Below are 140292 nucleotides of genomic sequence, written 5' to 3' on the forward strand. Positions count from 1 at the left end.
CGGTCCTCGACTGCTTTCCCAGGCCACAGAGAGCCGGAAGGGGAGTGGAGCAGCCAGGATACGAACCAGCACCCATATGGGATTCCAGCACATGCAAGACGAGGATTTAGTCACTAGGCTACCACGCAGGCCCTCAAACAGGCTTTGAAGTTAACCCATGGCAGCTATTCTGTTAAAACGGTTCTAGTTTCCTACCCTGGATTTTGTATGCCCACAGTGTCAGGGCAGTCTACATCCTCCCTTACTGTTTAGTTCCTGCCGCTTGGATGCTCCCCAGCCTCCCTCAGGTACAAGTGCGTGTGCTTTCTTCACTAAACAAACCTGGGACTTGGAATCAGAGTGAAGTCACTTGCCCTCACAACTAGCCAGCCAGTGAGGAGGAGACAGAGCCCAGGCTAGGATGGGCTGTTGGGTCCCCCCTCTCTGAGTCATCCATGTGGGACAGAACCTGCAATACTGGGACTCAGCCAGCTAGAACCTCCTCCCCCTTGGTAGAGGGTGCTCCCTGTGAACTAACCTAGCTGACATTTCTCACTGACCCCCTCAGGTCTCGGGTTACCCTTCAGGAACCCTGAGCCTGCCCACATGCCCTTTCTCCTGCTCAGCTTGCAGCTCCAGCTGCCTGCTGCTCCAGGAAGCTTGGCCTTGTGGTTTAAGGCACAATCTCTGGGGTCTGACTGACGCCCTCTCAAGCAGAGTGACCCAAGGCAAGTCATTTGTCACAGAGGTTCTCTCAGGCTCAGTTTCTTCTGCTTTTAAGATATATTCAGTTGGGCCCGGCGGCATGGCCTAGCGGCTAAAGTCCTCACCTTGAACGCCTCGGGATCCCATGTGGGCACCGGTTCTAATCCCGGCAGCTCCACTTCCCATCCAGCTCCCTGCCTGTGGCCTGGGAAAGCAGTTGAGGACGACCCAAAGCCTTGGGACCCTGCACCTGTGATGGAGACCCGGAAGAGGTTCCAGGTTCCTGGCATTGGATTGGCACACACCGGCTGTTGTGGCTCACTTGGGGAGTGAATCATTGGACGGAAGATCTTCCTCTCTGTCTCTCCTCCTCTCTGTATATCTGACTTTGTAATAAAAATAAATCTTTAAAAAAAAAAAGATATATTCAGTTTATTTGAAAGGCAGAGTTACAGAGAGAGGGTGCGTGACAGAGATTTTCCATCTGCTGGTTTATTCCCCAAATGGCTGCAATAGCCAGGGTTGGGCCAGGCCAAAGCCAGGAGCTTCTTCCTGGTCTGCCAGGTGGAGGAAGAGGCCCAAGCACTTGGGTCGTCTGATGCAGCTTTCCCAGGCACATTAGCAGAGAGCTGGATCACTAGTGGAGCAGCTGGACTTGAACTGATGCCCATATGGGATGCCAGTGTTACAGGTGGCAGCTTTACCTGTTACACTACAACATCAGCCCCAGATTTATTGAATTTCGAGTTCCATCTGTGATTGCCTTGGCAGAACCAGACTAGATGATTTCATAGTCCTTATATGTTCTTTGGGCTAAGCATTCCCACCCCCTCTTTAAACAAAATCTTTGCCTCTTGTATAGCACAAAGCACCTGTTTGGTTATGTTGTAGGGTTTTGCTTTGCTTGATTCTGTTTTGGAGTAGACGTATCCCTGATTTGGGATTCACAGACTTGAGAGCAGAATCTTTATCTAGTGGGTTCTCAACTGACATCCACATGGTGCCCTCCTCATAGTCTTATAAACAGCAAATTTTGAATATGTTCTTGAGTTTTGATGATACTCATGGGCCTTTTTTGTTTGTAGGAACCTGTATGGCAGTGGACAATCTGTAGCTAATGACCTACGTGTCAGTTGTACTGGTACACCAGCTAATGACAGGGTGATTGTTCATGTTGATGGAGCACCTGCTATGGGCAAATTATGGTTCTAGGCATAAGATGAAAAGTAACATGAAGGTTCTGCCCTTAAGCAACTGACACTTCACTCAAAGGAACCAGACAACAAAAACATATTATTCATGAAGCTCCTGGAGGTGAGAGGTTGTGTTTCCACCATCACAGTGCATTTCCTCCTGGCATGCAGATGTCTGTGCCAGCTGCCACTCTGGTCTGCAAACACCAGGTCACTTTTCACATGGTTCATCCCTAGGTATAACTCAATCCTTTCTCAGCTCCCTTTCCTCTACCCCACACATCTACTCACACTCAGATGCTAAGTGAACCAAGATGTTAGCAGAGGCTTTTATGGGAGATTCTACAGCCCACATCACACAACTCAGACATCTGTTTTAGACTTCTCCAGAGTCTCCCCTTTTTGAGGCTGTTAATCCAGGGGTGTCCTGCAGACCCCTTCACCTTGCAGCTCCCACTGCAGATACTCCCATCTTGCTGGCCTGTCATGATGCCTAGTAAATCAAGCCAGCCACAGAGCCCACCCTGCTCAGAAGCAGCCTAACCAAGCCATCACTTTTATTCCAGTGCCCTCTCCCTGGACCGCTCACAGCCATCTCAAGGTGTCCCTTCCTACTTTCTCACTTCTGAGTCCTTTTCCATTTCATGCCCTCAGAGGTCAGCCTTCTACTAGAGTTCTTGGCCATCACACCTCCTCTCTCTTCACTGTGTCACAAGCTTTTAATCCCTTGTCATAACTTAGCAGCCATTCAGAACTTTGTTTAAATGCCCTGCCTTCAGTGGCCTTCCCTCACATCCCTGTCTAAAATAGGACATGCACACACACACACACACACACACACACACACACACACACCCCTCCACCCACTTTGCTTTTCTTCATAGCCTTTATGTGAATGTGTGTTCAGTTCTATGTCTTTGGAAGGTGGCAGCTTATTTACTTCTTGGGACCCAGTGGGCAGTCACTGGATACTTGTTGAAGAGGTGTTTTTTTTTTTCCTTTGGAGATTCTCAGGATCTTTGTGAGTCTGTAGAGCTGCCACGTCACCATGTCAGCTAAGCCACAGGGAAAGCAGCTGTCAGAATCAGTAGAGCTGGCTTGCTGAGAGCCACATCTCTTGAGGCTCACTTCCCAGCAGGGATCTCTGCCTCTCCCACTGAGGCTGGGGACTCCAGGTGGGCTGCTGGAAGAACAGGATGATGCCACACAGACCGGCCAGTTCTCACATCGTTAGGAACACATAAAACGTGGAACAGGTCGGATCTGTTCCGAAGCCCACCCATCCCAGATAGGCTGCAGCTATTGTTCAGGTCTTTCCAGGTGTATAGCCCCTGGGGACATCCGTTACTTGGGTTACTTCATGATTCCATACTCAAGAGGCCCAGTAGCTAAAAACGAAGGACAGAGCTTAAGTACTTTTTTTGAAGGTGTTACCTGGCTATAGAAATCTCAGTGGGTTAGTGTATAAGTACAGTAAATAAAGCTAATGGAACACTGGGGAGCATGACATATGAATGAAAGGGAATCCTCACCTGTGCTCAGGGGGCGGTCCTGGGAAAGAACTGTTGTCTCATTCTAGATGCGGACTCTGCAAATTGGAGACACAGACAAGTCTGAGGGAAGCCAAGCATTGGAGGACCCTCACTGCCCTGAGAGGCCAGCCAAGGACCATTTGCCTCCTCCCTCAGGTGGGCTTCTTTGACCACCAAGGAGATGGCAGTGCCAGTAGTTTTCTTCAGCAGTTGCTTTTTGGTCTGCATTTTGTCGCTGTCAAAAAAAAAAAAAATCCCCAAATCCAGGTAATGTACAAAGATTAAAGGTCTGTTTTTGCCTAGTTCTTCAGGCCAAGAAGTCCCGGAATATGCAGCTGGTATCCACTTGGCCCTTGGCTTCTGCTGAGTCGTGACATGGCAGAGAGTGTTACCTGGTGAGACAGAGCGAAGCACTAGCTCAGGTCTCTCTTCCAAATAAAGTCACTTATCCCATCGTTGGAACTCCGTCCTCAGAGCCTCACCTGCCAAAACATCGCCCCCCCATTCCATTACCATGTGACCTTGGAGACTAAGTTCCAGTGTGTGGTAAAACTATGGGTGAGGTCAGTAGCTCCCGCCTCCACTGCCTTCTGAGAGTCCTGTAACGGACAGGTACAAGCTGCTGAGACTGATATTCAAAGGGTTTGCCAACATGCAATGTGTGTAAGAGGGGATGGAACAGAGACCTGCTGGGGCAGTAAGAGCGGGACACCTCGGGCCCAGCGGCGTGGCCTTGCGGCTGAAGTCCTCGCCTTGAAAGCCCCTGGATCCCATATGGGCGCCGGTTCTGATCCCGGCAGCTCCACTTCCCATCCAGCTCCCTGCTTGTGGCCTGGGAAAGCAGTCGAGGACAGCCCAAAGCTTTGGGACCCTGCACCTGTGATGGAGACCCAGAAGAGGTTCCAGGTTCCCGGCTTCGGATCGGCGCGCATCGGCCCATTGCGGCTCACTTGGGGAGTGAATCATCGGACGGAAGATCTTCCTCTCTGTCTCTCCTCCTCTGTGTATATCTGGCTGTAATAAAATGAATAAATCTTTAAAAAAAAAAAAAGAGCAGGACACCTCCACAGTTTCTGGAAGAATGATAAAATTATCTCAGAATAAGCAGGAAATAGGTGATCTCAAAGTATCCAAACACCTCATAATGGTGCCTTCTGGGGCTGCTTATTCTGTATGTCTGGAGTGGCCAGCATACACTATTAACCCTAAGTTCTTCATGCCTTAATGTATGTCCATTTTGGGTCACCCTAGTCATTCCAGGATGCAGACTGCCTGAATAGCCATCATCTCACATGCTAACAGTTGCTGTGCCAGAGAGGAAAGTGAGCCCTGGAGGGCCCCACATAGGCAGTGAAGTGCTTTTGTCAAGGAGTAACATATGTCTCTTTGCAAAGTGCGCTGACTAGTGACAGTCTTCTGGGGGACCGCACAATGTCCTCCTCCATGGGCCAAGCAGCAGGGAAACTGGAAACAGCTAACGAAGAGTCCTGGTTGCCAATACAATGTGCATTAGATCTTCTTGTCTCACAACAAGCTTTTGGGGTGGTATCAAGCCTCTCATTTGTAAAAAAGAGTCTAGACCCAGGGGAGTTATGGGATTTGCTCTGGCCATTTGTGGCTTGATTACAGCTCTGCCCTTGAGATGGCTGGATCTCTGCCTGACACTGGGAGAGCTGTGAGGCTTGAAAGGGTTGCAGTTGAGCAGCAGTCGCTTACTGAGAATTGTTTAAATGCAGTCGTCATGAAACTGTTAAAAGTGCACATCATTGGCTTCAGTATGGGAATTCTGATTTTGGAGGTCTACAGCGGAGCCAGGGCCAGACCCCAGGTAGAGGTTGACCATCTTAGGTCGAGGGCCAGGAGCCAAGTTGGAAGAACCATTTCTATGGAAAGTGCTACCAAGTTCAGGTCCAAGATTTTCTTTGCTCCTAAGTCGCAGTCATGCTCAGTCCTTTCTATTTACTGGGGTTATTAGCTGTGTCTACTTCCTCTCACCTAGAGGGCAGACATCAATTCTTTCTCATCTCAGTATTTCCCATTTCTGTGAAAGCTGTTTTTGCAAAACACCTGAACTGGGGAGTGAAGAGGATATTTTTTTCTTTCACTTCATGTCCACAGTGAGATTTTAAGAAGTTCTATTGAGGCAGGTGTTTGATGCTTTGGTTGAGACATACTCCATGAAGTGGTGCCAGATTTGAGCCCTGATCCTGCTTCCAGTTCACTAGCCTTCTGCTAATGTGCACTCTGGGAGTTAGCAGGGGTTGGCTCAAGGACTTGGATCCTTTCCTTTCATGTCTATACTGCCTGCAGCATGACCAGGGTTGGAGAGGGGGCAATGTACAGTTGAGAAAATAAGACAAGCACAAGATAAAGACTACAAAAGCAGGCAGCCAGAGGGAAGCCCCCTTCTCTGAGGAAGGAAGTGGACCTAGAAAGCTTGTTGCCTCGATCTTTTAATGAACTGCTTGGAGAGTCACATTACAGGAATTCATGTGGCACAAACCTGATAACTTCATCCCATATTGATGTTAACCAGCCAGTGCTTGATGATTAGAAGCCAGTGCATAACTGTCTCTAGGGTATCTTAAAGCACATAATCTTTTGACCTTGGAGCATTGCCCAGCTGCAGACCCTCGCCTACAGGCCTTGACCTTGTTCTTGGACTTTGCCCATTCGTAGACCATTGCCTGCAGAATTTGACCTCGATCTCTGGCACCAGCAGTCTGTGAAGTCAAGATTCCAGACACAGTCTGTCCTGCTGTTCCATATCAAGTCATGCTTTTCTTTTTACAAACTGCCTGCAGCAATGTGTAAGACTGCTTTGAGTTCCTTAGCTCCTGGCTTCATCTTGGCCCAACCCCAACTGCTTTAACTATTTGGGGAATGAACCAGGAGAAGTAAAATCTCCCTCTCCCTGTCTCTTTGTCTTGTGTTCTTTCAAATAAATGAAAATGTAAGTAACGTTTTGAAAACTGTGATGGAATTTCTATGTTGATGCAGCATCCTCTTGCGTGTGTTAGGAGATGCTCAAAGCTATGATCCTATAGTAAACCTATTTAAGCTTGAGAAAAACGTTGATTAATTCTTCTGAAAGTTGAGTGAAGGTGTAATGATGATTCATTTCTACTTATTAATTTGAAAGCATAATATCGAGTACTTTGTGCTAGATATTAGAATGGTGTCTTGGGCTCTTGCTCTATTTTCTATAAATGATTGTGATGGCCTAAATACTCATTATTGATGAGCTGCTATGGTAACTTTGGGAAATCCATCTGGGACAGAATTTGGCAGTGTGTGTTGCTGTGGTGATATCTCATGGGGCAAACTACAGGTTGGCTGGGTCAAACATCCTTGTGTGGTAAACTAGGCTTAAGTTAGCAGTGAAACAGTATGTTATCCATGTTGACAGTTGTAATTTGGGTCTCTTGCATGCCCCTCCTGAGTGCCAGAAAAATGACCACCAGCAGTAGGTCCCAGGGAGGCTGGCCCCTCATGGACAAACCTGCAGAAGGCCCACATGGAACATGCTGACCTGGAAGGCTGTGTAGATTTGGTTCATCAAGGGTTAGCTGATTCTCTCTTTTATACCTATCAGAGTTGCCTTTGCAGAAAGAAATAATATGGATAAGACATTTCAGGACATGCATGGTATAGGGTATCTGAGAAAGAACAGTGTCATCATTCACAAGGGAGCTTGGAGATCAGAATGTGAGATGTGGGGATGGGGAGAATGGGAATCTAAAGTGGGTCAGAGCTCTTTACCTGCAGCAGATGTCTTGCTTACGATGAACTCACCATCTGGGAGGAGCTGTTAGGGCAGTTGATAGTTTTTATACTTTCTTACATTAAAGTGGCAATAACAGTGTTATTCACTGGTTTTAAATTGAAGAAGCCAAGTAATAAGGAATAAGAAAAGTATTGTAATTATGCTTCATTTTATAGTACTATTTTAAATTTTAGAAAGATGAATGTGAACTATAAGACAGTGTGAGGAGGTTGCTGGTTAAAGCAAGCAGAAGAGACAGTATTGGAGCTGGTTAGCAGAAACAGATGATGTGAAGGGCCAATGATAATTAGAAGAGATGTCATATGGGAAGTCTTTGAATTCATAGAATCATTTACAGATCACCAAGACCTTAGGAAGAGGCAGCAGAACATCTTTAACATTACTTCATGAGCCCAGCACAAAGGCTCGGTTGGCTAAATCCTCATCTTATAAGTGCCAGGATCCCATGCCTGTGCTGGTTCTTGTCCCAGTTGCTCCACTTCCCATCCAGCTCCTGCATATTATGCCTTGGAAAAGTAGTAGAAGATTGCCCAAAGCTTTGGGACCCTGCACCTGTGTGAGAGACCCAGAAGAAACTCCTGGCTACGGCTTTGGATTGGTTCAGTTCTGGTCACTGTGGCCATTTGGGGAGTAAATCAGCAGATGAAAGATCTTTCTGTCTCTCTTTCTCTCTGTAAATCTGATCTACCTTTCCAATAAAAATAAATAAATCTTTAGAATTACTTTGTAAGTGAGGCAAGCCAAGAACAAACAGTCATTTCTTGGTGTCTGTGTGTTGCTTCAAGGATGCCCCATGCTACTAAAGCCTGTTGCTGGCCAGATCACTCAGAAATGGAGTATATGGATGGGCATTTGATGCAGTGGTTTAGATGCTGCCCAGAGAGTAGCTGACCTCAAGTTCTGGCTCTGCTTCAGATTCTGTCTTCCTGCTGATGTATACCGTGGGAGACTATAGGTGATACCTCAAGTGCTTGGGTCTCTGCCCCTCCCATGGGAGACCTAGTTTAAGTTCTGGGCTCCTAACTTTGGCCTGGTCCAGCCTTAGCTGTGGCAGGCATTTGGAGAGTGAATCAATAAACGGATGATCCCTCTGCCTTTCCCCTTCCTCTCCTGCACTTCCTCTATCTCCCTCTCCCACTCCCTCTCCCTTTCTGCCTTTAAAATAAATGAGAAGATTGTTTAAAATATAATGGTGTATTTGTATGTAATCTATGTATATTTTCCCATATAATTTAAACTATCTCTGAATTGCTTAGAATACCTAATAAAGTGCAGTTGCTGTATACACGAGAAGGGCCTGCATTCAGTACAGACAGAAGTGATTTTTTTTCTCCCAAGTATTTTTTTTTTTTTTTTTAAAGATTTATTCATTTTATTACAGCCAGATATACACAGAAGAGGAGAGACAGAGAGGAAGATCTTCCGTCCGATGATTCACTCCCCAAGTGAGCCGCAACGGGCCGATGCGCGCCGATCCGATGCCGGGAACCTGGAACCTCTTCCGGGTCTCCCACGCGGGTGCAGTGTCCCAAAGCATTGGGCCGTCCTCAACTGCTTTCCCAGGCCACAAGCAGGGAGCTGGATGGGAAGTGGAGCTGCCAGGATTAGAACCGGCGCCCATATGGGATCCCGGGGCTTTTCAAGGCGAGGACTTTAGCCGCTAGACCACGCCGCCGGGCCCTCTCCCAAGTATTTTTTTATTTGCATTTGGTTGAATCATTGAGTGTGGATTCCCATGGGTACAGAGGCGTGGCTGCAGTTGGAACAACCTAAATGATGTCAGAACTCCTTATTTTAGCGATGGGATTATGATGAAAAGAGCAACATTCAAATTAGGAAGAGTAATTAGAGGTTGAGGCACCCAAAGTCTTGGAAAAGGGATAGGATGAAGTTTGGTAGGGATGTTGAGTACAGAGACATGAAGTTGTGAGGGAAAGAGTGAGTTACACAGAAGTCAAAGAGAAAAGCCAGAGGTACTGCTGACCCATGTCTTCTCCCAGTGACTGTCATCAAGACCATAGTAGGCATTAATAAATCATCACTTAGTATGAATCCTGCTCTTAGAGTGCCTGGGACAAGTGGAGCAAAGAAGATGTGTTGTCGCTGTGAATGCTTTCCCTGAATGGGTGGGGAAGAAAAAAAGGTTCAGCACCTGGTATTGCATCTTCCCAGGTAAAAGTACCTGGTTTCCACACTGAAGAAACCCGTAGTCCATCAGACACAGAGATCCTCTGAGTAGACCAGAAGTGACAGCAGCAGTGGACATCAACATCTCTAAACCCAGATTGTGGTCTGGAAATATTATTTCCATCAACAGAAACCAGACCAAAAATATGCTCACCCAATTTTTGACAAAAATGTAAAAGTAGTTGAAGGGAAAAAAAAGGGCCTTATCAACAAATGGTGCTGGGATGGCTGAATAGCCACAGACAACAAATGAAACCCTGCTGTCTGAAGCATCCACCTAGTCAAAAGTCACCCATAAGGGATCATAGGCTTAAAAATACAATGTAAATGTATGAACCAATTTTTAAAAAAGATCATGGCAGACAGTCTGCAGTATCTAGAACTGGCTAAAAAATTCTTAGACTTAACACCAGAGGCACAATTAGTCATAGGAAAAAAAGATGTCAGAAACATAATAACCGGCTGAAAACAAATCAGTGAAACAATGAACAGTGAGGAAATAGACAGCACACTACTGATGCAACTCAGTAGAGAAAAGAGACTCTGCAACAGTGCGGCTCGAATAATTGGGTAGCCAGATTTAAGGGAGAGGGAGTGGAACTTAACCACTGCCTCCAATAATAACAAAAAAAAATTTAATTCTTGGGGCTCAGGTTGTGATTCTTCAGGTTAAACTGCTGCTTGCAACACTGGATTTCATATCTAAATCCTGGTTTGAAACCCAGCTGCTTGGGTCCTATTTCAGCTCCCTGTTATTGCCCCTGGGAAGGCAAAAAAAAAAAGATGGTCCCAGTACTTGGATCCCTGACACCGATATGGAATACCTAAGTGGAGTTGCAGGCTTCTGACCCATCTCCAGCCATTGCAGCTATTCGAGGAGCGAACCAGCTGAGGGAAGAGCTCTCTCTCCTCTGTCTCTATCTTTCTCTGCCTCTCTGTCACACTCTGCCTTTCAAATAAATAAATTTTTTTTAATTCATGATAGATCACCGAGCAAAAAACACAAAGCTTTTAGAAGAAAATGTAGAACATGTTTGTAATTTTTAAAGGTTTTCCAGGTAAAAGAATCAATAAGTATAAAAGAAGAAAATTATATATTTCATCACAACTAGAAATTTCTCATAAAAATTATTGCCTTAAGAACATGAAAAGGCAAATCACAGACTGGAAAGAAATATTTGCAAAACATAAATCTGGCAAGGAATATAAAAAGAAAACCTAGGATTCAGTAACAAGACAACCCAATTAAAAATAGACAAAATACGCCAGCCACTGGCAACTGCCTAGGTTGCCTTGTACTTTGGTAAATGTTACGCTGCTGGGAGATGAGCAGCCAATAGCTGGCTGGCATCCTGGGCCCTGTTCATGCCAACCCCATGTTAGCTATGCAAGTGTGCCAGCATAGCTTTCTATTTAATGCTTCATCTGTGAGGGCAGGAGCAGGGAGCAAGCAGACCACTTATTCCTGCTTGCCGGAGTCTTTAGGCCAGGATGAAAGCCACTGAGGACTTTTGATGTGGGCAGAAGTGCAGCCACAGACCTCCCTGGACAAAGGCACTGTACCTGCTGGTGTGTGTGAGAGCCAGAGCTGGGGGTATGCCAGGCAGGGAGCCTCCCCAGGCCAGGCCTCTGCACCCACTGGCGTGGAAGCCCACCAATGGCTTTTGGCATTGGCAAGCAGCACATCTTTTCATCCAGTTATGGCCTCAGTCACTTCAGGATCTCTGACCTCAGGAACCAGAACCTGTGGGTGTGTAGTCTGGTCTTGGAGCACAAGTTGCATGATTAGACCACCCATGTGGACAATTGCTGTGCAAAGAAGCCAAAAACATCTTGGAGTATTGATGAACTTGCAAGGGACATAGCTGTTGGCACTGAATGAAAGTTCGCCAGCTGGTGAGAACAATCAGAGGAGATTGAGAGTTATGAACCTGGGATAGCCAAGCCCTATGCACCTTATCAGCAAAGAAGTAACTACAGAAAATGTGATTAATATATACCTTTGTCAACCCTTAGATTAAGAGCCAGAAATCTGGGTCCTCACCTTGCATGTGCCAGAATCCCATATGAGCTCTGGTTCTAATCCCGGAGGCCCTGCTTCCCATCCAGCTCCCTACTTGTGGCCTGGGAAAGCGGTCGAGGACGGCCCAAAGCCTTGGGACCCTGTACCCACTCGGGAGACCTGGAAGAGGCTCCGGGCTCCTGGCTTCGGATCACAACGCTGGCTGTTGCAGCCGCTTGGGGAGTGAATCCACATACAGAAGATCTTCCTCTCTGTCTCTCCTCTGTGTATCTGACTTTCCAGTAAAAATTTAAAAATGAATCTTAAAAAATAGAGTCATAAATCTCTGAAGGGGGAATGAAATGGTACAAATAGGTGGCTAGTTTAGGATCATGTGAGAGTGTGCTAAAAGCCACGCTTACCCTGATCTCTGTATATCCTTCTCAATTATCTATCATTGAAATGCCCCCTGCCTCCAGGATGTACTTCCCCCTCACAGAGGCTTGGGGAGTGAATCAATGGATAGAAGATCTTCCTGTCTGTCTCTCCTCCTCTCTGTGTATCTGGCTTTCCAATAAAAATAAACTAAATCTTAAAAAAAAAAAAAAAAAAAGGTATTTGGGCCCAGCGGCACCATGGCCTAGCGGCTAAAGTCCTCGCCTTGAACACCTTGGGATCCCATATGGGCGCCGGTTCTGATCCCGGCAGCTCCACTTCCCATCCAGCTCCCTGCTTGTGGCCTGGGAAAGCAGTTGAGGACGGCCCAATGCATTGGGACCCTGCACCCGCGTGGGAGACCTGGAAGAGGTTCCTGGTTCCCGGCTTCGGATCTGCGCGCACCGGCCCGTTGCAGCTCACTTGGGGTGTGAATCATCGGACGGAAGATCTTCCTCTCTTTGTCTCTCCTCCTCTCTGTATATCTGACTTTGTAATAAAATAAATCTTTAAAAAAAAAAAAGAAAGGAAGATGGACACCAGCAAGTGGTGAAGTTGTGGAACAGCTACAGTTTTTACAGTGTATTTTTGGAAGTGTGAAATGGTCCAACTTTTTGAGAAAGGACCTAGCTGTTTCGGCTGCTAGGTATTTGCTTAAGAGAAATTAAAAGCACTTTTAAAGAATATTCACAGCAGCTTATCATACCCCCAAACCAGAAGCAGTTCAATCTCCCACCGCAGGAAGATTTATTTTTGAAAGAACTGTGATTTTTTTAAATTTTATTTTTCATTTTATGATACAATTCCATAGACTCTGGGATTTCCCTAACCCACTCCTTAAGATCCCTCCCCGCACTGATTTTCCCCATATTTTTACAATAGTATAGTCCTTCATAATCAGTCATAAGTCTATCATTCTGTTATCTATGTGTATCCTGACATTGTGGGTATAGACAATGGCAGACAGTCCAGCATCATATTGTCTAGATATATCCAACATTATCATTGGGAGTCCATTTTTGGTTTGGAAGTAGAGATGCATACTGCTTTGTATCTTCACATCTGCATAGGATAGTCTCTATTACACATTTACTATATACATTCCCTCGAATCAATATCCATAAAATAAAATCAACATCGGAAATAAAGTTCAAAAATTTACATCACCATAAAGTTAAATAACATGCTGCTAAATGACCAATGTGTTGAAGAAATGAAAAAGAAAATCAAAAACCTTCCCGGAGAAAATGATACTACTATATGATCTATGAGTCATAGAAGAATTTAATAAGAGAAAATAAACTGTTTTGAAGAAAAGAAAATAAAAACAAAAATATCCCAAACCACAAGTTATAGCAAAAAGAGTACTGAAAGGACTATTGATCCTGTATTTTGCATGAAGGTTGCATTGTATCAGAGAAAACATATGATATTTGTCCTTTTGGGATTGGCTTATTTCACTGAGCATAATGGTCTCTAGTTGGGATCATTTGGTTGCAAATGGTAGAATTTAATTCTTTTTGATGACTGAATAGTATTTCATGGAGCAGATGTACCACAGTTACTTTATCCACTTCTCTTTGGATAGATGTCTGGGTTGTTTCCATGTCTTTGCTATTGTAGATTGTGTTGCTATAAATAAAGAATTGCAGATCCCTTTCTCATATGCAGATCTCATTTTCTTGGGATATGAACTATGATATATTAACATGCTATGTGCTACTACTTAGCAATAAAAAGATGTTAACTACACTTGCAGGCATCAAAACAGATGAAATTCTAAACTGTTATACTTAGTGAAAAAAGCCATACACCAAACTAAATACACTGCGTGATTCCAATTACATGAAATTCTAGGATGAAAATTGTCAATGCTGGAAAATGAAAAAAATGATTACCTCTTATTGGATTGGAATTAAGAATTATGAGAGAACATTCTGGAGTATTCTGTTGCTTGATGGGGACTGGATCACACATGTGACTACATTTGTCAAAGTTCTGCGTCTTCCTGATACCAAGATACAGCCTCGGGCCCTGCGCAGTAACCTAATGGCTAAAGTCCTTGCTTCACTCACGCCAGGATCCCATATGGGTGTTGGTTCTAATCCTGGTGGTCCTGCTTCCCATCCAGCTCCCTGTTTGTGGCCTGGGAAAGCAGTCAAGGACAGCCCAAAGCCTTGGAACCCTGCACCCTTGTGGGAGACCTAGAAGAGACTCCAAACTCCTGGTTTCAGATAGGCTCAGCTCTGGCTGTTGCAATTGCTTGGGGAGTAAATCAGTGGGTGGAAGATCTTCTCTGTCTCTCCTCCTCCCTGTATCTATTTGACTGTCCAATAAAAATAAATAAAAGACATACCCTCCCTGGAGCCTTGCCCAAAGGGATCCAATCTGGGTCGGATCATTGCCTCTGAGTCCACTTGCCAATTTGCAAGAAGTTCTGTTGAAAGACGATCAGATTGAACCCTCATGTGAGTGTATGTGCAGTCAGCAGCATTCAAACTGTGAGAAACAGGTTATATGGAGCAGATTCTTCAACAAGCAAATTGTGAAGAAAAAGATTGAAGTGGAAGCAACAGATGGAATGAGACTCATAAAGCCAGAAAACCTTGTAAGGACAAACTGAATGGAGAGTCTGCAAGAATGGGTGATGAAACTGTAAAGAAATGCAAGGAAGTGATCATTAAGGAAATCAGGAAAATACTTGGTCTCGAATGGGCCTTCTGGAGAAGCTTCCAGAGTGACTGGTGAGATTTTGGAGTTTGATTTTTGTTACTAAGTTGAGGATTAGTAGGATGCCTGCTTTACAAATGACTCATTAAACTATCCTTTTGCTTTATGTACTCTGTTTTTTGAAGATTTTAAAATTTTACTTGAAAGAATTAGAGAGAGGGAGAGCTAGATCTTCCATCAGCTACTGGTTCACTCCCCAAATGGTCACAATAGCCAGAGTTTGGCTGATCTGAAGCTGAGAGCCAGGATCTCCCACATGCATGCAGAGGCTCCAGGACTCGGGCCATCCTCCACTGCTTTCCCAGGCTATTAGCAAGGAGCTGGATCAGAAGTGGAGCAGCCAGGACCAGAACCAACACCCATATGGGATGCTGGTAACACAAGCAGAGGATAGCTTGCTATACCACCATGCTATCCCTATGTTTTTATCTTACTTTTTAAAAAATTCTATGTAGAACCCATTCTCAGACTACTGTGGGAACTCAGAGGAGGCATAAGAAAGGCAAGGGCAGGATGGGGCAAATATCAGACATAAGGTTAGAGAGAGCACTCGAGCTCATTTCTGTTTTGTACTAAGCTTGAGCCTGAAAGACATGGGGAGCCACTGTGGAATTTGAAGGCCACATGTGACATGATGTGATTTGTATTTTAGGAAGAACCCAGTGGCAGCTGTGTCACATGAACTCGATGCGACAGAACTGGCTCTAGGGAGACCAGGGAAGAACCTACTGGAGTAATACAGACTGTAAATGGTAAGGCCAGAAATAACACAGTGACGGGCAGGATGAGGAAAGGACTGCTACAGGAGCTCCTGCAGGTGGAACCCAGGACTCCAGCGCCTGCCTTGGAAAGGAGAGAGGAGAGGAGTCAGGGTTGTCCCTGGATAGCAACTCGGGCAGCTATCTGGAAGGACAGAGATACAGGTGATAGAGTAGTGGGTGGAGAGAGAGATTGTATACTGTTTTCTTTGGTTGGGTTTTGTTTCTTTGCTTATTTGGTTTTTGGGGGGGGAGGTGGTACAAGGTGGACTTTATTGATGGTAGCATGACAAGATAGGGCTCGCGAGGCCCCTCCCCTTCTCCAGGGGATCTGGGATGGAGACTGAAAGGGCAGATTCTCAGTATGGTGAGGACTGAGTGGGAGCAAGGACTCCCCGGCAGCCTTGCTCTTCCTCTGGTGCTCTCGCTGTGGTCCGTGGTGCTGAGGGCTCTTACTCCTTGGAGGCCATGTAGACCATGAAGTCCACCACCCTGTTGCTGTAGCCAAATTTGTTGTCATACCAGGAGATGAACTTGACAAAGTGGTCATTGAGGGCAGTGCCAGCCCCAGCATCAATGGTGGAGGAGTAGGTGTCACTGTTGAAGTCACAGGAGACAACCTGGTCCTCAGTGTAGCCCAGGATGCCCTTCAGGGGGCCCTCAGAAGCCTGCTTCACCACCTTCTTGATGTCATCATACTTAGTAGCTTTCTCCAAATGGCAAGTCAGGTCCACCACAGACACATTGGGAGTGGGCACACAGAAGGCCATGCCGGTGAGTTTCCTGTTCAGCTCAGGGATAACCTTGCCCACGGCCTTGGTGGCACCAGTGGAAGCTGGGATGATGTTCTGGGCAGCCCCATGGCCATCACGCCACAGCTTCCCGGAGGTGCTGTCCACTGTCTTCTGTGTGGTGATGATGATGTGCACTGTGGTCATGAGGCCCTCCACAATGCCAAAGTTGTCGTGGATGACCTTGGCCAGGGAGCCAAGCAGTTGGTGGTGCAGGAGGCATTGCTGACAATCTTGAGGGAGTTGTCATATTTCTCATGGTTCACTCCCACCACAAACATGGGGACGTCAGCAGAGGGAGACAAGATGATGCCCCTTTCGGCCCCACCCTTCAAATGAGCCCAGCCTTCTCCATGGTAGTGAAGACACCGGTGGTCTCCACCACATACTGGGCGCCAGCATCACCCCATTTGATGTTGGTGGGATCTCGCTCCTGGAAGATGGTGATGGCTTTCCCATTGATGACAAGCTTGATGTTCTCAGCCATGACTGTGCCATGGAACTTGCCATGGGTGGAATCATACTGAAACATGCAGACCATGTAGTTGTGGTCAATGAATGGGTCATTGATGGCCACAATGTCTACTTTGCCAGAGTTGAAAGCAGCCCTGGTGACCAGGCACCCAATGTGGCCAAATCCCTTCACGCCAACCTTCACCATCTTGTCTCAGGGATGCACTGCACGAGAGACGTCGGCTGTCTATAGCACCGGGAAAGCAGAGAGCCTTATTTGTTTTGAGATGAAGTTCACATGCAATGAAATGCACAGAACTGAAGTTTATAATCCCGTACTTTTTTGTCACATGCACCTGTGTTACTAATATACCAATCCAGGAACAAAGTCAGTCCTTACCTCACTGGCAAACCCTGTTATCACCTTAGGTTAGTGTGGTCTGTTTTTGAACTTCATCTAAATACAGTTGTGCAAAATGTAGTAGTCTTTATGACTGGCTTTTGAGGCTCCTGCATGTTATGTTTGCAGTCCATCCATGTCTTCAGCTGTATCAACACCTCCTTCCCTTTTGGTGATGCACCACAGTTTGTTTATCCACTCTTGTGTTGATGGACATTTGGGTTGTTTCCAGTTTGTTTTCCTGTTACGAAATAAAGGCTTTTGGTAAACATACATTTTTTTTTAAAGATTTTTTATTGTTATTGGAAAGCCGGAGAGACAGAGAGGAGGAGAGACAGAGAGGAAGATCTTCCATCCGATGTTTCACTCCCCAAGTGAGCTGCAACGGGCCGGTACGCGCCGATCCGATGCCGGGACCAGGAACCTCTTCCGGGTCTCCCACGCGGGTGCAGGGTCCCAAAGCCCCGGGCCGTCCCCGACTGCCCTCCCAGGCCACAAGCAGGGAGCTGGATGGGAAGTAGAGCCGCTGGGATTAGAACCGGCTCCCATATGGGATCCCGGAGCCCTCAAGGTGAGGACTTTAGCCGCTAGGCCACGCCGCCAGGCCCTGTAAACATACATTATCTCTCTTGTGTAATATCTGAAAGTAGAATTCCTGGATCATAGGAATTTATATATATTCAGCTAAAGAAAAAACGGCCAAATAGTTTTTAAAGCAATTCTAGAAATTTGCACTCCTCTAACAGCAATGTATGTAAGTTCTTTATCTTTAGTTTTTTTTTTTTAATTTTAACCATTTGAGTGTGTGAAGTGATATGTTACTGGTTTTAGATAAATTGAACATCTGAAATCTGAAATGCTTTTCAAATTCCGAAATTTTTGACCTCCCACCCCTAACAAAATGCCATAAGAGGACAGTTTCACGCTATGGAACTTTTGTTTCATGCCCAAAGTTAATTAAAATATGGTGTAAAATTATACTCAGACTATGTATATAAGATATATTTGAAACATAAAATTAATTTCATGTTTAGACTTGGGTACCATCTCTAAGATATCTCATTATGTGTATATATATATATATATACTTGAAAATGTAGAAAATGCAAAATCTGAAACATTCCAGGGATTTCAGATAAGGGATGTTCAACCCACAATGAATATGAATAATGCTGAGCCTCGTGGGCTTATTGGGCTCTTGTTTTTTTTCCTTTTGTGAAGTTTCTGTTCTACTTGTTTGCCTATTTTTTAGTGATTTTTTTGTTGTTGTTATTTAGTTTCTGATATTCTGGGTATAGTCTCTTGATATATGCATTGTAAATATGTTCTTCCATTCTAGCTCCTACATTTTTACTTTCCTAATTATATGTGTGTATGTATAACTAAGAAAATATAATGTATAATTGAGAAAATATAATATATAGTTAAGAAAATATAATTGTGTGTGTGTGTGTATACCAAAAGATAGAGATCTCTTCTACCTATTGGTTCAGTCTCAAAATACCTGTAATAGCCAGGGGTGGGCCGGGCCAACACCAGGAGCCTGAATCTCATGCATGAGTGGCAGGGACCCAGGTCATTGATCCATTGCCTGCTGCCTTCCAGTCTGTGCATTCTCAGGAAGCTGGATGGAGGCAGAGCTCAGTCAACTCCAGGATGGTGTATCCCGAGCAGCAACTGACCCACTTACCTACCCATTGATGATATTCTTCGATGAGCAATTTAAATTTGATAAACCAATTTGTTAGTTGTGTTAGTTCTTTTCATGGTTAGTGCTTCATCTTCCCAGAAGTCTTTGCCCATCCTCAGGTTACAAGTATATTTTTCTCTGGTTTCTTCTACAAGCTCAGCAGGCTTAGTTTTATGTTAGGTCTGCAGCCAATCATGAATTTGTCTTTGTGAAAGGTGTGAGATGCAAGTCAAGGTTCACTTTTTTTTTGGATGGCTGTCAAGCTGTACCATGTGTCTGGCAAAGCTTTTGTTGAAAGTTTTTTCTTTACTCATTGAATGGTATTGATCCCTTGTCAAAAATCAGTTGACTGATGGATGTGTGGGTCTGTTTCTGCATTCTATTTTACTTTATACCATTATTAGAATGTCTTGCGTGGACCTGACGGGAGGGCTCAATTGGCTAATCCTCCTCCTTGCAAATGTCAGAATCTCATATGGGGCCAGTTCATGTCCCAGTTGTTCTGTTTCCCATTCAGCTTACAGGCTTACCGGCCACATGAAGTCCGTGAAACAATTAGGTGTGGCCCTGATAGGACAACCACAGACAGAACTCAAAATTTAAGCTGCCACCTGGTGCTTGCCTTTCCATTTCAGGGTGCTGGTTTTGAATCCTGGCTCCTCTGCTTCAGATCCAGCTTCCTTGGGCAGATGATGGCCCAAGTACTTGGACTCCTATCAGCAACATGAAAAACCTGAATGGAGTTTCATTATCCTGTCTTTGGTCTGGCCCAGGCCTGGCTGTTGTGGTCATTTGGGGAGTGAACCAGTGGATGTAAGATCTCTCTTTTTTGCTAGCTCTCACTGGCTTTTGCTCTCACTCTTCCTTTCAAGAATGTAAAGGTAAATATGTAAACATAGTAATAATAGCCTGTGGCAGAATTAGAATCCACAGCCTCAGGACCCATTAGCAGTCTTTCCTGCACTGTCCCACGTGGGAAAGCAGTGGTAATGAATTGATCTGGCAATGAGGAGAGACGGACAGATGGGCGCTCACTGCCTCGGCTTTCATTCCTGTTGCTGTGAAGATGGGATCACTTCCCTGGAAGTGTGGGGGATCCAGAGCTCTGGGATCCTAACAGCATGAAGCTGGTGATCTCTGCATGGGTCTACACTCTCAGTTACAGTTACAAGTCACAAAAGCCCAAATCAAACCAATTTAACCAAAAGATTTATCTGGAGTCCACTGTGTCCCCTCACACACTTAAGGAAGACCCACAGCTGCCAGGTGTCCTTAGGAATCTGGGACCAGAGCCTCCAGGCATAGCCCCACGTACCCACCTTTGTTCATCTCATCATATCTTTATCTGCTTTAACTCTTAAACCCTGAGATTTTCTCTGCTGGACAGGGAACTTGGTTGCCAGCATTCTGGACTCATGTCTTTGCAGTGTCTGACCAAAGAATCAAGTCTGCCCTGCTAATTCTGGATCAAAAATCCCAGGGCAGGGCCCTGTGCGATAGCGTAGCAGTTGTAGTCCTCACCTTTAACAAGCCAAGATCCCATATGGGTGCCAGTTCTAATCCCAGCAGCCCTGGTTCCCATCCAGCTCCCTGCCTGTGGCCTGGGAATGCAGTCAAGGACAGCCCAAAGCTTTGGAACCCTGCGCCTATGTGTGAGACCTGGAAGAAGCTCCTGGCTCCTGGCTTTGGATAGGCTCAGCTCTAGCCATTGCGGCTGCTTGGGGAGTGAACCGTTGAACAGAAGATCTTCCTCTCTGTCTCTCCTCCTCTCTGTATATCTGACTTTCTAATAAAAATAAATAAATCTTTAAAAAAAAATTCCCAGGGCAGGATTCTGAGGGAGGGGTCAGAGTCCTCTGGCGGGGCCCATTTGCTTATTCACCCCTTGGATCAGGAGATGGCAAGGAGGTATTTTGAGAACAGAAACAGTGACCAAAATAAATAAATAAATAATAAAAATAATAACTTTGTTTTGTTATGTATCCATCTCCCAGGTGACCATGGAAGCTGGCGACCTTCCCCTGGAGCTGTGGCGCGTGATCCTAGCCTACCTGCACCTTCCTGAGCTAGGCCGCTGCAGCCTGGTGTGCAGGGCGTGGTACAAACTGATCCTCAGCCTTGACAGTACCCGCTGGCGGCAGCTGTGCCTGGGCTGCACTGAGTGCCGCCACCCCAACTGGCCCAACCAACCACATGTGGAGCCTGAGTCTTGGAGGGAGGCCTTCAAGCAGCATTACCTGGCCTCTAAGACCTGGACCAAGAATGCCCTGGATCTGGAATCATCTGTCTGCTTCTCCCTCTTCCGCCGGAGGAAGGAGCGCCGCACACTGAGCGTTGGGCCAGGCCATGAGTTTGATAGCCTGGGAAGTGCCTTGGCCATGGCCGGCCTGTATGACCGAATCATGCTGTTCCCGGGGGTGTACGAGGAGCCAGGTGAAATCGCTCTCAAGGTGCCTGTGGAGATTGTGGGCCGGGGGAAGTTGGGTGAGGTGGTCCTCCTGGCCAGCATTGAGCAGCACTGCTCGACCACACACCTGTGCAACCTTGTCTTCATGCCGGCCTGGTTCTCACCCATCATGTATAAGGTGAGTGCACCAGACAGGTGGCCTTTGCAGTCCTGCTCCCAGGGGCTGGGCCCCTTTCCAGAAGGTTTGTAATCCTCTTGTGGTTGGAATAGAGTCTGTTGGCTGTCCCTCTACATGCACACCTCTGGGATCTAGAGCAGTTGACAAGTACAGACATCACGATCAAACTTCTGCTTGTTTCCTTGCACACCTGCATTTAAAAAGGAGGCTTGGGCTTGGGTTCAGGATTGCTTCCAAGCTCTTGCCTTCTCAACTGAACCAAATGGAACTGCGGTGGAACAGTTAGGTGGGAGAGCCAAGGGCCAGGATCCTGTGCATGGTGACAGGAAGGAGAGTGTGTCTATGGTTTGGGCAGCATGCCCAGGAAGGGACCCAAGGGAGAGGCCTATGTAAGGTCAAGCAAGGCCAGACCTTTACCAGGGCTAGCCATGTCTCAGGTGACTGAAGAAAGGGTTCAGAAATAATCCAACAACCACCTTCCATGAGCACAGAGCAGAAGATGTGTGCAAAGCAAAGTGCATGTCAAGGGAGTGGCAGTTCCTGGCAGAACACACGACAGCTTATACAGTGCCTGAAAACTGATGGTACTACTTTGATCATGTACCTGGAAATTAGGTACAAAATAGTTAGATCGGGAAGAATTATATTGCCATTGTCACAACCCATAGCCACATAATCCTCAGGTTTGCAATGGTCACTAGGCCACCAGTTGTTTGTGCTACACTCAACATATGCCAGGTAGGTACTGTTCAGCGGCTATCTCCTCCCTGCCTCCAGCTAGGGTTTAAAGGATAACTAAAGGTGGGCATTTAGCCTAGGGGTTAGGACACTCACAACAGAGTGCCTGCATTCAAGCCCCACCCACTCCAGCATCTGTCTTTCCCCTGGGCAGGCTCTGAGAAGCAGCAGTGATGAGTCACATAGCTGGATTCCTTCACAGTGCAGGGGACCTGGATTTGGGTTCCTGTCTCCCAGATTCAGCAGTGGGAGGCAGAGGGACCACGAGGGCATTTGAGGAGTGAACCAACAGAGCAGGGCAACTCCTTTTCTCTATTGTGCTCTCTGCCCCCCCACCCAAAAACAAGTAAAAGGTGACTGAAGGAGTAACAGTGTCGGTATTACTAAATGGGATCCTGAGATACTGCTGTGTTCTGTGTGAAGTTTGTGTGCAGTCCAGAAATAGTTCTCCTGGAATATAGAGCAGCTCACCGGGCTGCTGGTCAGTCTGGCCAGGAGCACAAAGGCACTCAGGTGGATTCCACTGTGGGATTAAACCTCTACCCCAACCTCAGCCTCCTGGGGACCCTCTGCTCCTGTGTACCTGACCGAGGCAGTAGCAGCTGAATTCTCACCAGTGCCAACTTGGTGCTGGGCACCATTTGGTTAGTCAGTAAGCTGCATGCTGCAGACAAGGAAACAGGGGCTTGAAGAGGTGAAGGTGTTTGTCCGAGGCGGGGCTGGAAGCTTTCCAGTGCGGTCAGCTCCCAGAGCCCATGCTCTTAGCCACAGTCCATTCCCTCCTGTCCTCAGTAGAATATCTTGCCTCCTCCATAGCAACATCGCTGCTGTCTTTGATGTGTCCCCACAGCTGCTACACAGACTGGCCTGTGACCAAGCCTCCCCCACTGCCTATCTCAGCCCCTCTTGGCCTGTGCTCTCCTATGCCAGCAGCCAGGCTTCTGTCTGCCTATGCCCTAAGTTCAGAGACCCAGCTCTGGCATACCACTCAAACACCCTCTGCGGCACCAGCAGAGGACACACAGGGCAGACTCCAGAGAGGATGCAGTAGAAGGAACACCAAATGACTGGAGACCTTTCTCATATGACCCAGACACTGAGCTGGGCTATCTCATCTTTCAGAAGGCTGGGTAAAGTTGGGCTCAGATCCCAGGTGGTTCCTGTCCCTTTTTTGATCAGCCTTAGCGAAACCCTTGCCTGCCTCTCCTCCTGTATTACTAGGTGCTGATTCTCCTGTGTCTGCATCCTCCTTCCCATTTTCACCAGGAGCAGAAACAAGGGTGGAAGTCTCACTAAGCATTGCACAGGCATCAGGGAAATTTATCTAAGATGTGAGTCCACAGGCCACAGTATATGAACTTTTGCCATCGCCCATGCCTGTCCCCTGCCCTTGGGATCAGAAAGATGGAAGAGGATAGCTCCAGGCTCCTCGCTCTGATGGAGAGTGGCTCCCCAGTAACTCCTGGGGCCAGCTGACACTGACACCCATGCACTGGTAGCAAGGGGAGGTGATCAGCAGATGCTCCAGCCTTCCAGCTAGCAGCTGGAGTGCCGACCAGCAAAACAAAACTCATCTGTCTTACAGCCTTTTTCTGCTTCTCTTTCCACAGACAACATCTGGTCACGTACAGTTTGACAACTGCAACTTTGAGAATGGGCACGTTCAGGTGCATGGCCCAGGTAGCTGCCAAGTAAAATTTTGCAGCTTCAAAAACACCCATGTCTTTCTGCACAATGTACCTCTTTGTGTCCTGGAAAACTGTGAATTTGTAGGCAGTGAAAACAACTCTGTGACTGTGGAGGGTCACCCCTGTGCAGATAAGAACTGGGCCTACAAGTACCTCCTTGGACTCATTAAGTCCTCTCCCAGTTTCCTGCCCACAAAGGACTCTGACTTCTTAATGTCTGTGGACCTGGAGAGTCGGGACCAGGCTTGGAGCCCAAAGACCTGTGACATTGTTATTGAGGGCAGCCAGAGCCCCACCAGCCCAGCCTCCGGCTCCCCCAAACGTGGTTCCAAGGAGACAGAGGGAGGCGATGATGGGGAAAGGGTGGTCCAGACCCCAGATAGCAGCGATGGAGGCATGAGTCCCAGTGGCGAGGATGAGGACGACGACCAGCTCATGTATAGACTCTCCTACGAGGTACAGGGCCCACGCCCCGTGCTGGGGGGCTCCTTTCTGGGCCCCCCGCTGATGGGAGCATCCATCCAGCTGCCCAGCTGCCTGGTGCTGAACTCCCTGCATCAGGAGCTGCAGAAGGACAAGGAGGCCATGGCACTGGCCAGCTCCGTGCAGGGCTGCCTCATCCGCAAGTGCCTCTTCCACGAGGGGAAGGGAGGTGTCTTCGTCTGCTCCTACGGCCGAGCCAAGATGGAGGGCAACGTCTTCCGGAACCTGACCTATGCAGTGCGGTGTATCCACAACAGCAAGGTTGCTGACCTTTCAAAAGCTCGTTCTGTTGGCTTTGCAGGGAGAGGATTGAGGGAGGCAAGGCTAGAGGCAAGGGAGCCCCTAAGGAGCAGTGGATAATTATGTCCAGAGATGGAGAGGAGGGCACAGGGCAGCCCAGGGAAGCCTCGATTCTGGCCTGTGTGGATGAGGCAGTGGCAGGAATGGGGGAAAGTGGGAGCTGTGGAGAGAAACATTTTGGTGTTCTGTTCTGGGCATGTTGAATCAGAGCTCCTGGGACCTCTAGCAGAGGCATCATTGTTGTGGAGTCAGGGGTCTTGGCAAGCTGTACCTTCACCTGCAAGCTTGGGATCTGTCACTGAGCAGGTGGCAGGTGGTGTCACTGACAAGCATAGATGAAAAGGTGCACAGACGGCTGGAGTGGCACCCTCTCAGACAGCTGCTACTGGGGGCTTCTGACAGGAGTCATGCAGCCAGAAATTCCCAGTGGAAAACTGGTATTCTGATTTTAGATAAAAAAAAATGTTCATAGTATTTTATGAGCACCTAACCTCAGGAACAGTAATTGGCTACATGGCTTTAATGGTGGAGGGAGGCCTGGCATAAAAGCCTTTTGGCTAAATCCTCACCTTGCCTCTGTTGGGATTCCATATGGGTGCTAGTTAATGTTCCGGCTACTCCACTTCCCATCCAGCTCCCTGCTCGTGGCCTGGGAAAGCAGTCGAGGACAGCCCAAGGCCTTGGGACCCTGCACCCATGTGGAAGACACAGAGGAGACTCCTGGCTCTGATTTGGCTCAGCACCAACTGATGCGGCTACTTGGGGGGTGGGTCAGTGGTTGGAGAATCTTTCTTTCTGTTTCTCCTTCTCTTTGTATATCTGCCTTTCCAACGAAAATTTGAAAATAAAGCTTTAAAAAAAACATGGTAGAGAAAGCTGTGGATAGAGGTGCTAAGGTTCAGGGCCCCGGTCCAGGTACCTATCTGTACTCTGTAGGGTATCCCCAGTGGGCTGAGGCTGGCAGAAGGAGCCTGATTGCTTGGGCTCCTATGATGTCTTCTCTTCTTTATGTGTTGGGATTTTTTTTTTTTTTTAGCTGGGAGGCAGACATCTTGTATAGGACAATAGAGTCTAGGATATAAATGATATTCACAGTTGGAAATGGACAGACTTGCTCCTTGTCAGGCCTCGGGGTCAGCACAGTCTGGAATGGGGCTGGTGAGAATGTCACCTTCAGTGTCCTGCAGGCTCCAGGTTTCACCAACATTGTGCTGTGATTTTTGATTTTTGACCTTTGTCCTGCCCTTTCACCTGCCCCACAGAGGGTCCTGCCTTTGCTGTTCCTTCCTGCCCCATGACTTATTTCTCTGCACTTAAAGCCGGGGGCCTGGCGACAGGGTGTCTGGTGTCCTGGTCCTTAGTCAAAGCAGGGAAGGTGTGCATGAGTCTTATGAGTGGGGCTTGTCAGTGGTCCTGCCTCCACCTACTCCCTGACTCTGGGGAGCTCTGATGATGTGGGCCTGAGACGTACCATGTCCTTGGGGGCTGCAGGCTCTGCTGCCTTCGCCACAGCTGCTTTATACTTATTCTTTAGGCAGCTTAGGGGAGAAGAATCCCATAGAGATCTACTGCCTTTCTCAGGGGGACTGCCAGACCTTTTCCACAAGCCAACAAGTCTCTGTCCTCCCTCCTTGCTGGGCAGGTGCTTCCCCAGCTCCCGTGCTTTTACACCCATCACAGATGACCCACCATGTCAGTGGGGCTCTTCTCACTGCAGATGTGGCACCCACATCTGTTCAGCCAGCGCATGCTCCCTCTGTGTTTCCCTGAGAGCGTCTGTCCCTCTATGGATTTCAGGTCAACTCTGGGATGGGTTCCAGGAAGGTTGTAGTTGCATATGATGGCTTCTGCTTTCACACTGTAAGTGTGGGAATAGTGTTTTTCCAGCTTTCTCCACCGTTAGCAGGTCTGAGACCTTGAGATTGCGCTTTTGTTTTCCTTTACGGTTCCCAGAATTTTATCCTAATGCAGGTTTGTCATTTATTAGTAATACACAGTTTATCCTAGTAGAGTATGTGTGTGTGAGAGAAAATATACCATTATTTAAAACATTATAAACATATCCCAGGTTTTTGGTATACTTACCAAATGCAAAGTGTTCAGTCCCCCAGCATCTGCAGGGCATTGGTTTCAGGGAACTGAAGACAAAAAAAAATCTGTGGATGTGCAAGTCCTGGCATATAACGTGCTGTTGTGTTTGCACATAGCCTATGCGTATCCTATACTATACTTTAAATCCTCTCGAGATTACTTACACCTAATACTATATAATTTATATAAATAATTGCTTCATACACTGTGTTGTTGAAGCAGTAATGCCAAGGGGGACAATGTCCATGTCTAGCACAGGCAAGTACTTTCTGTCTGTGATTGGTTGAATCTGTGGATACAAAAGCTGCAGGTGCAGATGGCTGCGTGGAGTTAGAAGCATGTTGTCTTGATAAGGGGGGGGGGTGTGCTTGGTTATATTGCCTTGTTTGAAGGAGGCTTCTGTGCCCATATTTCTAATTGTCTGTGGTTTGAAGCCCCAGTGGCTTTTCCACCCCAGATAACATAGAGTAAGGGTAAACAAACTGTGTTTGGTCCACAGGTGGGGGAGGTGCTCAGTGCTTGCTCAGGCAGGTGCATTTTAGTGAAGGTGCAGGTGGCAGTGCTGGCCCTGGAACTGGAGTCCATGGAAGGTAGCTATGTGTCTGCAGAGCCCTGGGGAAGGCACTGTGCAACTCAGTGCCTGCAACTGACTACCACTAAATCCCTTCTTGTGCAAGTGTGCTTGCTGTCCACCTTCTGGAGATGCTGCTTGTGAGTTCTGCCAGGGACCTGTACCTAGCTTGGATCCAGGTTTTAGTACAGAACCAATGTGCAACTGGTAGCAAGCCTGCAGGGCAGAGTCAGGCAGGGCACAGAGCTTGAGGTGTCCCAGAAGCTGGTATGGGGAGGAGCTGGGTGTTCTTTCTGCATGAAGGGACAGGCCAGGTGGGAAGGAGAGGACACGGTACTTCCTCAGTGGTTTCTGCACTGGTCTTTGTGACAGATGCCTCTGGCTTCTACTCTCCGCACAGATCGTGATGCTGAGGAACTGCATTCACCGCTGCCTCGCCTCAGGCATCTTTCTGCGCCTGGAGGGCGGCGGCTTGATCGCAGCCAACAACATCTCACACAATGGTGAAGCCGGCGTGGACATCCGCAAGAGGTCCAACCCCCTCATCCTGGTAGGTCCCCCGCTTTGCTGACCTCATCATGGGGAGTGCTGCCCTCTGGATTGGTGTGAAGTGGCCACTGCCCTGTGTCTCCTGCTTTCTCCGTGTGCTGAAAGGGTCTTTCTCCAGCCTCCGTGCTGTGGTTGGCTTTGAGTTTGTCCACCTTAAAAAGATACTTAAGTCCAAATCCAGAAACAAAAACAACCTAGCAAGTTAGTTTACCCTTTTCTGTGAAGAGAGCATTTAGGACGTTTGGTTCTAAAATTCCTATTCACAGGCATTGTGAGCTTTGCCTATTGAGTGTGAAAAACTGCTTCAAATCCTAGAATATCTGAGCAATGTCATGAGAGACCAGCCTATTGTCCACTCCTGCTTTTCCGGAGAGATAGATTTCCTAGCAACTGGGAACCATGACAGACATTATACGAGCTTAGAAAAACAATCAACACCCTTAACACAGAATGTGCATGGAATGCCAGCTACACTCCCCTGCCCATCGTAGATACTGAAGTATTGTCTCACCCTTACATAACAGCCTCTGAAGTAGGACCATTAGCCCCATTTTGTAGGTAAAGATGTCAAAGCAGGGAAGAGGAGAAGGACCTTGCCTGGAGTCACAGAACAAGTTACTGAGCTGGGCTTTGATTCCAGCTAGTCTGTCCTGGAGTTGCTGTTCTTCATTCTTTTTAAATCTAGTCTGCCGTGGAAATGCAGAGAAAGGAGAATCCCCAACCATAGTTAAAGACACACCCATTCGCCATCCTCTGCCAGATCCTCCCCTTGCTGTGTTTCTGCCATGTTGACATGTGGCCTTGGCCTGAGAAACTTGTCCCTGTTGCCAAGAAAGGAATCTGCCCTCCCTGGACAGAGGGACGAATGGGAGCAGGCCAGCTGAGCAGGCAGAGCTTGGGGATGGAGGAGCACACTGCAGTCTGGCCTTGTGAAGGGGTGTGCCATTCCCTGGACCAGGAGACAGAAAACTAGGTTTTAGATGTTGTTTTGCCACAAATGAATAACATAAATCTGGACTGTTCCCGTTTACATGAAGAAGTATTAGAAATTGTTTTGGGGTCTTCTCTAATTCTATACCCTCTGTGACCTTCTGCCCTGTAGGACAACTAAGCCCCAAACAGCTGCATCCTCCTGCTGGCCCTTCCAGTTTGAGAAGTGACCAGAAACCAGTGGCTCCCTCTGGATATGTCCCCATCTTGGACTATCCTCTGCCAACTTTGTGTCGTACTGGAGTGGGCTCTGGGAACCTGGGGGATGGGGCCTGGCTAGATGGCGTGTGTTCGGGTAATGTAGAGCAAGGGTGAGGAACATCCAGTCTGTGGACCATAGAAGACCTGTGAAATCATTTGCCTTGCCAAGGCAACCACAGGCAGGGCTTGAAATTCAGTAAATCTATAGCAAGGCTGATTTTTATGTTGGTCTTTTTGTAAGGCCCACAAATGACATTAGAAGGCCAGAAACCTTGAGCAGACTGCCTTACAGATGAAGTGCAGAAACTCTGGGCAGCAGGTGCCTGAATAGCCCATCCCAAGAGGCTAGGCACGAAAACTCCCATCTTCACGTTGTCTCCATGTGCACCTGTGTGGGAAGGGCAGGGTTAGGGCAGGGTTGGGGCAGGTGTATCCCCTCAGTCATGGCCAGGGTCCTCCAGTGACAGGCTTCTCTCCATTCTGTTCATCCTTGCGCCCGGCAGCCATGAGGTCAGTGGCTGAACAACCTGTGGCTCTCTGGCACATCTGATGTGTGTTCTGTGACATTGCACTTTTACTTGCAGTGTAACCAGATCCACCATGGCCTTCGCTCTGGCATTGTCGTCCTTGGCAATGGGAAAGGCATCATCCGGAGTAATCGGATCTTTTCAAATAAGGAGGCCGGCATTTATATCCTGTACCACGGAAATCCAGTTGTGAGGTATGTGCTGCTCGCCATCCTCTGCCAGACCCTCCCCTTGCTGTGTTTCTGCCATGCAGCTGGTGGTTGACATGTGGCCTTGGCCTGGGAAACTCCCCAGGCTATCTCGTTTGGCAGTGGTCCCTTCTCTATTCTGTCACCTCTGTTTCCCCACTCCCTGTCTTTCCTCTGTGTGAAAAACATCATTTTTCACCGAAACAGCTGTATTCCTGCAAGCAGAGAAACACTTGACACAGCTGCCTTGGTGCTCATGTCTGTTGGCCATGTGTCAGCATTCCATTCAGCAGACCCAAGGGGTCACAGACAAGGACCGGGTCTGTGAAGAGCCTCTGTGGGAACCTTCCCTGGTCTGGACAGTGACAGCCAACTGCTGGTTACCTGCTGGGATGCCCTGCAAAGCTCAGCTCCTGGGGCTCCATCTGGCCTCAGAATGAAAGCATGCTGTGACAAGTTGGTGATGGGAGGCAGAACTGGAAGGGCAGCAGCAGTATTAAGATCCTGTACTTACTATTCCATTAGAGGATGGAACAGACAGGCAGGCGCCATCCCGATGCTCCCAGGAGAGGGAAAGCATCCTTCTGACTGGGTGGATCTGGAAAGGCTTTATTTAGGAGGTAGCATTGGAGTCACTCTTCAATCCATGGGTGGAACTTGGAATCCCACAGAGCTGAGTGGGGGTAGGTGGTCATTTCTAGGAAGGCAGGCCATGTGAGCAAAGGTACAGAGCCCAGGGGGTTCCAGGTCAGCAAACAGTCCCCTGTGGCAGACTGGAAAGAAATGTGTGTCCTTTCAATATGCTCAGTGGCCATTGTTGTTTGTAAGATGTATTTATTTATTTGTTCACTTATCTGGAAGGCAGAAAGGGAGTTGTGTCCACTGGGTTACTTCCCAAATGGCTACAATAGCCAGGTCTGGGCCAGGCTGGAGCCAGGAGTCAAGAACTTCACCTGAGTCTTCTATGTGGATGCAAAGACCCAAGCGCTTGGCCATTTTCCACTGCCTTACCAAATGCATTAGCAAGGAACTGAGTCAGAAGCAGAGGCAGAACTTGATCCCAGACAGCCCAGTAACAGGTGCTGGCATCACAAAGGGCAACTGAACTAACACACTGAAGCCCCACAGCACTGTTGTGAAGAACTCACTGCCCACTCCACCTTCATGTGGCAGTGAGGGTAGTGTGCGTCTCAGAACTGGCACATGCTACACATCTTCCCCATAAGATTTCACAGGTAATTTGGCAGCATTTTAAACCCCCCTTTCATAATCTGCTATTCTGCTTCTAAGTGTAAACAGAAGGTAAGGGAAGCAGTGACTGTAGACTACAAACGGGAGCCTGTACCTCCAATACAGGCAGAGTCTAATTCCTCCCCAAGCCCATCCCTCTTCAGCGAGCTTAACACAGCCTCCTGGAAGGTCTGTGGCACAGAGACGTCCCTGTGACTTGGGCACTGTGAAAGCATCAAGTAAAACTTGGGCTTAGGGTCAAATGTCACCTAGTGGGTTAAGCTGCTGCTAGGAATGCCCACATCTGGTGTTGGAGTGCTGGTCTGAGTCCCAGGTACTCTCCTTTCATTAAGGCATCCGAGAGGCAGGTGACTCAGGTACTAGAGACTGCCTCGAACAGGGAAGACCTGGATGGAGTCCCAGCTCCTTCCTGGCTTCAGCCTGCTCCACACCTGGATGCTGTGAGCATTTGGGGAGTGAACCGGAGAATGGACGGTCTCTTTCTGTCTCCCTCCCTCCATTCTTCTTTCTTCTCCTCTCCCTCCCATTTCATGAAGTAGATGGAAATAAATAAATATTAAGCCTACTTTATAAAAGCAGCAAGAGGAACCACAGAAAACTGGCTCTCATGTGTTTTGATAGCATAGTGTGTGTTTACTTTTGGTCACCATGACCCAGAGGTGATGACAAATTTCTGAATGCCTGGCTTGTAAGTCTTTGGGCAGCGCTTTAGGTATGTATCTGTGGCCTCGGCCTTAGGGAGGCCCATAGAAGGCGGCGGTCGCCTTAAACTGGCACCCTGGGCTCAACTCTTCCTCCTGTCCTTGTCTGTTTCAGTGGGAACCACATCTTCAAGGGCCGTGCTGCAGGCATAGCAGTGAACGAGAATGGCAAAGGCCTCATCACAGGTACAGGGTGGGCGGGGAGTGGGGCCTCTGCCAGCCAAGGCAGCCTGTGGGCAGGCCAGTGTCACCCAAGGGTCTCACCCTGCCCCTTCTCCCCACAGACTCTGTTCTCGTTCTCCTACCTCTGGGCTGGTCCTTGAGGATGCTGGTAAGAGGACCATGCATAGGGCCAGTTTCCACCCTTTACCAGGCCCAGAACTGATGGCATTTGCAACAGCTCAGAAGCATTGATGCCACACCACCTGGCTGAATGCCACACTTCTGCTTTGCCTATGCTTGCTCATCAGCTTAAGGGTCACATCCTAGGGGACGTCTCCTCTGACCTCCCATGCACATGGACTCCCTCACTCATCTTCCTCAGCTTATTAATCTGTCTTGCCCACTGCCTCTGTTTCAATGCTGAGATTCTTCAGACTCAGAATCAAGTCTGTCTGGTCCATTGGTGGAGCCTCAACCTTGGGTGTGAGAGAATCTGTAAACCCCATGTCCAGCCTTGCTCAGACACTCACTGAGCACATCCATAGTGGCCAGTGCTTATGGGATGGGAGGGCTGGGGTGCAGCAGCATTAAAAGGCAGTCTCAAGGGTTCTCAGGAAGCCTGCACAGCCTGGCGTAGCAATGTCCAGGACCACTCTTGTCTCTGGCCCACTCTTGCAGGCTGGTGGCTCTCAGGAGAGGGGAGAAGAGCACAGAATTGCCAAGGCACAGGGCTGACGCCAAGGCAGGCAGGCTAGCATCTGCGCCAGTGCATGATGGAGGACTGGACTCTGCCTCTCGGGGCTCAGGAGCCAGGTGGTTTCTGAACACCAGTGCTGTGGGCCCCTGAGGACAGTGGCCCTCAGGGAGTGAGAGGCTGTCAGGCCACAGACACAGGCACACTGCGTGGTAGTCACCACTGGCCTGGCCTTCCTCCTACCTGTTCACACCTCATCTTGTCTGTTGACCCCTTCTCTGCCTCTCTCTCTACAGAAAATGTCATCCGTGAGAACAAGTGGGGTGGCGTGGACATCCGCCGTGGAGGCATCCCCGTGCTCAGGAGCAACCTCATCTGCTTAGGCTACTCAGATGGCGTGGTCGTGGGGGATGAGGGCAAGGGCCTGATAGAAGGAAACACCATCTATGGTGAGTGGGCACTCCCCAGGAGAGGGGCGGGCAGCTCAGTGAGAGTCACTGACTTCCTGGGACCTCAGGGAGCTCCTCGCAAGGTCACGGTCACACAGGCATTCACCCTTGTAATCCATCTGACTCCAAGGTTCAACAGAGCTGAGAACAGCAAACAGGCAGGGTCTGGGATCATGGCAAGGACAGGCTGCCTCAGGCTCTGACCCTATGCCCCTGAATCCCTCCCTGTGATCCAGAGAACTAAAAACATGAGACGACTTCCAAAAGTTCTTGGAAAACACACACTATATAAAAAAAACAACTATGCATGTATTTCAGATTTTTTTTTTTGCACCAGAAAACCTTTTTTAAAGATTTCTTTGTTTCTATTAGAAAGGCAAATCCACAGAAAGAAGCAGAGACACAGAGAAAGATCTTCCATGTGCTGGTTTACTCCCTAAGTGGCTGCACAATAGCCAGAGATGAGCCAATCTGAAGCCAGGAACCAGGATCTTCTTCTGGGTCTCCCATGCAAGTGCAGGGTCCCAAGGCCTTGGATCATCCTCTCAGGGAACTGGAAGGGAAGTGGAGCAGCTGGGCCAAGAGCTCGCTCCCATGTGGGTGGGATTCTAGCACCTGCAAGGCGAGGATTTAACCACTGGGTCCCAAGATTTATTTTTTTAATTCCATTTTCCCTGAGCTTTATTATACCTTCATATACCAGAAAACCCCTGAAGGCTATTTTCACCCTATTACTTCGGGAGGCTTCTATCCTTCTGGATGGCACCCTGTGACACTTATTCAGAGCACCTGTCTGTGTTTTCACACGCAGTTCTCAACCTGCCTTCAACTTGAAGGTAGCTCTTAGCCCTGTCTGAAAGGCCAGGAAAAGGGCACAGAGAGGTCTGGTGACCTGGTTAGGGTCATGGCTTGGAAGGGGTCAGGTTGGAATTCAGGGAAAGCTGCCTCATGTGCGGGGAGGGGTTAGTGCCTGCTTGGCTGCACAGGCTTGTGAGGCTCTGACCTCAGGTGTGGCTTTGACAGTTGTTGGAGCTCCACCTCCCCCTGTGGGCTGACCCTATCTTATCCCCCTGTTGCATGGAGGAGAAGCTTATGTCCAGAGCCATGACCATCAACCAGACAGGGCTACTGTCTCCCAGGCCAGTGCCTGTTGTGGAGATACTGGGTGCTGCCTCACTGAGTGTGTCAGTGACACACTCTTTCACTGTCCCAGCTAACAAGGGCTGTGGCGTGTGGATGATGTCGTCTAGCCTGCCTCACATCACAAGCAACCACATCAGCTACAATGGTCTGTATGGGGTGGAGGTGTTTAGCCAAAAGGATGGCTCCAGAGAGTTCCCGGGAGGCCACGGAGCCCAGGAGAACTTCAATGAGGACGGAGATGCCATCCTCTGGGACACGGAGCTGGAGAAGGATGATGACCCGCTGCGCCAGCCCGTCACTGTGGCTCTTGTGGAGTCCAACAGTATTAATCATAACGGAGGTGAGTGCCCCGCTCAAGACCCTTCCCTGGCTCCTCACATCCTCAGGGAGTGAGCTGCACAGCCGCAGTTGCTGCAGAGGCCTGCACCCCACCCCGCTCTGGCCATCCTGCTTTCCTTGCAAGTCCACACTCCAGTCCTGCTGACTGTACCATCTCCTGTGCACACACTGTGTCTAAGCACACACAACCCCAACCGCTGTTTCTCCTCTCCAGACCTTGTGTCTTCTTGTGCGCACACATGGCTTCTCTTCATAATAGAAATTACAGAGTGTCACTTACAATGACAATTTCCTGCAGTGGCATGGAGACAGACTCTAGCTCAGTAATGGGAAGGAGACAAAACAGGTCTGCCCTCTGGCAGGTAGAACTGGTACCATCTCTGGGGGGAGTGGGCAGCTCCCATCATGGGGGCTGCAGAGCAGGGGTGATAGTGTTGAAAGACCCCAGGACTCTGAGCCCCTGGGGTCCTCTCCCCTTCTGCTCCTGGCTGTCCCCTGCTATTGGCCACCAACTTGGAAGGTACACACTCAGGGCTCAGATGTCGGCGTGTGCTTCAAGGAAGGCTTTCCTGACTGAACTGACTGGGGGCCCCCTCTTCCTCTCCCTGCTCCCCATCCCCTCTGCCCACAGCTTCGGGACTCCACGTCCAGAGCAACGAAGCCCTGCACATCACTGCCAATGTAATCCATGCCAACGGGGACCGAGGCATCACTGTAGCCCAGAGCATCCAGCTCACCCGTGTGGCCAACAACAGCATCTCCTGCAACCGCCAGAGTGGGGTCAAGGTTGAGGCCCAGTGCAAGGTGGAACTCCGGGGCAATGGCATCTATGACAACAGAGGTCATGGCATCATCACCAAGGGTGACAGCACTGTCGTCATCGAAAACGATATCATTGGTAACCGGGGCAGCGGGCTGCAGCTGCTGCCCAGGTCTGACACCAAGGTGAGGGTGTGCATGCACGTGCGTGTGTGTGTGTGTGTGGTACCACCACTGCACAGCCAAGAGTAGACCCGCAAGCACTCAGCACTACAGGGGACACCTGCCCTTCTGCCTGTGGGGCTTCCCATGGGAGAAGACGTGGGAGCTGGGCCCTGGCTAGTACGTAGAATTCGCCTACCGGCAGCCGAGGGGAAGGGTGTCACCTCCTATGTGCATGGTGTGGGAGGCCTCCCAAGGCACCTTGCTAGTCTCAGGTAAGGGTCCGAACTGCATCAGCTCTCCTTCTACCTGGGGCCTGGCAGCTAGAGGGTGTTTCCCGAGGAGAGTGAGCCTCCAGTGGGGCCTCTGCCCACTCTTCCGTGTGTGTGGGGACCCCCTTCCCCATCTTCTGCCGGAGTCCCACAGGTCTTCCCAGGATTGGGGTGCCTGCGCCCCATTGAGTGCTTTCTGCCATGCTCTGTGTCCATCCCTCCACCTGTCTGCCTCACTCTCAGCACTGTGAACTCTGAGCTCCTTATGCAGAACTGCCCCTGCTCTTTCACCGCTTTGCCAAGCAGATTGGCCCTGCACGTGCACAGCTGCGACCCCAGAGGCTTTTTTCAGCATCACGAGTCAGAAACTTGGGCAAGGAACAGAGTACCTGACCTCACACCTGAACACTGTGGGGACAGGAGCGAGGGCTGTGCTGTTGCCTCCATTGCGTTTCAGCAGGCCTGGCTTTGGCACCGCCTTCCTCTCTGCCAGCCCTTTCAAGTGGCTGCTTCCTGCCATCACTCTCCATTGCTCTGCACTTGATGAACTCCTTCAGCTAACCATGACCTCCTCCCAGAAACTTCCCTGGTTCCCCCATGCTGGTCTGGACACCTTTCCTTAAGCTCCAATGGCTCCAGGCTGACCTACCCAGCATGTTCTTCCTTTTTCAAAAAAAAATGTGTTTATTATTTGAAAGAGTTACAGAGAGGGAAAGAGAGAGAGATCTTCATCCACCATTTACTTCTCAAATGGCTGCAAAGTCAGGCCAAAACCAGAACCCAGGCAGTTCATCCAAGACCCTCATGTGGGTGCAGGAGTCCAAGCACTTGGGCCATCTTCCACTGCTTTCCCAGGGCTTCAGCAGGGAGCTCGATTGGAAGTAAAGCAGTCAGGACTTGAACTGGTGCCCATGTGGAAGCCAGCTTCACAGGTGGTAACTTTACCTGCTGTGGCACAGTGTTGGTCCCCCTGCGTTGCATATTCTTATCCCCTCAGTTTTATAGTTTATAATATAAATGCCTGACTCTCCACCAGCCTGAGCCCCTGAGGTAAGACAGGTTCTGGCTTCCTCTCCCAGGTGATAAAGAACCGGATCCATTCATTCCGAGCCTACGGCATCGCAGTGCGGGGCCGCTCCAAGGCCCTGGTGCAGGACAACATCATCTTTCAGGGCAAGAGCAGCAAGACCATCTTTCAGCAGATTGCAAACAACCGAGAGTGCATCATGCAGAACAACAAGTTCCTGGTCTTCAAGAAAAAGTAAGTGCCCAGGACTGCCTGAATCAGTCTCCTAGCACCATACAGGTCACAGGGGCAGTCAGTCTCAGGCCGAGTTCTCAGGGCTGCCTCACTCCTGGCAGTCTTGCCCACTTTGGGCTCTGTCCAGGGAAAGACCTGGCTGAGGACCCGCCTGACTTCCCAGGAGGGAACAAACTTCTTAAGGATCAGAATATTTAGTTTTCATGTTTGCCAAGTGCTGGCTGGCTAACTTGGGGTAACTTACTTACCCTCAGTCTCAGTAAAATGTACTTGCTACTATTACTAGAGTAGTTATAACTATTGCCACCAATTTAGGATAAAGTAAGGCCCTTGCTCTTCCTGCTGCACTCGTGTTAGTACCTCTGCCTCAGTGTTCCCAGTAATCACTCCCAGAGCCCTTTTTTTCCACCCATGTTCCCCACTGGATGGCATCCCTATCCCTTGGCCATAGAGCCCTACCACCTCTTTCACTGGCACCTAAGCTCACTCAGCTACCAGGTCCTCTTGATTCTGCTTTTGCAGAATTCTTGGATTTGCTTTCTCCTTTTCAACCTCTGCCAGCCTGATTCAAGTCTCAGTGCCCCTCACCATGACCCATGAACTGAATTATCCTGTTGATTGGCTGGTGTGAAGAGGATGCCGACAACCCCACCCACCTTTGTTTGCCATCACAGCAGACTCCTGCCTGGTGCTCTTGCCCATAGGCTGCCACCTAGCCCACTCTATCCTGCTTATTCTGCCAGGTTCAGCTTTCCAAATGAGTGCTGTGGGAGTGGGCACATGGTTTTAAGTTGTCACAGCTAGGTACTCAGCTTCCAACCCAGCTTCCTGCTAAAGCATCCTAGTGGCAGCAGATGGTGGCTTAAGTATTTAAATTGGTGTTTTGTGTATACAGCACGCTAAGTTAAATCCTCACCCTGCCTGTGCTAGAATCCCATATTGGTGCTGGTTCCTGTCCCAACTGCTCCACTTCCTATCCAGCTTTCTGCTTGTGGTCTAGGAATGTAGTAGAGGACAGCCCAAAGCGTTGGGACCCTGCACCTGTGTGGGAAACCTAGAAGAAGTTCCTGGTTCCTGATTAGCTTAGCTCCAGCTGTTGCAGCCACTTGGAGAGCCAGCAGATGGAAGACTTCTCTCTGTAAATCTGATCTGCCTTTGCACATTTTTTTAAACTATAAAGATATTTTTAATTGGAAGGGCAGATTTACAGAGAAGGGACAGAAAGATCCTTTATCTGCTAGTTCATTCCCCAAGTGGCCACAATGGCCAGCCAGTCCGAAGCTAGGAACCAGGAGCTTGTTCTGGGTCTCCCATGCAGGTACAGGGTCCCACAGCTTTGGTCCATCCTCTCCTGCTTTCCCAGGCCATAAGCTGGGAGCTGGATGGGAAATGGAGCAGCCAGGACATGAACAGACCATATGGGATCCTGGTACATGCAAGGCAAGGATTTAGCAACTAAGCTATCACACTGGGCCCTAGCCAGATTCTTATTCGTATTTAAAGAGGGGAGAGTGGAGGTCCACTAATGAAGGCAGGGCAGAGCTGGCATGCAGTACTGGTCCCTCACCACATGTACCCCTCAGTGGCTGGGGAGGCCAGCCCTGCACCATGTCAGCAGTCAGCCCAGTGATCTGCAGCAAAGGCCTGGCAGCATGGACCTTTAGCACAAGCCCCAGGCCTTGCAGTTCCTGACTCTCAGGTTGCACCTGCAGGTCTGACACATGGCACCTGGTAAACCCACCAGCTCGGCCTCACCTTGATCATCCCCTCAGAGGTCCCTCTGCAGTCCCCGGAGGGCAGAAGGTCACAGCCATGGCAACCAGGATCACGGCACGCGTGGAAGGCAGCTACCACAACAACCGCAGCATCTTCTGCACCATCCTGTAAGCATGCACAGCTGCCTCAGGCTCCCAAGAGCCAGAGGTGATGGATAGACTTCCGGATGAAAATCACACTACAGAAGACTACAGCGCCTTCCCCCACCCCCTGAAAACACAGAACCCAGGCTTCCTGGGCCTGTGCACGGTACTGCACCCTTAGCTGCACAGCCCTCGGGAGGATGGAGCTTGGAAACGCCTCGGGGAGGAGAAGCGGCAGGAGCTGGGGGTTTTTAGCTCCTGTACACTTTTTTTTATTGTTCTTTTATTTGTATGTTTCTTCCCGTGCGCTTTTTTTGTTGTTGTTCTGTTTGTTTCTTCACACTTCTGTAGATACCCAAGAGCTGGGAGTCTCAGCAGTGTATCGGGCTTTTGAGTCGTGGGGAATCCCACGTGACTCACACCAAGCCAGGCCTCTTCTCAGGGAGAACAGGTTCACCGCTGAGGGAGGCAGGACTCCAGAGGGGTGTCCTCTCCCCTAGACCTGCCTACCCCTCCCTTGGTCCTGCAGGGCCCCAGCGCCCCCTCCTGGCTGCTCCTAGAGGCTACAGCAGTAAGCTGGTTTACTTAGCACACAGGTCCTTAGACTTGGACTTGTGAGGGAGGCACCTCAGACAGGCAGCCCCACTGTGCAGGCAGGGGCCAGGCAAGGGTGCATAAGGCAGCGCTCCTGTCCTCAAAAAGCCCCCAGCCAGGGGGACATTAGCACAGTGCCTGCCCGCAAGGGAGGATCCAAATCCCCAGTGAGGGCTCCAGGCAGGTGCCTGGAGCCCTGGTATGTCCCTGTGTCCTCATGGGCCATCCCCTGCCTTTTCTGCCCTGTGTCTCCGCTCTGTGCCTTGGCTCATGCTCAGCCCCTCCCTGGCATGCTCTTCCTGCCACCTGTTCCTCCAGGGTCAGCTGAGACACTGCCTCTGCCCCTATCCCCCAGATGACAGCCCCCTCTCAGGGTCCTGAGCACCTTCTGCCTTGTCTTGGAGCTCTCCAGGTGTGCCTGCGAGTCGTGGGCTCCCTGGGCAGAGAGCTACATCTTACTGTCTCCCAGTCCTGGCCTAGGGCTGGCCATGTTCCTGGCCTCAGGAAAGAAAGGCTGGCTCCCCAGGGACTTTCCTGAGTGGTACTGGGAAAGCCAGGGCTCCAGCACCAGGCTTGCTCACCCCCAACGTGGGAAGAGGCCGGCTGAACAGACCCCCACTCAGCCTTTCAGCCAGGGCCTTTGCCAGCCGCCGCCTGCACTTGGCTTCCCCAGTAACTACAGTCAGGCCCTCGGTGCTGCCTTGCTGGGTGAGGTGGGGTAGATGGAGCCTGGAGTGCTGGCCTCTCCCTGGGGACTCAGAGCACCAGCCCCTGCCATCCCCAGCACTGTCCTCTGCACTTTGTGTTTGGTGGCCACAGTGAGTTGCTGTACAAAATGCTGCCTTGATTATTTTGTAAGAAATGACTTTTCTGTGAAGTTATAAAAAATTTCAGTAACCAAAATAAAGTTCTATATTTTAAGAGGCACTTGAGGATCTTCCTTGATGTGGGTAAATGCTGGTGCCATGGGGCACCAGATGCCTTCCGCCCTCTCAGAGGTATCACTGCTTCCTGCTTCCAGGACAGCTAGCAGGGCCACACCTGCCAGGGTCTCAGCACCCTCCCACCTCCTTGGGGCCTGTAATTCCTGCCCAGGGGCTTGGTGAAGGCCAAGAGCGATAGTTCTCAGGTGCACATCTGACCGGCCTTCCCCAAAGCATCTCACAATTGGGCCATATCCATAGGCCACCTGAGAAGCCACACCTAGCATTTTTCTTTATTTTTTTTTTAAATTTATTTATTTATTAAAGATTTATTTATTTTATTACAAAGTCAGATATACAGAGAGGAGACACAGAGAGGAAGATCTTCCGTCCGATGATTCACTCCCCAAGTGAGCCGCAACGGCTGGTGCACGCCAGTCCGAAGCCGGGAACCAGGAACCTCTTCCAGGTCTCCCACGTGGGTGCAGTGTCCCAATGCATTGGGCCGTCCTCGACTGCTTTCCCAGGCCACAAGCAGGGATCTGGCTGGGAAGTGGAGCTGCCGGGATTAGAACCGGCGCCCATTTGGGATCCCAGGGCGTTCAAGGTGAGGACTTTAGCCGCTAGGCCATGGCGCTGGGCCCTAAAGATTTATTTATTTTTATTGGAAAGGCAGATACACAGAGAAGGAGAGACAGAGAAAGATCTTCCATTTGATGATTCACTCCCCAAGTGGCTGTAACAACCAATGCTGAGCCGATCCGAAGCCAGGAGCTTGGAGCCTCCACGTGGGTGCAGGGTCCCAAGGCTTTGGGCCATCCTTGACTGCTTTCCCCAGGCCACAAGCAGAGAGCTAGATGGGAAGTGGGGCTGCCAGGTTTAGAACCAGTGCCCATATGGTATCCTAGCTCGTTCAAGGTGAAGATTTTAGCCACTAGGCCCCGCATTTTTCTTTAAATCTTCTCATTAATAGAGCACCTTTGGAAGCTTTTTAAATACAAAGATGACTTCCTGCCAGCAGGGCCCTGTATATCTGTACTGCCACACTGGCTACTCAAGGTCTGTATCGCACTCCATTTTTCTTCAGGTACCAAATATCCTTTTCTATTCCAGTATCCCAACTAGGAACTTTTTGTTTCTTTCCAGCTACTTGAAATGCAGAGATGCTGACGAGAATAATCCATCCATTCATTCACTCCTGAAATGACCCCAATAGCCAGGGCTTGGCCAGGCCCAAACTTTGCCCCAAACTCCATCTAAGTCTCCCCCACGGGTGTCAGGATATTTTTATTAAAAGCGTATTTCAATGTATATTAGCAAACACTATTTTATAGTAATAATCTAAAAAAATTCTCAAAAAAATATGGCTGTTGAGGTACAACAGGCTAAGTGGCTGCTTGAGATGCTAGTATCCCATATCAGTGTCCAGTTCTAGCCTCGGTAGCAGGCAGAAGCATAAACTGTTAAGCCTCAATGCTGGCCCCTCAGCTTCTGGCTAATGTATCCTGCAGGTCATTGTGGCCATTTAGGAAATGGCTCTACTGGTGGAAGGTCTCTCTCCTGCCCTAACCCTAACTCTGCCTTTCAAATAAATAAAACTAAAGGTACGTGTGTGCATGAGCGCACAGGTGCCATGACAGATGGTTAAACCTCAGCCTGTGGTGCCAGCATCACATATGGGCGCTGGTTTGGGTCCTTGCTGTGTACTTCCAATTCAACTCCCTTCTGATGCACTTGAGAAAGTTCACCTGCAAGTGCATGGGAGACCCAGAGGAAGCTCCAGGCTCCTGGCTTCAGATCAGCTCAACTCAGGCTGTTGTGGCCTTTGAATAGTCCAACAGGTGCGGGATTTTTCTCTTCTCTGTAACTCTGCCTTTCAAGTAATAGAACAGAATCTTTAAAAATTTTTTTTTGCTTGGGGTGGGCGGGAAACCGGGTGGGGCTTCTCCCTCAATGTCCCCCTTTACCTCAGATGCAGGATGGAAACAATATGGACATAATGGCATTGCCCACTTTCCTATCCCCCTGAACCTTTTTTTTCCTTTTTTCTTTTTTTTTTCTTTTTCCTTTAACTGTAATTAACTATGTAAAGATTGTCAACAATACAATAATAAAAAAAAAAAATTTTTTTTTTGAATTAAAAAGAAAAGAAAAAAAGAAAAAAAAAAAAAACCCTCTTGGCAAGCCTGTGGCAGCCACCTCATTCCGCTGGTAACCCCCAGCTAGCTCCGGACCAAGGCAGAAGCCTCCTGATCTCACACACGCACACGTATACCTCCCAATCTCCCTCACACACATGCCCACTCCCGCCCACCCCTTCCCAACCTAAGCCTGGCACTTGACGTTTCTCTTCAGACACCTTCACCACTCAGCACGGCTCCCTGTCCAGCCTGCTGAGATCTTCCTCCCACCCCACCCCATCTCCACACAGGTGGGGCAAGCCAAGAAGCAGCTGCCATGCACAACCTCACCGACACCAACAGAGGGGGACATCCCAGCCATCACGGCTTTAATAAGGTTCTACAAAAGACACAACTGGGAGGATGGCTTCTTACTCCTGCCAAAGCAAGACTTCTGTCGTTTCTTTTAAAAAAGCAAAAGCAGAATCTGCACTGCAGCAGTGATTCCAGTGTGCTGGCCTCTAGGTCATTCTCCTGCGCTTGGCCTGGTGGTCTGCGGTCTGGGCTGCAGGCAGCGGGATGCACAGAGTGCCCACTCTGCGCTCCTCCTCCTGGCCGGGTGCCAGACACACCTTTTTCTTGGAGATCTTCAGTCTCATGGCTTTGGCTATCTCCATGATCCTGAGAAACAGAACAAGCGGGCAGAAAACCTTGAGGGTGGGTCACCGTTGAGGGCCATTTGCTGGAGGGAGCAGCACTTGTGTGGCCAGGCTTGGAAGACAATGTCCCACAAGTGCCCAGCAGGAGCGAAGCCGAAGTGGGCGAGACCCCACCTGCCCCTCAAAGCCAACAGATGTCACTACTGTGCTGTTGTTAGAAAACATCCATAGATTAGGGCCAGCATCGTGGTGTGGAAGGCAGAACCACTGCTTCTGATGCCGATATCCTATATGAACACTGGTTTGTGTCCCAGCTACTCCATTTTGCATCCACCTTTTGCTAATGTGACTGGGAAAGCAGCAGAAGGTGGTCCAAGTGCTGGGTCCCCCACACCCACGGATGAAGCATCTGGTTCCTGTCTTTGGCCCAACCCAGCACTGGCTACTATGTTTGTCTGGGAAATGAACCAGCAGATGGAAGATCTGTCTCTCCCTCCTCTAAATCTATTTTTCAAATAATTTTTTTAAAGGAAGGAACTATCCATAGATGAAAGGAACCCAGGCTCTCTGGAGCCCTGGCACCAACTGATAAGAGCAACCAGGAGGGGCCCTTGGCTGGAATGTGACAGACTGCAGGCCCTCACTGCCTGTGGGAATGCCACCTCAGGATCCTCCAAGACCTGCCATAGGAGTGAGGGCAAGGCTATTAGAGGCTGCACCATCACCCACCCACGGTCACGACCAAGGAAGCTCCATCCCCGTCTGATCAGCTCTAACATGGCAAGGAACCTGTGAGGCCAGTGAGGCCAGGCCATCTCACCAAGCTCCCCCATCATTCAAGAAGCTCAACTGTGACATCCCTGTCAGCCAGACTGCCCTGCCTTGAAGCCTCCTCCATCTGACTAGGAGAAAGCAACAGCTGGGCTCTCATGCAGCCGACAGCCTGGGAACCCCACAGAATGCCTCTCCATGGCGGCAGCAGCAGAGTGGGGGCTGCTCGGATCTGCAGGGGCCGTCACTCCCCGGCACTCACCTCTTCTCACTGAGTTTCAGGTCCCTCTGCAGCATGGTCAGATCAATCTGGAAGTCGTTTATGTGCAAGGCAAGAATGATCACGTATGCAGTGATCTTGGCCTTCATAGAATTCGAAATTACATTCCGTAAACTGCAACAGCGATGGCAATAAAGGGGAAATAAAAGTAAACCTGAGGTCAGTTTCTTGGAAAGCAAGAGAAGAACATCCAGGCCAGGGCCCGTATGGACCCCACGCAGGCCAACCTGTGTTCCCACAGTGCCTGGGCCCCCATGCAGTGCGTGGTGGGCCGGTGCCAGCACTGGGACAAAGGGAGTGAACCGGCACTTCCCCCTGACAGCACGAGGCCTCACAGCAGTGAGAGCCTGCTGAGAAGGGCAACCAGTCATCCCACACTCAGTCGTTAGTGATTCTCGCAACCTTGCTATGGCCAGGAAATGCACTCCCAACAAAGGGTAGGAAGGCAGCCTGGGGGTGGTGCTCAGGGTTCTGTCCCCAAAGCCATTGGGTCAGCAGCACTGCCTTCCCCAAGCACCAGTTCCATGGGCAGCAGGCCAGGCCCCTGGAAGAAGAATGTGGAGGAAGTCCCCCTATGGAGGAGTGCCTACCAAAGCCCCCTGAGCGGGGGGGGAGCATGGGACACTCAGCTTACTTGGCTCCAGAACCACCCCTCCTCCGCAGATGGGGAGTTGAAGCCCACCCCAACTTGTGTTCCCATGTACAGACACAGACCCCAGGGAGCCAGGCCCAACCTGCCGTCGTTGTAGGTCAGGCAGGAGAACTGCTTCAGCAGTTTGGTGCTGATGATGTGGGGGACTCCAGGTCCCAGAACACCTAGAACACAGAAGAGGTGTGTGAGCATTTCTTTCCAAACCCCAAGATCTTGCCTTGCCCAAGAACCAGAAGAGAAGCCCAGCAACCCAGCCACTGTGACGATGGCCCCGTGTGGCAGAAGTTGGCCCACCCGAGGAAAATGAGAATTGCTAAGCATGAAGGTATGCTCGGGTGCACTCCAGCCTGCACGTCCCGCCTTCCCGGGGATGCTGTGGGAGGACCATGAAGGAAAACCATCAGCTAAGGCCAAAGCACGAGGAATGAACATGAAATGGCAGAATAAAGCTGATTCTAGAGAAAAGCTTTGGAGAGAGCAAGGGAGGAGCATTACAAACAGGAAAACTGCACACAGGGCCCGGCGGCGTGGCCTAGCGGCTAAAGTCCTCGCCTTGAACGCCCCGGGATCCCATATGAGCGTCGGTTCTAATCCCAGCAGCTCCACTTCCCAGCCAGCTCCCTGCTTGTAGCCTGGGAAAGCAGTCGAGGATGGCCCAAAGCCTTGGGACACTGCACCCACGTGGGAGACCGGTAGAAGTTCCAGGTTCCCGGCTTCGGATCGGTGCAGTACCGGCCATTGCTCTCACTTGGGGAGTGAAACATCGGATGGAAGATCTTCCTCTCTGTCTCTCCTCCTCTCTGTATATCTGAACTTGTAATAAAAACAAATAAATCTTTAAAAATAATAATAAAAATAGTAATAAAAAAAAAAACTGCACACAGTCACAGTGAAGGCAGACACACCTTGGGCTAAACTCCACAGGGCCTCCTGCTGGGGTAAGCGGCGGGCCCGGCTGCGGGGGCGCGGGGCAGCCAGGAGAAGCCAGCTCAGGTCAGAAAGCAGCTGACCTACACTGACCGGCTACACTGCCCTGCTATACTGCCTGCGTCCTTCCCCCTGGCTCACAAACACTCTGATGGTCCCCAAAGCTTGCATTCAATGTAGCAGAGCAGGTGAAGGCCAACTCTGGAGAGCCCCTGAGCAATCACACCACCCCAGAGGCCCCCATTTTCAGATGAGCAGAAATCCGGGGTAGGACAGCCCATAGCAGAGCAGCCCTCGGGGCAGCAGCATCGCCAGTGCCGAGCCCAGCTGCCCAGCCCAGCCACAGGGCCTGCTGCTCCTCTCGTGAGAGCGGATGGCAGCCTTAACAGACAGCCAACAGGTCAGGAATAACTGGACCAGAGCATCCAGCAGGAACTCACTTTTCCGCTTAATCACTTTATGAGCTCGGAATCTGATGAGGGCGTCCAGGAACCATATGCATCGAGCCTGGCGGTCTCGTCTCTCCTTATCCAATGGCAGAGACTTTAAGGCTTCCAGGACAAAGCAGCAGTGCCTGCAACGAGGGAGGAGGCAAGTGTGTGTCAGGGCGGCTCACTAGGAACCACCCCATCCCAACTACCCCGACACACATGCCACATGCAAGAAGCCATCACTTTGAACACCTCCGTGGTATAGCACAGGCCACGAGGGCCACACAGTTTATTCCAACTATCCAACTACACTGCCTCTGCAAAAGCATCCACAAACATCATCTTTAAAAGGGAGGCCTGGTGCAGCAGCCCAGTGGCTCAAGTCCTCGCCTTGAATGTGCCAGGATCCCACAAGGGTGTCAGTTCTAATCCCGGCAGCCCCACTTCCCATCCAGCTCCCTGCTTGTGGCCTGAGAAGGCAGTCAAGGACGGCCCAAAGCCTTGGGACCCTGCACCCATGTGGGAGACCTGGAAGAGGCTCCGGGCTCCTGGCTTCAGACTGGCTCAGCACCAGCCATTGTGGCCACTTGGGGAATGAGCCAGCAGACAAAAGATCTTTTCTCACTGTTTCTCCTCTCTGCGTATCTGCCTTTCCAATAAAAATAAATAAATCTTCAAAAAAAAAAAAGATGATGATTCAGGAAGAGATTGTTTAGCAGCTGGCTCATCCCCCCAGATGCCCATAACAGCCAGGGCTGCCAGACTGAAGCTAGGAGCCAGGTACTCCATTCAGGACTCCACCAAGTGCTTGGCTGTCAAGGGCCGCCTTCCTAGACACACAGGCAGGAAGGCAGGTTGGAAGCAGAATGGCTGGGACTCAAACCAGCACTGCTGCAGACTTCATGAGCCCCAAGCAGCAGTTTAACATACTGTATCACAATACCCAGTCCAGCCATAGATGTTACTTATGTGAAAGGGGCTGTGTTTTAAACTATCTGTTCACAGAAGTAGGTCAGGTCACTGACCCATGAATCAGGTGCTGGGAGTGTTAGCATGTCCTCTGCCATGTAAAGACAGGCAGACCTCTCAGCATGTCCGTGCCTTTGTTTCCTCATCTGTAATCCGGGGCTGAGGACAGTATCTGCCCCTTAAGGCTCTTTCTCCATTAAAGGAGGAAAAGGCAAGCAAAGCACCAGAACAGTTCCCAGCTCCAGGCAGAGTTCAGCACACACCAGCTATCCAGTTCTGCTCTCAGGATCCTGGACTCGCGGAGGTAAAAAGGCTCCAGATCCAGCTCCCGGTAGCTCATTTTACAGGTGGGGAAACTGAGGTTCATTTGACGGAAGGTCACATAGTAATGTCAGGGCAGAGCTTGAAGACTCAGTTCTTAGACTACCAGCCCAGAGTTTGTAGCTGCACCTGCCCAAGTCACAATCAAATCAGGATAGCTAGGAACCAGTAATGGCTTGTAGAAATAAATCTTTGGAGGAGGGGAAAAAAAAAAGCACTTTAGATTTCACTAACCAGTAAAATTTCAAAATAAAAATTAGGAGTGAGTACTGTGGCACAGTAGGTTAAGCTGCCACTTGGGATGCCTATATCTCATACTATAGTGCCTAGTGCAAATCCTTGCTATTGCGCTTCAATCCAGCTTCCTGCCATGTGCCTGGGTGGCAACAGGTAACTGGCCCAAACACTGGGGTCCCTGCTCCTCATGGGGCCCCAGCTATTGCAAGCATCTGCAGAGTGAACCAGCAGATGGAGGATTTTTCTCTGCTTGTGTCTGTCATGCCACCTTTCAAATCAATCAATAAATAAATCTTTTGAAAAACAAAAATCGGGAAAGCCAGTGTAGCCTTCACAACTGAGAGTATGAAGAGGGAAACCTCAAAAGCAAAAATCCTTTACCTACGCAAAGCATTTCAATGGCAGAAGAGAAGCGGTATAACCTGAATTCCTTTAAATACACAAATTTCCCTTTAGGGGAGCTCCCCCCAGCACGTCATCACCAAAAACCATCACTTGGCCCGGCACCTGGCCTGCGTAGCACCTGGGCAAGCTGGGCATGCTCAGAATCAGCATGGCATCAGGGCATGTGGTCTGGTTGGGGTGTGCAGCCCCACACCACAGTGCCTCGCCACCCTTGGCCCAGCCGCAGGGAGGCCAGTGGGCTCCCTGAGACCCTCCCACAGCTCCACGAGCCCCGACGGCCCAGAATGCAGTGGCTCACTTGCAGCCAGTGCCACACACACACACACATGCTGCCTCCTCGCCAAGGGACGGTGAGGCCCCAGCCACCCGTCTGCTGCTCTCAGATCCCGCCCCCAGGCCCAGTACCTGTTCTCCTCGGCCATTTTTAGGATATCTTCTGCTGTGACGCTCCTGAAGGCTTCAGAAGGGCCCTGAAGAGCTTCGTACTCCGCAGGAGAGAGAACTAGTTAGAGGTCAAGGACCCAGTCTGACCAGCATGGAAGCCTCTAGCTGAGGCCCAAGACCAGAAGACAGAAGAGCATACCATTGGGCAAAGCAGGGCTGGGGACCCAACTCTTTCTCGAAGCCCACAACCACTCCCTGCCTTCTCTTCCCAGTCACGCAGCTGCCCTAAGCATTCCCCATCCAACCTGACCCAGCAAGCAGCAAAATCTGAGGCTCTATCCCTTCCTGTCATAAAAATCACATCAACTCCAGGCTTTGGGCACTGGCCAGCTCCAAAGCCTCATTCTACCTGTTGGTGGAGAGCCACTGTAGCCCCAGCTCCAACCACTACAGGCATCTGACATCTTGCTACGGAATGGGTTTGAATCTGCCCTAACCCCAGGGAGGTGCCTGAGCAGTGAGGAAGCCCAGCTGACTCCTGACAGTGACACCAAGGCCACTGCTGCCCTCACAGAGCCTGGCCAGGCCAGTCTCAGGCCCACATCCCAGCAAGGAGGATACGATCTTCAAATTTATACACATCCTCAGGCTTGGCTGCATCTGCATGGCAGGGAGGGAGGTAGACGGAGTCATCCTGCGACTCATCCTGGATGGCGTCACCGACGAGGGCTTTGTGGGAAAAGCAAGGTACCGTCAACACCCGCGTGGTAGTTCCAGGTTCCCCAGTGCTCTTTGTCAAGGGGCTGCCCCTCAGGGACCGCCATGCCAGAGCTCGCCAAGAGGCTGTCCCTCAGGGACCGCCATGCCCACTGGCAAAACAAACGCTGCTGGGCATGGAGAAGGTAGATGTGGCCTGTTGCCTCTCAAGCAGATGACAATGGCTGGAAAAGGAATGAGCCAATAAACATTTTTCTACACAAGAAAAACTAAATGTGAGGGTCCACCAAAACAGCCTGGATAAATTATCTTACCTCTAAAACAATCTCACCACACACCGTTGAGTGGAAAAAAAAAATCAAAATATAGAATCCTAACTATCCTCTAAAGAGAACCATTAAGTGTGCATACAAACAGGGCCAGAAGAAAATAGGGAAAGACTAATGTGATTTTTCAAGTGACTTTAAATACTCAAGGGTAAACCTAATAAAAATTGTTAGGACCCAGTGTGGTATCCTAGTGGCTAAATCCTTATCTTGTATCCACTGGGATCCCATATGGGTGCCAGTTCATATCCTGGCTGCTCTGTTTTCCATCCAGCTCCCTGCTTGTGGCCTTGGAAACCAGTAGAGGATGACCAAAGCCTTGGGACCCTTCACTCCTATGGGAGACCCAGAAGTTCCTGGCTCCAGGCTTTGGATGGGCTCAGTTTTAGCTGTTGTGGCTACCTGGGGAGTAAACCAGTGGATGGAAGATCTTTTTCTCTGTATATATGTCTGTCCAATAAAAGCAAAATAAACCTTTAAAAAAAAAAGAAAGCTGTTCAATTTACTTAGAATAAATGAAGAGAACTAATTCTGTGTTCCTGAATAGAAAAACATGATATTATAAAGATGTGGATTCTTGTCCTATCAGTCCCAATTCAACCAGCAGATGGAAGATGTTCCAGCCATTGTGGCTTTTTGGGGAATAAATCAGTGGATGGAAGGTTTCTGTCTTTCCTTCTGTAACTCTTCCTTTTAAATACAAATAAGTAAATAAATCTTAAAAAAAAAAAAAAATCACCTGTGGGAGCCGGAACAGTGACATAGGAAGTTAAGCCACTGCTTACAGTGCCAGCATCCCGCATGGGAACCTGTTCTAATTCAGGCTGCTCCAGTTCCAATCCAGCTTTCTGCTGATGTGCCTGGGAAAGCAACAAAGATGGTCCAAGTTCTCGGGCCCATGTACTGACATGGGAGACCTGGAAGAAGCTCCCAGGTCCTAGATTTGGACTGGCCCAACTCCAGCTATTGCAGCCATTTGGGAAGTGAACCAACAGACAGAAGATTTCTCTGACTCTCTCTCTACCTTTTATAAGTAAGTCTTTTTAAAAAACAAAATTACCTCTGTAGGGGCAGGTGTTAGGGCACAGCACATTAAGCTGCATCCCCTAGAGGTGAAGGTTCAAGTCCCAGCTACTCCTGCTTCTAATCCAGCTTCCTGCTTGGGCCCCTTCTACCCACAGGGGCAAGTCAGACGACTCCCGGACTCAGCCTGGCCCAGCCCCAGCTGCTGCAGGTATCTAGGAAGTGAACCAGCAGATGGAAGACCTCTCTTTGTCTCTCCCTATCACTCTGCCTTTCAAATAAATAAAAACTTTAAAAAAAAAAAATTACCTGAGGACGGAGTTAACAATTACTTATTTGAAAAATAAAAAATCTGATGTACACAGTATAACAAAAAAAAAACTTCATTGACTTCAAAAGTGTCAAAAATGAAACTGTAAAAGTACTGAAAGAAAACACAAGAAAATTTTCTAAAATCACAGGTTGTGGAACTTGTTTCTTATTTATCCATCTGTTAGGCAAGCAAGACATACACAGAGAGAATGCAGTAAGCTCCCATCCACCACCTCACCCTACCAGCAGACTCCAAGGCCTGGAGTCTCCCATGGGGTGCAGGAGCCCCATTTCCGGGGGCATCAGCGCAGCCCCTCGGGTCCCTGTTACCCAGCAGCTGGGATCGGCAAGTGGAGCCCGGTGTTGGAGCCAGGCTCTCTGACATGGGACATGAGTGTGCTAACCAGCAGCCTACGTGCCAGACCAAGTGCTTTACCTCCCTGCCCGACCCTTCCCTCCCAAAAAAGTCCATCCTTAGTAGAAAAGCTAATCTCAGAAAAACTTCCTCTCATATTCCTTGAATATTTTTTCACATTTAAGTATGCAAGCTGCCAGGGATCAGAGTAAAAACAGCCTTTCACACCAACACGAAGGCCCTGCAAGGCTCCCTTCCACCATTATGCCAGCCTTCTGACTAAAGCCACCATGGTTCTCACAGCCCTGCAGCCTTCTGTCTCCTCCATGCCCCGTAGCCTGTCTCCTTGGGCTGGCAGCTGGGCACGCCCATCCCCTTACCCTGAAGTCTGCCACCCTGTCCTGGACCATGAGCCACTGGGCAGGGCCATGTTGGATGTTCCTTCTGAGTTCCCAAGTCCGGCCCCGAGAAGGCCCTCACCAAGCAGCAGGAACAATGCAGCCTTCACTCCTGTTCTCCCGGGCACAGGGGGGCAGGAGGGAAGGAGCTCAGGAGAAGGGGAAGCTGTGTGGCTGGGTCCCAGTGCCGCCTGCTTACCATCCACACCCTTCTTGTCAATGATACTCTCTGCAGCTTTAGCTACTGCGCGGTTCAGAGAGTCGCTGCCGACTCGGTTCACCCTCCTGGAGTTCAGCGCCCGCTTCTGTTTGGTGGTGCCAAAGGCTTCGATGCAAGAGTCCATCTGTGCAAGGGACAACCCTGGTCACCGGGGACAGCCCGGGCAGGTGCCGTGACTCCTGTGTAATCCCAGGAAACACACAGCCCCACTGAGCCACTGTCACCTCCTAGGACAGCCATCTCAGCAGAGTATCCTCACAGGCTTTGTATAATTTTGTCAGCCTAAAGAGCTTCCTACCACGTCCTCAGTGTGTCTCCATCAGCAAAACACGCGGTTAGAATTAGGGTTGGAAAATACAGAGCACACAGCCTGCCCTTCCCCCACCTACACTGTGAACAGTTCACTCTCCCACTGAGCCAGAAGCTCTCCTCACACACCTTCTCAATTCAGTGCTCCAGGCACCACAAAACAGTCAGTCAGTCTGCTACCCTGCAGTGAGATGACTCTGACACAGCCCTTCTACATAGAAAATTCTAGGGTCCAGTGCAGTGGCTCAACTGGCTAATACTCTCCTCCCCTCCTAAGTGCTAGGATTTCATATGGGTGCAGGTTTTTTGTCCTGGCTGCTCTACTTCCCATCCAGCTCCCTGCTTGTGGCCTGGGAAAGCAGAGGAAAATGGCCTAAAGTCTTGGGACCCTGCACCTGTGTGGGAGACCAGGAAGAAGCTCCTGTCTACTGGTTTCACATCAGCTCAGCTCCAGCTGCTGCAGCCATTTGGGGAAACAGTGGATGGAAGATCTTTCTGTCTCTCCTTTTCTCTAAATCTGGCTTTTTAATAAAAATAAATCTTAAAAAAAAAGAAAGAAAAAAAGCAAGCCCTAAAATTCACTTTATTTTGATGTGGAAGTTCCAAGACACAAACAATTGTTTTCTGAAACATGGACTAAATCCTAAACGCCAACGCTATTTTACACCCACAACACCCTGAGAGAACTGGTTCCCAACCCCGGCACCAGCAGCACTCAGCTGTCCCTTGCAGGCACAGGCCTGGTCTCTGGGAGACCTCCAAGGCCTCAGTGGATAGACACCGTCCAGAGATAAAGACCCTGAAGGGGCCAGGAGTAGGCTGGGAAATCCCGAGCTTCGGCAAGCCCATCGTACCGTTGTAGGAGCCCAAAGCCTAGGAGGGAATCTGCCTGGGCCTCACACCTCAACTCTACCACCTTACCTTTTCTCTGAAAGTTTTGTTCTGATTCTCTGCCGTGTGTCCACTCTCAATGGAATCATCTGTTTGAAACACAAAACACCAAAAAATGGAGAGGGAGGAACACAGCCAACTATAAGGCCTTACAAACATTAGGGGCATCATTCAGCAGTTCATCTGGGGCAAACATCTGGAACAACAGCGAAGGGGCCAGCTGGGCAGCCCACATATTAGAGCACCCACGTACACGTCCCAGCCACGCTCCTGATTCCAGCTCCTGCTGATGTACGCCGTCGGAGGCAGCAGGGGCAGCTCCAGTTAACGGGTTCCTACCATCCATGTCAGGGGCCGGGTTGACTTCCTGGCCCACCCCAGCTCTTGTCAGCGTACGGAAAGTGAATCAGCTCTGTCTCTCTGACTCAGGAATATGAAATTTTCAAAATTACCTAATGAACAAATTGATACACAATTCTCCTTGCCTCTCTAGAATTTAAAGGAACATCTGGAGGATGGTTTAAAATGAATATGTATTTTAAATGTTAAATTTATTTGCAAAGCAGGAGATTCTTTAAAAAAATGGGGGGGCCCGGTGCAGTAGCCTAGTGGTTAAGGTCCTTGATTTGAACGTGCCAGGATCCCATATGGGTACCAGTTTTAATCCCGGCAGCTCCACTTCCCATCCAGCTCCCTGCTTGTGGCCTGGGAAAGCAGTCGAGGACGGCCCAAAGCCTTGAGACCCTGCACCCACATGGGAGACCCGAAAGAGCTCCTGGCTCCTGGTTTCAGATCAGCTCAGCTCCAACCATGGCAGCCGCTTGGGAAGTGAGTCAGGGAGTGGAAGATCTTTCTCTCTGTGTCTCCTCTTCTCTGTATATCTGCCTTTCCAACAAAAATAAATAAATCCTTAAAAAAAATAAAGAAAGATTACTTTATTTTGAAAGGCAGACTTACAGAGAAGGAAAGATAGGCATCCTTCCACTGGTTCACTCCCCAAATAGTTGCAATAGCCAACAGCCTAGAGCTTCTAGCTCTCCAGTGTGGGTCAAGGGCCCAAAGAACTTGGGTCGACTTTCACTACTTTCCCAAGAAAACGAGCAAGGTGTTGGACTGGTAGGAGCAGTTGGGCTTTGAACTGGCGTCCATATAGGATGCCCATACAGCACCACAGATGGAGGTCTAACGTACTACTCCACAGTGCCAGCCCCAGCAAAGCAGGAATTTTTGAGCACAAAATTCACACTCTGGGACCAGTGCTGTGGTACAGCAAGCTAAGGCACTGCCTGCAACACCAGCATCCCATACAGGCATCGGTTCAAGTTCCAGCTCCTCTACTTCTGATCCAACTCCCTACTAATGTGCCTGGGAAAGCAAGCAGTGGAAAACTGCTCAAAACCATGGGCCCCTGTCTGCAACCACTTTAGAGATCCAGATGAAGCTCCTGGCCTGGCCCAGCCCTGGCCATTGAGGCCATTTGCAGAGTAAACCAGAAAATGCAAGATCTCTCTCACCCTCTCGGTAACTCTGCTTTCTCAAGTACACGATTACATCTTTCTAAAGAATTCATACATGGACACTCCAACTCAAGAGCATTTTCAACTTAGGTGTCAAACCCATACTATCTATGTACATTCTGCTTGTTTCTGGGAAATAGGTCCAGGTGCTTATCAGAGTCTCAGGAAGGGAGAAACTGCTGTCGGAGGGAATAAAATCCAGACAAATGCCCCAGCTGTGTCAGGCAGCCTCACACCATCCCAGAGACCCTTCCTTATCCGATACATTCCCCTGCCATGATGCTCAGATTGGAGTTTAAAGGTTTAGGGACCAGGAGCCACTCGGAGTCCAGCCCCCTTATTTATCATCTTGGAGGACCTCACTTTAGCCCTGAGCAGCCCCAGCTGGGGCACAGGAGACAAGCTGTGAAAACTGGGGTTATATGGTGCAGACAGCGCTCAGGCGAATGACAGCTAGTATCCAACCCATCAACGGTGCCTCCCAATCACACTGGTCCTCCCCAGGGTCCCTCAGCTGCAAGGGGGCGCAGCCAGGCGACCTTCACCAGAGCCAGGGGCAGGACATTCGGCATTTCAGCCTCCAACAAAACTCAGAGCAAAAGCGAACGAGTGACATGGCTTTGAAGGTTGCGCCTCTTCCTGAGCACGTGACCCAGCTTCAGGTATCTCATTCATCAGAGTTTCCAAAAACAAACCAACCCAATCCCCAGCTTAGTCAGTAAAGAACTACAACAGGCCTTCGCGAGCAAGGAATCTGCTCTCAGCAGTGCCCTCTAACAGTCTGTACTGATGAGCGTGCCACTCGCTCTTGGGTTCTGCACACATCTATAAACACAACGGGAACCAGGTGAGGTCTGACTTGCCCATGGCTACATCCACAGCTCTGAGTTCACAGCAAGTGAACACATGTTGAATGAAAACAAAACAAAAACTTCTAAAACTTTCCAAATAAAAAAGAACTGCCTCCTTTTAAAATGCACAACAAAGTGCGCTTTACAAATCAAAAACCCAAACCCAAAACTTGTCAAGCAAATCCAGAATTCACAGTATTTCTGTGACCTTCACGACCACAACCCACCTGCAAATAGGGGCTGCATGTTGAACAGCTCAGCATCATACACTTCCATCTGGCCAGAGGTCTTGTTCAAAATGCCCACAAAGTGCCTGGATAAAGGAGGAATAATGCTGATGACAACAAATCCCTTAAAAAGCCTTATTGGGGCCTGGCACAGTGGCCTAGCAGCTACTTCTCGCCTTGCATGTGCTGGGATCCCATATCGGTTCAATTTCCCATTTAGCTCCCAGCTTGTGGCCTGGAAAGCAGTTGAGGACGGCCTAAGACCTTGGGACCCTGCACCTGTTGGGGAGACCCGGAAGAAGCTCCTGGCTCCCGGCTTTGGATGGGCTCAGTTCCAGCCACTGCACTCACTTGGGGAGTGAATCAGCAGACAGAAGATCTTCCTCTCTCCTCCTCTCTGTATATCTGACTTTCCAATAAAAATAAATAAATCTTAAAAAAAAAAAAGCCTGGTTTCTACTATGGCCTTCTTCCTACTTAAACCTTCCTGACCTGCCTTCTGCCCCAGCACATCTGAGGAATGAGCAGCCCTGATCCTCCACAGCGGAAATCCTCCACATGGAGATATAAAAGGATGGGGTGGGAAGGAAGGAACGTGAGGTGGTTCTGGAGAAAAGAAGATCTACCAAGTGATTCCAATACCCATAGCCCCTTAGCCCACGTGGCCTCAGTGTTATAACAGAAAACCCTTTGGGTATGAAAAACTCTAGAATGACACTAAAATTTAGCGCACACCTTCTGTGGCGGCAAATACAAGCCGAGCCTTGTCTTGGGTAGCAGCCCACGCTCAGACAGAGCGGTTCCGTAAAGGGATGGAGCAGGGTACAGGTTCAGGCTCAGCTCATCAGTCGGCCTGCTAGTAGTCTGACCCAGTGAAAGCTTCCTGGTGGTTCACCACTGGTACCAGTCCAGGGGCCCTGTCTATACCACGCCCCATCCCTAAGAGTTATGGCTTGTTCAGGCAAGGGACAATCTTCCCTGCACACAGGAGGACAGTGAGGAGTAGGGGGTCAGTGGAAAGCACAGCTGCCTCCCAATCACTCAGTCAGCAACAGGGCTGGACGGAAGCCCCAGGTTCCTCTGCCCCTGCCTCAAGAGCCTCAGACTAGCAAATCCTTTCCTTGTACTATTTTAGTTCCAAGGCTCATTGATGTCAGGTTTGAGCCATTAGTGATCAGACATTCCAAATTAGTAGCTAGAGCTGCCAGGGCAGGTAAGACAATTGTAAATGAATGATGTTACAAGTGAATGAGGTGGGGGGTTTTTGTCCCTTGCTAATTTTCAGAAAACTCAAAAAATAAAACCATTTCCTTCTGAGAGTATTTGCAGGCTTGAGAGCCCGGACTGCAGGCACACGGGCACTTGGCAAACAGACCTCCCTGCATTTCTCGCACTGCACCTCAAAGCCGGGGAAAAAGGCCAGAGCTGCCCACTACACCCCTCCCCCAGCATTACCTGCACAGTGTGTTGCATTTGAGGGCACCAGCCCCAAAGTTGTTTCCCACATAGGAAAGTCTCTCTGTCTCAGCGGCCTGAAAGAGAGAGAGGAGCACTCCACTGACAACCGATGCAGACAGGTGCTTCCTGCATCCTGCCTCTCGCCCCGACACTTGCCAAGACTGCCTAACCCAGAACCACAGTGGATGAGATGGGCCAGCCTCACCATCTCCCAAGGAAACGGCAGAGGGGGAGTAGGGGACATCTGCAAAGGAAAGCCTCAGACAGCACTGGCTTACAAAAGGTCTGAACAGTTCTTGGGCGATGGCACCACAGGCCTGCAGACAGGGCCACAGTGTGCAACCAAGTCATCCTGCCAGCCACCTCCTGGGCCCAGAGTTCAAGTCCCCCTTGACCCTCTGTGTCCACATCTCCCACGTCTACTCATTCTAAACCCTCAGGAGCCATGGACAGCTAACACAGTCCCCGTAACCACCCAGCATTCCTGCTCCCGCTTTTCGGTCCTGTCATCCTCTTCACTTACACCCAATCTTGGCTGCCCACCCTTCCCTCCACCAGAAACGGCTTCTAGCCGGCAGACCTCTCCTCCCACTGGACACACTCTGCTCTGAGCCTCCCCCATCTGCCAATCCCCCTTTCTCCCCACTCACATCCACCCACACTGGAGGGGGTGAGGAGGCAGGCAGCTGGCAGCCATGACCCTTACCAGGATCCGCTGACCTCTCTTCCTGGGGTTGGTGGAGTCCTTGCTCTGATACAAGGTGAAGCGCATGTTGCCTGGGTTCTGCAGCTTCCCATTGGAGAACTGGACTGTTAAAAAAATGGATAAATAAAAGAGTGCAGCCCAGGAATTGCCACAGGGTACGACTGGGAGCTAGTGAGGAAAGGCAGGTCCCAGTCCACCGGGGAGACAAGGCAAGGGCAGGTGGGGGAAGCCCCATGGACAGGCGCTGTGACTGGAGGGACCAGCTGGGAGCTCTCAGAGAGGGACCTGGTCCAGACCTGGGGCTCAAAAAGGGGGACGGCTGATCCAGACTTGGCTCACAGAGGGGGAACTGGTCCAAACCTAGAAGAGGTCCGGACCTGGTCCAGACCAAAGCAGAGAGGGACCCGAGCAGGCAAGACCAGGCCAGGGAGGGGCTGTAGGAGGTCCCGGAGGGGTTCTCATACCTAGCGGTAGGGACAGGAAGGGGAAGGGGTGAGTGACGAGTCCTGGCCGAGATCCCTGGCAAGGGAAAGAGACAAGAGGGGGACCGAACGCGCTGGGGAGAGGCCTGACGCAGGGGTGCAGGAGACGGCTACGGGAAGCTCTGCTCCAGCCCCGCCGTCCTTACCCAGCACAGCTCTCTGGTTCTCGTTGGGCTCCCCACAGTACAGCCACCTCGCGCTGGGCGACACCTCCGCTGTCATCTCGCCTACCTGGCCGTGAAAGCCAGGACCTCAGCCTGACCCCAATCCACGAGGAAGCCAGCCCGGGCGGGGAACCGGAAGAGGCGTGGCCTCCCAGGCGCTGGCCAAGCACGCAGAAGACGCGCGCGGCCACGCCTCCCGGGCAGTGGGACCACGCCCACCGCTTGCTCCGCCCGCGCGTCGGCACGCCCCCTCTGCTCGCACGGAAACCTGCGGCCAAAATGCTGGGTGATCTCGCACCTGCCATTTAACTAGCGTGTAGGGCTTCTTCCCGCTCGACATACGGTGCAGATGGAGTATAGTCTGCCTCTTCCACAGTGGCAAGTATATCTTCCCAAGAGCCTAAAGGTCAAGTTCAACTTCAGAATTCCCTGAGAGAATTTCTTGAGCCTCAGCTGCATGTGGCAGCTGATCACCCACAAAGTATCCCATCCACACAGGTGGCCATGCAGCCCCTAACACCAAGCACTGTCCAGAGTCCTGCAAACAGTATACCTGCAGCATACAGTTACAGCCAAAGGATTACAGAAGCAGGGCCTTTAGTAGGCCAGGCCGAGGACTCCATGTGCTCAGAAGGTGCTTGGTGTGAGGCAAGAACGCCGCTTGACTCATCCGTTCCAGCTGCCTTCTGGTAAAATTGCCTCTTGCTCAAAATGACGCCTAGACTCCTCCGAGTCATCCCTACACCTGCACCCCCTTTAACCTGTGCATTCATCACATTTTCTCATTATCCAAAATCAAACTTACAAAACCAATGCCAGTATGGTGCAAAAGGACTGCTTTGGCCGCTGAACTATTTAGAGCAAGTTGTCTGCCCAGTGTCCCAGATGACTATACTGTCTCCTTCAGGCAAGGATATGGGTGTTTCCTAAATAACTACTATGCAGCCCACAGAAAGTTGAGTATCATCAAAAAGAAAATGAATCTATTTTAAAATGTTACTACCATATAATCCTCACAACCTGCTTAAGTTTACCAATTATCTAAATATTCTGATTTTGGTTTTTGTTTGTTTGCTGGAAGGATCTATTTTGTGAGTCACTGCCTAAATGCTTTGCAACATCCAGGGCCAGGCTAGAATGAAGTCAGGAGCTGGAAACACAATCCAGGACTCCTGTGTGGGTGGCAAGCACCCAGGTACCTCAACCGATACCTCCTGCCTCCTAGCACACGCACTCGCAGAAAGCTGAAATCAAAGTCAGTCGGAACTTGAACCAACACATTCCTATATGGGATGCGGGCATCCTAAGCAGTGTCTTAAACACTAACTTCATACTCCCATAGCAAAAAGATTCTGTGGAGAATCAATGTGTCACATTTAGTGGTCATAGCTCTTCCTCTGATTGCAAGATCATCTTGCTTGACCCCACCTGACGATTTGAACTGACTTGTTGAGGAAGGAAAAAGGAAAAAGAAGAGTTTCTGAATTAACAAATCCACCCTAGTGATGTTTTCTTCGCTAAACTCATTTGAAGTTAAAAATCAATCTTTTTAAAAATATTCTAAAAAATATAGAGAGAAGGAGAGGCAAAGAGAAAGCTCTTCTGTCCACTGGTTCACTCCCCAAGTGGCTGCAATGGCTAAAGCTAAGCCAATAAAAAGCCAGGAGCCAGGAACTTCTTCTGGGTCGTCCACGCAGGTGCAGGGTCCCAAGGCTTTGGACTGTCCTCTACTGCTTTCCCAGGCCACAAGCAGGGAGTTGAATGGGAAGTGGAGCAGCCAGAAAAATGAACCAATACCCACATGGAATCTGAACCAATACCCACATGGAATCCTGGCACATGCAAGATGAGGATTCAGCCACTAGGTTATTGCGCCAGACCCTAAAAATAAAGAATTCTGAGATTAAATAATAAGCAACCATATATGTATTCTGCTCACGAATGTATCTCCAGCTTGTGAACCACCACCTCCCCAGAGTGAATGTTAACAAATGAAGGAGTGATAGGGCAAGGAAAGGGCCAGAATCATCACTAATCCTGGACACCTGCCACAGCCGTGAACCTCAGAGAGACTTGGCACTCCTGGCTGCAGGCAACTGGCACAGGGCTAACGTGCAACAGATGCTAAGTAAATGTTTATTGGTTGAATGAAAACACTCAAAGTTGAGAGGTGACAAAGAAGATGACAGGGACTATAAGGAACCAACTATAGTTCTTGAAAAACGTCCTTTGGAAAGATGCTGTGAAAAGCAAACCTGCTCATGCTTCAACATCCAGGAGTGTAACCAATTGTTATTCAAAGTGTGGTCCAGCGTAACAGCAGCAAGGTTGTATCTGTAGCCTCATCAGAGCTTCTGAAAGGTCATCAATGTGTGGTTTGTATGTACTTAAGGTGTGGGAAACACTGCCATACCAAACTGCTCCCCCCCTCTTTTTATTACGTTGCATTATGTGACACAGTTGCATAGGCTCTGGGATTCCCCCATCCCCTCCCCATGCCCTCCCCCCATGGTGGATTCCTCCACCTTGTTGCAGTATTACAGTTCAAATTAAGTCGAGATTCTTTCTTTGCAAACATATACCAAGCATAGAGTCCAGCATCTTACTGTCCAGATAAATTCAACAGTTTCTTGGGGAGACCATCTCTGGTCTGAAGGCAGAGCTGGCAGAATATCGTCCCGATCAATTAGAAGCCCCAGCACAACATCAACAACAATTTACAACATTATGGAATTAATTGAGATGGTATTGAGTAATCAATACGTTATAACAGTGCAAGTTCTTAACCACATCCTGTGACTACTTCATTGACCCTTCAATTTTTGTTCGTACATAGAACCGGCTGCTATACATCTTAAAGTGGCTATAGGGTACTATTCAGCTGTCTCGTGTCTGTTTTCATTTTAGTATTTAGCAGTTTATTGTGTTGATGCATAATTTTGCTGAACTTGGTAGATTTTAGGATAATCTAAACTGGCTTATAAATCTAGCAAGGCCTTTGTCAACAGTTGAGGTGAAGAACAGTTTTAGGAGGGGTGTGCAGAGAAATCTTCCACCCCCTAGTGAGGGGTAACTAATCTTTGTGTCCTATCTAGTAAGGTATATGTGGATCCACACTGATCGTTTCCTGTTTGGTTCTAAGCTTTCCTTGTATTTCTCTGACTAGCCTATTTTTGGGGGGAGGTGGGGCTCCGGAGCGATCCTGATGGTCATTGCAAGCCAGGGTGGGGATCCGAAGTTGGAACTAAGTAAGGACCAGAAGAAGCTCCTCTCCCTAGTCCCAAAGGAAGTTTGCAGTTCTTCTATTTCTGCAGATCCCTCAGGGCTCCTGGCTGTTGTTCCGATGACCTTGGATCCTGCGAGGAAGGATTTGGGCCTCTTCCATCCCATGTGGTAGATCCAGACAGGGCTGGGTGACCTCGGAGTTCTCGGCCTCCGAAGGCACTCCAATTCTCTGTGTTCTCCTTGTCTGTTGGGATGTAGTCCTTGGTGCCCATACTGATAGTCCTTGGTGAGGATCTGCAGGCTGCTTCCCTTTTAAGGCACATCTCTGCCAGTCAGACAGATCCACTCCAAGTCCTCAGGGTGGCCCGCTCTGTGGCTACAAAAATCACATCCGTCTACGGAAAGCACACACTCCCAGAATTTCCACAAGCATTCAGCATTAGAGAGATTGCATCTGGGGAAGGAAAGGCATCCACACGGGAGATCTGAATGGCTGGAGGTCCAGGCTACTGGCTCGGGCCTGGCCATCTTAGCCATCGCAGTCATCAGGGGAAGTAAACCAGGAAACGGAAGAACTCTCTCTCCTCCCCAACCCTCTGTGTGTGTGTGTGTGTGTGTGTGTGTGTGTGTGTGTTTGCCCCCTGTCATAATTGACCTTTAAATAAATCATTATTTTAAAAAAATAGCAGGGGCCAGTATAATGGCTGAATCCTCCCCTTGCAAGTGCCAGCATCCCATATGGGTGCAGCTTTATGTCCTGGCTGCTCCGTTTGCCATCCATCTCCCTGTTTATGACCTGGGAAAGCTGTATAGTATGGCCCAAAGCTTTGGGACCCTGTACCCATGTAGGCGACCTGAAAGAGTCTCCTGGCTCCTGACTTATTATCACCTCAGCTCTGGCCATTGTATCTATTTGGGGAGTAAACCAGTGGATGAAGATCTCTGTCTCTCCTCTTAATGAATCTATGAATCTGCCTTTCCAATAACAACAAATCTCTAAAAATTTTAAAATAAAGCAGCTGAAAGAATGTGGTTTACTCCTACGTTGCTGAATTATTTACAGGGGTTCAAAACACACAGAGACATGCTTTGTACATACATATGCAAATACATGTATCTGGGATTTGGCAAGACAGAGGGAGCCTTACTTCAGCAGTGAGCAAAATGCAAAAATCCACAGTGTCTTCTAGATTGGAATAACAAGTAGCCCAAGGCAGAATTTATCGCAGCATGTTTGTTTGGAAATGTGGTTTGTGAGTGCAGAAACATTTGCTGTGCTCTATTGACATTATTTCTCAAAGAAAGAAAATTTGATTTTTGAAGCAGGGAGAGAAACAGACCAAGCAGACTCTTCCTGAGGAAGATCTCCATCTGCTGGTGTTTCTGGATATCGCTAATGAAGACCTGAACCAGTAAGACAGATCCCTCCAAGGACCTTAGCCATAACTCAGCACTCTAAAATTGTTTTTCTGCCTTGCCTCTTGCCTTTCTTGTGCCTATTTTTCCTTCTTTTATCCTTTATTTATTTCCCTCACTCTTGTTCTTCCACTCCATAATTCTCTTTTCCTTCCATTCTTTGATGCAGACTCTGCTTGCCCACCTATAGCTAAGGATGACTCACTCCTCACAGACTTTTCAGGCTGGCACTCTGGTTCAACAGGCTAACCCTCCACCTTCAAGCGCCGGATACCACAGGAGCACCAGTTCATGTCCCGGCTGCTCCACTTCCCATCCAGTTCTCTGTCTATGGCCTGGGGAAGCAGTGGAGGATGACCTTGGGACTCTGCACCTGCATGGGAGACCCAGAAGCTCCTGCCTCCTGGCTTTGAATTGGCTCAGTTCTGGGCATTGTGGCCATTTGGGGAATAAACCAGCATGTGGAAGATCTTTGCATTTCTTAATCTCTTAATCTCGCCTTGAACACACCGGGATCCCATATGGACTCTGGTTCTAATCCCAGAGGCCCGGCTTCCCATCCAGCTCCCTGCTTGTGGCCTTGGAAAGCAGTCGAGGATAGCCCAAAGCCTTGGGACCTTGCACCCGCATGGGGGACCTGAAAGATGTTCCTCGCTCCTAGCTTCGGATTAGCTCAACACCAGCTGTTGCGGCCGCTTGGGGAGTGAATCATCGGACGGAAGATCTTCCTCTCTGTCTCTCCTCCTCTCTGTATATCTGCCTTCCAAATGAAAATAAATAAATCTTTAAAAAAAATCCGGTTGTGTGATTTTCATAGATTTGGAGTCAGCACAGCAGAAGAGTTAATCTAACAAGCTACACAAAGAGGGCCCATTTAAGCTAACTCTCCATCCTCTAGCTTACAAGCAGAGGATGTGCTGTGGTGTAGAAAAAAAAATCAGGCATCTCTTTTGGGTGTCAAAGGACTCCCAATGCTTAGGGATAAAACCCAAGGGGCCCCAGCTGACTGCAGCAGCCTAGTTTGCATTGTACCTACACAAGTGTTACACTGCTGGGAAAAAAAGCAGCTAATAGTTGGCAGACATCCTGGACCTGGTTAATGCCAAATTTGTGTTAACTATAGCAGTGTGCTAGCATAATTGCCTATTCTTTTTACTCAAAAGATATGTGGGAGGCAGATGCCGGTTTGCCTACAGATAGGATCACTTAAGCAGTATCCTTGGAACATGCTCTGCATCGGGAGCCCTGGGATGACATCAGGTAGCCTTCCCCCACTCCCGGGTACTGATGCAGTTGAGTTGTTGGGAACAGCACTCCCCCCTTCTCTCCACTTTTCCCAGATACCAGAAGAAAAAAGGAGATTGGTGGCAGCTGTCTCATCCACTCTCCTCCATTCCTCAACCCTCTCCACCCTGATTGGCAGTCCACATGCGCATGCATCCCTCTCAACTAACCTTCTCATCAAAATAAAATTGATTTTTTTTTTTAAAGGCACCAGTCTGAGCCAAAGGTTCGGGTTCCCGCCCCTGCCGCCAGCTACATGGCTGTGGCCAGGGGAACTTGAGCCCAGTGGCCAAGGCCCCAAAGGCACTAGGCAAAGCCCTTGGGCTACCTGGTGCTTCGCTCTGGGGACTGGAGGTATGGAGTTGCAGGGAGTCTGGGGGATGGCACAAATATGGGCAAGTAGGGACCTGAGGGCTCATGTCAAGTAAGGAATGACTTCTGAGGGACTATCATGGACAAGGCCACTATACTTGCAGGGCTAGATCATGGAACCCACCAGCAAGAGTTGGAACAGGGAACAGGTAATGTGAGGCTGAGCCACAACATTGACCAGTATGTCAGTGAATTGGGTCTGGGTTAGAATCTGTGGGGGACTTTGTAGGCTCACCCATGTGGAACAGTAATCTCCACTGGCATGAGCAAGATCTGGGGCTAGGAATGGGCCTAGCTGGGGAGTAAGGGGATGCCCCAGCTGGGTTGGGGTTCCCACTGGTGAGCACAAGAACCAAAATAGGGGCAGCAATCTGGGCTGAACATGGCTGCAGTCTGAGTGTGGACTGGGTCTGGGGAGCACCAGACTGGGCTAGACACCAGCATCCACTGGTACTTGTGAGAGCCAGGGTGGGTGGAGAAGGGGCTGGACTAGGTCTCAGCTCCCATTGAACCATGTGAGAGCTGTGGCTGGGCTGCAGCACCCAACAATAAGAACCAGATAAGGTATGGCGCAGTTGGGCAAGGGACACTGTTCCTGCCAGAACAAGAGGTGGAAAAAGTCAACCTGGGCCAATGACCCACCATTGTGCACAGGATCTGCCACTGAGGAGGCATGATAGAGGAGCTTGGGGAAATCCTTTGTCAGGACACAGTCCCTGCAGGTAAGTACAAGAATCAAGGCAAGATGCAGCCCAAACCAGGCCAGGTTACAACACCTGCTGGCATCATGTGGATCAGATTTGGGGCAGACCAGGCCAGAGAAGTTCAGAACAGCCACATCCAACAGGATGGGTGCAGGAGGAGCTAGATCAGGCTGCAACACCAGGCAGTTCACACTGGGCTAGGCTGCAGCATCCACCAGCAGGATCTAGAACTGCCCAGGCTCTTTGAGTCACTTGCGAGATGGGTACTGGAACTGTGAACCCTGGGGGTGGAGTGTCTGGTGGGGTCCAGGTCATTTGGCCCAGGTCCTTCAGCCCACCTCCAAGGTGGGTGCTGGATCTGTGAGCCCCAGGGGTGGGGGTCCGGCAGGGGTTGGGCTGCCTGGCCCTGGTCCTAGGGACCACCTGTGCAGTGGGTGTCAGGTCCGTGAGCCCCAGAAGTGGGGGTCCAGTGGGGCTTGGGTCATGTGACCTGGGACCTTTAGCCTGCCTGAAAGGTGGGTGCTGGATTCATGAGCATCAGGGGTGGGGAGCTCTCCTCAGTGTAAAGGACAGAGTGGTGGACGACAGCCATTGATGCACAGAGGCTATGGTAGCCCACTGGGGCCTGCAGAGGACATCTGGTACCATACCAGAGAATGGTGAACAGAACATATCAGACAAATACCCCAGCCAAACGATGACAGCAAATATCAGCGAATAGAGACACTAAGGTCAACTGTGTCAGCCAATGGACATTTCCTCATGCTTAGATCACCAATATCGACATCATTTCAGAATTATCATGGGCCTGGCATGGTAGCCTAGCAGCTTAAGTCCTCACCTGGATCGCTTCTCGGCCTTTTGGCTAAGATCAAGTGAAGCCCTCACCTTGAAAGCACCAGAATCCCATACGGGCGCTGGTTCTAATCCTGGCAGCCCTGTTTCCCATTCAGCTCCCTGCTTGTGGCCTGGGAAAGTAATCATGGATGCGTGCACTCATGTGGGAGATTTGGAAGAAGCTCCTGGCTCCTGGCTTCAGATCAGCTCAGCTCCAGTTGTTGCAGCCACTTGGGGAGTGAACCATGAGAACGAAGACCTTCCTCTCTGTATATTTGACTTTCCAATAAAAATAATAATTAAAACTTTAAAAAAGGAACTATCACATCCACCTGGGCAAAACCCTTGCAGTATCTGCCACATCAGGACCCTGAGTTGATGTCGGGTGGCTGTTCCCCATCAGGAGGTACTGAGTTGGTTGGTAGGCTGTGTAAGACTTTGCCCCTTATCCCCTCCTCTCCCCAGAATGGGAAGAAGAAATAGAAAGTTTGGAAACAATGATCACACTCACTTTTCCCTAACCCTCGATTCTTCCCGTCCTGATCAACTAGGTAAACATCAACTATAATTTCTAAAATTTAAAAAATTAAAAGCAAAGAACAAAACAGAAAGAACAAAGCCTGGGCCTGGCACGGTGGCCTAGCGGCTAAGGTCCTTGCCTAGAACGTGCCAGGATCCCATATGGATGCCACTTCTAGTCCCGGTGGCCCCGCTTCCCATCCAGCTCCCTGCTGGGGGCCTGTTGGGGATGGACTGGGGTCTTGGGACCCTGCACCTGTGTGGGAGACATGGAGGAGGTTCTTGGCTCCTGGCTTCAGATCAGCTCAGCTGTGCTCACTGCAGCCACTTGGGGAGTGGATCATCTGTCAGAAGAAAGCTCTTCTTCTCTCTTTCCTCCTCTCTGTATAGCTGACTTCGCAAAAAACAAACAAACAACAACAACAACAAAAAACCTCAAGGGGGTGTTTGTTCTTGATGGCTTGTCTCCCATTTGAAATAAAAGGACAAAAACAGAAGTGTTCCTCAATTGCTTTTTTTTATCCCCACTTACCCCATTCTCTCTCAGTTCTTAACTCCTGAGTGTGAGAGTTCTCTTAAGACTCCTATAGCCAGCCTGTGGCCTCCAGGCACACACCGAAGCCCACAAGGTAGGAAGGAAGGTGAGGGTGAGGTTAGCACACTTGACCCATGGTCACTCAGCCTTCCACGCCTTCAGGAAAATATTTGTCAGAACAGCATGTTCGGGGAATAATCAGTTCCCGTTTCCTGTGCCTTGGTAGATCTGGGGCTCTGCCTGGTCAAATATTTCGTGGTTTCACTAACCTTGAGTGTCTGGGGTTATATCTGTCAGAACAACATGTGCTAGCAGTGCTCAATTCCTGTTTCCTACGCCACACTAGATCTGGGACTCTACCTGGTCAAATGTATCCTAGTCTTGACAACAAGCCTGATTTCAATGAGCCTTCCTGGCAAAAGTTGTAGCAAAGGCATTCTGAGCTAGCGGTTGGAGAGAGTGTCTGTCCTTGCTACTGCTTAGATAGGCGACTGGATGGGTGAAGGGATTCAGGGAGCATAGTTAGAGAATAAAACTGTCCCCAATAAGCTTCCTCTGAGACAAAGGCTACATAGAAAGGACCTGACAAAGGAAATGCAAAGGAGAAATCTATGAAGGAAAGGGGACACTAGGGACCCTGCTGGAGGACCTGCCTCCATATTTTCAGGCTCTTGCCTTCCGAGGAGCCTAGATGGAAAGGACACCTGCCTACAAGAGAGCTACTTAAGCCCTGCCACAGACCTAAGGAAATGTTTAGCAAAAACTGGCTAGCAAAATCCAGGAATCCAAGCCCATAGGAATTGAGATTTTCTGGTAGTCAGAGAAGACTTTTGTAGTGACAAGCAGAGGAAGAGATGGAGCACTGGTCAGGGTCTGGGGCAGGTTGGGGATTCATCGAGACAGACAGCACAGGTCTCCTGGCTTCACCATCAACTGAGCCGCCCAATCTTACTGGCAAAGGGATCTCCGAGAAAGGAAGGACAGAGGCAGATTTCAGCCCAACACCCTGATGGGCTGTCAGTCTGAGATCCAGTCAAGGTGCCTTCTGTAAAACTTCAGGGAGTAACCCCAACCTGAATGCTTGAAGTGCTCAAAGACTTACCCCAGTCTTTGACCTACCCAGTCTTATGCGACGGGCCTAGTCCACACAAGAAAGCTGAGTTTGGACAGGACCAACAGTCCTGGAGCTGGGACGAGCTCAGCTCCTGGGGTCTGATCTAGCCTAGTAAGCAAGCCTGACTCCTGAGTCTTAAGACTGGCAGTCACACTAATCACATTTAACTGGCTGACAGGAACCAGGTGTTTCCTGAGAGAAAGTTACTGAGAATGGAGAAAAGGGGTCTCTGAAAAACAGAGGTTAGAGAGAGCAGTCCACGTGCTTACCCACTGTCTGACAAGATGGTAGGATGCTGGCTGGAGTTGAACTGGAGTCACATTGGCACTGATTCGAGTCACGCTGGCATTCAACCAGTCACTGCACCGAAACTGTTGTGGGGGAGTTCTACCCAAAGCAAGAGGACCTCTGTTCCTCATCTTGTTGTATTCACTCCACCACTGAAATAGAATGCTACAGACACCAGCAACAGTCACAACAAAGCTCTAATTACAATGAGCAGCAAGGCAACCTACCGACCAGGACCGACACCCCTTTCCAGAGAGCGGCCTGAATTGCACATTTACAGAGTTTTTATAGGGGCAGTTTACAATGGCTTGCATAGTGTAGCAGGAGAAGAGGCGTTGCAAGTTCCCTGCCTATCTCAGCTGGGCAGCCTGTGCCTGCCTCCTCTCCTGGCCAGCAGTCCTGATCACCAAACTCAGCCCTCGACAACTTCCGTGAGCTAAGGTCACATAGACGGTTTGGCCTGCGAGCTTACACAGTCTCATGCAGCATCATAGCCCACCAAGCAGAGCCAAAGCTACAAAAGTGAGAAGTACTGCAGTTTGTAATGAGCCATGTTTACTCCATTTTGACTTCAATTCTACAGTCTCACACAAGAGAATTTTCATGTGAACAATTTTCATGCGGACACCATCTCTCTGATAATAACTCAGAGATGGGATTGGTATAGCTCATGTCTCCTTGCTTTTGTCATGACAGCTCCAAGTGATGGAAATTGATATTCTGATTTTGTCCTTTGGTTCTCCCTCAAGGGGAGATCGTGCTCTTGGAGGGGTAAGAAATGGGGAGAATCAAACTTTTCGATTTTAAAAGGTAACTTTACCAGGAACCAGAGACCCTAACTGCCTCTTACCCCACCTCACTCCTCACAACTGGTCCCACCTCCCTGCCTTCCGATGGATGCTGGGGTTTTTATCATCATTAACCAGTGCTTTTGTTCTGTCTGGATTGCGGATTCACTCCAAATGAAGACTTTCTTGGGACTTTACCCACCTCTAGAGTATGAAGAACCACCACCAAGCGGGCGACTTAAAGAAGTCCCCCGGGTCACTTGGAGGGCGGGGCGCCGGTCCGCTGGGGCTCCAGGCAGTCGTGACTTGGATTGGAGGAACGAGGCGGAACACCCGGCGCCTCCACCGCCACACGGACTTTAATTGGCTGCTCCCTGCGGTCGCTTTGCCTCAGCCCAAACCCGGGGCTGGTGAGCGCTAAAGCCCGCCTTACAAGGCGTTTGATAACAGCTTTGCGTGTTGTAAGGCAGACGGTGATTGGCCACAGCCGTTCACGGCTTCGGTCGGTAGTAAACACAACCAAGACTCCTGGGACCGGGGATTGGTCAGTTTTTTGAGGGGCCGAGCAAATTCCTCCGGGTTCGGTGCGCCAGGGCTGGCTACCCTCCCGCCCAGGCCCCGCCCCTCCCGTCTGCTCATTGGCTCCAGCAGGGCCGGGGAGGAGGAGAAAATGAAGCAGGGGAGGACGCTCGGGCATTGCGTCACTTCCGTTTACTGTCGGGCGCCGCCGCCGTAGTCTCGAGCGCGGCGGTGAAGAGGGGTGAGGGAGCAGAGGCACGGACGGGAGAGGTGGGCACGGGGGGTGGGAGGGAAGGACGTCCCATCCTGGAGACCCCCGGCTGGACGTGCCCGCCCCCTGCGAGCCTGTCGAGTCCCTTAGGAGACGGGGTCCGTCCGCCGCCGGGCGAGGGCAAGGGGGGCGGAGCCCGCCTCAGGTGAGTCGACCCTGTCAGCGCGAGTGGCGGCGGCGCGCGGGGGGCGCGTTCCCGTGGAGGCCGTTGAGGGCCGGGGGCGCGCGCCGGGGAGGCGGGCACCCCGCGAGTTTCTCATTGTTACCCTTTGCACTGGCCGGGACCGGGCGGGTCGGAGGCGGGTTCTTCTGCGCAGGCGTCCCCTGTGCGCGGCGCGGGGCGGGGGGCTGGGGGTCGGGAGAGGCCTCCGGGGCGGCGGCGGCGGCGGCCGGGGGGCGGGATGGAGGCGGCGGGCTCGTCGGTGTCTCTGGAGCAACGAGGTTTCGTCTCCGCGCGAGCGCCAGGCCCACGCGCGGGGTGGAAGGGGGCGCGGGCGGCGGACCCCGCGTTTTGGGATGCCTCGACTCGCCCAAGTGTTTTATTTAAATGGGCGGTTGTGCGGGAGTGCTCGTCCCTGGCGGGGAGCCGTGGGCCAGGCTGTGCCGAGATGATCCTTGCTGTCCCATCTTGTGCATGGGATGGACGTACAGACGGGCTTCGGGCTCAGCGGAGGATACGGTAGAAGCTAATTTTTAAATGGAAATGGAATCTTGAATATTTAACTCAAGGGGAAGATGTTCCGGTAAGGACACTGAAGTCTTGATTGCACGTGAATCAACGGAAGTCACTCATCGCCTTCCAGCAGTTGAAGCACTCTGCAAGAGGTGTGCATGCACTTTCAGCTATTGGGTAAATGTGGGTGGGGGGTCTGTCTTCGGGGGTCGGAAGGGGGTGCTAAGGCTTGGCAGCCGCCGGTGATTTGTTGAACTTGCTTGGGCTCTTGTGCCGTAGACAGTGCTGGAAAGTCGCCTTTTGCTTTGTTTTGTTTGCTGGGGACCTTGCGCCTCGTTGGCTGAGGCTCTGCGATTTCTGTGGTGAGGCTAACTTTTGGCAAAATATTTGGGATGCTGGCAGGCTAGATTTGTAGAAGCAAAATTCTGAAAAAAATTGGAGGAAGCACATTGCACTGTGGGGGTATTTTCCTTAATTTTAGGAGTTACTGTTCTCAAGAAACTTACTTGGTCACATGATTATCACAAGAAGTGGAAAATAATTTGGTTCCCAAAGTGCATGTAAGTGTTTCATGTGTTGGAAATCTAGCGTGTTGTGTTTAGTGAGATGAACAAACTTTGCTTGTTGTGTGGACATGGAATCTCTCGTCTGCCTCAAATCCTCCTTGGGTTCCCAGGGATAGGTTGCTTGGGGTTCTTGTCTTAGCACAAGAAAGAGTGAAGACGTCATAGTAGTGGAAAGCGTGCTAGCAAAATTTAAGGAAGAGAAGTAATGAAGCGAGCACACACCTGTGCTGGCAGGCAAATGGGTGAGAACTGAGGCAGATGGAATTGTTCTAGATGTTGGGGTGGGCCTTATTTCCCCTCCCCCTGCACCCTCTGTGCCACACTGCTCTGAGTGGAGAGTTTTCTGAGTGTGTAATTCCCTCTAGCCCTGGGACGGGCTGGGATCCACCCAACCAGGTTATTGGATTATGGTAATCACTTTGATATGTAAATACCGTTTTATTTCTAAGGCTTGCTTCCTCAGTCCATCACATAGAAATTCTCATTTTTCTTCAGCTGCTCACACATACTCTTTGGCTCATGTTTACCTAGCTACATTAATGCTTGGGCAGGGGAACAAAACCCAGGCATTGATTATATGTTAGCTGGTAACTTCTTTACTAATGTAAACTAATTGTAAATATTTTCCTCCTATGTCAGTTTTAAGAGGATGAAAGACCTTAAAAACAGTTCTTAAAATGCATATTGTGAGAAACCCACTTGTGGATTTAAATTTTTTTTTGCCATCCACAGGTCTCTAATATTTCTTAAGTGTGGATGTTGTCTAGCAGAGGCAGTTTCCATGGGTGGTTGGTGTAGCTACTGGTGGCTGTAACACTACCCTGCACCTTTTGTCAGGCAGCAGTGACCTCCGCCTGTGCTCCAAGACCAGCTGTTTCTGAGTGAACTGTGCTCTAGACAGTTGTTTTCGTCATTTTTACCTTTTGAACTGTGGAATTTAATCTCAGCTTGCATTTTTAGGGGGTGATTTTTATCTCATTAATTATACATATATTTGCTGAAAGTTTTGATGTTTTTAATCTGCTAGACAGCTCAGATAGGGAATTGTGTTAGAGTACTGACTTTATTGTGTGATCTCGGGGATTCTTCTAGTGGGGACCAGGACTCAAGGTGTGTGTGACCTCCACACCGAAAAGAATTGGGACACAGGGAATGCCGAGGCAAGATGAACCAATGCACTCTTTATTGAGTTATACTGGGCAACTTATACCATGATTTTTGCAGGACAAGCAGGCAGATGAAAGGGACCAGCTGGGCCACAGTGCGGTGGCCTAGCGGCTAATGTCCTCACCTTGAACGCACCAGGATCCCATATGGGCACCAGTTCTAATCCTGGCAGCTCCACTTCCCATCCAGCTCCCTGCTTGTGGCCTGGGAAAGCGGTCGTGGACAGCCCAAAGCCTTGGGACCCTGCACCCACATGGGAGACCTGGAGGAAGTTCCTGGCTCCTGGCTTCGGATTGGCACAGCACAGGCTATTGCAGTCACTTGGGGAGTGAATCATTACATAAAAGATCTTCCTCTCTGTCTCTCCTCCTCTTTGCAATAAAAATAAATCTTTTTTTTTTTTTTTTAAGTTACCAAGTAACTAAACAACAGCATACAAGCTACTCTAACGATATGTCACAAGGGATTTGGAAAACAATCACCTGGTCTCAGACAACAGGATAAGGAAACATGGGTTACTGGAACCAATACTGGTAAACAAACAGATCTAACTAGAAAAAGAATCTAACAGAACTTTGTAGTCAGATAAGTTTAGGTGACAATCACTGAAAAAAAGTAAGATGGTGAAGACACCTCATACCTCTCCAGGCACACTTAGCCAGCAGGGTGGCCCATAATCTCAGCAGGAAATCTGCTTTCTGCTGTATTTTCAGTCTGCTGAGAACACCTGAGATTTGGGCTCGCTTGGGCATCTGTCTGGTTCAGGGGGCAAAGTTCCGCAATTAGCAAATCTCCACAGTATGACATGGCAGATACAGATTGTTAGTATCCCAAGATTATTGTATCTGTACCTTCCTTACTCTTCTAACGTATTTGAATGACTTTTTTAAGGCCAAGCATTTCCTTGATTCTGAAACACATTTTGTTTACACTGTTTTTCTTTTTTTTTTTAATATATTTTTATTTTGAAGTTTTTTTTTTTTGAAGGTTTTTATTTTATTTTTTTGGAAAGTCAGATATACAGAGAGAAGGAGAGATAGACAGAAAGATCTTCCATCCAATGATTCACTCCCAAGTGAGCCGCCACGGCCGGTGCTATGCCAATCTGAAGCCAGGAGCCAGGAACAACTTCTGGGTCTCCCATGTGGGTGCAGGGTCCCAAGGCTTTGGGCCGTCCTCGACCGCTTTTCCAGGCCACAAGCAGGGAGCTGGATGGGAAGTGGAACTGCTGGGATTAAAACTGGCACCCGTATGGGATTCCGGGGCGCGTTCAAGGCGAGGACTTTAGCTGCTAGGCCATGGCGCCAGGCCCTACACTTTATTTTTCTTGAAGACAGGATGCCATAGATGTAAACCTTGGCCTGGTTGACAGCATTTTTCTTTGTGTTACAAGAAATAGCTCATTTTATAATCCCTGGCATCCTAGAATTAATGGAATTTAGTACACTTAGAAGACTTTTGCACCCAATTAATTCATTATAATTGTAATTAGGGAATTGTCCAAATTTGCTGCTGTGCTCTGGGGAGTTTGTCACCTTTGGAAAGAAGCCTGTTGGAGGTGTTCTTTTTTTCCTGCATGGGTGAAAAGATTATCTTTTTATAAACTGGAGGTTGATTAAGTGGTGGGGCTGGCTTTCAGATTTCGACCAGGTAACCTGTTTCTTTGTGCAGCTGTCAGTATAAGTTTGCAGGTGCTTTAGTTCCATCTTAGTAAGTTTGAAATGGTTAGAGAACACACACATTTTGTTAACATGCTATAATTCATTTTTCAGTGCATCTTTTTTTTAAGATTTATTTATTTTTATTGGAAAATCAGATATACAGAAAGGAGGAGAGACAGAGAGGAAGATCTTCCGTCCAATGATTCACTCCCCAAGTGAGCGCAACAGCCGGTGCTGTGCCAATCCGAAGCCAAGGAACTTCCTCCAGGTTTCCCACATGGGTCCCAAGGCTTTGGGGTGTCCTTGACTGTTTTCCCAGGCCACAAGCAGGGAGCTGGATGGGAAGTGCAGCAGCCGGGATTAGAACCGGCGCCCATATGGGATCCCAGTGCATTCAAGGCGAGGACTTTAGCCGCTAGGCCATGCCACCGGGCCTTTTTCAGTGCATCTTTTTTTTTTTCAGTGTTTTTTTTTTTTAATTCATTAATTACATTGTATTATGTAACACAGTTTCATAGGTACTTTCAGTGCATCTTAATCAGTTTTAATTTAGAATCTACCAAGCCTCCTTCCTCTAAAAATGTGAGGCTGGTACCTTTGTAGTCCTGGTTTAGTTTTTACTGTGAAAGGAATCTGAGAAGGGCAGGGAAAAGAAAACTCGCTGTTTGGTGGTTCACTTGTGAGAGGAACCCAGAAATGCTACAAAATCAAAGACATCTCTAATTGCATTTTATTTTGAATAGACAAAAGCAGCTGAGCAGGTCAGTTAGCAGGATCAGTGGGAGAAGACAGAGCTCATCTGTGAAACCTGTATCACGCTGCTGGCGGGGTGGCCTTTGGTGGCACTTCAGCCTGGATCGATTTGCCCGCTGCCCTATCCCTGATCCTTGAGGGTGGCTCCCTGTGCAGGGGCAGCTGACGGACAGTTCTTAGTCAGCCTAACAACCTGGTGGAATTCAAAGGGCCTCACCCTGCGGGGAAAGAACTATACTTCACTCATTTTCACAGCCTCTGTCATGTTCAGAAGTTGAGCTGACTACTCTCCTGGCTTCTTTATTATTCTTAATATTTTTAAAATCTATTTTATTTGAAAGACAGAGTGGAGAGAAAGGGAGATCTTCCATTTCTGGTTTTTCTCAAATGACACCAATAGCTAGACCCGGGCCAGGTAGGAGCCAGGAACTCCATCTGGGTCTCCTGTGTGAATGATGGGACCCAAATAGTTGAGCCATCATCTGCTGCCTTCCTAAGTACATTATTACCTGGAGGCTGGATTTGAAGCACAGCTGCCTGGAGCTGGAAACTAGATATGGAAACTGGTGTTGGAAGTGGTGGCTTAATACACTGTGTGGCAAGACTAGCCCCTTGGGTGAATTCTTTAATCCTATAAAACTCCAGCCTGTATCAGTCACTTGCTACTATAGATGGCTACCCTTTTTGGGGATCAGAGGGATGGGAATGAGCTTTGTTTTTTTCAAGTTTGTTTTTTTAAAAAATTATTTTTTTGGAAAGTCAGATTTACAGAGAAGAGGAGAGATAAAGATCTTCCATCTGTTGGTTCACACCCCAAGTAGCTGCAACGGCTAGAGCTGAGCTGGCTAGAGCTAGGAGCCACCACCTGGTCTCCCACATGAGTGTAGGGTTCCAAGGCTTTAGGCTGTCCTCGACTGCTTTCCCAAGCCACAAACAGGGAACTGAAAGGGAAGTGGAACAACCAGGAGACAAATGGTGCCATATGGGATACTGGCACATGCAAGGCGAGGACTTTAGCCGCTAGGCTACCATGTTGGGCCTGAGCTTGCTTTATTTATTCATTTATTTGTTTATGTTTTTTCCTTTTTTAAATATTTATTTTTATTGTAAAGTCAGATATATAGAGAGACAGAGTGACAGAGAGGAAGATCTTCCGTCCGATGATTCACTCCCCAAGTGGGCGCATTGGCCGAAGCTGAGCCGATCCCAGGCCAGGAGCCAGGAGCCTCTTCAGAGTCTCCCACACCAGTGCAGGGTCCCAAGTCTTTGGGCCATCCTCGACTACTTTCCCAGACCACAAGCAGGGAGCTGAATGGAAAGTGGGGCTGCCGGGATTAGAACCACTGCCTATATGGGATCCTGGTATGGTTAAGGCGAGGACTTTAGCCACTAGGCTATCGCACTGTGCCCCTGAGCTTTATTTATTTGTTTTTTTAGAACAGTTTCAGATTTATAGAAAAACTGTAAAAATAATAAGGGGAGTTCCCACATACCCATACCCAGTTTCTCTATTGTAAACATCTTACATTGCTGTGGTTTTTGTTAGAATTAATAAGCCATTATTGGTGTGTTATTAGTTTTTTAAGATTTACTGATTGTTGTTGGGAAGGCAGATCAGATGTACAGAGAGAAGCAGAGACAGATCTTCAACCTGCTGATTTACTCCCCAAGTGGCCACAACCACCAGAGCTGAGCTGATCCAAAGTCAGGAGCCAGGAGCTGCTTCTGGGTCTCTCACATGGGTGGGATGATCTCTCAGCTGGTAGATGATCTCTTTCTCTTCCCTGTTTTAACTCTGCCTTCCAAATTAACAGAAGTCTTTCAAAAACAAGGTGTTCGGCTGTGAGGTTGGGGCAAAAGCAGCTCCCTGTAGTGTGGCGGTTGTGGGTGGTGCCCTAGCTAGGCTGGACCCAGTGCTGGGGACTCAGGCCAAGGTCACTGCTGCCAGGTGGTGACCGAGTCCTAGGTTTGGGCACCATGTGGTGCCAGTATCTGCCTGCTGGCCACCTGGTGGCAAGCTCTGGGGCTTTTAGAATATGTAATTGCTGCCTCAGGACATCCATGGATAAAGCCAGTGTGAGTGTAGGTGAGAAATGAATCTGGTTGATTCCCAGCAGCAGGGTCATGGAACTTTCTGGCAAGCATGGGGACTGAGACCTGGTGGTTTGGAGGGGAGAGTCCGTAAGATCTATTTGGGTCAGACTGATTCACCAGCCCAAATGGGAATCCTGAGATGGGCTGTTAGTTTAGAACATCACTGACTGCCACACATGAGTCCACACAAAAGCTGTGGCTGGGGGCCTGTCTGGCAGGGCTAGGTACCAGTACCTAACTGATTGGTAGAACAGTGGACAGGTCGCACTTGGCAGGGTCAAGACACTAACAAGCACGCGAGAGAACCAGGTCTGGGGTTAGATTTTGTGGGCGAAGTGTGGATCAAACCCTGTGGAAATACAAGTCCCACTGGTTAGCTAGCGAGCTGGGATGCTGGTGGGCTGAGCTAGGTGTGACCGTGGAACCTGCCATCACTTACAGGTAAAGGAACCAACAACAGTCTGGGCAGGTCAGGGCATCAGCACATGAATGTGCATCCTAAAATAGGATGTGGGCTGGATTGAGCTGCAACTGGAAGGGGGTGGACCGGGCAGGGCTGAGCAAACTTCAACTTGCAAGGAAGAACGGAAATCAGGATGGAACACAGGTCATGCCGAACTAGGGTCTTACACCAACTGGTCTGCATGAGCCAGGGATACTAGGACACAGCATCGAAGGCAAAGGCTGAGACAGATGAGGGGCTAAGCCACCTGGGTCAGAGCAACCACTGGCACATGCATCATCTAGAGCCAAGGTGAAGAAATGCCAAGGAAATGCCAAGAAATGAAATGCCAAGGTGAGATGAGATGTACCAGATGTGGACACAGCACCCAAACAGCACACATGAGAAGGGAGGGAGGGGGCAAAGCTAGTAGGGGGAATGTGGAGGGGTCTCTTGCTGGACAGCCACTCCCATTGGAGAGCATGGGTTGGGATGGGGGGAAACCAGACCAGGCAGGACTACAACACCTGTGGGCCTCATGTGAGCTAGATCAGGGAAAAGCCAGGTTGTGCTGACTGTTCTGACTGGTGCAAGCGAAAATTGTAGTGGGTGAGGATTGGTTGGGCTTTGCCGCAGCATCAGCTGGCAGAGGCTGGCACTGGGAGGGGGGCTAAATCTGTCAAGTTAAACTCCAGAACCATCTGGAGAGTGCATAATCAGGGAGTGGGAGTGGCCTAGTAGGGAGATAATGCGCACCTCCCTCTTGGGTTACCACTCCCACTAGAGAGCATGAAAAACAGGACAGGTGCAGGGGTGGCTGGACAGAAAGGCACTTGCCAGTATGTGTGCGGGCTGGATAGTAGGGTCGGTTGGATTGAACTAGGCTTCAGTGCCCATTGACATGTACGAGAGCTAAATGGAATGTGGACCAGCACCCAAAAGAGACAGGTATCACAGGCAGAAGCTTAATTTGCTAAGCTGCAACTCTAGCCCAACAGTAAATCTTCAGCTTCTGTCATCAAAGATATGCATGTTTTTCTAAGGAAGCATCTATGCAGTTAGCTCCGTGAGACCTCCCCCCCCAAGCTTAAAATTAAACTGGTTTGGGGCCAGTTTAATTTTGGGGGGCTGTCTTACTATTTTCTTTCTTTCTTCCTGTTTTTACTCCCCAGAAGGCCACAATGGCAGTGTTCAGCCAGGCCTGAGCCAGGAGCTTAATCTGGGTTTCCCATGTAGGGAGCATTGGCCCAAATATTTGGGCCATCTTCTGCTATTTTTCCCAGGCCATTGACAGGGAGCTGGATTGGAAGTGAAGCCACTGGGACTTGAACAGGAGTCTCCAGGAGATGCTAACATTATAGACAACAGCTTGAACACTGTGCCACAGCACCAGCTCCACCTTCCCCATTTGAAAATTGAGGTGTAATTTATTGAGGTTGCTTATAGTATAATATACAAACTTTAATTTCTTGTTTTAAGTGTACAGTTCAAATATTTTTGAGTAAATTTGCAAGTTGTGCAGCCATAACCACAGTGTAGAAATACCCTTCCTCTTCCATTGAAGAAATTCCTCTTCCTTTGGATCTATTCCTCAATAGTGCCCCAGGCCCAATGGAGTTCCTTTATGTGTGAGATTGTTTTCATTGAATTGGTTATCAGCCAGGCCTCCTGTCTTAGCCTCACCGTGACCTTCATTTTCCCAATCCGTGGACAAGCAGTTTTTCAGCCTTTGGGAAGGGTGTGAAAGGTGTGTGCCCTCTGACTGGGGTATAGCTTTATAGGCATGTTAATACAGCACTCATTCACCTTCTTAGCTTACCAAATGTGGATATTCTTTTTCTCCCTCGCTCACCCCCCCATGGGTTTTTATTATCCCTTTAACAGTGAAACCAAAAAGCATTAGCGTCTTTTTAATGCAGTTTTAGGAATGAGTAGGGAGCAAATACTTTTGTGTAGTCTGGTACCATTATAACTGCAGTTTCTTTCCACTAATGCTGGTTTGCCTTTTTGACTTATTTAAGGCCATCAAGACTGTGAAATTTCTTGGCACTCATTCATTACCCTCAGGGAGTGACAAACCCATGGGAAGAATATGCCTTCACCCACACATCATTCTTTTCCAACACAGATCCTCAGAGGAGGGGGTCGTGGGAAGTATGAAGGAGGGTGCCTGCAAGTAGGTGGTCACTGAGCCCATGGGTGTGTATGGTGGCTGAGGTAACAAGTTCCCCATGTCTGTGCCCGTCATCAGAGACACTACAGCTTCCAGAGGTCCATGCTGGGCCAGCTACACCTCTTTTCCTTGCAACCTTATGTTCTGGCTTGGGCTTAAGTTTTTCCATATCCTAACACTTTTCTGTTTTTCCTGTAGGATCATGGATTTTCCTGGTCACTTTGAACAGATCTTCCAGCAGCTGAACTACCAGAGACTCCATGGCCAGCTCTGTGATTGTGTCATCGTTGTGGGGAACAGACATTTTAAAGCCCACCGCTCCGTGCTGGCAGCATGCAGCACACACTTCCGGGCCCTGTTCTCGGTGGCAGAGGGAGATCAGACCATGAACATGATCCAGCTGGACAGCGAGGTGGTAACAGCAGAGGCCTTCGCAGCATTGATTGACATGATGTACACCTCTACCCTCATGCTGGGGGAGAGCAACGTTATGGATGTCTTACTGGCAGCCTCTCACCTGCACTTGAACTCTGTTGTTAAGGCGTGTAAACATTACCTAACAACAAGGACGCTACCCATGTCTCCCCCCAGTGAGCGTGTTCAGGAGCAGAGTGCCCGTATGCAGCGCTCCTTTATGTTGCAGCAGCTGGGCCTCAGCATCGTGAGCTCGGCCCTCACTTCCAGCCAGGGTGGCGAGGAGCAGCCAACCCCAATGAGCTCCTCCATGCGCAGTAACCTGGACCAGCGGACGCCCTTCCCCATGAGACGCCTTCATAAGCGCAAGCAGTCCGCCGAGGAGCGGGCCAGGCAGCGCCTCCGGCCAGCAGTGGACGACTCTGCTGTGTCAGACGTGACTCCCGAGAATGGCCCTGCAGGGCTTCATTCTCGGGAGGAGTTCTTCTCGCCAGATTCTCTGAAAATTGTAGAGAACGCAAAAGCCAACGGGATGGCCGACAACCAGGAAGACGGTGCTCTCATGTTTGACCAGCCTTTTGGTGCTCAAGAAGATGCCCAGGTGCCCAGCCAGTCTGACAACAGTGCCGGTAACATGGCGCAGCTGTCCATGGCCTCTCGGGCAACTCAGGTGGAGACGGGTTTTGAACAGGATACGGCAGCTGAGAAGGGGGGTTTCCAATGTGAGAACCCTGAGGTGGGCCTTGGCGAGAAGGAGCACATGAGGGTGGTGGTGAAAGCAGAGCCCCTGAGCTCCCCCGAGCCGCAGGACGAGGTGAGTGACGTGACCTCCCAGGCAGAAGGCAGCGAGTCTGTGGAAGTGGAAGGCGTTGTGGTCAGCGCCGAGAAGATCGACCTGAGTCCCGAAAGCAGTGACCGAAGCTTCTCAGATCCCCAGTCGAGCACAGACAGGGTGGGCGACATCCATATTTTGGAAGTCACAAATAACCTAGAACCTAAGTCGTCTTTTAGCATTTCTAATTTTTTGAACAAGAGCCGAGGAAGTAACTTCAATGCAAATCAGAACAATGATGATAATATCCCAAACACCACTAGTGACTGCAGGCTGGAGGGCGAGGGCCCCTACTTGCTGAGTCCGGATGCTGGGCCTGCGGGCGGGCCCTCCTCTGCCCCTGGCCCTCACGTGGAGAACCCATTTAGTGAGCCGGCCGACTCCCACTTTGTCAGGCCTATGCAGGAGGTGATGGGCCTGCCATGTGTGCAGACTTCAGGCTACCAGGGAGGAGAACAGTTTGGGATGGATTTTTCCAGGTCTGGATTAGGCCTCCACTCCTTCTCCAGGGTGATGATGGGTTCCCCAAGAGGAGGAGCCAGTAATTTCCCATACTACCGCCGCATAGCTCCCAAAATGCCCGTCGTAACTTCCGTCAGGAGCTCACAGATCCCGGAAAACACTGCCAGCTCCCAGCTGATGCTGACGGGGGCCTCGTCCTCCTATGAAAGCACTCATCCTTCCCAGCCTGGCCCGCCACAGCTGACCAGGGCGTCCGCGGATGTCCTGTCCAAGTGCAAAAAGGCCTTATCAGAGCACAACGTCTTGGTTGTAGAAGGCGCACGCAAGTATGCCTGCAAAATCTGCTGCAAAACCTTCCTGACTTTGACAGACTGCAAGAAGCACATCCGTGTTCACACAGGCGAGAAGCCCTACGCCTGCCTGAAATGTGGCAAGAGGTTTAGTCAGTCGAGCCACTTGTACAAGCACTCCAAGACCACCTGCCTGCGATGGCAGAGCAGCAACCTGCCCACCACCTTGCTCTAAGTGCCCTGGTCAGATGCCACTAAGGCCAGCTGTGGGACTGAAATGAAGTCTGGTTGGGAGGCAGCTTGTGCCGTGGAGCTTGGGGCTTCACATGCCCTGTGGCTGTTGAAAGTGCCAACAGCCAGTAAATGGAGATGTACTGCACGTCGCCCAGTCTGCCAGGCGGCTGAGTGACACATACACCTCTGGAAGGGGATGGGATCCCTGAAACCAAGTTCTTCCTTAGGGTGAAGCAGTGCAGTTGTAGTTTGTAATTAATGTTGTTCAAAGCAGCACATTTAAAAATTGAAGCAAAACTTTTTTAAACCATTTTTGTAAATCCCTGGAGCATTTAATGAAATTTCCTCTACCCTCTGATGGGAATGTTACATCCCCTGTACAGTGATGCAGAAAGGCACTTAGTGTAACCAAGCAGTGGCGACCTGGTGCCTGTCTGGCAGGTGCTTGAAAGTGTCTCCCAGGTGCATCCCCGGCCACTAAAACTACTATATTTTTGTCTGTGTTGCAGTCACAGGTGCTGCACTTCAATGGTGCTAACACTGGTCCAGAGCATGCATGCTCTTGGACTGTTAGTGTAGATGCTTCTGGAAACATCCCTTTCTGGTAGGTGTCTTTACCAGTTTTTTCTGATTTTAAGAGCAGAATGTAAATGGAGTATGTGCTTATAGGGAGTGCCACGTAAGGTCTTGTTTCTGTATGTGCTGTTTTAGCAGTGTTTTAAAACACTTGTATTACCAATGTTACAGTCCCATTTGGAAGTCAGAGAAGAGCTGGTGTTTGTCTTTGTTCTGATGTAGTCCCATTTGTGGGGTCTTCCATGACGCACTTACTTTTTACTCACCCAGACATCCAGGCCAGTCCAGCGTGACACATCCCACCCGAGGACAAGCCTCTCTCGCCTCACTGCTTCCCATTTCTGTGCATTACTGTTTTCAATTATAAACTAACCAAAAACAACACTCCCCACCCCCATGGATTTTGTTATAGCATAGACCTTGAACTTTTTGTTAGTTAGTGTGCCCCCCTCCAACCTGATACTATTTAAAGTTTTGAAATCCAAATGTAGTAGCATTCATGGATAAATATTGTACTGACTCTGAGTGGGGGTAGGCCACCTGAGACTTAGAAGTTACTGGGTAGCATCCAGGACAACCAGACGGGCCTGCAGGTCATTCGCCGCACCCCTCTGGGCCTTGCCACCTGACTGCAGCCCCTTCATGCTGTCCTCTGGCCTTGGAGCATCAGGGCTCCTGGTGGCACCTGAGTCCTGGCTCACAGGCATTTGGGGACAGCACCTCTGCAGCACTCACCAAATAAGTTTAATTCATGCATGAATGGGAGTTCATTGGTGTCCTGCTTTCTTACAGATAACCAAACCATTGTGCTTCAGAGTTACTCAGTTCTTACGTTTAGAAAGCTAAATATTTGTATAGCCTAAAACAAAAACAAGCGTGTTTGCTCCTCTTAGTCCACATCTCATCCATTGGTGGCTAAACTCATCAAGTCCACAGAAGGGCTCAGTGTCTCCTGCCAGCGAGTTCTGTTGGGGGAGCTCAGGGGAAACACGTTGAGAACTGGGAAAGGGAGGGATATGTGGCTCACCCTCTGCAACCATGTTGTGACACAATGTGTGGGGGCTGAAAATCCAGCCCTCCATGCAACGCAGGGACCAGTGTGTTGAGAGATTGTTCATGGGAGTCAGGTGGTCAGCGAGGAGAGCGAGAGGCCCTGCCCAGGATGAGGTGCCAGGAGCCTGCGTCCTGCTCCAGCTCAGCTGCAAATTGGGCTCGGTCCTTGGGGCCTGTGATGTACCCTGGAGCCCTGCCTCTCCTCTCCACTGCTGGACAGAACCTGGAGTCTCATCTACCTCTTAGTTGCCACACCTCAGAAGCAAGCTAGCAGGCCAGTGTCTTTGGACATGCTGTAGCACTTAAAGAGTAATTCAGAGGTCCCTGGAGAACCAGTCTCAGGGTCTCTGCTATGACCTGTAGTTTCTACGCATTATAACTGGTGTTGGGTACCTGAATTCTGATTGGTTAGCCTTAATTCTCGCCCCGGCATAATCGTGTAGAATCTTTTCTGGTGATCACATAAAAGCTGTGTCAGGGCACCTGGGTCAGTGGTGCTATGCTGGTGAAATTTTAAGAATTTTAAAATAAATAAAACTTTGTCATATTCATGCCTCTAGCTACGTGTTCTTTGCTTGATGTTACAAAGGTTAAAACAAAAATGGGAAATGATGTTTCTGCCTTGGCCAGCCCTGCTTTGACTGATACTTTCTTAGAACCAAGCCTCCCAGGAAATCATGCAGTTAGGAAGTTCCTGGTTGCTCCTGTCACCTTATCCCATGTACCTTCCTTGTACCCTGGCTTTGAGCCACGGGCACGTGGGAGGTTTGTCACACGAATCAGAAGGCCCCTTCCTAGCACGTCCTGCCCCAAACTTTAAAAGTGCCATTTGCTGGCTTACGGCTGTGGGCAGGAGCAGGAAGCTGGTTCCTCCAGCACCTGGTCAGATTTGTGCCATGGCATTGCCAGTGGTCTAGCCATAGGGAAGAGAAAGAGGACAGTGATTATAAAAATATCCTGCTTGGGGTAAAGGGATGAGAGAGGGAACAAAGGTGTAGGTGCTGAATTAGACTAAAAAACTAAGAAACTACCCAGAAGGGCACTTGGCCCAGAGGTTAAGCAACCATCCCATATCAGAGTGCCTGGGTTCCAGGCCCAGCTGTTTGCAACATAAGCTTTCTAGAAAGCACACACCCTGGGAGCCGCAGTGATTACTTAAGTGCCCTGCCTCCCACCCCTCCTTGGAAGACATGTATAGAGTTCTGGGTCCTGGCTTCAGGCTATTGCATTTGGGGAGTCAGCCAGCAGACTGTGTCTCTATCTGTGCCTTTTAGCAAAAATGGAAAAAGGAAAAAAAAAAAAAAAAAGCAGCCCACCTACCTTCATGTGCTGGTGACCTCAAATGAAAGATCATGGAGACCTTGCTAGGTTCCCACTCCTTCCCAGAAATTCTCCACTGCTGCTGGGGTCAGAGTCAACTGGCATGCGGCTGTCCTGGCCTTGGGGAGGGACTAGGACAGGAATGTGGGCAGAGGCAGAAGATGTGGGTTTGGACAGGCTCTTGTAAGCAAAATGCCGAGGGTAGGCAGCAGCGCCAGGCACAAGCCCAGATGCCCACCGCTGAAAGGCAGTGGGTGTATAATTGTTGGCTTCCCCCAGGTACAGGCCAAGGCGTCTTTCTAAGAATTCTTTAATGGCAGAATCCCGCGTTTGGGCTCAGATGGTTCAGCTGTAGAAGCAGCACAGTGTCTCGTGGGTCCAGGATGGGGCAGGCACTCTCTTGGCCCCTGCCTGGGGCTGACAGCATGGGGCCCAACGCCTCAGCCCTGGGCTCTCCAGGTGGCTAGAACTTGAGTTCACTGGGCATCGGCTCCCCTCTCAGGCCAGCCAGAAGGTTGTTGGCTGCCAACAAGGACATGGTGTTGCGAGTCTTGTAGGTGGCACTGCCAATGTGGGGGAGAATCACTGGAAAGGAGAAGAAGAGGGTGCTGAGAATGGGCAAGAGCCTCTGTCACCAGGGCCTGCCAGGAAGGGGAAGGAAGAGCTGGCCCCCAGGCCCCCTCCCTCCTGTCCTCAGCCCCTCCTGCACCAAGGCCACTGACACCCAGACCCAAGTCAGCTTACATCCTAACACGAGACTTCAAAAACTTTGTGGAAAATGGGATTTAAAGTGCTTTTCTTTAAGATTAATTTATTTTTGTGGGCCCGGCACGAGAGCATAGAGGTTGAAGTCCTCAGCTTGAATGTGCCAGGATCCCATATGGTCACCGGTTCTAATCCTGGCGGCCCGGCTTCCCAACCAGCTCCCTGCTTGTGGCCTGGGAAAGCAGTCGAGCATGGCCTAAAGCTTGGGACCCTGCACCAGTGTGGGAGACCTGGAAGAGGCTCCAGGCTCCAGGCTCCTGGCTTCGGATTGGCTCAGCTCCAGCCTTTGCGGCCGCTTGGGGAGTGAACCATCAGACGGAAGATCTTCCTCTCTGTCTCTCCTCTCTGTCTCTCCTCCTCTCTGTATATCCGCCTTTCGAATAAAAAAAGAAAAAGAGAGACAGATCTATGTGCTGGTTCACTCCCCAAGTGGCTGTAATATCCAGAGCTGGGCCAAGCCAAAGCCACCAGCCAGGAGCTGCTTTCAGGTCTCCCACGTGGGTACAAGTTCCCAAGGCTTTGTGCCATCTGCCACTGCTTTCCCAGGCCACAAGGGAGTGGATGGGAAGTGGAATGGCCGGGACATGAATCGGCACCCATATGAGATCCCAGCACTTGAAAGGGAAGGATTAGCCAATTGAGCATTGCGCCAGGCTCAAGTGTATTTTGATGCAAAAAAAATTTTGTGGGGCTGGCACTGTTTTGCAACAGGCTAAAGCTGCTGCCAGTAATACTAGTATAGGCATGAGTTCCCGTCCTGGCTGCTCCACTTTGGATCCAGCTCCCTGCTAATTCACCTGGGAAAACACCAGAAGATGGCCCAGATGCTTGGGCCCTGCACTCATGTAGGAGACCCATTAGAGGTTAATGGTTTCAGCGCCAGCTGCTGGGCCGTTAGTCATCAGAAGATGGAAGAGCTCTTCCTCCAACTCTGCCTTTCAAATAACTATTTATTTTATTTGTTATTTAATGTTATTGGAAAGTCAGATATACAGAGAGGAGGAGAGACAGAAAGATCTCTGTTGATTCACTCCCCAGGTAGCTGCAATGGCTGGTGCTGTGCCAATCCAAAGCCAGAAACCTGGAGCCTGTTCTGGTTCTCCCACATAGGTGCAAGGTCCCAAGGGTTTGGGCCATCCTCCACTGCTTTCCCAGGCCACAAGCAGGGAGCTGGATGGGAAGTGGGCCGCAGGGAGATAAACTGGCAACCATATGGGATCCCAGGGCGTACAAGGCAAGGACTTCAGCTGCTAGGCTGCCACACTTGGCCCATTTCAAATAAATGATGTTTTCTTTCTTTTTTAAAATCTGTGTATATAGACACAAAAATCCGGAGCCTGAGGAGACCCAGCCTTGACATCACTGCCCAGGGACATGGGGGCACCTTCTTGGCCAAGTTGCTAAGCACCTGACCACCCTCCCTCTGGACCCAGAAGGTGATGCCACACAGGCTTTCTACGTAATGATGTAACCTTGCTAAGGTGTGGGCAGCACAGTTCTCTGTGAGGTCACTTGCCCCGAAGAACCACATTTGAAGGGCAGGAGGCACCAAGTTGAACACCAGGCCAGGGGGGTAGGGCTTGGGAGTTGGGCAGCACCCAACATTACAGTCATGTTCTTTGTGGGCTGGGGTCAGGATGGCAACGGTGATCCCAGGGCTATAATAACAGGGGCATTAACTGGGGGTGGCAGCTGAGACCGTTCTGTGTGCATTCCCAGGGCCTGAAAACAAGACAGGAGCAAGGCCCGTCTGGAGCTGAACCCAAAGCCCAATGGTAGGGTCCTGGCTGCCTCGTATAGTGCCAGGAAACCACAGGCAGGGAGGGTGAGGCTGTGTGGTCCTGGCCAGTCCTACAGCCAACCCCCCAGCAAGCTAGGAGGACACAGTGCTGTAGTGAGACCTGTAATATCTCAGGCTAATGGTGGCTCATAGGCACAGGGACACTCGGGCGAGGCTGGAGCTGCACCAGGGTCCACCCACCCTCTTTTAAAACATTCTTTTGGGCCTTGTGCAGTAGCCTAGTGGCTAAGGTCCTCACTTTGTACACCCTGGGATCCCATATGGATACTGGTTCCTGACCTGGTGGCCCTACTTCCATTCAGCTCCCTGCTTGTGACCTGGGAAAGCAGTCAAGGGCAACCCAAAGTTTGGGACCCTGCACCTGTGTGGGAGACCCAGAAGTGGTTCCTGGCTCCTGGGTTCAGATCAGCTCAGTTCCAGCCATTGGTGGCCCTCAGGGAGTGAGTGTTGACGGCTACTCGGTGGATGGAAGATCTTCCTCTCCTCTCTGTATAACTGCCTTTCCAATAAAAATAATTTAAAAAAATTGTTTCCTGCCTTCAATTCTGTTAGGGACATAGACCCAGCCTGGCCTGCTCAGGAGCACCTCCTGTTATTGTTTCCCAGGACATTCATCCCCTGCCGGCTGCACACCCAGCCTGCCACGCCCCTCAGCCCCACCCAGCAGCAAGACAGCACAGGGCAGTGCACATGGGAAAACACTTCTTACCACAATTCTGCAGGGACAGGAGGGGGTGGTCTGTCGGCAGAGGCTCAGGGGTCGTCACATCCAGTCCAGCAGCTGCAATCTGACCACTGGCCAAGGCCTGGTACAGATCGTCCTGATTCACAACGTCGCCCCTGGGAATGAGAGCAGGGATGGCCTTTAGGACAAACAGAACTACGCTCAGAAACTGAGCCTTTGGTTAACCTTTGAGGCTTTTTTTTTCTTCTTTTTATTAGGGTTGGTATGGTATTGTAGCACATTAAGCCACCATTTGCAACACTGACAAATCCAAGTGTGGGTTCAGGCACAAGCTGCTGCACTTCTGATCCAGCGCCCTGCTTAATGCACCTGGAGAGGCAGCACATGGCGGTGAAGTGCCTGGGCCCCTGCCATCTGTGTGAAACTGGATGGCGTTCCTGGCGCCTGCCTTTGGTCTGCCCAGCTCCTCCTGCTGTCATATGGGAAGTGAACCAATGCTCTCCCTCTCTTTGCCTTTCAAGTAAAATATATTGGTGGGGGACTTGGCACAGTGGTGTAGTGAGCTAATTCTCCATATGGTGCTGGCATTTCATATATGGGTGCTGGTTTGAGTCCCAACTACTCCACTTCTGATCCAGTTTATGGCCTGGGAAGGCATCAGAGATGGGCTAAGTAATTGCATGCCTGCACCTGTGTGGGAGACCAAATGCCCTGGTTCCTGGCTTTGGATCAGCTTAGCTCTGGCTGTTGCAGCCATTTTCGAAGTGACTGAGCAGAAGGAAAGTCTGTGTACTTCTTTCTATATTCTGCCTTTCATATAAAAAATAATAAATAAACCAATGTTGTTTATTTGAGGCAGAGTAGACAGATGACCAAGTGCTCCTATCCTCTGTTTCACTCCCCAAATGCCCACAGTGGTCAGGGCTACACTGGGGTAGGAACTCCATCCAACTTCCTCATGTGGTAGCCGGGACCCAGCTATGGGAGCTGTGATGTTGCCTCCCAGAGTGTGCGTGAGCAGGGAGCTGGAGTCAGGAGCTGGAGCTGGTGCTGAACCCAAGCACTCACGGTATTGATGTGGGCATCTTAGCAACTAGGACAATCTCTAAGCCCAGCACTGTTTTTTCCCCTCCCTTAAGGTGTATTTATTTGAAAGGCAGAGTTACAAGAGATCTATCCATTGGCTCACTCTCCTAATGGCTGCAAATGGCCTTTCTTGTGTTCCGTGTGGGCAGGATGGTTAATGGTTGGCTGGCTAGTTGGTTGGCTGGTTGGTGGGTGGGTTGGTCAGGTGCTTGGCTAATTGGTTAGTTGGTAACTTGGATAACAGGTTCGTTAGTATACTTGGTAAGCTAGTTGGTTGTTTGGGTAGGTGATAACTTGGTTGGTGGGTTAGGTGGTTTAGTGGATTGGTTATTTGGTTAGCTGGTTATTTGTTTAGTTCATAACTTGGTAGACTGCTTGGATAGTGGTTACTTGGTTGATTGGTTAGCTGGCTAACTGGTTGGTTACTTAGTTGTTTTAGTTAGTTCATCAGTTGGTTGGTTGTTGTAGATGAGCAAGCTCAGCTTGAGGGCTCAACCATAGCCTTTCAGACTGCAGGCAGCCCTGGGATACCTGCTGATGTTGACAAATACGGCTGTGCTCCTCATCTTCTGGAAGAACTCCTTGTTGCAAAGCCCCTTGGTGGCCGGCGTCAGGGAGCAGGACACAATCACGAAGTCGGACTCAGCGGCCAGCTCCAGGGCAGACACTGGAGGTAGAGCAATGGGCAGGTTAGGAGCGGGATGGCCCAGACTTCCCCTGCCACCTCCCATGACACAGCCTCCCAAGATGCTTTCTGAAGGCCAGGTCTCCACCTGCACAGCTCTGATGACCAAGTCCCTTGCCTCCCATGGGCCCTGGGTCATCCCAGCCCCCAGGGTGCAGACCTGAGATGGCAGGCCCTTGGGCAGCACCACCTGGGGCTCCAGGTGGCCCTGACCTCACCACCTTGAGTGCCCAGTGTGATGAGGGGAGCTGCAGTGCTTGAGGCCCAGTCTGCTATCTGCCCTCCAGGCTATGCGCTCCTGGACAAGGGCACACAGTGCTGGGCCTGCACTCGCCAGCTGCTGACAGATACAGGGTGGGGGCTCAGCTCCTCCTCCCATTTACCCCATCCCCATGGCTCTGCCCTTGCATAGGCAGTGGTGACAAGGAACTGTGCCCAGCAGGGGGCCTGGCACTGAGAAAGTTCCCTAGGTAGGGACGTGAGGGGACACCCAGGACACAGCAGCCCACATCCCACCTGGAGCTGCCACATCCTGCTTGTACGCCACCTCTCAAGGAAAGTGGGTTAAACCACACATCCCATGTTGGAGCATCTGGTTCAAGTCCCAGCTGCTCCATTTCTGACCCAATTCTCTGCTAGCAAAGCAGCGGAAGAGAGCCCAAGTGGCTGGACCCCTATATCCACATAGAAGACCTAGACAGTCGTGTGGATATCTAGGAAGTGAACCAGCAAACAGAAATCTCCTTCCCTGTCATGCTTTGAAACAAGAGCCCCCCACTCACTGCTTGAGTACAGATTGGGCTCTAGCAGACATCAAGGCCATACTTACCAAACTCAGCCTGGAATTCCACTGCTTCCTGAGGCTTGGGCTGCTGCCCAGTGTACAAAAACCTCTGGACACCAAATGGTTTCAGACGTCGTGCAATGGCCTGGCCTGGAGCAAGGAGTCAAAGTCCATGGCTTGTTCTCACTTCACAGAGAGCAGGGCCTGCCAGCTCCATCCCTCAGCATGGCACCCCCTGAACTGGTCCGTCTGAGTGGCTGTGCAGCCCTGGGAACCCACAGCGCCCCAGATGCCCGGAATCTGCCCAATGGCTGCTCTGCATCCTCTTGGAGGTGCCAGCCCCCGTGAGGACCACTGGTACACAGTCCATGTCTCCTCCCTCCTTCTAGATCCTCTGCTTTTGTTATTGCAAAACAGGCCTCATTTGGCTACATCCAGTCCCAGCTTCCCATCCAGCTTCCCACGTATGGGTACCCCAGGAGGCAAATGACGGCAACCTACACAGAAGACCTGACTTCAGCCTGGCCCAGCCCTTGCCATCACGGCTATTATAGGCATTCGGGGAGAGAACCAGTGGATGGAAGATCTCTCTCCCTCTGCATCCCTGTTTCTCTTCCTTTCAAATAAAATGAAAACATCCTTTTTGTAAAGTTTTAAAATAAAAGATGTATTCACTTGAGAAGCAAAGACAGACACACAGGTGTCACCAGTGGCCAGGACTGGGTTAGGCCAAAGTCAGCAGCTGGGAACTCAATGTGAGCTTCCTGTGGGAGAGGCAGGGCCCCAGTGATCCGAGCCATCACTGGCCCTCTGGGGTCCGCAGCAGCAGCAAGCTGGCAGGGGCAGCCAGAGCTGGAAATCCCACGTGGGATGCAGCGTCTTTCCCAGACGGCCCAACACTCACCCCACATTTGACTTTTTTGGTGGCATCCACTATCTCCTAAATCACCCCAAACCTACAAGACCTGTTCATCCACATACTGTGGAGACAGGTGTGACAGCTGGGTTTTCAAACTCAGAAGACGCCCAAGGTTCCTCCAGCAACCCTCTCTGCTCCTGGCTCTCTGGGCCCCAAGCAATCCCCCCTCCACACAAGGTGAATACATCCTGCCCCTCCCAGGGAGAGCACCCTGTACCTGCAGCCTCTGCCTGTTCTTAAAGAGCCCTGGTCTCTGACCCCTTGCTGCCTTTGTTCACACATCCTGCAGGAAGCCTCAGCTTTACTTGTTCATTTGCCTGTGATTTTGCTGCTGCTATCTCCTCAGGGGCACCAGCCCTGCAGGGTGCAGGACGCCCGAGGGTACAGCTGAGGGAACTCAGCAAGGAGCAGAGTCCAACCCCGCCCACAGCCTCACCTATGCGGCCCAGCCCCACGATGCCAACCGTGCTCTGCGACAGTCCATAGCCACACATCCACAGTGGCTTCCATGAGGTCCAGCCACCGCTGTGGGAGAAGAGAGGATGGTGAGGGGACTGGGGCCCTGGGAAAACACACACACACACCCATGGACCCAGCTGTAAGGGCCACGAGCTGCAGCCATGACCACTGCCCACTGCGGTTGAGCAGTGGGAAGGACTCCAGCTTTACAGAAATCCAGAGTGGGACAGGGAAATAGAAGAAAGGGGGCTCACGTGAGCTCCCACAGCCCAGGAGAGCTCAGAGCAGCAGGTGGCATGGCCCAGGAAGTGGGGCTCCATCCAAGCCAGCTCTCAGCAGCTGCGAACAAGTGAGCAGAGCTGCGACCCCCTCCCACCACCCAGGTCGGCAGGCGGAGGTGCCCACCCCCAGGTGATGCGGGGACAACATCATGTCTCAGCTGCTAAGGATACGCTCCTGATGCACACTCCTGCCCCACTGACCACTCTTCTCCCACCCTCCTCTTTCGTAATTTCCTTTTGTGCCCAGTTCACCCTGGCTTTGATTTTAGCTGTGTCCAACACGCCGCTCCCTAGATGGGGCACCGCAGGGTTTGGGGGGGTGTTCACTCACTTCTTCACTTCCCCGATGGCTTCAGGCAGCCGGCGGCAGGTCGTGAGCAGCAAGGAGACAGCGAGCTCGGCGGTGGCATCCGTCAGGACATCTGGGGTGTAGCCCACTCTGATCCCACTACAAATCAAACATCGATGTACTGGACTATGGGAATGTCTCCCTCCACAATGGCACTTGGCTCCCTGTTTGCCCTGCCTCGATGGCAAGGGAACGCGGAAGAACGATTCATCAACCCCATCCTTTGGGCAGGGTGAGGAGGTGGAGGAAACTGGACGGGGAATCTGTAATAGCCACCTTCTCTACTTCCAGTGTTGTTGCAGAGCTCCAAAAAGGCTCTCAAAGTGGGGGAAGGAGACAACTCCACACAGGTTGACCTTTGCTGACCTCTCAAGTGATTTTTTTTTTTTAAGATTTATTTTATGGCCCAGCGCCATGGCCTAGCAGCTAAAGTCCTCGCCTTGAACACGCCGGGATCCCATATGGGCGCCGGTTCCAATCCCGGCAGCTCCACTTCCCATCCAGCTCTCTGCTTGTGGCCTGGGAAGGCAGTCGAGGACGGCCCAAAGCCTTGGGACCCTGCACCCGTGTGGGAGACCCAGAAGAAGCTCCTGGCTCCTGACTTCAGACTGGTTCAGCTCCTGCCATCGCAGCCACTTGGGGAGTGAACCAGTGGATGGAAGATCTTTCTGTCTCTCCCTCTCTCTGTAAATTTGACTTTGCAGAAAAACAATAAAACTTTAAGAAAATTATTTTTAAAAGGTTTATTTTTATTGGAAAGTCAGATTCACAGAAAAAAGGAAAGACAGAAAGATCTTCTGTCTGCTGGTTCGCTCCTGAAGTGGCTGCAACAGCTAGAGTTGAGCCAATCCAAAGCCAGGAGCCAGGAGCTCCTTCCGGGTCTCCCATGAGGATGTAGGGTCTTAAGGCTTTAAGCCATCCTCTAAAAGCAGGGAGCTAGAAGGGAAGTAAGGTAGCTGGGACATGAACCAGTGCCCACATGGGATCCTAGCATATGCAAAGTGAGGATTCAGCCACTGAGCCATCATGCCAGACCCCTCTCAGGTGATTTTAAGTATCAGGTGTACATGTGGACAGTCTGGTGACATGTCTCCCACCTGGAGTTCTGAGTGACTGGAGCACACACAGTGAAAACAAACAAGGGGTTGGTGCTATGGCACACAGTCTGCAGTCCAGCATCCCATATGGGCACCAGTTCAAATCCCAGCAGCTCCACTTCCACTCTAGCTCCCTGCTTAAGGCCTGGCCCAAAGCCTTGGGATCCTGCATCCATGTGGGAGACCCAGAAGAAACTGCTGGTCCTGGCTCTGGGCTTCTACCTGGCCTGACCCTGGCCATTGCAGCCATTTGGAAGGTGAACCAGCAAATGCAAGATTCTTGTCTCACCCCCTATACCTCTGATCTTCAAATCAATCAATCAATAAATCTTTAAAAAAAGTTAAGAAAGCAAACACAGTCCCCTTCATGCCCACTCCACGGCCACTCCTCCCCCAGGTCCCCTTCAGGACCCTGGCTGCACTCACCGCCTCTTGATTTCATCCAAGGCCAAGTGGTCTACCCCCACAGACAGCGTGCTGATGACCTTGAGATTGGTCCCTATGATACAGAAAACGTGCTCTTGTCCCCACCTTATACAACTCAAAGCCAAAACATGAGGGACTCCATGGGGACACCTGGTTATGACTTTCTTGGAACGAGAGACACAGTGATATCTCCGGGTCTCCCACAAAACCCTGACCAAGGCTGCCGGACAGCCACAGATGTCGTGGTCCAGGCAGATCAAGCAGCCTGGCCCAGGCCTCTCTTACCCACTGCCCTGTCCACCCAACCAGGCCTGGGGACTCAGTCAGCTACTCATTGGGGGGCTGTCCCACAGAGCGCAGGCCTCTCATACCCTCTCCTGAGAGATTCTGGGCCAGGGCCAGGGAGCAGTTGGGCTTGGCACTGGCTCATGAGGCCCCCCACCCCCGGACTTGGCAATCTTGGTGCCTGAAAATCTGCAACCATGACACAGTCTCAGGGTGGCTGGATAACCACATGCTGGCGCCCCTCCTCCTGCCGCCCACAGGCACAGGGTCTGTCTTCAGGGCCTCACCTGGGGGAGGTCGGAGGGTGGGGCAGTGTGCATGCCAGAGGGGCTTGTTCAACAGCAAGCCAGGGTACCCAAAGAGCATGCTGACCGCCCACGGGCCCTCAAGCCAGCTGATGCCTAGGACACGTACCAGCAGCGTCCAGAAGTTTCTTGTCCACGCGGTCAGAGAGGAGGCAGAGCAGACCGTGAGCGCCCACCACACCACGCTCCAGCTCCTGGCTGGGGATGGGCTCATCCGAGTCCCACTCCTCCACCTCACAGCTGCAGGGGGAAGGCAGGAGGCTCAGGAGCAGCTGGGGCTGGGAGACCCTCTCAGGGCTTGTCCTGCTGCCTCAGGCTGCCTGCAGGGGGAAGGGCTGCCACTAGCAGAGGACACCAGCTCCCCGGTGGGGGAGCATGCGGGGGACAGATGTGGCCCCAGCTTGCTACACTCCTGGGGGCTGGGACTTGGTGGTCACCTGCATCTTTCTGTTCTGACAGGTTGATCTCCAATACTTGCCCTGAGGTCAGGGAGGGCAAGATCACGACCCGTCAGTTAGCAAGAACTCACTGTTAGTGCAGCCAGCACAGAGGCACTCGGCTTGCGTGCAACAGCCCACAACAGGAGAGCAGACTGCCCTGCAGTCAGTGTCCACGCTTCGCCCGACCCCCACCCCAGCCCGGCCCAGGGCATCCTTCTAGGGCACAGCAGGCCCTCAGTGTAAGTTCTGTTGCACTGAAAAAATAAATCTGGTCACCCGCCTGCCGCCTGGGGCAACAGGGCCCACCTCCCACTCCCCTCGGTGGAATGCAGCCTCAGACCCCCAGCGTGGCCACCTGGGCAAGGTTCTGCACTCTGGCTGGAGCGGGAATAGTTGACTCCACCGTTTCCCAATGCAGAGTTGAAGGATACAAGGCTGGCCGGTGAAGCTTTTCAAAGGACTCATCAAAGGTCATGGCCAATCTCTCACTGGGCCAGACCAGTAACCCTAACCGTAACCGCGGGGTCCCTGACCCCACCTGCCCGGCCAGCTGCCGCCGAGATAGGGGGTGGAGAACTAACAGCTAGGACCTCGTGTCCAGGACAGTCCCTGGCTCCCCTTTCCCTGGGGCCCTCCTGGCCGCCCAGCGCCAATGAGAGTTGCCAGGATCCTGGAAGGCAGCCCAGGGCCCAGGGCCCAGGGTCCAGGGTCCGCCGGCTTTCACCGGGCCCAGGACGCTGCCTCCTCACCCTTCCCCCGTCCCAACCACAGGGGGCCTCTGGAGGCCGCCCCCAGCCTCACGCCCCACTCCCAGGCGCGTGCGGCAATGGCTGAATCACCCGGGAGCGGGCACCCCTCCATACCCCGGGGTGTGCTCGGGTGACTCCCGCCACGGCGCGGGAGACGCCGGGACCTTACTCTGCGGCCTGGGCGAGCGTGGCCCGGCCCTCGGGCGGGATCCTGCGAGTGACGAACACCTTCATGAGTCGTGCCGGCCTCATCCGACCTGCACCGGAGAACTCTGGCCCGACCCGGTGGCGGCCAGCGGGACGGAAGCGGGAGGCGGGGCCTCGGATGGGGCGGGGCCCGGCGCGTGGGCAGGCGGGAACGCGCGGCTCTGGGCCGGGAGCCTGGCTGACCAGGGACGGGCTGCGCGCTGCCCCGGGACCCCGTGTGCAAGTCTCGGTGTCTGATCCAGCTCTAATGTCCCCGAGGCTGGAGACTCCAGGATGCCGCGGCCAAACGTGGCCACCTGGCGCCCCAGAGGTTCGGGCCTGTTAGGTGTGGCGCCAGCAAAGGACTCCAGCGTGTATGGGGTTGTGTGGGTGTAGAGTCTGGGGTTAGGGGAGAGGGTATCAGTGGGAGCCACTGGCATCCCCTGGGTGTCCTGACCATTCCATCTTGGCCACGCTGATCAGGCAGCAAAGCTGTCTGAAGCAGTTGGGTTCCTCCCGGTTACATGGGTAACTGAATTCCCAGCTCTTGCCTTCAGCCTGGCCCAGCCCTGGCTGTTCCAAGCAGTGAAGAAGTGAACCAGGGCCCAGTGCTGTGGCCTAGCAGCTAAAGTCCTCGCCTTGAACGCGCCCCAGAATCCCATATGGGCGCCGGTTCTAATCCCGGGAGCTCCACTTCTCATCCAGCTCCCTGCTTTCAGTCGAGGATGGCTCAAAGCCTTGGTACCCTACACCCTCATGGGGGACCTGGAGGAAGTTCCTGGCTCCTGGCTTCAGATCAGCGCAGCACCAGCCATTGCCGTCACGCAATGCATTTGGGGAGTGAACCATCGGACGGAAGATCTTCCTCTCTGTCTCTCCTCCTCTCTTTATATCTGGCTTCCCAATAAAAATAAATCTTGAAAAAAAAAAAAAGTGAACCAACAGGTGGGACATTTCTCTGTTCTCTCTCTCTTTCAGGCTGCCACTGTGGCATAGTGGGTACAACTCCTGTGGGCTGCAGTCACACTGCTGGCTCCCCATCCTGGCCCTGTCACCTGGCCCTGCCCTCCTCCCTGCACTAGTCCCAACACCCACTCAGGTAGAGTGGCTCAGCCTGGGTGTGTGGCCAAGAACCAGGGGCTGGCTGCAGCACGCGGGGACAATGGAGACAGGGAGAGCCTGTGCTGCCACCCAGCCAGGTGAGGGGCGACATGGAAGAGGGTGACCACTCCAGTCTTGAACAGATGCCCATAAATGTTGGTCAGGACTGATTCATAATTGTGCTGCCACATGTTTATGCCACGAACAGGGTAGCCATGACAACACGATCCCAACCGTTGCTGAGAGGCAGCAGTGTGCCCGTACCGGTCCTTTGCATCTGCCTGCCCAGCTCTCTGCGACCCTCTGCAGCCGGCACTGTGATCATGCCCATTGTGTAGGTGGGTAAGCTGAGGTTCGGCAAGGCTCTGAACTTTGCCCCAGGTCCTCATGATTGGTGAGCTGCTCAGCTGACATTTATCTCCAAGTACGGATGAGGGTGAAATGTGCTGTTACCCATTTAGCAGATGAGATGGGATAAAGAGAAGCAGTATTCATGACCTTGAGAAAAGCTCAAGGTGCTCACCCACTGGGGAGGTTTCAGGGATGCTTCTTTTCATTTTATTTTTTTGAAGATTTATTTATTTTATTGCAAAGTTAAGTATACAGAGAGGAGAGACAGACAGGAAGATCTTCCATCAGATGATTCACTCCCTAAGTGACCACAAAAGCCGGAGCTGTGCTGATCCGAAGCCAGGAGCCAGGAAGCTCCTCCAGGTCTCCAAAGCAGGTACAGGGCTTTGGGCCGTCCTCTACTGCTTTCCCAGGCCACAAGCAGGGAGCTGGATGGGAAGCAGGGCTGCCAGGATTAGAACTGGCGCCCATATGGGATCCTGGAGCATTCAAGGCAAGGACTTTAGCTGCTAGGCGACGGTGCCAGGCCCGCGGGATGCTTCTTACTGGAGTCCACTGAGCTGCACCTCCTGAAGTGTGCGGAGGGTCGAGAGACGCAGGTGAGGGAAGGCAGGGGGGCTGGAGGTCGCAGGGCTTGCTGCTGAGCGTGAGCCTGTGGGAGTCCTGGATAGGGCTGGGCAAGGAGAGACACTCCCGGCTGCATCCTGGCCTGAGTCTGTACATTGCTGCTGCCTCACTCTCCCTCTCTGCTGGCATGGAGACCCCCCCCTCCCAGACTCCCAAAGGATTTGCACCGGGGAAACCCTTGGCTGTGGAGACGGGCACCCAGGCCCACCCAGCCAGGAGCCTGAGAGCACTCCCAGGGCCTGTGCGTTCCTTGGAGGTCCAGCCTGGAGGGCACTCCAGGGAAGGAAATGCGCTCCTGCTCCCTGTGCTGCTTGGCCTCTGCCCCAGTAAAGGCCTGACAACACTGCCCACTACCCCCAGCAAAGCGCCTGGTGTTGTGGAATAGTGGGTTAAGCAACTGTTTGAGATGCTAGTATTTAATGTGTGCCTGAGAAAAAGGCGGAGGATGACCCAAGCCCTTGGGATCCTGCACACATGTGGGTGATTCAAAGAAGTTCTCGTCCCTGGCTTCCGATGGGCTCTGCTCTGACTGTTAGGTCCATTGGGGGAGTGAACCAGTGGTTGGAAAAATCTTTCTCTCTTTGTATCTCCTTTGCTCTATAAATATCTCTTTCCAACATAAATAAATAAATCTTTTAAAAAAGCTTTTTTTTCTTTTGAAGATCTTCCATCTGCTGGTTCACTCCCAAAATGGCTGCAAAGGCTGTAGTTGAGCTGATCTGAAGCCAAGAGCTTCCTCTGGGTCTCCCATGTGCAGGGTTCAAAGGTTTTGGGCTGTCCTGCACTGCTTTCCCAGGCCAAAAGCAGAGAGCTAGATTGGAAGTGGAGCAGCCGGAACACAAACTAGCACCCATATGGAATCCTGTGTTTAGAGGATTAGCCAGTTGAGCCAACGTGCCAGCCCCACTTCATAAACCTTAAAATCACAAGATGAAGCATCAAGCCAGTTCTCTCAGGTACCTGCATCTCACCATGTCTTCACCTGAAATAAAAGTGAGGCTTCGGGAAAGCGCTGATCCTTGGTCCTGAGGACATCCTGCCAGGCTTCACTCTTCTCCTGCCCCTCTGCCCCCGACAGGCCAAAGGTGCCAGCCACCCAGCTGCCCAGGCCACATGGCCTTGAGCCGTGTAGGAGGCAGGGATCCCAGGAGACCCTGGCCCCTCTGGGGCTTGCGTCCTCCATCACTCACACAGGAAGGGGATGGGCAGAGCCGGAACAGCACCCTTTCCTCCAAGACAGACAGACGGTGGTAACACCCAAGGCTTTAGGACTCCTGAGCGGCAGCACCTGTTCCAGCCCAACAGCTGGCACCTTGGTCCCCACACCAGCAGCGCCCACGTAGCCCACACTGCAGTTCCTCAGGCACACAGCCCAAACGCATCATTAGACAATATGAATGTGAATGGATGCAGTTGCATTGCAAATAAACCTTTAGTTAGGATCGCTGACAATTGAATTTAGCCTATTTTCTAGTTAATCACAAATTATTATTATTATTGTTATTATTGTATTTCTGCTCTTCTGAGTAGGCTCATTCCTAAACTGGGATTCATGTAAAAATGGGACAGATTTGGCCCATGGGGTCAATGAGTCTATTTAGTTCTGGGCAGATTATGACTCAGGGTAACTTGCAGCTCCTATGACACCCCCCCAAGGTGGGGGATGTTGGGGGCAGGGAGGCCGCTGCTGATTGCTCGGCCATGATTTGATTTGTACAGGGTTGTAGAGGCACAGTCTGGAGGCATGGCACATCTCCCCATCCTACACCCAGTGGTCCAAACGCTCATCCTCATGTCCAGACGCTCTGAGGTTCCTGGGACTCCCTGAGCAGACTTTATTTGTGTTGCCCCTTGCCCCATCCCACCTGCCCTTCTTCAGCTAGAACATAAGCCCTCTGCGAGCAGGAACCTTGTTGTGTTGCCCTGTCCCCCGCAGCCTCCCTGCAGTCCTGAGTGAGGCACCTGCTCTGCGTGGAGTCCTTGGAAGGAAGGAATGATGGCAGGTGGTGTGCCTGGTTGGCCTCACTCAGGGGACTTTGTTGTTTTATCACCACCTAGTGGACACTTTTGTGTACTGCGGAGTGGGGGGAAGAAAATTCTGGGTCTGATCCAAGCTAGCAAGCCCCAAGCAGCCTGGGGAGCCCCAGGAGCTGTGTGCAGCCAACTCAGAGCTCTTGAGAGGAGAGAGCCTTCCTGGAGGAGATGGCGTTGGTGCTGGGTCATGAGGGGTCTTCAGTGATAGGAAAGGGAGAGAAAAGGCATCCCAGGCAGGAGGAGCCACACTTGCCAGAAAGAAGTGGCCAGAAAGGGGCGAAAATGGAGTGGCAACGAAGGAGTCTGTGGCACAGGGGGTGCGGGTGAGGGGAACCGGACCGGCTATCTGTAGGTTGCAGGCCAAGGTCACACAGCAGCGACCCTAGCCACTGTCACCGTAGCCACCGCGAGACAACCCTGTCCTTTGCGGCCACCTGGGGTCAGAACCTTCCACTGCAGGGAGGAGGCAAGGGGTGATCTTCTCCAGGAACTTCTCAGAAGTGAATGGCCTCGAAGGGCTCCCAGGCAGTTGCAGCAGCCAGAGCCCAGGGTCTCAGGCCTGGTAGACATCAGGGAGGAGGATCCAATGTCCCTTCGCTTCATCAGCCTCCTCCAATCTGTTGCCCCTGGAGTTGTCGAAGAAAAAAATCTCTGAACAACAAACCTGGGCCTGACGCGCGCCTCCCTACCACCTTCCCAGGCTCTGGGGAGACAGAGCCAGCCCACCTGGAGTGCTCTGCAAGTTTCACCCACACAGACATGGGGGCAGGGAGGGTGAGCAACATCTCCAGGGCCAGAAATCAGGGTTCCCAGTGGGCCTGCCGTTCGGAAGGCATGGCCTGAGAGCTGCATTCCCATCTCCAATCCCCGCCTCCCTCTCTGACTTTGCCTCTGTGATGAATTTATGGAAAGTGTCTAAATTGGATGTCAACACCAGCCTGCACATTTTATCTGATCGTTGCCTCAACTGTGCCCAGGAAGTGGGGCTGTTCCTGTCACCATGTGGAGGACAGGGTGGGGAGTAAAATGAAACACTGGAGGTTTTGCTTACAGCTCTGGGAGGTGTGGAGGATGGGGAGTGAAGGTCCCCCAGCCCCAGCACGGGCGGGGGGGCACCTTCACTCCCCCATCCCCCACATGTCCCAGTCCGTTCATGTAAGTGCGTCCCTCTGTAGTCACCTGTCAGCCTATCTCCCTGCTTCTGCCCTCATCCATCTTGGCTCTTCCCAAGGCAGTCAGAGCCATGGCTGCTGCCTCCAGAAAGTTCTCCCGGGAACCCATGCCCCAGCGGAAGGCCAGAGTGCACATCTAGGGCCCATAAAGGACAGCACCATCCCCTCCGACACCACCCTCCCCAACCCTTCCAGAGTCTCTGGGACACGTGACTCTGGTACTTGGCCCAGCACTCAGGTGTGCAGTACCTGGTGCCCCTGTTGGTATCTCTCCCCATCCCACAAAGTCTGACATCCAAAAGTCAGCCCCTGGATGGGGCACATGACTCAGCAGTGTAGACACTAACTGTAGCACCTGCTTCCAGTCTGGGTTCAACTCCTGACTCAGCTTCCTGTTAATGCATACAGCCTGAGAAGCAGCAGATGGCTCAAATGCTTGAGTCCCAGCCAGCCAGGTGGGAGCCCAGGTAGAGTCTGAGGCACCTGGCTTCAGCCTGGCCCAGCTCAGCTACTTCAGGCATTCAGGGACTGAAGCAGTGAATGGCAGTCCAAATTGAAGTTGTTTGTTTTGTTTTGTTTTGTTTTTAGACAGAGTGGGTCTTCCCTGATGGCGCCGCCAGCCCCACCTCCTCCTTGCTGTCACTGCAGCACTTCACACATTCAGGTCCGAGAGTAATGCCAGGAAATGACACAGGGTGGACACCATCCTGCTCCCCACCTCTCCACTGAGCTGCCAGGTGTCATGGCGTCTATGTTAAGTGACCTCTGTGGAAAGTTCTGGTTGCAGGTGGCATCTCTGACAGGCTGCTTTCCTCTTGATGCAAATACTACCTCCTCCAGGGAGTCCTTCTAGAACCCTTCCCAAGCCTCAGAGAAAGTCTTTCGCCAGCCCCAGCCTGCCACTTTCTCCATTGTGGTTTGTTTTGTATCAGTGCCGGTCCGGGGAGCACCTGAGTCAGACTCAGACAGCACCTGGAGGGCCCGTGTCACCCAGCACTCTGCAGCTGCACACTGGTCCCGGGTGCAGGAAGCCTCGCAGTCACCCTCTGAGGCTGCCACCATCATCCCAGCATTAGAGATATGGAAACTGTGGTCACAGGCTGCACAGTGACTTGCCCAAGCCCTGCAGCTGGTATCCGGGAGCCCACAGCTCGGGCCCTCACCCTGGCCAGCCTGCCAGCAGTCCTGTGCTCATAGCCTGGGGTTCAGGACAGATTTGGAGACCTGTGGTCATTTGGGGAGGGAACCAGCAGCTGTAAGTTCTCTGTCTCTCTGTTTCTCTGCAACTTTGCCTTTCAAGTAAATAATTAAAGATTTAAAAAATATATTTATTATTAGGCCCGGCCTGGTAGCCTAATGGCAAAAGCCCTCACCCTGCAAGCACCGACATTCCCATATGGGCACCATTTCATGTCCCGGCAGCCTCACTTCCCATCCAGCTCCCTGCTTGTGGCCTGGGAAAGCAGTCGAGGACGGCCCAAAGCCTTGGGACCCTGCAGCTGTGTGGGAGACCAGAAAGAAGCTCTTGGCTCCTAGCTTTGGATCAGTGCAGCTCTGGCCATTGTGGCCACTTGGGGAGTGAATCAGCAGATGAAAGATCTTCCTCTCTGTCTCTCCTCCTCTCTGTATATCTGACTTTCCAATAAAAACAAATAAATAAATGAATTTTTTAAAAAATTATTATTTATTTGACATTCCCTAAATGGCTGCATCGGCCGGGGCTGGGCCGGCCTGAGCTCAGGGGCCAGAACTCTCTCTGGGTTTCACTCACAGGTGCAGGGACCCAAGCACTTGGGCCATCCTCTGCTGTTTTCCCAGGTGAATTAGCAGGGAGCTCGATGATAAGCTAAGCATCTGGGATTCACTGGACTCCAATATGGATGATATCCTAATCCACAGCGCCAACCTCTACCTAAGATAACTTCTGCACACCATTGTTGTCAGGTTCCCAGGGAAGCACGTGTACACAGGTACTTGAGAAAGTTCATGGGAAATGGAATGAAAAGATGGGGGATTTGGGGTGTAAATCCACAGTTTTTCGTACCATATGTCTTCCACCTTCCACATCTGTTCTGAAGGTCCGTGTATTCCACTGGCTCCTTCCTCCCCATTCTCACAAGTAGATCTCAAGGCCTGGAGCTCTATGCTTGGTAGTTTGAAAAAAAATCCTATTTCTTTGGGGAAAAAAATCAATTGAAATAATAGTGCTTAATGGTGAAGGTGACAGGGCGATAGTGCTACAGCCTGGTAGCAAGGGGGAGCGATTTAAATTCTCAAGGTAAATATTTCATCAGCTGTTAAATATTCATGATTCCATTTTGCCCAATTCCCCTGACTTTTAAAATGTATGCCAAGAAATAAGTAATCTCCAAGGTGTCCAGCTAAGTGAGCTGTAAATTGGATTTACAGTATTGCCAACTCAGGCATTTTTTTTCAAACTGGTAAACAAATGCAAATGTCTCCGCTCATCCTTTGCAGGATTGGCCTGGAATTTCACAAGCTTTGAATTATGCCAGGCCAGGCATGGGCCTTCTTGGCATTAGAAGAAATGGTCCCAAGCACACAGGACAGATCTTCAAGAAGTTCATGGAATGGACTGGCATTGTGGCTGCATTGAAGCACTGCCTGCAAGCCTGGCATCCCACATACAATGCCAGGAGCAAAGCCAGGCGTCAGGAGCTTCTTCTGGGCCTCCCACATGGGTTGCAGAGGCCCAGGGACTTGAACCATTCTCTGCTGCTTTCCCAGACACATTAGCAGGGAGCTGGATCAAAAGTGGAGCAGCCGTGACTTGAACTGGTGCCCATATGGGATGCTGCAGGCAGCAGCTGAACCTATAATGCCACAGTGTCTTTCCATGAACTTTAATTAATTAATTATTCAAAGAGAGTGCATGCGAAGGAGTCCCCATTTGTTGGCTCACTCCCCCGAATGGACTACACCAGCCAGGGACAGACCAGGATGAAGTGGGGAGTCCAGAGCTGCATCCGGTCTCCCATCCGGGTGAAGTGACCCAAGCACTTGATGTGTCTCCTGTTGCCTCCCAGGGTGTGTGTTTGCAGGAAGCTGGGACTCAGATTCAGGCCCTTCTACGTGGGATGCGGGTGTCTCAAGCAGCTGCCTAAATGGTGTACCCCATGCCCCATCCCCCAAAGCATCATAAACTTTTTGAGATCTCCCTTGGTCAGGTCACTGAAGTCAACTGTCTGGGGAAGGAGCAGTTTGACAGAACACATGTCAGGAACCATAACAGGGACCACCAAGGTACTTTGGATAGTTCTGGGATTTATCCAAAGGAAGCCTTTTTTTTTTTTTTTTTTTAACAAGCAAAGCAAATAATAAATGCACGTGGAGGTGCTCACTGCAGTGCTGTTTAGTGTAGCGGAAATGGCAGACACACTCTGCAACAACAGAGGGAACAATAGTTACATTCAACTTCAGTCCCACATGCTTCAGCCAAGGATCATCTTGTAGAGCAGGTGTCTGACCCAGCGGCTCAGGTGCCTGCTTCCCACAGCAGAAGGCCTGGGTTTGATTCCCAGCTCCGGTCCCTGCGCCCAGCATCTCGTCAGTGCAGACCCTGGGAGGCAGCAGCAGTGATGGATCCAGTGCTTGCGCTTCTGCCGCCTGAATCAAGTTCCCAGCCTCGGCCCTGCGCCGATGTTGCCCGCACTGTGGGCAGTAAACCAGTAACAGATGGGAGCTTGAGCATGCTCTCCGCCACCTCTCAAAACAGATAAAATGACAGAAACTTAAGATTATCAACTCGATGGGCCTGGCACAGTAGCCTAGAGGCTAAAGTCCTCGCCTTGCACATGCCAGGATCCCATATGGTCACCAGTTCTAATCCAGGTGGCCTTGCTTCCCATCCAGCTCCCTGTTTGTGGCCTGGGAAGGCAGTTGAGGACGGCCCAAAGCCTTGGGACCCTGCACCCATGTAGGAGACCCAGAAGAGCTCCTGGCTCCTGGCTTTGGATCAGTGCAGCTCCGGCTGTTGCAGTTACTTGGGGAATGAATCATTGGAGGGAAGATCTTCCTCTCTGTCTCCTCCTCTCTGTATATCTGACTTTCCATTGAAAATAAATAAATTTTAAAAAAAGATTATCAACATGATGACTAGGGAACAATATGAATGTTGTTTATGCTGAAAGATTTCATGTTAAAGGGGGAAAAACCCACAAAGACTGTACAGGGACTCCATTCTCTGCTGACATGGAGTGTTTCTTTGTTTTGTTTTGTTTTGTTTTTCCCTTTCTGTGTGATTCTCACAGCAGCATAAACCATTTAAGGTCAAGTTCACCCCCCTCCTCTGACCCATGAGAAACTGGATATTCCCACAAGCAACTCAGTTTCCAGGCCTCCTGAGGCAGAAGTTGGTGCTGCCTCACGGCTGCTTGCTCCCGGCGAGATCCGGCAGGCGGGCCCCACGCAAGGGTGAAGGCAGTACACGACGCCCAGGCTGGGCCAGCGCCCCAGCAGGTCTGACACAAGTGCCCTCCTGGGCTTCCCCCTCCCTCTCTCTGTCTGGCAGATTTCCCCTCTTAGAGAGGTCTGGGAGAACCCCCAGACCCAGGCCCCGCCTCATGGGGGGCACTGGTAGGGCTTGGAGGAAGCGCATTCTGCACACTGGACCCTCGAGATGAGGTGGGAAAACCCTCGGAAGCCCAACACCTGCTGCAGGTGTCGCTTCTTCCTCTTATTTAGAAAAAAAATTGTAAGGTGAAATTTTTCTACCATGCAGAAAATTATGATTAGTAATGTTACAAACATTCCAAGCTCCACTGGCAGACTTACAGTGTAAAACTCAGAGGGCCTGGTGTAATGGCTCAATGGCCACATCATCCCCTACAAGTGCCAGCATCCCATATGGGCACAGTTTGCGTCCTGGGTGCTCCACTTCCCATCCAGCTCCCTGCTTGTGGCCTGGGAAAGCAGTAGAGGATGGTCCAAAGCCTTGGGACCCTGCACATGTGTGGGAGACCCAAAAGAGGCTCCTGGCTTCAGATTGGCTCAGCTCCGGCTATTGTGGCCACTTGGGGAGTGAACCAACAAGTTGAAGATCTTTCTCTCTGTCTCTCTTTTTCACCATAAATTTGATCTGCATTTCCAATAAAAATAAATTTTAAAATATGTATGTGTATATATGTGCGTGTGTATATGTATTTAACTGTCGGAGGGCCCAGGAAAGCTCCTGGGGGCCCTTCTGTGCCTGGCTCCCCACCTTGGGGCAGCTGAGACCTCAATTGGATGTTTGTCCCTAAACGTGAGGGCAGGCGTTTGGTTTAAGCCCTGAAGGAGCCACTGGAGACCCCTGCAGCCCATGCTGGAGCCTGAAAACTTGAGTACCTGCCCTGTTCCTGACTCCAGCTTCCTGCTCACGCACATGCTGGCAGGCAGCAGTAACGCTTGTCACTGAGACTCGGCTGCCCACATAGGGGTCCTGGGTTGACTTGCTGGCTCCTGGGCATTTGTGGGAATGAACCAGCGCACAGGGTCTTGGTCTCTCTCTCTCTGTATCTGTCTAATTAATCCATTAATTTAAAAAGTAGTATTGTTTTGGGGCTGGCACAATGGTATAACAAGCTAATCCTCTGCTTGCAGTGCCAGGATCTCATGTGGGTATCAATTTGTGTCCCAGCTGCTCCACTTCTATCCAGCTCCCTGCTGGTGGCCTGGGAAAGCAGTGGAGGGTAGCTCAGGTCCTCAGGCCCCTGAACCCATGTAGGAGATCACAACTCTTGAGGATAATGGGGGTTGGATATGAACCAAATGCTAAACAAAAATCAGATAAATGAATGTAAATATTAGAATTTGGGAACTGCAAAGGGGAGAAACCAAGGAAGCCGGCGAGACGGGGTGGTGTTCCCCAGTGTTAGTAGGAGCAGCTCCTCTGCACTTGGTTACTGACCACACTCGCCTTCTTCGCAAGGATGCCTCTGTTAACTCACACCTCCCTAAACCATGTGTGTGTTCCCGGGATAACCCCAACCTGCTTATGGTACTTTCACCGTATGAAACACAGTTGGATTATTAAAATAACACCAAGAGTCTTGAGAAATTCGGGAAATACCCATATTATTTGCACCAAATAAAATTATTTTTAAATTTTATTTGCCATAGGAGTTTCTTAAAGACGCCTTCTTGCATTGACTGCTGTATTCAATAGGCTGACAATTTCCTTTTCGTCCTATACTCGTCTACTTTTAGAATTAAGTTTCTACTGACCTCAGAGGACAAAGGTAGGAGTTTTTCTTATTTTTCTCTTCTCTGGAAGAACTCATGAGATTCAAATGTTCTGTCTCTTAAACTGGTGGGAATAACCTATAAAACCGTCTGGACCTTGAGTTTTTTGTGGTAAGAGTCTCAGTTATTGCTTTAATTTCTTTAGAAGTTTTAGAATTAGTCAGAATTTTTTTCCCTGTTTTGGATGAAAATTGCTTCAAGTAAGTATTCAAGATTGTTGATATAGAGTTTTTGATTGCATTCTCTTATTTTTTAATTCTGACATTTTATTTGCAAATACAAACAGATGAAAAGTCTCCTGGTTTCATCTTATCATTTAAGCTTCTGTTGTAACTGTAGTATTGCTTCGCTTGTCATTGATTATTTGTATTTTTTTCTGTCTTTTTCCTTGGTTGGTCTTCCTGGAGCTTTCTAGTTTCTCTTTCTTTATTTCTTTCTTTATTTCTCTTTCTTTCTTTCTTTCTTTCTTTTTCTTTCTTTCATCTTGCTAGCCAGGGAGATTGACTCACTAGGCAGGCCAATTCTTTTCTTTTCTTTCTAAGATTTATTTATTGTTATTCGAAAGGTAGATTTACAGAGAGATGGAGAGAAAGATCTTCTAAACATTTGTTCACTCCCCAAATGGCCTCACTGGCCACAGCTGAGCAGCTCCAAAGCCAGGAACCGGAAGCTGCTTTTGTGTCTCCCAGGAGCATGCGGGTTCCCAAGGGCTTAGGCCCTCCTCCTCTGCTTCCCCAGGATACAAGCAGGGAGTTGGATGGAAAGTGGAGCAGCTGGGACATAAATCAAGGCCGGTGTGGGACTCCGTCACTTGCAGGGGAGGATGTAGCCAATTGAGCCCTTGTGCTGAACCCTAGTTTTGTTTTCAAAGCAAGGTTCTTGACTTTGTTAGTCTTCCCCACTGCGTTTTAAAAAAATTTCCTATTCCACTGGTTTTTGTCTTGCTTTAATTATCTCCTTCCTTGTATTGTCTGGACACGTCATTCATTTGTCTCCTGCCTGACCAGGCTAGGCCGCGCAGCTGTAGGGGGAGGGAGGACAGGAGGCCCAGGACCCTGGCGGGGGTGGGGGGGGGGCGGGAGCTTAGTCACACACACTGAACTTGTAGCTCTGAAGACCTAACCCGCATACGGTCTTACTTTCCTTCCAGACTATCTGAGTCAGTTTTCTTTCTCATTTTATGAGGCCTATAGGAGGAGAGGACAGTGACAGGAGTGGCCAGCAACAGAATTGTGGAAGCTGCAAAGGGATGTGTGTGCAGTCCCATCAAAGCCAAACCACCACCCAATTCCCAGATCAGAACCCACCAGGGGGTCCAGGTACCAGGTGTGCCTTGGAGCCAGGAATGGAGGTGAATACTGGGTCAGGGGTGAGGAGGAAATAAAATACAGAGGGCCACAGTGCGGGTTGTTTCTGAGCAACCCAAATCTCTTGGTTTGCCCCTGGGTCTTAGGTGAAGTCGGTGGGGTGGAGGAAGGCCCAGAGTATGAGGCCCAGAGCAGAGGACCATGAGGGAGAAGAGAAGCCCTGAGTGACCATGTGTGTGGAATGCTGAATACAGAGATGGGGGTAGCACGCTAATCCTCTGAATGCAGTACTAGCATCCTATTTGAGCACAGTTCTAATCCCGACAGCTCCACTTCCCATCCAGCTTCCTGCTTGTGGCCTGGGAAAGCAGTTGAGGACGGCCCAAAGCCTTGAGACCCTGCACCTGCATGGGAAACCCAAAACAAGCTCCTGGCTCCTGCCTTCACATGGACTCAGCTCCGGCCGTTGCGGCCACTTTGAGAATGAACCTGTAGACTAAAGATCTTTCTCTCTCTATCTTCTTCTCTCTATAAATCTGCCTTTTGAAGAGAAATAAATAAATCTTTAAAAAATACTGAAAGATTTGTGATTAATCATAAAAATAGTAAGGTAAGCCAATGACAAAGACAAGTCAGTAAGTGACTCTAGGAAAAAACAAAATGTGATTCAGGACCCCAGGTTAGGGGCCAGCACCATGGTATAGGATGGTAAGCCTCTGTATGTGGTGTAGGCAACTCATATGGGTGCCAGTTCGTGTCCTGGCTGTTCCAGTTCTAATCCAGCTCTCTGTTAATGTGCCTGGGAAAGCAGCAGAATATGGTTCAAATCCTTGGGGCTCTGCACCCACATAGGGGACCAGGAAGAAGCTCCTAGCTCTGGTTATGGCCTGGCTCCAGCTTGTTGCAGCCATTTAGGGAGTGAACCAGTGGTGATCCTTCTCTGTCTCCCCTTAATCTGTCCAACTCTGCCTTTTAAATAAAAATGAATCTTAAAAAACAATATGGAGGGACACAATCTTATGTAGCCTACTTGACAACTGGTTTACAGTAGGAATAAGGTACGTCATGATCATTGATATCATTGATGGGATCAGAAATACCAATGATGATATCAGGAGACCAGGCCATGATAGCGATGAGGGGCTGACGAGAGACCACATTCTCTTTTCCACAATGAGTGACCACACACTGGACAAACTGGCACTGTCAGGATGTACTCAACACCTAAAGAACTGAAACAAACAGGTGGGCGAGGCAAGGGGGAAGTGTTTCCAGGAATCACTGCCTTTCCTAGCAGTCCAACCTTTTAATTCCCCTGTGTTCACCTGGGTAAAGATCAGAAATGAACTAAGAGGCTGCCCCGGCTCTGCAGCTCCATGCCTCGGTCTTCTAGATCTCTCCAGAAGTTTCCTTAGAATCCTTTCAGGAAATGGGGTTGCTGGATCCCTGGGCGTGGCTGTTGGCAATCTCTTAACCGCCGTGGTGAACAGCGCCCTCTCGTGGCCCCTGTGGGGACCTTGGTCTTCTTTTCTGGACTTTGCAAACACCTTAGCCAGTGTTCACCTCTGCCATGTGACAGTTTTCATGTGCATTTATTTGTCTAACTGCTGAAGAGTTTTATGCGAGTTAACATAGTTAGCTATTATTTTCAGTTCTTCTTTGGTGAATTTCCTGTTAGTGGTCCTTGTTCTTTTTTATACTGATTCTCCTTATTGCTGTAATGTTGTTGAGATAGTTCTATCACCTAACACACACACACACACACACACACACACACACACACACACACTCCTCCCACAGGCTCCTTCTCTTTTTAATGCCCTGCTTTGCCTATGAGGGACTTTTTATTTCTATGTGATTACATCTCGGTTATTTTGAGATTTTATACATGCAGTGTTTCTCAACGTTTCATCCCATATGATACTCGGCTGACTTTGAGTTTCTCACATTTTACTTATTTCAAAGATGTATTCACAATTTGCTTGAAATGACCAGAGAGAGAGAGAGAGATAATGTCTTCCCTCTGCTGGTTCACTTCCGCAGTGCCTGCAACAACTGGGTCTGGGCCAGGAGCCTGGAGTTCACTGAGGCCTCCCAGAGGGTAGAGGAGGCCCAGAGACTTGGGAAAACTGGATTGAAAGAAGCAGTGGGAGCTGGAATTTGACTCCACACACTTCCAAAGGAGATGCTGGAGTTCTAAGCTGCAGGTTAACCCACTGTGCCATGAGGCCTGTCTCAGTTTGTTATTGTTGTTTCAAATCTTTAAAACTGGGGTAGGGCCCAGGCAGCAGCCATCGCCTGCCTGCCACATATCGGAACAAGCAGCAAGTTCAGTGATCTGTCAAAAACAACCAAAAGTCAGTTGGGGGAACTGTGGGCTCCAATGCAGCACCACTCCACGGCTGTCTCTCCTCCCAGGCACAGCACAAGGTGCCGCTTCTCAGCCCCGGGGCAGTCAGGGGAGCTTCGTCCAGGTTCCAGTCCTTGCACCGTGGGGTGGCAATGCAGGCTCCCCTTCCCTGTTGGTCCCTGAGACCTGCCTCATGCTCCTTGACTGTCTGTCTCAGAGGGGCGAGGAGGTGACGGCTGAGCCTGAGGCACAGGCAGCCGAGGGCTCAGGCTCACTGTGTACTCCCATGGTGGTCGGCCATTGAGCATTTAAGTCAGCTTGGTTCTCACAGTTGCAGGTGCCTAACTGGTGACTGTGCCTCTGCCTGAATCCCTCCAGCCTGGAGCTCAGAGTTGGGGCGTGGGTCCTCGCGTGCAGACAGTGTTTATTCTGCGCTCTTGAAAACAAACAAACAAAAAACCTTGGTGTTGGGGTTATGCTGATGGTATAAAATTAATTGGAAAATTGTAAACTTTTCTCTAAGCCCTGGGACAGGGTTAAGAACAACCTTCCCGTGCTGGGAATGGAGTGTGTTTCTGCGTAACCACTGCTTTCACAAGCTTCTCCTTCCTTTTCTTTTCTTCCCTCTAGATTTATTTATCTGTTTGAAAGGCAGTTTCACAGAGAAAAGGAGACAGAGAGAGAGAGATCTTCCATCTGCTGGTTCACTCCCCCAGAATAACTAGGGCTGGACCAGGCCAAAGGCAAGAGCGGGAGGTCCTGCTGGGCTCCCACGCGGGACGGTGCCCCAGCACCTGCGCCTTCTCCACTGCTGTTGCCCAGGTCATAAGCAGGGAGTTGGATTGGAAATGGAGCAGCCAGGACTTGAACCAGCACTCCAAAGGGATGCAGATGCTGCAGGCGGCAATGATCCAACCCCTTGCACCACAGCACTGGCCCCCACTTTTTTTCAAACCAACTTTTGGTGAGGATTGAATTGTGCTGTCCAAAGGGTCGTGGGTTGAAGTCCTAATCCCAATGGAGATGGGGCCTTAAGGAGGTCACTCAGGTCAAATGAGGTCATAGATGGGGTTCTCAGGAGATGGGACTGGTGTCCTCATAAGAAGAGAGGCTGGGGGCCCTGGCATAATAAGTTCTCACCTTGCATGTTCTAGGATCCCACATGAACATCAGTTCATGTCCCAGTGGCCCCGCTTCCCATTCAACTCCCTGTTTGCATCCTGGGAAAGCAATCGAGGGCAGCCAAAGCCTTGGGACCCTGCATCTGTGTGGAAGACCTGGAGGAGGTTCCTGGCTCCTGGCTTTGGATCAGCACAGCACGGCTGCTGCAGTTACTTGGGGAGTGAACCAGTGCACAGAAGATCATTCTCTCTGTCTCTCCTCCTCTCTGTATCTGACTTTCCAATAAAAACAAATCTTAGAAGAAAAAGAAGAAGAGAGGCTGGGACCTATGTGCACAGGGGAAAGGGCCTGTGACAAGGTATGGAGAAGATGCCTGTCCACAGGCCAAGGAGAGGACAACTTAGGGAAAAACCAGTCCTGCCAGCCATGCCAGAAACCAGGAGCCTTGGACCTGTGGTTTCAGTGCTGGGAGGCAATTTCTGATGTTTGTATCACCTGCTTTGTGCTCTTTTGTTACAAAGAGCGAAGAAGACCATGTCGGACACCAGAGTGTCTTCCGGATCTCCCATGAGGGTCCCAAGGCTTTGGGCGTCTTCAAATGCTTTCCCAGGCCACAGGCAGGGAGCTGGATGGGAACTGAGCCTGCCAGGATTAGAACCAGTGCCCATAAGTCAAGAGGTTTTTTTTTTTTTTTTTTTTTTTTTTTTTTTTAAGATTTATTGTTATTGGGAAGTCAGATATACAGAGAGGAGGAGAGACAGAGAGGAAGATCTTCCATCCGATGTTTCACTCCCCAAGTGAGCGCAACAGCCGGTGCTGTGCTGATCTGAAGCCGGGAACCTGGAACCTCTTCCAGGTCTCCCACACTGGTGCAGGATCCCAAAGCATTGGACCGTCCTCAACTGCTTTCCCAGGCCACAAACAGGGAGCTGGATGGGAAGTGGAGCTGCCGGGATTAGAACCGGCGCTCATATGGGATCCCGGGGCGTTCAAAGTGAGGACTTTAGCCGCTAGGCCATGCCACCGGGCCCAGAAGAATACCTTTCTTTGTCTCCTCTCTCTGTAATTCTGCCTTTCAAATAAATAAATAAACTTCAAAAAAAGTTTATTTTATTCTTATTTCAAAGGGAAAGCAAAAGACAGAGGAAGAGAGAGAGAGGATTTTCCAACTGCTGGTTCACTCCACAAATGGTCATAACGACCAGGGCTGGGCCAGGGCAAAGCTCAGAGCTTAGAGTCCATCTGATTGCACACAAGGATTCAGCGGCCCGAGTACTTGGGGGAGCCGTCCTCTGCTGCTTTCCCAGGGGCATCAGCAGGAAATTGGTCGCGTGTGGAGCAGCTGAGACTCCAGCCAGCTCTCATATCGGACGGGGACATTGCAGATGGCAGCTTAACCCATTGAACCACAAGGCTGGCCCTTGCGGAACACACTTTTTAACTACTTCACAATGTTATAACTGTCTTCCATCATAATATGTTTCACTGTATCTATTTTCCAGATTTTAAAATAATTACTATCTGTTGGGAAAAAAAATCCAAATACTGCAGAAGGAATTTTGTAGTTTTTTCCATGGCCTTTTTATGCTTTCTACTTCTTTTTAAGTCAATCTTACAAACATTTATCCTCATAAAAAATTCTTTATAAATTAAAAATATTGTAGAGTTCACAGTCTTTGAGGCCATTCTTACATTTAAGACATATTTTCTCTCCTTGTCTCTATTCAAATAGAATCATCTAAGGAGATCTTTCTGCAGTTCCCTCCACCACTCCCTCCTCCCACTAAAGTGCAGCCTCCTCCAGGCAGCCTTCCAGGGTTGGGGTCTCTGGGTGGACCACGAAGCTCCCTACACAGGCTCATAGCTACTGCAGTTGCACCTGAACGCCACTAGAGGCAGCTTAAGGCAGTAGAAAAGTACAGGGATGGAGCTGGTCTTGCCTGAGACTTTTCATGGCTTTTATTTATTTATTTGGCAGCTGCAGAGGTGGAGGGATGTTGAATATTATTTAACCTGCCTGAGCAGGTCCATCTGTAAAATGGGCCAGCAATCATGCCTCCCTCCCAGGGTTGAGATGAGAATTAATTATGATTCCAGAATGAACAGACCCAGGGCTCACAGTTCTATCTGATGTGATGCGTGTTACTTCCTTCCAAAGACAGAGTCCTGAGTCAGTGGCTCAGTAACCCCCGGAAACAGGGAAGCCATCCACAGAAGGGACCTTGAGAGGCGCTGTGCAAAACCCAGCAGGTGGGCATGCCCCACTTGGTTTTCCTGCACATGGAGGAGCCCTGGGGAGCGCCAGCCCCACTGTGGGCCCAGGAACTTTTTTTTTTAAGAGTCATGTGCTTTTATTGGAAAGGCAGATTTACAGAGAGAAGGAGAGACAGAAAAATCCATCGGCTGGTTGACTCCCCAAGTGGTCACAACAGCCAGAACTGAGCCAGTCTGAAGCTAGAAGCCAGAACCCCCCCCCCCCCGGGTCTCCCCCACTGCTGCAGGGTCCCAAGGCCTTGGGTCACTCTCTATTGCTTTCCCAGGCCACAAGCAGGGAGCTAGATGGAAAGTGGAGCAGCTGGGACATGAACCAGTGCTCATATGGGATCCCGGTGGATGCAGGTGGAGGACTTTAACCACTAGGCTACTGCGCTGGGCCCCAAGACCCTTGTAAGTGGGGGGCTGGTCTCCCACACTCCCACCTGACACCTGGGTGGGCCTCCAAAATGTGGAATAGAAGACTGCGGAGGTCCTTCATCAAAATGTTTGTGAGATGGGTGAGCATTTTGGCCTGCTGGTTAGGGTGCCTGTATCTCCTGCCTGTCTGCCTGGGTGGGAGTGCCTACTCCGGTCTCTGGTCTCCAGCTTCCAGCTAACGCAGACTCCCAGAGGAACAGCAGTGATGGCTCAAGCCATTAGAGTCCTGCCACTCAAGGGCTTCAGCCTGCCTCTGCTTGGCCACTCCGGACATCATAGTGTGAAACAACAAATAGTAGAGCACCTTCTTTTTCCATTTGCCTGTCTCTCAAATAAAGGGAGGGAAGTGTGCTTTTTTCAATGCTTCTGCATAGTCCAGTATTTCCGCTTGCAAACATGTAGTCATTGTAGCTGATAGTAAAGTCTTGGAGAAACACGTTATTCACATTAGCTAAAAGGTAGAAATGGCGCTGAGAGCCCCCGGGTGGGGGAATGGGCAAATGAATGCCGATGCACACAGCCAAGCAGCGGTAGCTTCCCAGGGAAGGAGGGACTGACCCAGCGATGTCAACCAGACAGTCCTGGGGCTTCCCTGGAGGAGGTACTTAGAGCAGTGAAATTCACAGATTCAGAGAGCACAGCGGTTGCTTGGAGCTGCGGTGGGCGGAGGGCCGAGGGGAATATAGAGTTTCAGTTTTTGTAAGCTGAAGAGTGTTCTGGAAATAGACAGTGATGGTGATAACACGACCATGTGCACGTACTTGATGCCACTGAACCATGCGCTTCAACATGGTTAAGATGGTAGATTTTTATTGTTGTTGTTGATGTGTGTGTTTTACCACAATTAAGGCTAAGAAAATGCTCCTGGGGCTTTGTGGTTGCCCAAGGGCGGAGGTGGAAGGGCTGGATTTCCGCAGCCACCACCTGCAGAGCCCTACCCTCCAAATTCCAGGGCTGCGCTCCCCCACCGCACCTTCCCCTTCCCGGGGCGCCCATGCCAGGCGGGAACAGGATACCCATGCTCCCTCCTGGCTCTGAGGAGCTCAGATGAGAATTAGAATGGAAACGTGTGCTTTTCAAAACGTAGACAGAGATTAAAAATACAATCAAAAGTCATGCTCACGGTTCCAAGATTAAGAACATTCTTCAAGAACTGACTGGTCCTACTGGAAGCCCTGCTTCCTATGTGGTGAAGCAGGGGAGGGCGGGGGGCCGGGTCACGGCGCTCTCCGTAGGGGGCAAGCAGGTGAAATGATTATGAAATATGTCAAATAAATGGTCCTTTTTTTCCTCCCCAGTAGATAAGGAAAGGTAATTTGGTCTGTCGGTCGCGCACACAGCAGACGTCATGGTCAACTGCATTAATACTGAGTACTTTGTCCGGAGTCACGGAGCTCAAAGAAATTACAGAATCTTTCTCCCATGAATTCTGGCATGTCTCTCAGCAGACCTTCCCCACCTGAATTCACAAGGGGGATGAATAAAGACAGGGCGATGGCGGCCCCCAGAGTGTCTGGCTTTTCTCCCACCTGGGGACCCTCTCCTAGCCACAGGACCAGTTCTTCCCCTGGCCACACCCTTCCCAGTCCAGGTGCGGGCAACCCCAGGCCTGGCTCAGTCTCTCCCCTCTGCCCGTGGCTCCTGTGCACCAGCTCGGGCACCTGCCTGTGAATGCCACTTACGATGGCAGCCCCAGTTCACTCCCCGCTCTGCTTTGGTTTGGAGCCCCAGACCACCTGCTTCTTTCTGAAGTTTGTTATGGGGATGTGTGTCACCAGCTGCTTCCTTCCCTCCCTAGGGGAGGACCCTTGCCCAGCGTGCCAGCCTGGGACCAGCCTGCAGAGGCGTGAGGGATGGGTTAGTGAGGTCTCCAGAAGTTTCCTCCCAGGTCCACAAAAGAGAGTCTGTGGAGGGTTTTTTTTTTTTAATGTCCTTTGTTCTTCTTTTAAATAAATGTATTTGAAAGACTCACAGAGAGATAAGAGAAAGAGGTCTTCCTGGTTTACCCCCTAGATGGTCACAATGGCCATTTAGGACCAGGCTGAAGGCAGGAGCCTGGCACTCCTTTAGGGTCTTCCATGTGGGTTCAGGGGCCCAAGGCTTTGGGCCATCCTCCCCTGCGCTTTCCCAGGCCATTAGCACGGAGTTGCATCATAAGTGGGGCAGCCAGAACATATGGGATGTTAGCACCTCAGATGGAAGGTTAGCCAGATATGCCACCATGCCGTTCCCTCTTCCGGTTTTTGGGATTTCTGCATCTCTGGAACAAGCAAAACTCTTTCAGTGCAGTTTGCTACGTTGCTTGGAGACTGTTCTACCCAATTGTGTTTATTGACAGTTAATTATAACTTCACATCTTAAAACGTTAATATTTGTCCACTACTTCAGCTAACCCATTAAACATATACCAATCCCTTTGTCCATTAACTGCTGCAGAAGAAGCTGGGAGCAGAGCTGTCAGAGTCAGCAGCGGATCCTGGGTCAGGGCACCATCTTGGGTCCTACAGGCTGGACTCATGGGGCCCTGGTGGGACGCCTGGAAAGTGGGGGCCACCTCAGGGTCCAGAGACCGTAGCCTTGGGACTGGGGGAAACCCAGGGTCAGTGTGGTGGAATCTGAGCTGTGTGGATGTGAAACAGCCCCTGGGGCATTAGGGTTTAAGAAACAAGCCTCCCGGTGCCACCGCTGGGCAACTCCGGGTGTAGAGGGGACCCAGAGTCCCGTGTGTGATGCGACGCCAAGTGGGCCGCCATGAGGGCCCCGGTTCCCTGGGCTTCCAGCAGGAGGCTAACTGTGAACAGTTAAGCAGTCCATGAACTACCAGACATCACCCCGAATCGCTAATTCTCAGAGTGGGGGCAGATGCAGGGAGAAGCAGCTGTTCCAGGGGATAGATCTGGGAGCCACTGTCAGGGGGGAGAGCCTATCTGTCCCCCAGCATTCCCCCCAGGATGGGGACACTCAGGAACGCCTTGTATCGGCATTCAGCAAGTCATGATGTGCAGCCAAACCTGGAATGGTGCCCGGCCGTGGATGGTTTGGAAGCCAAGAGAAATTTTGACATTTTTAATGGGCTAGAAAAATGAAAGGAATAATATTGTGGGGTCAGCTGTGCTGTGGCAGGTGAAGCTGCTGCCTGCGCCACTGCATCCCATATCGGAGGGCCACTTCTCCTCCTGGCTGCTCTGCTTCTACTCAAGCTTCCTGCTAACGTGCCTGGGAAGGCAGGGGAAGATGCCTTGAGTGCCTGGGTTCCTGCCACCCACGTGGGAGACCTGTGATGAAGTCCCTAGCCCTTGGCTTCTTGCAGCCATTTGGGGAATGAACTAGCAGTTGGGAGATCTCTCTCTCTCTCTCTCTCTCTCTCTCTCTCTCTCTCCTCTCTCTTTCTCCCCCTCCTCTCTGTCTCTCCCTTTTGTGAAATGTGAAAATCCCAAAACATTTTGGTGCCTGTGCATACCCAGCCCTACTCCTTCCCTCACCCTGGCTGGGGCTGCTTCTGCCTTACAGTGGCACAGGGGAGCTCCGACAGGAACCACGTGGCCTAAAATCAGAATTCTCCAGCTCTTCCCAGAAGTGTCTGCCAATCTAAGCGAATGCTGTCTTTTTTTTTCTTTTAAAAATTTGTTTATTTTTATTGGAAAGTCAGATATACAGAGAAGAGGAGAGACAGAAAGAATGATCTTCCGTCTGCTAATTTGCTCCCTAAGTGGCCACAACGGCTGGAGTTGCACTGATCCAAAGTCAGGAGTCTGGAGCCTCTTCCGGGTTTCCCACACTGGTGCAGGATCCCAAGGCCTTGGGCCGTCCTCAACTGCTTTCCCAGGCCACAAGCAGGGAGCTGGATGGGAAGCGGGGCCGCTGGGACACAAATTGGTACCTATGTGGGATCCTGGTACATGCAAGGGGAGGGCATTTTTTTTAAAGACTTATTTATTTTTATTGCAGTCAGATACACAGAAAGGAGGAAAAACAGAGAGGAAGATCTTCTGTCGGATGATTCACTCTCCAAGTGACTGCAACTGCTGGTGCTGCACCTATCTGAAGCCAGGAGCCCAGATCCTCTTCTGGGTCTCAAGGGGAGAACTTTAACCACTAGGCTATTGTACCAGGCCCTAGAATGTTCTTATCAGATTAGACAGGACCACCCAGTTGTTGACTGATTCTTCCCTCAATAAACACTACAGTGCTTTCTCCAATGAGTGTCAGGGGTTCATCTAACCCAGCCCCTTCCCCAAAGCAGCTCCCATCAGCTGGGAGAAAGACCCGTGTGTACCTATCTCAATTGAAAGACAGAAGGGCTAGGCTCCTGTGTATATTTCCCCAGATACTCAGATACTCAGAGGAAAAAATGATGGGTTCTGTTTGGGAAAAGCAGGGGAGACATCTGGGAGGAGGTGTGACTGAGCGCCACATCGCAGAGGCTGAAAACACTGAGTACTGTCCAAGTCCAGGGACGTCCCCTATGGCGACACAGTGCAACCCTGCCCAACCTCCACGAGGCCGCCCTACAAGTGGGCCTTGAAGACCTCTGGGCTGTAGCCAGAGTCACCTGAGTGTCTGGGATGCCAGCTGTCCAGGGATTCACTGGTTTCCGAAATGCACACGTCTGGGGGGCCAGCACGGCTAGAAGTGGGAACCCCGGCAGTGTTGTCAGGGCCTGACTGTCTCTTTTCCTTGCAATCCCCAGCCTCCCAGACAGACAGCCTGCACAGGCAGCTCTTTCTTCCCCAGGACAATGTAACAAGAAGACTACCTAACATCAACATCGGAATTCCTGGAAGAAGATTCTGATGGGCCGTATGAATCATCCTGTTTACGAATCCACTTCAGAGGGGAGGGGGCAGGAGTGCCTCTGCCAAGGAAACTCTCCCACAGAACCGCACAGCCATCACAGGGAGCCTGCAAGAGCTCTGCAGGCTCCCCAGCTAGGACGGTGCCCCCGTCCGACCCAGAGGCCTTCTGCAATGCAAGTTGCCATAATGAGCAGGTGCCACCGAGCTGTGCTACTGGGCGACCTTGCCTCTTCCCAGGCTAAGGGCGCTGGCCACCTCTGAATGCAGTGAGGAAAGAAAAAGGAGATTCCTACCTCCCCATCTCTTCTGTGGGCTATTAAGGGCTCCACAGGCACTTGAGGCCCATTGAATCGCTTGTAGAGTTCTTTCACAAGCGCTCAGGAGCTCAAATGTGGAGATTTCACTTTAAAACTTCATTTGCTCATTGCAAAGCATGAGCACTGAGTCTGTGCGGTGCATCTCACAGTGAACATGGAATGAGGTCACACGCACAGGTTGAGACTGCAAGATGACATGCCGAGCAGGGACCTTGGTTGTGATGGTTGCTCAGCCCACGCTGCCCATGCTCAAGCTGCTGCCCATTGTTTGTAGCCCACTTGTAGGGCGGCCTCGTGGAGGTTGGGCAGGGTTGCACTGTGTCGCCCCAGGGGACGTCCCTGGACTTGGACCGTACTCAGTGTTTTCAGCCTCTGCGATGTGGCGCTCAGTCACACCTCCTCCCAGATGTCTCCCTTGCTTTTTCTAAGCAGAACTCGTCTGAACAGCAGACGGTGGAAGAACAGCCAGGATAATTTGGTTGTGCCTGACATTTTCCTTTGAAACTGACATCCCAGAGGACCATTGCTGGCATCCTTCTAGCTTTTAAAGCTCGGTGAGAGAGGCTACTTGAGTCATTTGAGAGGAGCTGTTTTCACCCAACCCTCCAGTGTTGCAGCCATGGAAACCAAAGCCCCAAGCTGGAAGTGGCCAGGACTGACACTTGGCTTCCGATTTGCATGTGGCTGTCTGTTAGGAGCCTCACAGTTACTTTGGCTTCTTCTTTTTTTTTTTTTTTTTTTCATTTTACCTTGGAGTTCTCTGTTTTTTAGGATTTAATTATTTTATTTGAAAGGCAGAGTTGCAAAGAGAGACAGAAGCAAGAGAGAGAAGACAGAAAGATCTTCTATCTGCTCACTCGCTCCCCAAATGGCTGCATAGGCTTGGGGAGCTGGCTAGTCTGAAGGCTGGAGACAGGAGCTGCTTCTGGGTCTCCCACATGGAGACTTTGACACCCTCAACTGTTTTCCCGGGTGCATTAGCAGGGAGCTGGAGCAGAAGCAGAGCAGCTGGGACTGGAACCTGTGTCCATATGGGATGTCAGCACTGCAGGTGGTGATCTAATCTAATGTGCCACAGTGTTGGCAAATTATTATTAAAAATCCCTGGGGCCTGGCATGGTAGCCTCGTAGCTAAAGTCCTTGCCTTGCACATGCTGGTATCCCATATTGGTGCTGGTTTTAATCCTGGCTGTCTCCACTTCCCATCCAGCTCCCTGCTTGTGGCCTGGGAAAGCAGTCGAGGATGGCCCAAGACCTTGGGATCCTGCACCCGCATGGGAGACCTGGAAGAAGCTCCTGGCTCCTGGCTTCAGAGCCAGCTTGTGCTTTGGCACAGCTCTGGTTGTTATGGCTGTTTAGGGAGTGAATCATCGGATGGAAGATCTTTCTCTCTGTCTCTCTTCCTCTCTGTATATCTGACTTTCCAATAAAAATAAATGAATCTTTTTAAAAAAGTCCCTTTCTTGGGACTTTTAATTTAGAGTGGAAAACACAGGGTTTTTTTTTTAACTTTAAAGGTTAAGTGTTATTAGAGAAAAAATTTTAAGCATATCCAATGTTCTATATCCTTATTTCATGGCAATCTGTGGGCTGTGTGGTATGTGTATTTAAAACTCTTGCTATTGCAAATGACAGCTCTGAAAATCACAAGTCATGGTGGCTTGATGGCAGTTGCGGATGCTGCAATGCTGGCCTCCCGTCCCTGGGCCCTCTGCCCTCAGTTTGTCATCCCTCCCACTCTGACTGTGGCCTGGACTTGTGGCAGACGGTGAGGTGTGTGATGTGGTCACTGTAAGAGCCTGGGCCCTGACCGGCCAACCACAGGACATGAGAATGAGTTCATCTTAGACCATCTAGCTGGCCCACCAGCTGGCCACAATACATAAATAACCCCAATGAAGAGTAGCTGAATGGGGAGGGAGCTGAGTGTTGCAGGATAAGCCACGTCTTGCGACCCAGCACCCTATTCAGAGTGCTAGTTTGAGTCCCGGTTCCTCTGCTTCATGTAGAATTCCCTGCGAAGGCAGAGGAGGATGGTTCACATGCTTTTGTCCTTGCTACTCCTGTGGGAGACCGGGATGCAGTTCCTGGCTCCTGGATGCCATCATCTGACCCTTGGACCTCACAAAAATGAGAAATCCTGAAACGGGTCCTCTTCGCCCTGTTTGGCAAGACTGGGCACCAAGAAACGGATCTGTTTGTTTCATTTCCTGAACTTCCTTGCTTTTTGCCTTTTCCTCTCCTTTTTCAGTTTCTTTATTTATGTTTATTTATTTGAGAGGTAGAGTAACACACACACACACACACACACACACACACACACACACACACACACTCACACACATCCCACTCCCCATATGCCTACTATAGAAGCCAGCAACTCCATCCAGGTCTCCCACGTGGACCTCAGTGCCCCAAGCAGCTGAGCCCTCACTGCTGCCTCCCAGAGTGTGTTTTTATTAGGGAGCTGGGCTGGAAGTGGTGGTGGCACTGGGTGCTGGGTACTGGAATATGGGATGCAGGCATTCCAGATAATGGCTTACGCCACTGCATCACGACACCCACCCACCGGCCTGGCTTAGGGATACTGCGTCTCCCATTCTCCAGCCCTGTCTTCCTCATTGTCTCCTCTTCCATCCCAGTATGTGCAGACTCCTGCCCCTCCATCTTACACTCGGCTCCAACCCTGTTTTTTCCGGGAAGCACCTCTGGACCTACCCATCCTGAGCTTCTGGAACACCTGCTCAGACCACCCTCTGGTCTCCCTCCTACCATGCACCTTTCTTGCCCCATTTGGTTCCCTTATCCAACTATTAAAGACAGGGCCACCACCACGTGTAGCCCATTTTGATTTCCCCATTCCCGCCTCAGGGGCAAAGTCAGGAGCAAAGGCAAAGTCACACTCGAGGGTACAAAGGCCTGGGTATCTGTGCTGTAATGGAACACCACGCCCAGGACTCCTCTGAAAGTTCCCTCTGGCATCCAGGCGTCCCCACAGGGCCAACCTGGCTGGGGCTGAGACTGTGAGGCAGCAAGGCAGCTGTTTCTGTCCATGCCTGCTTCTCTCCTTCCTCTTTTCCAGCTGTTGGAGGGTCCTGCTCGGTAAGCATCACATCAGGAGCTGAGATGCTACCACCTACAGTGTCAGTCAAGGTCATTTGTCTGGGTCACAGAAGAGGCTGGACCAGGGTGATGTACCATCTCAGTTGCAGAAGGGGACCAGTCAGGGGTCCTTGGGTGACCCTGGCCTCCAGCACCTAGCCAGTCTGAGGACCCCGGGGTGCCTCAGCCTTTCATTGTCCCTGCAGTCCTTCCAGTGCCAGGAGCACAGCACAAAGGCCACTGGAGCTAGACTCTAATAAGCCAGCCTACCCAGATTTGACTTCTTGCACACTGGCGGGGGGCATGAACCTTGGGGAACTGTAATTTCTATTCATGGAGATCCATCAGTTAATTTAAATATAGAAAACTGTCCTTAAGAGAGACGGCAGTTTCCTGACATCAGGGACCTGGCTGAGGGCATTTGAAGTGGTGGGCACAGATTCACTGTAGCTGTTTTTCCCTTCAAATAATAACAGGAAGGGCAGTAGGAAAGCGGAGGTGGTTTCCTCCACCCACCATGAGGTTATGTAAATTGCAATTAAAATGTTTAAAAAAAAATGTTTTGTTTGGAAAATAGAAACAGAATGAGATCTTAGCAGCTAGCCCACTCCCCTGATGCTGGGCCAGGCTGAAGCCAGGGCAGGGAACTCGATCTAGGTCTCCTACGTGGGTGGTGGGGGTTCAAGTTCATGGGCCTTCACCTGCTGCCTCGCAGGGTGCAGAATAGCAGGAAGTTGAACTGAGGATCCAGAACCAGGACAACCCAGGCTCTCCGATATGGGATATGGGCATCTTATGTGGTGTCTTAACGGAGAGGCTAAATGCCTGTCCCTGTTTTGTCATTACAAATCTGGAACCAGCTGCATTTACGGTAATGTGCTCGGAAAGCTAAACAAAGCTTTCTTAGAAATGCATATTCACTTTATCATGTTCAAGTGAAATTAGGCTTATCATTGACCATGAAACATGCAATCCAGAAACCTCTGTGCTAAGTGACAACCAGATTGACTGTTCCCTGTGACCACTTTGAGCTCAGAGCTGTCTGCCCGGGGGTGGCGGTGGGTCCCCTCAACCCACGATAGAGGCCGTGGAAAAGGTGGGAAGAAGCCCAGGAAATGGCAACAGGAGCACCCAGTGTGTTTGGGGCAGCCTCCTCAGACCTGATGGGGACGGTGGTGTCTGCAACCTGCACTTATCTGTGCCCAGGGCAGTGGGCTTGGGAAGGGGTAGAATATTCTTGACATATTAACTGTTGTGATTTATTCCACAAATATGTATCTACATGGGAAGATATTTGCAATGACTGTAGATGAATCAGTGGATAGAAGCGCTCTTTCTCTGCCTCTAAAAGGAAAAGTTAGAAAACAAAGCAACACATGATCAGCAGCAGGAGAGGCAGCTTGGGAGGGGCATCCAGGGCAGTTCCAGCAGATGCGTAGCCACAGAGAAGATTGTCAGGGAGACGAAGAGCTCTGACTGGACGGAGCTGGCACTGTAGTATAGCATCTTAAGCTTCTGCCTGTGGCACCCACAATTCATATGGGTGCTGGTTCAAGTCCTGGCTGCTCCATTTCTGATCTAGCTCCCTGCTAATGCACCTGGGAAAACAGTGCAGGATGGCCCAAGCACTTGAGTTCCTGTATTCACATGGAAGACCCTGAAGAAGTTCCAGGCACCTGGCTTTGGAACGGCCCATATCTGGGCATCATGGCCCTTTAGGGGGTAAACCAACAGATGGGAGATCTCTCTCTCTCTCTCTTACTCTCCTTCTCTCTGCCTTTCAAATAAAGATAAATACATCTTTAAAAAAAGAATAAAGAACCCTGTCCCTGCTTCCTCTGCCTGGATCCTTTAGTAGCAATCAGAGGAGCCAGGAAATAAGGCTTGGCTGCTGGGCTTGTTCCCTAGAGAACCCTGGGCCACAGACCTCGCAAGTTCTGGAGGAGCTCAGGCCAGAAGCACAGCTGAGCCTTCTGCTCCTCCCACAGGGCAGGACTCTGTGACCCGGGGGTCATTGACCTGTCCAGGGACACACAGCTACTTCAGCCCACGGGCCCGTCTCTGACCACCCCCTGGCAGCAGTCACAAGGTGCTCATTCTTCATCCAAAACAGAAAGAGCAGCTGCAGGACAAGGTGGGGAAAAGGGCAAACCAGGTCAATGACACACGTGGTCAGAGGTCATCCCACAAGGGAGTCCCTGGACCGGGGCCTCTCTCTGGAGTCTAGGCCTGATGAGCATGCTGAACAGGCCCGTCACCGCCTTATGGAAGAAACTGGTCTTTGGACAAGATTATTTTTTGTGAAAAAAAAAAATACAAAACGAGATCATTATCTCTTAATTGAAAAGAATTATCCAATGCAAATTGAATTCAACTTGTCTCGTTGGAAATAAAGAAGTGGTTATTTTGGGCGGTTTCAGTGCCGCAGAGGCAGGTATTTTAAGCAAATGAAAGTGATGAGATGCAGGCTGCTGTTTCTGCAGGAAGCCCCTGGGCAATCTGCAGGCTCTGCTTGACGTGGCCCCGTGGCTGGGGAGTCTGGCCCAGCTCCCCGTCCAAATCAAGGCTGTCTCAGTGGGCAGACACCGGGAGGGCAGTCCTGCCAGAGCCAGAGGCCCGTGGAGATGGCGGAATGTGGCAGGGAGGTGGAGGATTCTAGACGGCTCCAGGTCCTTGGTCCTCTGGAGAAGGAAAAGACTGAGGTGAAGGGGCAGGTGCTGCTGACCCAGGTCCGATGTAGGAGGCCATTCCTCCTCTTTCTGGCACTGATGCTCTCCACGCCCCTGCCAGATTCCCCACCTCCAGTCCCTGAGCCAAATGCTGAGTTCTTGGAGGCTCTCCTTCAGGCTCACCCATCCGACTCGACAGAACCACCAAACCCATTTGCTTCTCTAAGTATTTCCTCGGTGTCTCCAACATATCATTCCGCAAGGCTGTAGGAACACTCCTGACAGCCCAGCAGGATCCAGGGCTCTAAAACATGCACCCATTGTCACGGTCCAATGGCTCTGCGGAGCCTTTAACTGTGCGTGCCAAGGAGTCTGCCAGCCTGGGTGAAGCTCTGCCTCAAGCATCTCTCATCCTCCTAAGGTAGTGGCCTGGCTGGGCAGGTCCTTCTTAAGCTGATGCACGAGGTGGAAGGTGGAAATGCGTACCACTTTTTATGGACAAGCCTCAGAACTGGCATCCAGTTGCTTCCATGCCATTCCATGAGTTGAAGTTTGCCCTCAGAACAAAGCACACACTTGGCGGCAGGACGGTCCTCTTCTCTCATGGGGGAGGTAGAGCTGGAGTGTGGGAGCAGCAAAGGACGCACCAGCCACCTTTCCCAGTCATCGACTTCCTGCTGGAACCCTGGGCTTTGGTTTTTGAGCCCTCTAGTCTATTCTCCACATGGTAGTTAGAGCTTGCTCTGTCTAAAATGAAAACTTGACTGTGGCACCTTTTAGCTTCAAAATCCTTTCTTCACTTGGTGGTCTAATCTATCTTTCTAAGAATACAGTCACGTGTCACTCAGTGGTAGGCATCCATTCTGAGAAGCGTAGTGCTAGAGATGTTTACTGTTACAGGAATGTGGTAGATTGTGATTACCCAGCCTAAGCTGGCTACAACAGCAGCAGTAGCTTAATCTTATGGGACTGACTGTTGTTGTTACACAATCTGGTGTCAACCAGAAAGTTACGGGGCTCATCACTACAACTGAAATTCCACATTACAATCGCTGTCTTTAACAGTGTCCTAAGCGGCCTGTGTACACAGTACAGGCACACAGTACGCAGCCACAGCAGCCTCTCTAATTGAGTTGTTCTGGTTCTTTTGCCTTCTAGGGACTGCCCTGGCTATTTGTGCTTGACTGTGGCAAGGCGGGGGGTATCTACACCCTGAGCCTGAGGCATTGCTCCCTGGAAAGTGTGAAGAGCCTGTGTTACAGGAAGCCTGCAACCGCGGGATGGACACATGTCGCCTGCTGCATGGGAAGGTCATAGCAGTGGCGCCAGGCTCCCAGGAACAGCTGTCATTCTTTTCTAAGAGGCAGCCACGAATCCACCTTAGTTTCCATAATGAACCAACAGCACTTGATGAAGCCATATAGACAAGTCTACTTACAACTGACCTGCAGACCAGCAGCTGCTCGTACTTGGTTCAGTATCCATGGAGGAATTAGGAGCTTCCTCAGAGGGACGTTCCTGTCCCTGAACACATTTCAACTGAGTTCAGCCACCTTTCTTTTCTACCAAGTCTCTCAGGATGGTCGTGCCGACTCACTGTCTGGGGCAAGCGCCTGTATCATGCAGACAACTGGTAGACCAGTCTGTGGGCCAGATAACCTTAACTCTCCCCTTCTAGATGCTGGGACCATGAACCCCGAGGGGCCCGAGCATCCCTGAGTGGGAACCCAGAGTCCAATTATGAAGGCATTGGGAAAAAGCTATTCATTAAAAAAATAATAATGAATGCTATCATAGTAAAAAATAGAAAGTTACCTTTCTATTTTTTTAACAAGATGATTGGTTGAAAAAATTTTGAATGTCCCCTTCATGGCCTTGACTGCATTTAACATGGTAAGAGTTTAGAGCTTTTACAGCAGGATGAAAAAGGTCTGAAATACAATTGTGTGGGCAGCCCACTGCGTAGCCTGTAGCATGGTGCACTCACACGGGACACACGTGCTCTGAAGCACCGCCCAGAAATACAAGGAGCAGATTGGTCAGGATGGTTCGATAATACATTTTTCTTTGTTTTTAAAAGCTTGCTAAATACAGTTCTCTTACTTCATAATGAAAAAAAAAATTAACCTATTGATAACACATCTATCTCTAGGACCCATTCAGTTGGTATCCTGTTTCAGGGCGAGTTGCACATGCACACTTCACAGAACCCTGTTTGAGCTGTGTAAGAGAGCCTGCTCAAGGCCCTGCCTTTCCTTTTCTGGTCCAGCTCCCGGATGAGGTGCCCTGCCCTGGCCGCAGCTGGTGCTGGTGCTGGGGGACAGACGCAGGTCCCCACACTCCAGCAAAGGAGAAGACAGGTGCACACTCAGAAATGTCTGCTCAAAGCATAAACACATCAGAGTGAGTACTCAGCTTGGGATTTACACTGCCCTCATCCCACACTGGGGTGCCTGGCTCAGTCCTCGACTCCAGCTCCTGACTCCAGTGTCCTGCTCACACAAAGCTCCGGGCAACACTGGTGGCTCATTTAATTGGGTTCCTGACTCCCGGAGGGGAACCCTGCATTGTCTTCCAGGCCTTTGGCTTTGGTCCTGGCTGTTGTGGGCATTTAGGAAGTCAATAAGCAGATGGGAGCTCTCTCTGGCTGTCTCTCTGTGTCTCCAATAAGTAAAATAATCATGACCTTTTTGGAAAAGCTGGAAGGCCAGGCGTTTGGCACAGCAGTGAGGACTACCCTTGGGATGCCCTCATGTCACGTCAGAGTGTCTGTGTTCAAGCTCTGGCTCTTTCTCATTTCTTTCTTTTTTTTTTTTTTAAGATTTATTTATTTTTATTGGAAAGTCAGATATACAGAGAGGAGGAGAGACAGAGAGGAAGATCTTCTGTCTGATGACTCACTCCCCAAGTGACCGCAACAGCTGGAGTTGAGCCGATCCGAAGCTAGGAGCCAGGAGCTTCTTCCAGGTCTCCCGCATGAGTGCAGGGTCCCAAGGCTTTGGGCCGTCCTCGACTGCTTTCCCAGGCCACAAGCAGGGAGCTGGATGGGAAGCAGGACCGCTGGGATTAGAACCGGCGCCCATATGGGATCCTGGCGTGTGCAAGGTGAGGACTTAAAACACTATGCTATCGCACTGGGCCCATGTTTCTCATTTCAGATTTCTGTCAGTGTGCCCCTGAGAAGCAGCAGGTGACGGCCCAGGGACCTGGGTCCCTGGCACCGTGTGGAAGAAGTGGATCCAATGCCTGGCTCCTGGCTTCAGCCGGGCCCAGCCAGCTGTTACAGTCATTTGAGGAGTGAATCAGTAGGTGGGAGATCTCTGACTTGGTTATCTTTCTGTTCTTCAAATAAAAAAAAAAAATTAGAAAGCTGCAAAAGAAAGTATAAAAAGATTGATTAAAGATTGATTTTTATTGGAAAATCAGATTTTCAGAGAGGAGGAGAGACAGAGAGAAAGAGCTTCTATCTGCTGATTTACTCCCCAAGTGGCTGCAGTGGCTAGAGCTGAGCTGAAGCCAGGAGCCAGGCGCTTCTTCTGGGACCCCAATATGGTGCAGGGTCCCAAGGCTTTGGGCCATCCTTAACTGCTTTCCCAGGCCACAAGCAGGGAGCTGGAAGGGAAGTGGGGCAACTGGACACAAACCAGCGCCCATATGGGCGAGGACTTTAGCCACTAGGCTACCGCACCAGGCCCAAACATTTAAAAACTCAATACATGCTCATAATGAATTCAAACAATGCTTAACATGAAAGCAAAAATTCAGTTCTTAGTGATATGCAAGGAGGAGCAATTTGATGTTTCTACAAAAAAGAAAAAAAGCTTGAAATATACAAATTTATCTGGGACTGGCACTGTGACTCAGTGGGTTAAGCTGTAGCTTGTGACACCAGCGTCTCGTTTTGGCATGTTAGTTCCAGGCTCCACTGCTCTCTGTTACGCACCTGGGAAGGCAGCAGAAGACAGCCCAAGTGCTTGGGCCCCTCCTGTGGGAGTCCCAGATGGAATCAGGCTGAAGCCAGGAGCCAGCCCTCTTGCTCTGGGCATGTGGGAAGTGAACTAGCAACTGCAAAAGCTTTCTCTTCCTTCTGTCACCCTCCCTTTAAAGTAAATAAACAAAATCTTTTTTTTTTTAATGAGACCCACTTATATATTCTTTCATGTCTTCATATACACTCCTGAGTGTCTGTGTGTGTATGTATAAACTGTGAAGTTTTCTCACATAATCTTCAAATGAGTTTGGTTGTGTGACATTCGAGCCCTCTGTTCTGAAGCAACAAATGCATGGTGAAGCACTGGGAACCAGAGCAAGATGGGTGCCGGAGGTGGCCCTGAGGGTGGGTGACCGTCTGCTTGTGGACAGGGCTGTCCTGCCCTGCCCTGCAGCCTGCACCCTCTGCCCCAAGGCTTCTCAACAAGGCCTTGGAAGCTCCATGGAGCTGAGCAAGAGTTCCTCGGACAGACACAGGAGGTTTGGATGCCGAGGAAAGAAACGACAGAGAGAAAGCCTAGGCGGTGGAAGGTGTAGACCACTACGTCGGAGACCCTCACCTGATGACTGCCGTGTGGGGTATGTCTGCTTTTCAGGTCTTCTAGCAAAGACCCCAAAGCTGCCCCCATCCCACCCACCCTGCCCCTGGTTGTTCGGGAGCCAGGGCGCGGCCACCCCTGGGAGAAGAGCCAGCTCTCAGGGAGAAGCAAAATGCTGCATTTGAACAGTGGGGGAGAACCCTTTGTGGAGCCACGGCTGTTTACACGGAGGAGGCTGCTGAGCAGGTGAAGGGAAGGCCTGGGTAGGGTGTGCCTGCCCCCTCAATCCACTGCTGCCCAGGGGGGCATGCCGGCCCATCGCCCACTTCCACTCCGACAGCTGGTCTCACAAAAGGAGAAGCCTTTACACGTGGGAATTTACCTAATGCTAATCTGGATAATTAAAAAAAGCCCAACCAAAATACCCCATGGGCAGCACAGAGGGAACTGCTGCTGGGCTGTGCAAATACGCTGCTGCATTTCTACGCCTTATTCCCGAAATGACTGGCGCAGGTGCCTCCTGGGGGAGGCGGTGGTCGAGTGGCCATGGGGCGTGGGGGTGCCTGTGGAGGTCCTGGCCCTGGGCACTTTGCAGCAAGCTCACTTCAGACTCAGGCCAGGCCCCAGACTCCCTTGGCTCCCCTCCATGCCGCCCGCGCCTTCCTCTTCCTTTCCCGGGTCTCAGTGTTGTCCTGTGTAGATTGGGGGGTGGGAATAGAGGAGACACCAAGAAGTCACTACAAAATTCAATTAAAAAAAGAATCTCTAAGACTCCAGCTGATATTCTAGAAGAACAAAACCAAGGGGAAACAAGTCAGTTAAGAACCCCTGAGCCAGCCTGGGTTCAAGGTCTCAACTCTAGACCTTGCCCTGAGCAGCTCCTCTGGCCTTCCTAGGCCAGTGTGTCCCCCTTCTAGAGCCCCAAGAGTGTAAGTTTCCTGTGGCACCCAGCCCTCTGCCCCACATGCCGATCTGTACCCTCCCCAGCGTGTGCCTCGGCCTGTGCCGCTGGGTTGCTGGAGATTCTCCATGGGTGTCACCTGGGAGATTCTCCATGGTCCCTGGGAGACGGGACCACCTGCAGTTAACTTACAGAGTGAGAACCAAAGCTAGCAGACACGTGCTTGGCGTTCCTGGGGAGAAGGAGGGAGGCCCAGGAGGGAAGCTCTTGAACCCAGTTCCCGTAGGACGCGTCCCGCCCCTGAGGATTTTCGGAGCCCCTGCAGCTCCCGTCTCTCCAGAGGATCCACAATCCTGTGAACACCAGAGGTTAGTTTTGTCTACTCTTCCTCCTTCAAATGGTTCTGACTCCTTTCACTTGGCACCATGCTTTTGAGAGTTTCCCGTGTTGTTGCAGGCAGCATGGCATTCCTCGCTGTGAACACACCGGGGTTTATTTATCCCTTGTTGCAGGACATTCTCAACGCATGTTTAAAATTTTTCTGCGTAGATGAGAGATCATGCTGAATGTGTAACTTCAAACTCTTGCCCGTTTACTGGCTTCTTCACGCTCTATTGAGTTGGTTGTTATCCTTCAGTTCTCTCTGCTCTTTGTCTAGCGTTTCCAGCATCCACAATGTATAAAGAACACTCAACAGTAGGTCATTCTTTCAGGGCTTCCTGGTTGATCTTCAGGGTAGAGTTCCTACAAGTGGAGACCCTGGGACGGTAAAGGAACCCTCGTGAGACTCTGGACACCTAGAGGGGGCACTGAAGGTGGGGGCCATTCCTGGCCAAGACTCAGATGTCAGTGGGGCAGCAGTGCTCCAAGGCCACTCTGCTCAGCCTGCAGGAGGCCATGCCTGTGCTGCCTTTCACGAGTGTTCCCCTCTGGGCATCCCTGGTGCCTCTATGCCAGTGTCTCCGTCAAACACACATCTGTGGCCGGGGCTGGGTGACAACGCCATTCAGCTGGCAGCAGAGCTCTTCCCAGGGACGCGGTCCCTTGGTGTCCGCCAGCTGGGCTGCGACCCCCGTGACTCCTTGACACGCCGAGACAGATGTGGGTGTGAAGTCCTCTCCCATTTCCTCTCCCTGGTCTCTCATCCTACGGCTGTCAACCAGTCTGGAGAGTCTTGACCGTGGCAGTATGGCGGGATCACTTGGAGAGCTGAAAATCAGCAAGGCCGGCGCTGGTGTTGTGGCACAGCACATTCACTCCATGGTGACCCCAGCTTCCTGAGTCAGAGTGCCAGCTCTTGTCCCAGCTGCTCCACTTCTGACGCAGCTAATGCTTCTGGGAAAGCGGTGGAAGATAGTTCAAGTGCTTTGGCTCTTGCATCGTGTGGGGACTTGAATGGAGCCTCAGGTTCTTCATTTGGGCCCGGCTCTAGGCTGTTGTGCCATTTGAAGAGTAAACCAGCAGAAGGAAGATCTCTTTCTCCATCTGTCCCAACCTCTAACTTTCTCAGTCTTTTGGCTAAGGTCAAGTGTATTATCAATTTCTTATCAGTTTTTTTAATATTTATTTGTTTTATTGGAAAGGCAGATGTACAGAGAGAAGAGACAGAGAGGAAGATCTTCCCTCCAATGATTCACTCCCCAACTGGATGCAACGGCCGGTGGTGCTATGCTGATCTGAAGCCAGGAGCCAGGAACGTTACTCCAGGTCTCCCACATAAGTGCAGGGTCCCAAGGCTTTGGGCCGTCTTTAACTGCCTTCCCAGGCCACAAGCAGGGAGCTGGATGGGAAGTGGAGCTGCCGGGATTCGAACCAGCGCCCATATGGGATCCTGGCGTGTTCAAGGCGAGGACCCTAACCATTATGCTATCATGTTGGGCCCAATTTTTTTATCAGTTTAGTATCTGATATGTCCTCTATCCCAGGACAATATATTAAATGGATTTTGGGAATTAGGAGTTGGAATAGGAGCTTGCTTTGTCCAAGCCACGCATCGACCTGGTATTGCAGTGCTTCCAGGAGCAGTGCACCCCCTTGGGGAATTAAAAAAAACTGAATTTTTTTTTTTTCTTTAAGATTTATTTATCTTACTTGACAGAGTCACAGAGAATGGGAACGACTGAAAAATAGATCTTCCATCTGCTGGCTCACTCCCCTAATGAACACAACGGCAGGAGCTGAGCCGAGGTAAAGCCAGGAGCCAGGAACTTCCTCTGGGTTTCCCAGGTGGGTTTAGAGGCTCAAGGCCTTATGCTATTTTCCACTGCTTTTTTCCAAGGCATTTCCGCAGGGAGCTGGAAGGGAAGTGTACCAGTGGGGACTCCAACAGATGCCTATATCAGATGCCAGTGCTGCAAAGGATTAGCCTACTATGTCACCACACTGGCCCCCAATGAAAATCTTTGAAAAAAAAATTACACTGTAATTCCCTGGGTCCCAACCCAATAGACAACAATGTCACTGTGCTGGATGCAGGCAGGGTAACGGGCATGCAAGACTTAGGTCACTGTGGTTCTTTGCCCAAATGTCTCTGGTCTCTGTTCCTTGCTTTTGCAAAGCACAAGACAGGGCACCGGAGCTGCCTACTTGCCATCTCCCAAAGCTAATTAAAGCCCCCTATTTTAAAGCCTGTGTGTGTGTTTAAACTCTTCTAAACAAGTTCATTTTAAAGCTTGGTGGTAATTTGGCTCTTTTGTTAAACTTAAGTCCTTAACGTAAAAATTAAAAGACAAAATGGGAAACCACTGGGCATAGAAAATCCACGCAGGGTTTAACGGAGTCTCTTAAGTCTTGGACTGGGATGAGCCTCTCGCCGTTTCACGGGGGGTCAGGCGGGGGCTTGCTCCACATTGTGGTCCTTGAGGCTTATATTCTGGGTGAGTTTTTCCAACAAGAGGATGAAAGCTCATTTTCACAACAGCCCTGCTTCTGTGGTGGAGTGATTAGGAAACTATTGTGTTAAGTTTGGGCTCTGTCAAGTTTAGGTCCCTAACTTTTAGCATGCGAAGCAAAGCTTTAAGACTCTGCCCGTGACGACTTTCACAAACACAGAGCTGAAGCAGTCAGAGACAGAGCACACGTCGTGGATGATCCTGTGCTTTTTTTTTCCCCCTTAAAGATTTACTTGTTATTAACTTGAAAAGCAGAGTGACAGAAAGACTGAGAGACTGAGAGATGGAAAGAGATCGTCTATCTGTTGGTTCACTCCCTAAATGATGCAAAAAGCCAGGTTTGGGTTAGGCCAAAGCCAGCAGCCAGGAAGTATATCTGGGTCTCCCGTGTTGGTGGCAGCAGTTCAAGCCTATGGGCCATCTTTTGTTGCTTTCTCAGGTCCCATTAGCCAGAAGGTGGTTGGGAAGCAGAGCAGCTGGGATTTGAACTGGCACTCATATGGACTATCAGTGTTGTAGGGAGCCTCTTAACGTGCTGCGCCACAATGCACACCCCTGGATGATTCCATTTCAATGAAGTTTGAAAGAAGTGAAACGGACCTACCAGTGATAGCAATCTGTGATGTGCACTTGTTGGAGGATGGTCAGACCCTGAAGAACTATGACAGAAGGGGCGGGGCATGCAGCTCAGGTGGCGAGAATGCCACCTGCGGTTCCTCCTTCCTGAGCTCACTCACCTGGAGCGCTGCTCCTCCTTTAGAAGCAGGCTGTTGTCCCTAGGCCTCCCAGATGGCATCCCTCAGTGCCTCCCTCTGATTTATGTGTCTGTTCCCATCACTGCTGCCTCTGCACTTGCAGAGCATGGCAAGTGCTGGGTACTCAGTGGGGGCTCACACTAAACAGTGAATGGTGTTCGTTTAGGTTGGGAAACGGGGAGCTGTGACAGGGCGTTCATGATGAAATGGGGGACAAGGTAAGCATGTGATCCCAGCGATTCGTTGGGGAAGAAACTCCTTGACTGGCGAGGATCTTTAGCTTCAGTGTGGGCTGTTCACTCCCAGGGTGGGCAATAAAATGGCTTCGTGAAACAGAGGGACAGTGATTAAGATGCCACTTAGAAGACCCACATCCCATGGCACAGTGCTTGGTTTGAGTCCCGGCTCGGCTTCCGACTCCACCCTCCTGCTGGTGTGCACCAAGGAAGCAGCGGGGGACGGCTCAAGCAGTTGGGTCAGACACCTGTGTGGGAGACTTGGCGTGAGTTCCTAGCTCAGGATGGGGGTAAGGTTCTGGTGCAATGGGTTAAGCCACCATTTATAAGGTTGGCATCTTAGAGAAACAATTCTACCCCTTACCACACTCCATTTCTTATCTGGCTTTCTGCTAATGCACTTGGGAAAGCAGCAAGCAATGATCTCCTGGCCACCCACACAGGAGACCCAGATGGAGTTTCTAGCTTCAGCCTAGGTTAGCCCTGGCCACCACTGTGGCCTTTTGGAGAGGGAATAAGCAGATGGAGCTCTCTCCTTCCTTTCTATGTCACTTTGCCTTTCAAATAAATAAATATATCTTTAAAAAATCCACAGCTCCCTGCTTTGGCTCGGTTCAGCCTGGAATATCTGGAGAGGAACCAGTGTATGGAAGAAGATAGATGGATAGATAGACAGATGGCCCTAAAGGACAGGAATCCGGAACAGGAGATGCTGCCAGAGGAATGCAGGGAAGAGAACAGGGGAGAAGGTGCCGAGAGTGGGTACAGAAAGCTGCAAGGGTGGTGGGGAGCTATATTCTGTGTAATATTACTTGTCTTTTTATTTATTTATTTATTTTTATTGGAAAGTCAGATATACAGAGAGGAGGAGAGACAGAGAGAAAGATCTTCCATCTGCTAATTCACTTCCCAAGTGGCCTTGACTGCCTTCTCAGGCCACAGGCAGGAAGCTTGATAGGAAGTGGGGCCACCGGGATTAGAACTGGTACCCATATGGGATCCCAGCACATTCAAGCTGAGGACTTTAGCTGCTAGGCTACTGTGCTGGGCCCATTGTCGCCTGTCTTTATAGCCCTGCAATCCTCACCTGGACTCCTGAAGCTCATGAGCTGTCTGATGGGAATGTGTGTGTATGTGTGTGAATTGTATGCTTGTGTGTGTGACTTGAGTGTGTTCAGAGCTGTATGAGCCAGTGTGTGCATGTGTGTGAGTGTGAGCATACAACTGAGGAACACTGTTTCCTGCGTGGATTATTTCAGAAGTAAGGCCCAGACAGCATGGGACAGCATAAGGAAGGAAGTCGTGGCAAGTCTCAGACGTCACAGACTGGCCTCAGCTGCAAATGGCTACCTCATCTGTGGGATACAAAACCTGCTGCCTGTATGAGCGACCTTCAGGGTCCTCTGGCTCAGCCCGTTCCAATGGAGTTTGTTGTCTGTGATCTTATGTTGTTTGCAAATGAGGTTCTAAACAGCCATGGGGGTGTCTTTGGAAAACCCCTGGGAGAGAGCGGCCAGGGTTCACATTGGTCAAATCATCTTGTCCATTGACACCAAGTTGGAGGACAAGAGTGTGTATGATCTATACAGAATTCAAATTAGGTTTCTGGCCCTTCACTTCAGTCTAAACTTCTCCTTGAATATGTTGAAAAGATGGTTGAGGTTCACAAACAAGCTGTCTTTAAAAGGTCAACTTTAAGAGGCATCTGGCATAGTGGTTAAGCTGCTCCTTAGATGCCTGCATCCCACATTAGAGTTCCGGCTGCTCTGCTTCTGATCCAATTTCCTGCTAATGCAGCTCTGGGAGGCAGCAGATGGAGGCTAGAGTCCTCAGGTCAGGGTCACCCAGGTAAGAGGCCTGGAGTGAGTATCCAGTCTCTTGACTCCTGCCTGGCCCAGTCCTGGCTGTTGCGGGGCACTTGCAGTGAGTGAATCGGTGGGTGGAAAGATCTCTCTCTGCCTTTTAAATAAAATGAAAATACACTGAAAAAAAATTTTTTTTCCAAATTTTCTTGTAAAGGAAGAAAGAGAGGCCACCTTAGTTGTCAAGTAGTGTCTGCTCTGGAACCCTGCTAAGAAGTCTTTCTCTCTCCAAGAGAAAAAGTGCTCACGATGGAGCCTGGAGACATGAGTGAGCAAAGTCTGCCCCAGGCTGTGATGTGGCTGCTTGACAGGTGCAGTGCCAGGATAAGGATGTGCACAGAGGTGGGGAGGAACAGGTGAGAGACACTGAGAGCGCCGGGAGCAGAATGGAAGGTGTCTGACGGGATTTCTGGCAGGACTAGGGAGAGCAAAAGAAGGGCTTTCCAGCAGGGCCCACAGCACAAGCAAATTTTCAAAAGGCAGGGGTAATGTGGAGGGTGGAGAAGGATATGAGGCAGGAGGTGAGCTAGATAAGAACTGGAGCAGAGCTGAGTGTGGCTCCTTGGAAAAGTGTGGCTACTTTAGCTGGGTTATCAAGAGGCCCGGCTCCCATCCTGGCAGGCCAGGGAAGACAGGCACCCGCAGTTGCGGCATGGGCAGCTTGGAATACCCTCCCCTGCATGGGCTGAGGTATGGGATGCGTCTCTGTCTATCTCCTCTTTCTGTCGTGGGAGCTGGTGGCCCAGCACAGCCAGTGTGAGCCCTGAGCATGGGGCCCCGGCTGATCTTCTGTTGTGAATGTTGTGAGCCGCTGCAGGTGCAGGAGGAAGAGCCGCAGAGAATTTGCATGGGAGGGGGAACACATTTTCAGTTTCCTCTGACAGATTACACATTTCACTTTCATAGTCTTTCTTCTCTCCCCCAACCCATGTTACAACCACAATGGTTTCTTTATAGCACAGGAGTCTGTTGTCACAGAGAAACCTCAGGCTTCCTCTGTGGTGTTTTTCTTTTTCCAGCCTGTAGATCTCCAGAAAAAAAAAAAAAAAAAGACCAGAGGAGAGCTATCGACAGCCCTGCCTTGGGCCTCCTCCAAACCCTGCCCTGACCACGGGAAGCCAGCGGTGCGGGTGCTGGTTGGGATGGGAAGCCCTCTCTGGACCTCAGCCTCCCTGGAGGCACCAAGAGGGGCTCCAGACTTGAGAATCTCAGGAAAGTCCTCCAAGCTATAAGAAGAGTGACCTTCTGATTTTGACGGGTTCTTTGTCCTGGAAACTCCAATACGATAGCAAGTATTGGGGGCTAGGTCTGGGAACTTGAGCTTTTTTTTTCCTGCTCACTTCATGCGCTACCGCTTCCCACTCCCCTCTCAACCAGAGTTCCAGAAGCCTCCTGCCTCCGGGTTCACTGGCTCCCCGGAGCCTCCTGAGAGCTCGGCAGCGGGGATTGCTTAGTTTGCTCTTTCAGAAAGGGAATGTGACTGCCATCTGTGCTCACACAGTGACACGCAGCTGCAGCTGCTCTCTCCTAACTTGTCCAAGTCATCTGTTGATAAAGTCCCACAAAGGTGGGCAAAGGATGCTAATTGGGAGAGTCCCAAGGCCTAGGTCTGGCCATGCCTCTTGATGCATGTACAGGGCAAAGGTTAAGCTCCCCCCAGCCCTGCTGGTTCTGGCCTCAATGTCCTGTCTGTGAAATGGGAGGTGAGGTAGGGTGGGCCAGGATGGTTTAGACAATCTTTAGGTCCTTTGCTGCTCTGACATCTTGCAGAACTTCAGGAATCCTGGTCGTGACAGTCTCCAAATTCCTTGCAGATGCTGCTGTATGCACAGCCTGGCATGCAGATGGCAAGGCAAGGTGGTGGGGTGGGGAATCCACAGCAACCCAGGAGGCCGGAGTTAACTGAGGTGAGAAAACCAGAAAACTCCCCTGGGCACCAAGTGCGGGAGGGTTGCCATGCAAATCACCAGGAAGAGATGATTAATCCGGTGCAGGCGCCTGAAGAGAGGTGGCCGCTGACCCATGACCTGTCCAGGATGACTGTGGATCCCCCACACCTCCGGAGGCTCCCTGGGGGTGGGCCTGAGGTTGAGGTTGAGGCAAGTTTGAAAAGCTCTCCTCCTGGCATTGAGGGGGAGGAAAGGCCACAAGAAGGGGTTGGGGGAGGGAGAGTGAGAAAGGCACGGGTTTCCATCTCAGGAAGGTTCCCTGAAATCTTGGCCTTCTCTCTCTGGCTGCCGGGAGGGGAGTGGCGGGGAAAGGAGCAGGGACTTTTCTTCGGAGGGGGAGCAGTTCATCGGGAGAGGCATTTCCAGCATCTAAGGTTATCAGAATTCAGACGCGCTCCAGGAGAGGTGCTCCCGGATGCATGCTCTGCAGGTGTGGAAGCTCCTCCACAGCCTCCCTGAACAGTCCTGTAGTTCTCGTGTGTTCTCTCCCTGCTAGGGACGAGAGTGCTGTGTGTCTCTGGGGGGCAGGGTAGCCCCACTGTTGGAGCTTCCAGCCAGGAAGAACCTGAAGGCTCTGTTTCTAGCTGCAGGTCCCTTCATCCCTCCCCAAGACTGGGGAACTCCCATGAGCATCTGACACAACTTACCCACAGGTGTTCAATTTCATGACATCTATGGAAAGATTTCTGCAAAAAAAGCAGCAGCCGCCGCCGCCAGGCTTGGTGTGATGGCTCAGGTAGCTAATCCTTCCCTTGCAAGTGCTGGGTCCCATATGGGCACTGGTTGTGTCCCAGCTGCTCCACTCCCACCCATCGCCTAGCTCACTGCTCCCCACTGCCAGCCCCAAGGCCTCTTTCATCTAGTTCAGGGCTTCTCTCTCCCTCACCTTCAAGGTGGAAGCATCCTGAGTAGAAAAGGCATCCCACAGATTTTTGACAGATGAACACAGTGAAGCCATCCAACTTCTGACTAGGAAATGTCAGGCCTTTTAGACTGAATTTCTCTGAGGAAGTGTATGTGTGGTCTTGTGAAAGATCAGAGCTTTGTTCTGGAATTACATTGGTGGGTTTTGTTTTCTTTGATTTCACCTTCTGTTTGAATGAGATCTTCTACTGATGACTTAGAAAGCTTGGATCTCATTTGCCTGGACTCCACAGACCATGCAG

General features: G+C 50.5%; 4 protein-coding genes, 1 non-coding gene and 1 pseudogene across 10 annotated transcripts; 3 read left to right on the forward strand and 3 right to left on the reverse strand.

Annotated features, from left to right (window-relative positions):
* Positions 1-15667: 15667 nt before the first annotated feature.
* On the reverse strand, positions 15668-16791 carry LOC101525736 (glyceraldehyde-3-phosphate dehydrogenase-like; annotated as a pseudogene). Its single transcript, XR_192090.2, has one exon. The product of XR_192090.2 is annotated as a glyceraldehyde-3-phosphate dehydrogenase-like (transcript).
* Positions 16792-20639: 3848 nt separating this feature from the next.
* FBXO10 (F-box protein 10) lies at positions 20640-38673 on the forward strand. 2 transcript variants are annotated; one of them, XM_004580972.2, is made up of 10 exons: positions 20640-21227; positions 23576-24397; positions 27499-27648; positions 29423-29559; positions 31621-31691; positions 32658-32810; positions 34024-34293; positions 34924-35237; positions 36565-36746; positions 38459-38673. In XM_004580972.2, exons 1-10 carry the CDS (start codon positions 20643-20645, stop codon positions 38631-38633), a joined length of 2859 nt encoding a protein of 952 aa, XP_004581029.2. In that variant the 5' UTR covers positions 20640-20642; the 3' UTR covers positions 38634-38673. The 2 variants fall into 2 exon arrangements, with proteins under 2 accessions (XP_004581029.2, XP_058528225.1); XM_058672242.1 differs by lacking the exon at positions 34024-34293.
* Positions 38674-42589: 3916 nt separating this feature from the next.
* On the reverse strand, positions 42590-69886 carry POLR1E (RNA polymerase I subunit E). The gene is made up of 14 exons (XM_004580973.4): positions 69515-69886; positions 59609-59679; positions 58217-58301; positions 57589-57692; positions 56880-56956; positions 55425-55510; positions 52860-52918; positions 51609-51753; positions 48900-49007; positions 48300-48396; positions 45972-46105; positions 44687-44768; positions 43935-44066; positions 42590-42923 (listed from the first exon to the last, which is right to left on the reverse strand). Exons 3-14 carry the CDS (start codon positions 58290-58292, stop codon positions 42764-42766), a joined length of 1260 nt encoding a protein of 419 aa, XP_004581030.1. The 5' UTR covers positions 58293-58301; positions 59609-59679; positions 69515-69886; the 3' UTR covers positions 42590-42763.
* Positions 69887-70038: 152 nt separating this feature from the next.
* On the forward strand, positions 70039-82974 carry ZBTB5 (zinc finger and BTB domain containing 5). Of its 4 annotated transcripts, none has more exons than XM_058672244.1 (2): positions 70039-70076; positions 79834-82974. In XM_058672244.1, the coding sequence occupies exon 2, from the start codon at positions 79838-79840 to the stop codon at positions 81866-81868; it is 2031 nt and encodes a 676-aa protein (XP_058528227.1). In that variant the 5' UTR covers positions 70039-70076; positions 79834-79837; the 3' UTR covers positions 81869-82974. The 4 variants fall into 4 exon arrangements, with proteins under 4 accessions (XP_058528227.1, XP_004581031.1, XP_058528228.1 ...); XM_004580974.4 differs by lacking the exon at positions 70039-70076 and adding an exon at positions 70108-70251; XM_058672245.1 differs by lacking the exon at positions 70039-70076 and adding an exon at positions 70506-70931.
* A 2135-nt stretch (positions 82975-85109) lies between these two features.
* Positions 85110-96258, reverse strand: GRHPR (glyoxylate and hydroxypyruvate reductase). Its single transcript, XM_004580975.3, has 9 exons — positions 96102-96258; positions 94853-94983; positions 94154-94226; positions 92613-92729; positions 91978-92066; positions 90668-90772; positions 89685-89820; positions 88092-88222; positions 85110-85401 (listed from the first exon to the last, which is right to left on the reverse strand). Exons 1-9 carry the CDS (start codon positions 96182-96184, stop codon positions 85280-85282), a joined length of 987 nt encoding a protein of 328 aa, XP_004581032.1. The 5' UTR covers positions 96185-96258; the 3' UTR covers positions 85110-85279.
* Positions 96259-133284: 37026 nt separating this feature from the next.
* Positions 133285-133468, forward strand: LOC118759962 (U2 spliceosomal RNA). Its single transcript, XR_004996497.2, has one exon. It is a non-coding gene; the product is annotated as a U2 spliceosomal RNA (small nuclear RNA).
* Positions 133469-140292: the final 6824 nt, after the last annotated feature.

Source organism: Ochotona princeps, chromosome 14 (genome assembly GCF_030435755.1).
Source record: "Ochotona princeps isolate mOchPri1 chromosome 14, mOchPri1.hap1, whole genome shotgun sequence".
Lineage (NCBI taxonomy): Eukaryota > Metazoa > Chordata > Mammalia > Lagomorpha > Ochotonidae > Ochotona > Ochotona princeps.

Bases quoted from the DNA above. Each gene is read 5' to 3' on its own strand.
- FBXO10 (XM_004580972.2), top strand. From the start codon at position 20,643: ATGGAAGCTGGCGACCTTCCCCTGGAGCTGTGGCGCGTGATCCTAGCC. The intron at 27,649-29,422 runs GTAGGTCCCCCG...TTTTACTTGCAG, and splicing joins GGTCCAACCCCCTCATCCTG to TGTAACCAGATCCACCATGG. The intron at 31,692-32,657 runs GTACAGGGTGGG...CTCTCTCTACAG, and splicing joins TGGCAAAGGCCTCATCACAG to AAAATGTCATCCGTGAGAAC.
- POLR1E (XM_004580973.4), bottom strand. From the start codon at position 58,292: ATGACAGCGGAGGTGTCGCCCAGCGCGAGGTGGCTGTACTGTGGGGAG. The intron at 57,693-58,216 runs GTAAGGACGGCG...TTTTTTTAACAG, and splicing joins GAACCAGAGAGCTGTGCTGG to TCCAGTTCTCCAATGGGAAG. The intron at 46,106-48,299 runs GTACTGGGCCTG...CCCTCGTTGCAG, and splicing joins AAAATGGCCGAGGAGAACAG to GCACTGCTGCTTTGTCCTGG.
- ZBTB5 (XM_058672244.1), top strand. From the start codon at position 79,838: ATGGATTTTCCTGGTCACTTTGAACAGATCTTCCAGCAGCTGAACTAC.
- GRHPR (XM_004580975.3), bottom strand. From the start codon at position 96,184: ATGAGGCCGGCACGACTCATGAAGGTGTTCGTCACTCGCAGGATCCCG. The intron at 94,984-96,101 runs GTAAGGTCCCGG...TTCCCCCTGCAG, and splicing joins ACGCTCGCCCAGGCCGCAGA to CTGTGAGGTGGAGGAGTGGG. The intron at 89,821-90,667 runs GTAAGTATGGCC...CTCTACCTCCAG, and splicing joins GGAATTCCAGGCTGAGTTTG to TGTCTGCCCTGGAGCTGGCC.